Source organism: Patella vulgata, chromosome 4, assembly GCF_932274485.2.
Source record: "Patella vulgata chromosome 4, xgPatVulg1.2, whole genome shotgun sequence".
Taxonomy (NCBI): domain Eukaryota; kingdom Metazoa; phylum Mollusca; class Gastropoda; family Patellidae; genus Patella; species Patella vulgata.
Genome location: NC_065882.2, coordinates 52,220,590 through 52,364,768, shown reverse-complemented (window position 1 = coordinate 52,364,768; position 144,179 = coordinate 52,220,590). Strand labels below are relative to the sequence as shown.

At 36.2% G+C, this 144,179-nt stretch overlaps 3 protein-coding genes and 2 long non-coding RNA genes across 5 annotated transcripts in view; 2 read left to right on the top strand and 3 right to left on the bottom strand.

Moving 5' to 3' along the window:
* Positions 1-11,396: 11,396 nt before the first annotated feature.
* Positions 11,397-24,097, bottom strand: LOC126818774 (helicase with zinc finger domain 2). The gene is made up of 8 exons (XM_050546333.2): positions 22,225-24,097; positions 21,252-21,893; positions 19,464-19,552; positions 18,796-18,948; positions 16,079-16,255; positions 14,467-15,077; positions 13,791-14,009; positions 11,397-11,958 (listed from the first exon to the last, which is right to left on the bottom strand). Exons 1-8 carry the CDS (start codon positions 24,003-24,005, stop codon positions 11,797-11,799), a joined length of 3,834 nt encoding a protein of 1,277 aa, XP_050402290.1. The 5' UTR covers positions 24,006-24,097; the 3' UTR covers positions 11,397-11,796.
* A 7,177-nt stretch (positions 24,098-31,274) lies between these two features.
* LOC130012345 (uncharacterized) lies at positions 31,275-33,022 on the bottom strand. Its single transcript, XR_008787771.1, has 3 exons — positions 32,857-33,022; positions 32,600-32,651; positions 31,275-31,328 (listed from the first exon to the last, which is right to left on the bottom strand). It is a non-coding gene; the product is annotated as an uncharacterized LOC130012345 (long non-coding RNA).
* A 17,764-nt stretch (positions 33,023-50,786) lies between these two features.
* On the top strand, positions 50,787-119,346 carry LOC126818771 (uncharacterized). Its single transcript, XM_056100663.1, has 41 exons — positions 50,787-50,914; positions 58,256-58,555; positions 59,712-59,766; positions 60,231-60,376; positions 64,312-64,491; positions 64,765-64,801; positions 64,941-65,071; positions 69,230-69,733; positions 69,946-70,000; positions 70,581-70,723; positions 71,702-71,881; positions 72,122-72,158; positions 72,301-72,431; positions 73,913-74,179; positions 74,453-74,533; positions 75,909-76,118; positions 79,555-79,609; positions 81,220-81,356; positions 82,370-82,561; positions 83,942-83,978; positions 84,585-84,712; positions 88,670-88,798; positions 91,313-91,522; positions 92,931-92,982; positions 93,177-93,310; positions 94,440-94,637; positions 94,758-94,794; positions 95,434-95,585; positions 96,027-96,143; positions 96,608-96,668; positions 96,890-96,985; positions 98,185-100,924; positions 101,292-101,933; positions 103,274-103,362; positions 103,973-104,125; positions 105,987-106,163; positions 107,561-108,171; positions 108,681-108,899; positions 110,458-110,611; positions 111,377-111,544; positions 117,579-119,346. Exons 2-41 carry the CDS (start codon positions 58,313-58,315, stop codon positions 117,710-117,712), a joined length of 9,222 nt encoding a protein of 3,073 aa, XP_055956638.1. The 5' UTR covers positions 50,787-50,914; positions 58,256-58,312; the 3' UTR covers positions 117,713-119,346.
* A 3,209-nt stretch (positions 119,347-122,555) lies between these two features.
* Positions 122,556-129,113, bottom strand: LOC126818782 (uncharacterized). Its single transcript, XR_007679337.2, has 4 exons — positions 129,000-129,113; positions 126,781-126,978; positions 125,835-125,972; positions 122,556-124,515 (listed from the first exon to the last, which is right to left on the bottom strand). It is a non-coding gene; the product is annotated as an uncharacterized LOC126818782 (long non-coding RNA).
* A 392-nt stretch (positions 129,114-129,505) lies between these two features.
* The window catches only part of LOC126817935 (intraflagellar transport protein 172 homolog), a 15,878-nt gene continuing 1,204 nt past the window's right edge, over positions 129,506-144,179 (top strand). The window contains exons 1-22 of the mRNA XM_050545108.2: positions 129,506-129,745; positions 130,139-130,282; positions 131,011-131,123; positions 132,275-132,380; positions 133,196-133,275; positions 133,582-133,669; positions 134,101-134,315; positions 134,878-135,001; positions 135,149-135,244; positions 136,539-136,754; positions 137,231-137,334; positions 137,767-137,852; positions 138,093-138,157; positions 138,298-138,345; positions 138,804-138,869; positions 139,390-139,491; positions 141,486-141,622; positions 142,183-142,290; positions 142,431-142,515; positions 142,730-142,822; positions 143,251-143,328; positions 143,549-143,633. Of these exons, the coding sequence (XP_050401065.1) occupies positions 129,707-129,745; positions 130,139-130,282; positions 131,011-131,123; positions 132,275-132,380; positions 133,196-133,275; positions 133,582-133,669; positions 134,101-134,315; positions 134,878-135,001; positions 135,149-135,244; positions 136,539-136,754; positions 137,231-137,334; positions 137,767-137,852; positions 138,093-138,157; positions 138,298-138,345; positions 138,804-138,869; positions 139,390-139,491; positions 141,486-141,622; positions 142,183-142,290; positions 142,431-142,515; positions 142,730-142,822; positions 143,251-143,328; positions 143,549-143,633 (2,278 nt within the window). The 5' untranslated portion in view covers positions 129,506-129,706. The remainder of the gene's footprint in view (positions 129,746-130,138; positions 130,283-131,010; positions 131,124-132,274; positions 132,381-133,195; positions 133,276-133,581; positions 133,670-134,100; positions 134,316-134,877; positions 135,002-135,148; positions 135,245-136,538; positions 136,755-137,230; positions 137,335-137,766; positions 137,853-138,092; positions 138,158-138,297; positions 138,346-138,803; positions 138,870-139,389; positions 139,492-141,485; positions 141,623-142,182; positions 142,291-142,430; positions 142,516-142,729; positions 142,823-143,250; positions 143,329-143,548; positions 143,634-144,179) is intronic.

The window sequence follows — 144,179 nt, the reverse complement described above, 5'->3', positions numbered from 1 at the left end:
GTAACACTTAGTAGACCTATAATGCACTCGATCTTAAAGGTCAGTCATCTTCTACAGAGTTAAAAGAAATCTTTTGCATTACAGATGTGAAACAGATTGCTGAGTTCCACCTCATGACTTTTCATTGACTAACTTTGAGACTCAAACTCATTTAAGTTCATATAACGAATAATGAATTATATACCTATTATAAATAATCCTCTGGGGCGGAGGGGGGGGGGGGGGGCAAAGGCTTCTGGGGGCGCGGATGTACCTACACTTGCCTTGCACCTGAAAATGACGGTCAATTTCAATCTCACTCGGCATTATGGGCGCCCCGCCAATTATATTATGGGTGTGTTACGGTTCCTCGATTCCCTTAACAAAGAACGTAAATAAAATAGGGTTCGCTCCAGCCTAGCGCTAAACCAAAAGAATAAGACAAACAAAAGTTAAAAGTTAATAAATTTTATTACATATATAAAAACAATTAATTTATTATAGGCCTATAGACTATAGACTCTACTGTCTTCAGCAATGTATAATGAAGAAATTAGGCGACAAATTGCATAAATTATAATAAAATAGGCCTAATAGGCCAACAATATTAAGTTAATTTAATATAAGACACTAAATACTACTATAACTATATAGGTCTATTATATGTTAAATAAATGACCCTTTTTTTTTTTACCACCCTTCGCCCTTACACTTGCTGCAAGCAAGATTGTATTCCTATAGTTTTTCCCCAAAAGTGCTAAAAAGTAGGGATTATTTCCCCAAAAACGACCAAATTGGGATTTACCCAGTAATTCTAATTGATGAGAATGGGGATTTTTCCCCAAAAATGATAAAAGTGGGGATTTACCCACTAATTGGTGAGAATGGGGATTTTTCCCCAAAAATGATAAAAGCGGGGATTTACCCACTAATTGATGAGAATGGGGATTTTTCCCCAAAAATGATAAAAGTGGGGATTTACCCACTAATTGGTGAGAATGGGGATTTTTCCCCAAAAATGATAAAAGCGGGGATTTACCCACTAATTGATGAGAATGGGGATTTTTCCCCAAAAATGATAAAAGTGGGGATTTACCCACTAATTGATGAGAATGGGGATTTTTCCCCAAAAATGATAAAAGTGGGGATTTACCCACTAATTGGTGAGAATGGGGATTTTTCCCCAAAAATGATAAAAGCGGGGATTTACCCACTAATTGATGAGAATGGGGATTTTTCCCCAAAAATGATAAAAGTGGGGATTTACCCACTAATTGATGAGAATGGGGATTTTTCCCCAAAAATGATAAAAGTGGGGATTTACCCACTAATTGGTGAGAATGGGGATTTTTCCCCAAAGGTAGGTAGGGTGTGGGGTTTTCCCACGAATGATTACGCTGAAAATAACAACCTGTAGTAATAGGCCTATACAAAAAGGCCAGTTCTGGAGGTTAGGAAATCCGGACAAAATATTAAATATAGGACTAGTCTAAAAGAATGATGCTAATCTAATCACTCATAGTGATTGACGAGGGAAACTAGGCCTAAGGCCTAACTTAAAAAAAACACATTCTCCAGCCTACATAAAGGTCTAGAGTTTTCCATCGGCATAATTAGACTGCTATTAACCTACCATCAAAGAATCCATTAGTTTTTCCTAAGGCAAAATGGGCCTTAAAAGTAATAAAGACTTTTACACTAAACGAACTACACCCAGTGGCAGCCAAAGACCGAAGTGCCGAGCCTCAAGACTGTCGTCTGCTAAGATTTAAACGTTCCGCCAATCAGAGGGATTGGAACGCTAGCTCGCGTAAACTAACCAATCAGATTCATTAGAACGAAAGCGCGAGTAACTCGGCCAATGACAGCGTCTGGAACATAAGCGCGTGAAAAATGTCAAACGCAGGAGTTGATGAAAGAAGCTCTGAAGAAACAGCCGATGAATATTTGAAAAATACGAGTAAAATATTAATAGGCAAGCTATCCTGCTGATGTGTCCCCCTCGCCCATGAGGTGGGGCACAATAATACGCATTATTGAAAACTGACAAGCTGAATTAGGAACGGGGTAAAGTAGTTTTCACACGTTAATTTTATGACATTGAACGCACGCGGTTTGCCTCCATTTGACACTTCCGAAAGGCTGGCAATGAATGAACAGCCGATAAACTTTAAATAATTGAAGCTGGATACTGTCATCACTATGACTTTTTGGTAGCATTATATATATATATAATAATGATTTTAATAGTAAAATAATAATTATATATGCTCGTAAACTTATAACAGTGTTGATGCATCTATAACTGAATTGACTATATAGGCTAGGCCTATTTAAATATCTTACGTTACAAAGAAAACAATACTGATTATCCACCTGAGTGGCACATATTACAGGCGATTTAAGCATAATAAGTTAGTAATACTAACATAGACTGAATCAGCACTATGAGCTTTGCCTGCGCGTAACATTGCCCCCTCCCCTGAAAAACATTCGTCCCGAATGAGTAAATTAAACCAAGGCAAAGCTATAGTGTTGAGTACTGCATCGTTTTAACGCGAGTCTGGCAGAATAACCAAAAAAAATTTTGCAAGACTAACGCCTCTACTAGTTTTGCACTTAAAAGTGACATTTGTAACTTAAATATTAAAAAAATATATATGAATTCCATTTCAGATAAGCATGTGACGGCAAACACCGTAAAACCACCTTTAAAGGCGAACTCCTGCGAGCAGGCAAGATAATTAGTGAACAAGGAACAATAATGAATAATATAATAATAGCAGCACTAATTAACAAGAACATACAAGTCGACTTCATTGTACGATCACATTCACAGACAGGAAGCCTTAAATCTCCTGCAATCTTTGACTTATAAAAGACTGTAAGTCAGTAATTCCGTAAAATTGGGCCTCACTGAGCAATTCATAAAGGGATTGATAATTATATGGCAATGACATTTTAGAGGCAGGGGCTCCAACATCCCCTCTTAAAAAGGTGAGAATAAGATCGAAATGCTTTGGTGATCTGTCAATGAAATAATAAAAATGACCATCCTTCTTATCTGCCTTGATAGGGGCGTCCTCCTTTACCAAGTGATAGAAGAGAGTTTCCTGATGGGACTTCAACGTTGCCATAGAAGTTTTAAATACAGTCCCCCCCACGTCCAAAATAACAGTTTTGCCTTTATTAGCTGCCATCTTCTCTAGCTGATGATTAGCTTTTAACACACAACTGGATTCTGTCGAAGCATTATGATTAGATGATTTGGGTACCTCTTGTGGTGCCGAACTATCCCGCAGACTTGGAATGGATGCCGACGACACGTCAGACAGGGCCGACGACGAAGAAGATGAGGATGAAGAGGAAACAGTTCTCAACCGCTTACGGTTTATGCGGATAGGAGAAACAAAAAGTGGTTTGGGAACAATAGTACTGGGATTCTCAGAGGTTTTCGGAGGTACCACTTCAGGCACAGCCGCAGCTCTGGCCTCGCGTCTCTCTGACTCTGATCTGGCTTGACGCCTAATAGATTTAACATCACTCCTCATGTTCTTCACAAAATCTTGGTATTCTGCCTTTTCCTTAACACCGTACCGCATGTTGGCTCTTTTCACCCTCTCCATGGTGGCACGTGGGCATCCAGGGTGTTTTATATCAGGACGGTTGGTCACATTCTTGCATTGGCTACATTTGTACCCAAAGCCGGAATGGCTACTGATAATGTGTCTTTCGCAATGGCTGATCCGTAGATATTCTCGGTTATCATTGCAAATACCACAATTAAAACGTGTGATCTGAAATACATAATGAAGATGACCGTTATTCAAAAAGTGATTGTTACAAAGGTTTGTTTGTTTGCTTTTGTTTATTACTATTATTATTTAGTGTTTATATCCCAAATGATTAGAATTGCCCACATATGGTTTTAACAAATTGTGATGGATGACCTTAGGTACGGAAGTCACAGACTTTCGAATTTTATACAGTACGTCATTGATTGGTTTTAACACAACGCAAGGACCCTCCCATGCAGGGCTTAATTTATTGCCTGCATCTTTACATCGGGCATTATAAATCCACACACGGTCTCCCTCCTTATATTTATTAACCAGAATATTACGGTCATGGTTCCGTTTCATATTATCCGCTGATATCTTTAATCTTTTACGTGCGAATTCATGAATTGTTTTTAATCTTTCTGCCAACTGATATGCATATTCTGACTTGTTTTGATTTACTTCAGGTGGAACTCTACCAAGAACCAGATCGACAGGTAAGTTTATTTTACGTCCGAAGACCATATGATTTGGACTAATGCCAGTAGACTCGTGTTCCGCAGAACGATAGGCAGTTAATAACAAATTTAAGTGGCTATCCCAGTTTTTTTTGTTTTCTGCAATGAAACAAGATATCATGTTTTCAATCGTACGGTTTGCCCTCTCAATCATCCCATCTGATTGGGGTCTGTAGGCAGTAGTACGTGTTTTCGTAATACCTAATATGGTGCACATTTCCTTAAACACTTGTGACTCAAAATTTGACCCCTGATCGGAGTGGAGCTCCATAGGCACTCCGAAAATACTGACCACCCGATCTATAAATTTATTGGCTACAGTGTGCGCTTTTTGGTCCTTCATCGGTACTGCATCGACCCACTTAGTGAAATAGTCTGCCATTACTAAAATATACTTGTTTCCGTTTTCAGTCACCGGTAATGGTCCAATGACGTCTAGTGCCCAACGCTCCATTGGAATACCCACATTATATTTTTTTAATGGGGCCTTAGCAGTTTTAGCCTTGGATTTTCGAGCAGAACAATAATCACATGCTTTAATCCAATGCTTGATGTCAATTCCCATATTATTCCAAATAAATCTCTCTTTTATTTTTGATAGAGTTTTCTTTCTGCCTAAATGTGCTCCACAAACCCCATTGTGCAGGTTTTCAAGGACTAATTTCCTAAGACAATCTGGCAAAATTATCTGAAAATGGGGTTGTCTCCCTTTATCTGGTTCCCACTCATAACAAAGAATATTATCCTTGAATACCAAAGAATCAAAGCGCATCCAGTAATATTTCAAGCTCTCACTTTCTAGTGAAATATCAGCCCAAGGCGGTCTTTTATTTTGCTTAACCCACAAACTGACTATTTGAATAATTGGGTCTTTTTCTTGAAAATTGATAATATTTTGACCCGCTGGCTCTAGTAATTGCGACATATCTAATTGTACATCTTTACTTTCAGGGCGAACATTGAGAGGATTCTTATTTAAGGCACATTGGCTTTCCGCAGCATTAGACAGGGCATTAACAGACACATCACAGGGTGAAATTTGATTATCAGGGTTAGCATCATGGGTATAATTTTGCTCAGCTCGAGTACAGTGCCCACATTGTTTGATACATGGCCTCCTGGAAAGCGAATCTGCATTATTATGGACACGCCCTGCACGATACTCCGTTTTGAAATGATATGATGATAAAAACTCGAACCATCTAGCCAACTGACCCTCAGGATTTTTGAAATTTATTAGCCAGGTCAGAGCTCCGTGATCTGTGCGCACTCTGAAAAACTGCCCATACAAATAATGGTGAAATTGTTTTATTGATAGCACAATTGCCAATAGCTCTCTTCTAGTCACACAATATTTGCGTTCTGTTCTACTGAATGCCTTGCTATAATATGAAATAACTTTTTCAGTGCCACATTGAATCTGAGATAAAACAGCCCCAGCCCCAAAATTTGAAGCATCAGAATCGATAATGAACAAGCCCTCTGGCTGTGGAAATGACAGAATAGGTGGACTGGTAAGTGCATCTTTTAAATTATTAAATGCTTTCTGACTTTCATCCCCCCAAACAAATTTCTGGGTTTTCTCAGTGAGTTTATGCAATGGTTTTGCTATGTCTGCAAATTTTGATACAAATTTTCTATAATACGAACATAGCCCCAAAAATGATCTAACTTCTTTCACAGAAGTAGGAATGGGCCAGTTTTGAACTGCAAGAGTTTTCTCAGGATCAGTGGCTATGCCATGTTCACTGACCACATGACCCAGAAAAGACACCTCTTTCTTAAACATTGCACATTTATTGGGATTCATTTTTAAATTAGCTTCTTTTAACCTTTGAAACACTAGGTTTAAATTTTCCACATGTTCATCGAATGTTTTCGCAAAAACAATAATGTCATCGAGATAGACCATGCAAATTTTCCATGTTAATTTAGATAAAACTCTATCCATGAGACGAACAAAAGTGCTTGCTGCATTACACAATCCCATCGCCATGCGATTGAAATGATATAAACCACCGCCTTGAATTGCGAAGGCCGTTTTCGGTCGGTCTTTCTCCGCTATTTTTAACTGCCAATACCCTGAACGCAAATCAATGGTGGAAAATATAGAATTTCCAGATAGAGCGTCAAGTGTTGTATCTATTCTAGGTATTGGATGGCTACATTTCACAGTCACCTCATTCAAACGACGGAAATCCAAACAGAAACGCAGACTATTGTCTTTCTTTTTGACTAATACTACACAACTACTCCATGGACTACATGAGGGCTCAATTATTCCCTTACTAATCATATCCTCTAGTTCTTTTTCAACCTCCTCGACCTTAGCTATGGGGATCCTACGGGGATGCTGTTTAATTGGGGGATTAAGTCCTGTATCAATTTCATGTTCAACTAAATCAGTCAAGCCTAGATCACCTGACGACTTTGAGAACACATCTTTATATTTTATTAATAAATTTTTCAGGGCAAGCCTTTGGCTCTCCTCGAGATCAACGGAAGACTTATTGTACAATTCCAACAGGTGCTCAGGTATGTCATTATTTTCGGATAAACTCGATTTATCTGCTAATATTTCATTTACACTGCAATCAATCGGACAATCCATACATGTATCAATGACCTCCATGGTCGCCACAATTGAATTTTTATAAATCTTATGTTCAGCCTCATTTACATTAAGTAAACGGATTGGGACAGTCCCGCACTTTGGGTTTACTATGCTTTTAGCCATTAAAATATCATGTTTTTGCGTAAAATTCTCAGTAGGTTCAATGATTGTGGTCCTCTCATGAGGTATAGGATCTATCACCCTACCCATAATCATAATCTCACTATTGGGAGGAATCACTATATCTTCTGCCACAGAGACCCTGCAACAACATTGATTATCTCCCTTTTGATATCTATAACATGGCACTTCATCCCCCTTTATTGATAAACAATTTTTCATAATTAAAATATCTATGTTATGCTTTGTCAAGAAATCGATTCCGATAATACCAAAATTGGTAATTTTTGCGATAAGAAATTCATGTTTAAAACTATGTGCACCAATAATCACATTTGCAGTACATTTCCCTAAGAACGGTTCTCTTTCCCCCGTAGCAGTGATTAGGTTTAGTTGTACTGGTTCAATATGTACTTCACACATAGTTTTTAGCTTTTGTATGGATTTTTCACAAAGTATGCTAATGTTTGCCCCTGTATCCACTAACAATGGGGCATCTAGGTTTTCCACTTTGGCATGTACAAACAAGCCATTATGGTCATTTGAAATACTACTTATCACTATATCATTTGATTTATTATTAAGTGAGTCATCTATGTCACCCGTTGAACTTTGACTCGCAAGTCCAACGACATTTAGTTTCCCGACCTACTTGAATTATTGCGTTGGTCCTGGGACTTTTGAGGTGACTGAGGTCTTTCCCAGTTCCTCTTTTGATCTTGTGGGCGGTGGGGTTCACCGGAGTTACCTCCCCTTATTTCCCAATTATTTTCTCTCCTTTGATCCCGTGGCACATAACTATTGCCTCTGTTGTTATCAGTGCCTGTCTGGTATTGCTTATTATAATTGTTACTGCTACTACTGCCCCCATTCCAAACATTTCTTTGCCTAGGCGGCTGGTAATATGATTTATTATTACTTAAGGTTTGAACCAGCTGTCTGGTCGTATTATCTAGCGTATTGATTGATCTATTTAGTGTTCTGATATCTATCTCACTATATTTTTCAGGCACTGATTGGCTTTGAGAGTGACACACAGAAACGGGCTCCGGACTGATTTGATGCACAGAACGTCCTCGTTGCCTGTCAGCGAGTCTATGCGCTTCTAACCGAATGGCATGTGTTTCAGCCTCATTAATATCTTTTGGACGTAGTTCTCGTATTCTCAACCTCATGTCTGAGTCTTGGATGGAATCAACGAAATGATCGAGAGCCAAGACGTTAGTGAGCGAAGAATCAGCTGTAGGATAAGCCTGCCGTGTTAATTTACGAACGGCCTGGGCCAATTCAGGCAGAGTTTCAGACTTTCCTCTACAACGAGTTTGTAGTCTGGCTCGATACATTTCTGACCGTTCAAGTGAGCCGAATCTAATACTGAGAGTCCTAACAAGAGTATTGAAGTCTTTTCTTTCCAGAGGACCGAGTTCGGTCAAAATAGCTCTGGCATTACCAGTTAAGCTGCTGGCTAAATACAAGGATTTGTCATTATAACTCCACCTATTTATGCTTGAAACAATTTCAAACTGCGAAAGGTACTCCTCAAAATCTTCTAAGCCATCATATTGATGGGGCCTCATTTTAACAGAATGATTATTTTCATGAGTTCTACTATTAAAACGTGGATAACTCAAATGATTATCATTTTGGTTTGATTGCGTAATGGGAGAACTACTTTGAAAATCACCCTCAGGAAATACATCCCTAACTATGCCATTCGGTTCAAGTCTAGCACTTTTACGAAACCCATTTAGTTCACAAGACAAAGCATTGAAATCCTTCTTAATAACATTTATTTCTTGTTTCATTTCAACCAACCCTTTATGGTTCTCGCTTCTTAGATATTCCAATTGTTGGCTGATTTGATCTAAGATTGTGCTGTTATTTATCAAACTACTGGGACGGTCACTTTCGACAGACTGAAGTGATTCATTTAAATTTTGGGATAAATTCTCCCTTTGTACACTTTCATTCTGGCCCTCACTAGTTGGGTTTGCTACAGCACTATTTTTATTATTAATGATAACTTCTGTATCATCCAAAGTTGCCATTTTGAAGGATCCTGATTATTCAGGGATTTGTTTTTTTTTTTTTTTTTTCCTTGGTTTTTGTTTAACTATATCACAATAAACTGAAACGTTTTTCTTTATTTCAGGTGCGTTTGATTATATTTTTTAATTATGATTTAACTATTGACTTATTCTTTTGGCACACTAGTACTGGAGTTTGTAATAATATTAAGGGAATTTTGTGGTCTGATCCCACTTCTGACACCAATGTTACGGTTCCTCGATTCCCTTAACAAAGAACGTAAATAAAATAGGGTTCGCTCCAGCCTAGCGCTAAACCAAAAGAATAAGACAAACAAAAGTTAAAAGTTAATAAATTTTATTACATATATAAAAACAATTAATTTATTATAGGCCTATAGACTATAGACTCTACTGTCTTCAGCAATGTATAATGAAGAAATTAGGCGACAAATTGCATAAATTATAATAAAATAGGCCTAATAGGCCAACAATATTAAGTTAATTTAATATAAGACACTAAATACTACTATAACTATATAGGTCTATTATATGTTAAATAAATGACCCTTTTTTTTTTACCACCCTTCGCCCTTACACTTGCTGCAAGCAAGATTGTATTCCTATAGTTTTTCCCCAAAAGTGCTAAAAAGTAGGGATTATTTCCCCAAAAACGACCAAATTGGGATTTACCCAGTAATTCTAATTGATGAGAATGGGGATTTTTCCCCAAAAATGATAAAAGTGGGGATTTACCCACTAATTGGTGAGAATGGGGATTTTTCCCCAAAAATGATAAAAGCGGGGATTTACCCACTAATTGATGAGAATGGGGATTTTTCCCCAAAAATGATAAAAGTGGGGATTTACCCACTAATTGGTGAGAATGGGGATTTTTCCCCAAAAATGATAAAAGCGGGGATTTACCCACTAATTGATGAGAATGGGGATTTTTCCCCAAAAATGATAAAAGTGGGGATTTACCCACTAATTGATGAGAATGGGGATTTTTCCCCAAAAATGATAAAAGTGGGGATTTACCCACTAATTGGTGAGAATGGGGATTTTTCCCCAAAAATGATAAAAGCGGGGATTTACCCACTAATTGATGAGAATGGGGATTTTTCCCCAAAAATGATAAAAGTGGGGATTTACCCACTAATTGGTGAGAATGGGGATTTTTCCCCAAAGGTAGGTAGGGTGTGGGGTTTTCCCACGAATGATTACGCTGAAAATAACAACCTGTAGTAATAGGCCTATACAAAAAGGCCAGTTCTGGAGGTTAGGAAATCCGGACAAAATATTAAATATAGGACTAGTCTAAAAGAATGATGCTAATCTAATCACTCATAGTGATTGACGAGGGAAACTAGGCCTAAGGCCTAACTTAAAAAAAACACATTCTCCAGCCTACATAAAGGTCTAGAGTTTTCCATCGGCATAATTAGACTGCTATTAACCTACCATCAAAGAATCCATTAGTTTTTCCTAAGGCAAAATGGGCCTTAAAAGTAATAAAGACTTTTACACTAAACGAACTACACCCAGTGGCAGCCAAAGACCGAAGTGCCGAGCCTCAAGACTGTCGTCTGCTAAGATTTAAACGTTCCGCCAATCAGAGGGATTGGAACGCTAGCTCGCGTAAACTAACCAATCAGATTCATTAGAACGAAAGCGCGAGTAACTCGGCCAATGACAGCGTCTGGAACATAAGCGCGTGAAAAATGTCAAACGCAGGAGTTGATGAAAGAAGCTCTGAAGAAACAGCCGATGAATATTTGAAAAATACGAGTAAAATATTAATAGGCAAGCTATCCTGCTGATGTGTCCCCCTCGCCCATGAGGTGGGGCACAATAATACGCATTATTGAAAACTGACAAACTGAATTAGGAACGGGGTAAAGTAGTTTTCACACGTTAATTTTATGACATTGAACGCACGCGGTTTGCCTCCATTTGACACTTCCGAAAGGCTGGCAATGAATGAACAGCCGATAAACTTTAAATAATTGAAGCTGGATACTGTCATCACTATGACTTTTTGGTAGCATTATATATATATATAATAATGATTTTAATAGTAAAATAATAATTATATATGCTCGTAAACTTATAACAGTGTTGATGCATCTATAACTGAATTGACTATATAGGCTAGGCCTATTTAAATATCTTACGTTACAAAGAAAACAATACTGATTATCCACCTGAGTGGCACATATTACAGGCGATTTAAGCATAATAAGTTAGTAATACTAACATAGACTGAATCAGCACTATGAGCTTTGCCTGCGCGTAACAGGTGCCCATGATGTCATCGTGGGCGACCCACCAATCACGGCAATATGGGCGCCCCACCAGTCATGCCGTTTTGCGCGCCCATTGATCAAGTCGTGGGCGCCCAACCAATCTTAATCGGCATTAAGCATTATGTGCGGCCCGACAATCATATGGTCGTTATAAGGCGCCCCCCAATCATGTCATTATAGGCGCCCCTCCGGGATAACGCACCCCACAGATCAAGCCGTTTAGGGCGCCCCGTCAATCAAGTTGTGGTGTTAATCGTGTGAGTCATTATGAAAATTGTGACTCAAGGTTAGAGTTTGGTTGGTTATCATTAAAGTCCAGATGCGCCATTTACATCAGATTTTTCACGGCTTAATCCACGTAAATATGTACTGAAATGAATTATCCTTACACAAACAATGAACGGAAGGACGAACGAACAGGTTCGACGTGGATTATCCATTATCAATTATCTATTTACCTTGACTGGCCACAACTGTGTTCACCGTTACGTCAAAGTCTAGTTCTTTTAGACGTTTCTGAAGAAGTGACATTTGTGATTTGTATTGGGTCATAATGTTGATAGATTTAGGATGGCAACCTTCCTTTCTTACCATGTGTAAAAATAAATCAATCTGCAATAAATATACTACTTTAGCTCACAATATTCTAGTTTTGTCACCTTCTTTCGCTTAGTTTGTTTTTTGTTGGGTTTTTTTTTTGTTATTTTTCCTTTTTAAATAGTATTACTAGTGAGTGATATTTATCAGTAGTTGCAGTAATCATTTTATATTTTGAAACAACCTCATTAAATGATATTACATGAATTAAACAGAAAATCTGGGTTAAGTAGTAATTAGATTAGCTTCATCTGTATAATTTGAATTTGAGAGAAATTCTCTTTCCTAATGAAATAGAAATAATATTTTAGAAGCATAAATCCACATGAAGGTTTCGGAAAGGCATCTGGAAAGATATTTGAAATGTAAGTTTATAACCCAAACATCTTTGTTCCTTTCGATATTCGCGCATATCGGACGGTAACTTCCTGAATTATGCCCCCTGATTGTACGAAAAATCGCGTTTTTAGCTTGTGGACCCAATAGAGGTCATAATTTTTATCCGATTTTAAAAACCCTATTATTATATCACCGTTACACCCTAAGGAGGGCTGAGTTCGAATTTCGTGAAAATCGGCCCAAAATTGACAGACAAAATGGCCGCCGTTCGTTCTCAAATAGCGTAAAAATACGGTATATCAAGGTTGTGGACCCTATAGAGGTCACAATTTTTATCCGATTTTGTTAAAACTTGAATTTTTTTTATTTCATTTCAGTATAGGCCTACCGTATGTTTGAATGTTTTGACAAGATTTATTTAGCCTAAATTACAATGTTTTGAGAAGGATTTGAAGCAAAATTATGACAAATTAATTAGTTTGAATATGTGTTTAGTCCTATTATAATACCATAAATCACCCAGTTTGTACACAGGAATGTATCTTTAAATAGGCATAGGTACATGTACTATTGGATTGCTATGATAATATTAAACAAAGTCTCGGATACCGTACGTCCAATTAAATGGCATGGGTGCTAAATATTTAAGAAAAGATTTATATTGACTCATCTTAAACAGGTAAACACAATATCAATATGCATTGCACATCGTCATAACATCACAACAATATTCATAAAATTTAGGTTACCGGTACAATAATTTACATACCTGTAATTAATTAAGAAATAGATAGATATGGTATATCAAGGTTGTGGACCCTCTAGAGACCACAGTTTTTATCCAATTTGGATGAAACTTTAAATATATGTTTTTATCATTAAGATCTTGGTTCCTTTTGATAATTATTAACATTAGTGTTACTTTAAATAACACACTATTTATGGATAACAATTACTGTGGTTTATTTCACTGATTATGTTCCAATTACTAAATGCCATTTAAAGAATATATTAGTGTTACTTTGATCTTATTTTTTGAAAAAATTTTCACAAGTTGATTTCCTTTATTTTGTTAATGGTAACGAACTGCTCTTTTCATTTTCTTTGTTTTATTTGTTTCGTTTGAATTTGATTTATCTGTTTAGTTTTTGATTGTTTAATTTTTGTTATTGAAGTTGATTCTTTTAAACTTCGTTTTTATTTTTGAACTCTACTTGGTGTAGGTGTTCATCAGGTAATACCTTGACTGAGTTCAATATTGAGATTAGCCGGTTGATTTGTTGGATATAAACCTTTGAATAATAGCGCCTAACAGGCAGCTGTGTTTAATTATGTTCTCCTGATTTTGATTGTTTCTGTGTGTTTGAAGTATATGTTTGTGATGTGCGCTTAGAAACACTTCACGTGTAATGAAGCGCTATATAAATCGAACAATAATAATAATAATAATAGGTATAAGATTTAGAAGATTTATAAAGAATTATGGAAATATTTATTATGTTATTCACCACTTTATTAGCTTCTGCTGTATTCGACTTGGACTTTTCATGACCTTCGTCAGTATGAACAGTTAGAGATTCTTCAACACCTTCAACATGGTAAAACATCATAAAGGTATTTTCTGGCAAAAATCGCAATGGACGGTCAATTTTCCATGATAGTGAGTCGCCCGTCACCAGTTTGCCACCATAAAACTGTGTTGATGGAAATTTACATATACTTGGATGCTGTGAACCAAAAGACAAAAATACCAGTAACTACACTCATTCAGTCATATAAAATACAAAATACTGTGGGGACAGATAGAAGTTACCTTCCGCTTCTACCGAGGATAATATCTCGGACAAGGAGCCTTATTTTAGTATATATTCGGGCCATGCACATGGGTCTTTCCAGGTTGAGAAGGTGCCAATATATCTCTACACGCCACACCAGGGTCTGAAACGACGACTGAAAGCCACAGGTGAGCTACCAGCAGCTAGAGCTCGAAGCGCGACATTCTAGGCCATCTCACCTTCGGATCGTGTTCAGAAATTTGACTTGAGGTCTGGGGAATTACTCTAGAATTTTATAAAATCAAGCCCTGGTACAAGATTTCTGATCATTCAGCTAGGGCCGACAGGGCTGCCAACAATGCAAGAACAACAAAACTGGGCATATAAATAAATATATACTAATACATACCATTCGATACTGTCTGTTAAGAAAAACAGCCCTTTCCGCATACCTTTCAAACAGAGATGTCTCCAAACCCAGTTTAGCTGCTTCAGAACATAATACAATAGGACGAAGTTGTTTGTGATCTCCTATAAGAACAACTTGTTTGGCTTTTGTTTCTATAATAGGAAGCATACTCTCTGGTTCTGTACACATACCACACTCATCAATAATACACTGAAAGATATTTGTTGCCGAGGTATACTTTTGACTTCCGGCAATAGCAGCTGTGCACAGAATGACGTCATAATTTGGAAGTTCATGTCTCTCGGCTTCATTTACAAGTTTGTTGTAACTTCGGATAATTTTAGCAGAGATACCTTGAGAATCTGGCCTTTCTCTCTCCTTTCTAAATACCTCGTCGAATTTTCGGATTTCTTTTGCATATGGCTTACCAGATTGCCTTATGACATGGTGAAGTGAAATGTCGTACATATCTTTAGGACACCGACCCTCCCGATTTACTGCTGATTTGGATATGTATTGTCCCGGTATAGGGAAATCTTCATTCTTTATCACTGATCCATATATTCTAATTATTTTCGGGCAAATTTCACCAAGTTTATTCTTTAAATTTCCTTAAACGAGAAACGGCATACGGTTAGCTTTGCAACATAATTTGAGGGGAGAAGTTTTCACATATCAATGAGTCTTGCTGGGAGATGCACTCGATTAAAATCTGTTTTCCTTTCAAACGGATGCGCAATCGGTAGATATAGATATATTCTATAGAGTAAAATATGAATACTATTCCGATAAGAGGAACACGCAAAGAAGTCTGACAGTATCGCGGTAAGGGTATAACGAAAGTCTTACGAAAGTATTCTAATATCTCTGTAAAAGATGACTGTCTTCAACACACGACATCATATCACGCGCCATTAATGATTGGCTCAATGACGCGCGCATTGTTTACATAAGACATTACTGATTCGAGCAGAATGGCGCCTTTTACTCATTTTAATACCCATTTAAACTTAAACAGGAAATAATTTTTACCTACAAATACTTTAAACGTCTTTATTTATTTTTCTAATACATAAAAAAAAATGTTTTAGAATTTAATTTGTCGAAGGAAAAAAGTTAATATTTGTGACTCATAAAGTCGCATCATGTCATCCTTATTATTGATTGTCGCAACACAAAATCAGACGAGAGAAAGTTGTCTTGTGCAGTTCCACAGTAAGTCAAATCTTCACATACTTCTGATAAAGAAGAAACATAATATCCCATGTTAAGACCAGTGTTGTTACGTAATTAAGCACATCTGAGAATAAAAACACTTTCATGATGAATGGGCTAGATAGTACGAAAATTATGATTGTTTAATTTTCTATGAAAGCGCAAAATCAATAAAAACCAATGTAAATCTGAAACAGCCAAAATCTTTTTTTAATAAAAGTACTTGTGATTGTGTATGATCGTCAACTCTATATTTATTCTGGCCAACAATACAGTTTGATACATGTAATGATCTTTTTCCATTTCTCGATTTCCCTGATGCATATCGTGGATTGCAGGTTTGTATTATATTTTCTTACTAACTAAATTAAAAATAATGACCATTCAGTACACTTACTAGCAACCACATCAACTGCTTTATTTGATGGCCCACAATAAAGAACTTGATGTTTCTGGCTCTTTTTCTCATCTTCATCAGCCTTTGATTTTTCTCCAGTTTTTTCTATTTCTCTGATGTTATTTATTTTGGCAAACAGGTATGCCAGTTTAATTCCAGTGTAGGTTTTACCGGTTCCTAAGAGAACAAACCTTGGATTACAATAAACACACTGGGAATCTTGACTAGTACTATTTAACCTAACGGACGAAAGCATACAATAAACACACTGGGAATCCATTAACAATGTAGATCCGAGGACTAGTGCTATTTAACCTAACGGAATAAAGCATACAATAAACACACTGGGAATCCATTAACAATGTAGATCCGAGGACTTGTACTATTTAACCTAACAGAATAAAGCATACAATAAACACACTGGGAATCCATTAACAATGTAGATCCGAAGACTCGTGTACTTATATAACCTAACGGACGAAAGCATACAAATTTCAATAGATTTGTTGTGCATTATATATACCAGTAATTAAAACATATCGACTTTAAAACATCTCACGCCAGTCCAGATTCTGGTTCAGCGGACATTATTCTTTTGAGAAAGATGAAGTATGCTGCAGCTTCTGTCGTACATTATACATCACAAATGTGAATTGGTATCATAAACATCTCCGCTTATGGTGCCTGCGTCGCCTTTTTTTGGATAACCTGTTCACTGGGTATTGAAGCTTTGGTTTTGGAGATTAGGAAATATGACACGCCCTTGGAAGTCCTATATTTGTTCATAATATATCTCACGTGCATTAATGGGGTCATATTATATAATACCACGTGGTTGCCTGTTTAATGAAGGATGCTAATATACATGCATTATGCCTTGTAATTGATTGTTAAATACTTATAAGGTTGTTAATGAACATAGAAACAAGAAGGGGCTTGGGGCAATGGAGGCGTACGTGACTTTGGAAGCTGATGAATACAACCTGATAATATAATTATGTAGAATAATGTGATGTTCTTGTATGTCGTAGTCGAATAGTTATTATATTATAATAAACGAGATGAAACCACAACCAGCTTTATTATTATACCCCTTTATCTTATTGGCTAACACTTTATCTGTTTGACGTTAAAGGAGCTTAATCGCTAACATTTGGGACCTAGAAATTGACATATGAATGTATATAAACTGATTTACATTCAATCGTTTCCGTTTTTACTCTAATTTCAAATCAGTTATGTTCCGTGAAATAAGCCAGCAGTCTCAATCGAATGCAAATTCCTAGCGTCTGGTTATTCCAGTCTACATACGCCGTTTGGTTTGGTGCAATATGTCTAGCCTCGTTCCACGGGTCTCTTGCTAGAACGGGGGCCGAAACGCATTATGGTACACGATTCGTGTACCAATGGTAAAATATTTATTTTGTCTTAAATATTGGATATCAGAAGCCCATCTTTTTCCGGTAAGATCACAGCATCAATGTTGTTTTAAATTGACAAATAATTCGTGTTTTCAATGTTGAAGATTTTGGATGATATTGAGTTAGAGACTTAGCTACTTTAAACCCCATTTCATTTCATTACTTTATCTGTTAAGGGAGCCACGGTAGGACGCTGGCTCGCTAACAAGGAGTCCTGTGTTCGATCCGGCCGAGAAAGTTCATCAGGATTTCCGGTGTGGTTCCCTTTGTCAGCGGTGTAGGACGGGGGGTCTGGTAATGGACAACGTATAGTCGTTCGGATGGGACGAAAAAACCGAGATTCCGTGTACACATTGGCGTGCACACAAAAGAACCCTTGACAGTTGGAATTCGAAGTAAAGAGTAGGCCGTAGCGCAGCTGTCCGAGCGAAATTTCTCTCATAGCACACTGCATGGCGTATGCCCGTCTTCACTAGCCCAGTAGGAGCAGAACAGTAACGTGATAAACCTCTTTTCATTTTATTGCATTATCTGTTAAACCGTTGGGTATGATGTTCATCGGTCTAGCTAGTCTCTAGCATTTAGACAAATACGAATATTAGTCTGGATGGGTTGTCAACATTTGAGAATAATAGGTCATTGGCTCGATTATCCGGTCATTTACATGATCATATGAACAAATTCTAACGGAGGTAAAACAAGATGTCGACGCCCATGAAATTAATTTAAAATCATCCTCAGTCTTCGACATTGCAAACATGACTTATTGGTCAATTTAAATCCACATTGATTTTGATGCTGTTAAGTTACCATGAAAAGATGGGCTTCTGATATCCTAATTTAAGAAATTTAAGACATTGAATATTTTAAAATTGTAACGCGAATCGCGTGCCAGAATGCTTTTGAGCGCCATTTGTAATGATGCGACTCGATGAACGAGGCTAACCAAATAACAGGGGAGAATACTACCTATGTAGACTGGAATAACCAGACTCCAAAGAATGCTACTCAATGAAGCGACTCGATGAACGAGGCTAAACATAATTCGTGTAGGAGAATACTACCCGTGTAGACTGGAATTACCAGACACCAAAGACTGCGTATTTCCCCGAACATAACATATTAAAAATTAATGTAAAAACCGAAACGATTGAATGTAAATCAGTTTATGTACATTCATAATCCTAGACCCAGACCCTCAGTACTTTGATGACTAGGAGGTTTTCGGTGATCAAGACTACCATTGGTCAAGCGTAAAATATACCACCACTGCTAAATTGTTTCATAAATATTTACCTGGGGGACCTTGTATCAAAGTAAACGATGACGTCAAAGCTTTGTCAATGGCCTCGTGTTGACCTACATTATTTCCTGGTAAATTGTTTCTCTTTTGTAGATCTTTTGAAATATCACGCTCCGCCATAATGCCTAGGTGATAATGATCGCCATCTACAGCAATAAAATATAAAGATGAGAAACAATAAATGCTCGAGTCTAATAGTTAATGGCAAAATTATATGGCGATAATAACTATTTCAAATCCGCCTAAGAACCGAAATATAACCAGTGGAGTTTGGCAGGAGGTCATATTCCATGGCAGTATAATCGCCTGATTGAATCTCGGTTAGCGAAAAGGTAACAATAAACGTTGATCTATTTGATGATTGTGCACGAAATAATCCATAAAGCTTGTATTTCACTGTCAGCCTTATTACACTGGGATTGTGCTTTTATTTCTAATGATACAACTGGTATTTGATAGATTGTTTAAGGGTATTTTATACCTTTTACAGTTATGATATTGGCGGCGTGAAAAAGTATACATTTCCATACACTAACTGGATGATTTCGGGAATGACACATGGTTCATCGTTTCAATAATTTGCTTGCGTGAAAGAGTCTGGAGAAAACCGGGAACCCAAGGCTATAAGGTGAGGGGGGGGGGCTATTAAGATATAACAAACCTAATCTTGGTATAGGACGATTTAAAGCAATGGCTTTAGCTAAAGGCGCATCGTTCATCTTTTCAGGTTGCAGGGCATTCTTTAATCGCCTGTAAATATGATAAATTACAAAAAAGTATAAGCTAACAGTTGTTAACTAATTACATCAAATACAACATGAAAGGATGCTTTAGATATCGGTAAAAATTTGTCTCCACCATAAAAATAGTTGTTGACTAGCACCCCGAAACCTGAGGCGTGTTTCCGGTTTTTTTTTTCAATTTAAGAGATTACTTTAAACCCCGTTGATAAAACCCACCAAACCATGATATCACTTATGACGGTTTCTATGAATTCACTCTTAATTTGAAAGGAATTGTATTTATTGAACTAATAATGATAAATCAGTAGGCGTTAATAGCCCAACAGATAGGCACGAAAAGCGTTGACATACGCCCACAAAACCAGCTATGTCCCGGGAGCCGCTTATTCGAAAGACAAACAATATCTCAGTCGTGTTTCGAAGCTTGAATAAATCGGTTGCAATCTATTGCGTTCGCAAGGTTTTCGTCAAAGCGGGGTGTGTGGGTTGGGGCTGGGGTAATAAATCTAAAACGAATAGTTACAGCACACTACGCTGAAAATCGATAGGGTTCGTCCTCCCATGACAACAACTCTTCACGCCAGATTTAAGACACACGCATTTAAGACTGTAGCCTATATCATGTTTCTGAAAATCTGAACACAAACAATCGATAAGGTTCATCATTTCATGACTCCAATGCTTTACACCAAACTTGAACAATCCGTTCAAAAATAGCCTGCATGGCGTTTACACGGATGTCAGCAAAAGCGGAAGGCTGAATATCGATAGGGTTCTTCTCCTCATGATCCCATTACCTCATACCAAAAACTATTGACTGCGTCGCGTTTCACAAAGTGGGATAACTCCGGAACGGAACGTTGCAGAAACCTTAATAGTGTTAATCCTTTCACGACCTCAATGTTTCACACCAAATTTAAAAACTATAACCCTCTATCGCATTCACGGGCTTTTCGACAAAGGGGAAGGAGGTGGGGTTAAGCCCGGAACGGAAAGTCGCGGAACGCTAAATATCGATAGGGGTCATCCTCTCATGACAACATGAGACGTGTGGGCGTTTAGAAAGTCCCTTCTTTGATGATCCAAACCATAGCAATTTTATTTTTCAAATTGAACATGTTTTGCATGCCGAAGAACTCCTCCTGTTTCAATCTAAGATTCTAGTCCAAACTCTCGATCCCTATAGCTTTAGTTTGCGGAGGATATCACACATCAACCTACTGAAGGTGACAGAACGGAAGTTTACAAGGAGGTAAATCGCTATTCTTTGGTACCTAGCAATGGACACAAATGGGTCGCAACGCATATAATAATGTAATATGAATGTATATAAACTGATTTACATTCAATCGTTTTTTGTTTTTACTGTAATTTCTAAGCATGTATGTTCGGCGAAATACGCGAAGAGTCCAAAATGAATGGCAGTCTTTGGCGTCAGGTTATTCCAATCTACACGGGTAGTATCCTCCTACATGGAATATGTAGTGGCTTCATTACAAATGACCCTCGAAAGCATTCCGACACGTGATTCGTGTGCTCATCTTTTCACGGTATGATAACATCAATGTTGATTTAAATTGGCCAATAAGTCGTGTTTCCAATGTCGAAGACTGTGTATCCTTTATACACAGCTACACATATTTGTGTCTTTTAGCATTAAACACTAGTAAAGAATTTTAATGAAAATGGGAAAAATATATATTCACCTGTCAGTTTTAGATCTTGGTAAAAGTTCAATAGTAAAACTCCGTTTGGTATCTCCGTCCATCATACACCTTGGTATTAATGTGGATGCCTTTCTGTGTAAATTAAAATGCACACAAAGCATATCATCATCACGTGATATAGATTCCATTACCCCATGAGCAACCCATGTAAACCTTCTATCACCTTCTCTTTCAGGAGCAAAGCGAATGCACATAAAATCAGATATAGGCGTCATAGTACCTTTTCTTGGTACTGCAAAATCTAAACCAAATATATTCCTATCTATGCAAAATTGTAGCCCTAACATGAAACGTCCTTTTCGTAAACCTAAAAAGTCTATTGTGACATCTTCGAGAAATATCGTCTCGTCTCCACTACTTGCACTGGTCACAGCAGCTTCCATTTCTAAAACTGCATGCCAAGCTTCAATATAATCTTGCACGCTTTGCCATGTTGCTTCTGATGTTGACTGATGGGCAAATCTGGCTAAACATGCTACAGGATTTTCTTTATGTGTCAGACAGAAGCTCAAGTTCTTTGTTAAATGAAGTAGTGATAATTTTGGTGTTGGTATACCTTTCTCGATCACAGAAGACATCTCTGCTGAAATCAATCTTCCAGGTGCAAAATTGTAACTGAATCTGGAAGAACAAGTAACACGGTGAAGCTGATGTTACCAGGCTTAATTCCAAAATAAATAGATGACACACGTTAATTACTTGCACGTGTATATTTACACAGACATACAGATGGTCACATTTCAAAATAAAATAGCAACATCAGACAATAAAGCATACCTTATTAGTCTTATTAGTCGAAAATAAGATCTAAAAATAATATTTGATTATGTTTTCAAATGGTTGGGTAAGATTCTGGAAATTTATATTAATTTGATTTCATTTGTTTAAAATACATGTATTAACTGGTGGGGGGGGATTGCTGATTTTAATTTTTTTCACAAAACAAACTAACCTGCATAAATTAAGTAAGGTAGTGTTGTTTCCTCCTTCACAGCTCACAATATCGGCAGTTCCAAATCGAACTGGTGGTCTTTGTCCATCTAATCCCATTGAATCAACTATTTCCATGGCATCTTTTCGGTGCCTTTTACGATTCTGTTGCCCTATTTCGACATTCAACGACCCAACAACATCAGAGATGAGCTTTGCCCAGGTTGAAATCTTCAAATACACGCAATTCTGGTTGGGATCTAACTCTAGCTTTTCGTAAGGCTTCAGTTTAGGGCGAACACTGACTTGAGTTCCAAGTGTGTGGTAACTTCTCTTTTTCCATGTAGTTGTTGTAATGTCCCCATTTATATACTTATCTTGCTTAACTTCGGGCTTTTCACAAACATCTAATAAATGAAATGGGACTTCTTGATTTGATAAAAATTTCCATTTAGGTATCTGAAGTTGTAAACCATCGTCATCCGTATGGCTGATGTATCCATTAAAAGGAACAGGATGCCGTCCTAGATCCATTGCTAAATCTATCTTTGATGTTTCCTTTTGGTGCTGTTTTTGCATTTTTGTACGTTCATTCAGATGGATGCAAAGTTCTTGTATCTCTTGGTTTGTGTATGGCGCACTGGTTCCGTCAAGATAGGCATGAATAAATCTCTGGACAACTAAGTCCACATAACGGCGGATGGGAGAAGTAAAATGGGTATATGGCTTCTTCTGTAATAAGAAATGATTCAAGTTTATACCTTCTTCGGCACTACAAGTGTATTGTGCTGTTTCCATTATATTCTCCCACTTCTTCCGAGCAACGAAATGTCCTGGATGCAGTTCATCCATGCATAAAAACCTCCTTGCCTTCTCAAAGTCTTTGTTTTGAATAGCATCTATGATTTGTTTCCACACATTTTTTTGAATAGTAACGTAGTTCCCGTCGAGTCCTCGAGCTGTCCCCAGTGACAAAGTGTGCTGTCCAGCAACACTTTCACATGAATTGCCTTGGAGATTTAAAATCACATTTCCAATGGTTTGATACTGGTTGAACCATTCAATTAATGATACATTGTCGGGGTTTTCCTGATAACGCACTGGTATACCACTGGGGAATTTACTGTTTAACAGTTTAGCAACAAAGAAATTGGCCATGATCATGAATTCCTCTACTAAATAGTGAGCTTCAACACAGTCTTCACCTGGCACGTGTAGCATCTTATCACATAGTCGCACTTTTCTTACTGACTTTGATAATTTATACAAATTAATAACTTGATTTTTCACGAATTCTGTTTTCTCACCTTTTCCCTGCCACTTTCCTTCTATAATTTCTTGGGCTTCTTGATAAGTTAACTGTTTTACGGAATTAACAACAGATTTCTGAATCCTGGGATCATCAAGTTCTTCACCTTCAGCATTTAAGCGAAAATAAACTGATATGGCTTGTCTGTTCTCACCTTCAATGAGGCTACATTGATTTTGACTCAGTGGTTCGGGAATCATATGAATTGTCCTCCATTTCGTTGGATAGAAACTAACAGCTCGTCTTCTCGCTTCTAGATCGATATAATAACCCTTTTTTACCCAACTAGCAACGTCTGCGATATGAATGCCAACGACGAACTCATTATCAGAAATACATTCGATATTTAGGGCATCATCCAGGTCTTTGGAACCCTTGGGGTCTATCGTGATAACCTGCTCAATACCCATCCGAGAAGTGATGGTGCCTTTTGTTAGTTTTTTAGTTTCTTCTACAACATTCTGAGGATATACAGGATCGATATTATACTGCATGTCAAGAACCTTAAGGCATGTTTCATAACTTTGACTTGTTATAACATCTAATACTACACCTTTAGGGTAGACAAATTTTGAATCCCACGCAATATAAGCTACAACAAAGAGATATTCACTTCGTTTGTCTGGTGGAAGTCTAAAATATTTTTTGAATTTTACTTTGTGGTTATCAATCTGGTACATTTCTATTCGCCAGTTTTTCATCTTTGGGAAATTCTTTGCAATCTTATTGTGAAATGTGCTTATTTTTGGAATGGTTTTACAAATAGGTCGCATAAGATGAGCTTCATGGTCGTCAACGGTGCACACAAATACCGGATTCTTTACGTTCCTGTGTCGATTTCTATCAAATATACCCACGACTTTACCATAAACACGATTTCTATTGGGATCTGTTTGGGAATTATCGTCTATGATTTCAACACAAACAACATCCTCGTGAAAAGTTTGTCCTATTTTTGATCGTCCACGAATCTCTATTTCACTGCCTGTTGGTGAATCCACTGGACGAGCGACAGCTATTTGTGCTGATTCAATATGTATAATACACTTCTTGTATTTATTCGGTTGTGTTTTAATACATTCATCTATATCTCTTGGAGACTTCATATCTGGGTAAAAGGGTTCCCATGGTGGAAGATTACCTTTCATATCATCCTTAAGGTCAATATCATACTGAAGGCAAACCGACAATTTGTCTTTTTTACCACTGTAGACAGCTTCACTTTCTTCAAACCAAGTAGTTTCTGGTGGAATCTCCGAACCTTTAATTTCCGTCGCTTCATCTTCATGTTTATCTTGATAATATGCAAAGGTGTAAGTTCTGCTTCCCAACTCATGACAAGAGCTGGGCATTGATGTAGTTACAGACTCTGGAAAGCTACAACTTGAATCCGAATCCGAGCAATCAACCCATAATTCAGACGTATCTGAAAAGAAGATTGGTGTTCAACCGAAAGCCATTATTTATGTCGATTCGTATTTAAGGATAGCTAACATTTAATATCTAAAGTAATGAATTCTAGATTTAAAAGGTCTAGCAACTTAAAGTAATAAAACAAGGTAAAAGAATAAATTATTTAAAAATATATCACGTGACGTCAGAAAATGGAATGGAATAGGGTGTAATGTCTCCTCAACAGAATATTTTTTGAGACAAACATAATAATCGTGTGCAATGTGAGGTGGTGGTGGTGGTGGTGGAGGGTGTCCCGATAGCGGCGTTGCCGCCTAGTTTCCTTCAATTTACAAAGGGCCTTGTACGTGTACACGAGTGGGTACATTTTCCATGTTACGTCCGGTACAGATATAATATGTTACATACCCGAACTTGTTGTGTGTATAGATTTAAGAATAGGAGAACCATCTCTATGCTCCGAATTCGTTGTTCCATCAATGGGTTCTGGTTCTGGATATTTATCTGCCAAACATATCAATAAACAAAATACGGGTATATAATTAGTATTACTATTTCTAAAATATTGAAAACTGATTTCGTAATAGATTTTCCCTCTACAGTTGTTAAATTTGTAATCCTTCCTCTCGCAGTTTTTAACTTTTTAAAGTGGTTACAATAAATTTAAAATCAATTTTCAAATACAACTGATTAGAACATTATTATGTTTGATTGCAGTAAGTGTGTAAGTCTGATTATGGAACATTATTGAATGCATACATTAATCTGTCGTATATGCTGATCAATGAAACGATTTTAGTATAATTTATCTCCCCAACTAAATTATTATAGGATTATAAGTGCATTGTTTAAAATTAAAAATATATAATCAGTTTGATAATTGTCATATAAATCTTTACATAATAATGAAGAATGACTATGTTATCAAAGATCCGTATAGTGCGAGCTACTGTTTAATCGTTTGGTAGAGCCGTTTGGCAGCCAATCACTAGCACTCTCTGTGGTCACATTAGATGGATTTGCGGGGATTTGCAAGATTGGTATACATGTAGATTTGTATTTGGAAATCTATGGTTCGAGATTTGTTTTTCGTTGTGTAATTATGGTGAAATGTAAATGTAATGTTTTGATTTTCTAAAAGACATTTCATCATCATATTAAAATACAATTAAGTTAAACAAAGATACAACTTACAAATCTAATGTCTGATTTGTGAAACAAATGTTGATTTTGAGATACAAATGTTAATTTTAGTATACAAGTGTCGAAATACGATAACAAATGAAGAAATAAGAATTAAGGAATATGAACAAGCCAACAGTGAAGCTGATGTCCCCCGCCGAAATCCCCAAATAAATAGATGACACATATTAATTAATCGCACATCTATTTTTTTTAAAAGTATCGAAGAATCAAACTGATTATCAACTATACACTAAGTTCCGTCACTCTCTATCACATAGAATCAAAGTTATCTTGTCCCAAAGCATCGACCAAGGAAATTGCTTATCTCTGCTTATAGCTCGATATGTTAATCATTGAACTCAGTCAAGACGAACATCTACATTAAGTTTAAACATTCTACCTCTAAATGCCTATTGCTCCTTAGCCTAAGCAGACAATTCTCATCATCGAACTTAGTCAAGGTATTGATGTAATGAAACTATAAACCAAGTTTCATCACTCTCACTTAATTAGAACTAAAGTTATCGTGTCCAAAAGCATCAACCAATCAAATTTCTTATCTCTGCTTACCCTAAGCAGAAAATGCTCATCTTCGAACTCCATCAAGGCATTGACCTAATAAACACCTACACCAAGTTTGAACATTTTAGCTCAATTAGAAGGAGAGTTATTGTGTTCCAAAGTCTCGGGCAATCAAATTGCTTATCGCTCTGCTTACCCTGAGCAGAAAATGCTCATTATCGAACTTAGTCAAGGTATTGATGTAATGAAACTATACACCAAGTTTCATCACTCTGACTTAATTATAACTAAAGTTATCGTGTCCCAAAGCATCAACCAATCAAATTGCTTATCTCTGCTTACCCTAAGCAGAAAATGCTCATCTTCGAACTCCATCAAGGCATTGACCTAATAAACACCTACAAGTTTGAATATTCTAGGTCAATTAGGAGAGTTATTGTGTCCCAAAAAGTGTGACGGACAGACAGACGGACGGACGGACAGACAGACAGACGGACGAACCCATTTTAATAGTCCCCTGCTTTCTTTAAAAGGCGGGGGACAATTAAGAACTAAGAAGTAAGGATACTGAATAAAGAGCTGTTTGGTCTTCCAAAAATAAAATAGATACCAGCTAGTTTCTCTTTTGGTAATGCGCGGTACATTTTTGAAGCGACGTTTTTTACGCAAACAAGTGGCCATGACGTTACCAATGTAAAATCCCGAGTTTCCGTTTGATTTTTAAAAATCATAGAAACTATTATGTGGTAAGGCTTCACTTTTATTTCAATGTGAATTGGTAATTATATGTTAGGGCCAGATTAATAGGAAATTAAGAGATTTATAGGCCTGTGACCTCTTTGCAATTAAATGATTGCAAAACCTGCTCAAAGGAAGTCCCTAGAACCATTCACTACCATCACAGACGTACATTCAACTAATTACTGTTATAACACATTACAAAATGCATGAAGATTCATTACAATAAAATGTCATTGTGAAAAGAATGAAATTACATAAAACGAATCAACAACTAAAAAAATGAAAGATCGGGTGTAACATTGTCAGTGAAAATTTGGATCTTTATTTTGTTATTTAATAGATATCTTTTATATATAAAAATACGTACATCGTCTTCTTTTTCTTGGCGTCTTGCCACTTTTCTTAAGCATTCGTCTTGGTCCACTGGTCTAAAGAATAATTTTCAAAACGTCATGGAAACTAATAGGTTGTGCAATATTATGGCCTAATATTGGTTTTAAGCTCGTAAACAAGTTTTATTAGATAGACAACACGGGGAGGCTACGGAAATAGATAATGCATTCATTAATTAAAAATAATTTTTCTTTTGCTTTCGTCACTTCCGTTTCTTGAAATCTGCATTACTCACCTATCGTAGGAATGATCTCTGTTTTAAAATTTTATTTGGCACGTATTTAACCACTTTTATCACATATGTGATAATGACTGACACTAATAATAAAAAATATTGTCATTTAAAGATTACGTCTTTATCCAGTCCTGGCTTTTTATCCCAATCTTATTTTCTAGCTACAAAATGGCGATAGCGTCGACATTTTTGCTACTATTTAAGCATATATCTAAATCTGGAAACTTTTTTAAAATTAACCTCCTTCTTTTAGCAGAGTTTTGCTCGAAGTATCGACGGAATTGTTGGAATTGCCCATAGAGCGATAGAGAACAAAAGACAAATCGGTCTGGCAAAACGTTAAGATTAACAGTCCAGATCTTACTGATTCCACGTAGTCAATTTCTTGTCAACGACGTTATGTCGGCGATGGTATCTGTACATTCCACATCGCTTTTAAACATGGTTAAGTTTATTAAAGCTTTCTCCAATATATTTTTATTGGTCAATATCAAAAGCGTAGTCAGACATACACGAGTCAATCGGTCATGGTTTCCTAAAACGCTTAGACTGCTCTAAGGTACTGCATACACTTTAATTTTGTAATACCTGATTTGATTTCTGAAATTCTTCAATATCACGTTTATATGTTTCATTACTGTTCAATCTTTCTTTATCTTCCAGCTCTGACTCCACTTCTCTAATCCATTTTTGAAGTCTTTTCCTTATTTCTTCACTCTGTCAGAAAGAATTATCATCGTAAAATTTCTATCAATTTCCAGATCAGTTATATAAATTATACACAAGATTATTTTACCGACAACAAATCTTACTACATACACGAGCCGCTTCATTTTGGTTATATGAAAGAGAGAGAGAGAGAGAGAGAGAGAGAGAGAGGGGGGGGATAATACATAATGACCTTTACTCATACTTGATTATTGAAATTCATCGTTAAATAATCCCCAAACAAACTGACCTTTGTAAGATCTTTAGCTTCTGTGGCTTTTTTTATTGCTTGATCCAATATATTTTTCATCTTAAAGGCGTGAGCTTGTAATTCTAAAGCCTGTACTTTCATTTCAATATCAACATCTCTCAGTGTATCATCTACAGGTGTTAAATCAATCACTGTAATAAATATTTATTAAAGTTCTTAATTCTATAACGTACGTGATGGCCGTTTCGATTATATAACAAATGCTTCAACAAAAATAAATCCATCAAAAATTGTAGACTCCATCGTGTTAACAAGGTTTTCGGAAACGGAGAGGTAACCCCGGAACCCAATGTCGCGAAAAGCTGAATGTCGATAGGGTTCATCTTACCAGTATCTCAAATGCTTCATATCAAACGTGAAAGACATCCTTTAAAAACTGTAGCCCGAACGAGTGTTCGCATTCGTTAAAAATATTAGAAATATGAAAAAAAATAAAAATACTATTATTTACCTGCTTTGCAAAGTTCTATCACATAATATGCATTATTCTGAAAGAGGAATTAAATTTGAAATTATACTACATGTATTATACTAAGCTGTACGTATGTTAGAATGCTGTTTCTTTTATTTCTTATATTGTTAGCATTTATACTAATTACAGTCCAACGACGTCTTTAGGATTTTGTGTTTCAAATGACCTAATCTGCTGTAAGTTAACTAAACGCTTATCATTTCTTTATCTGATGGACATTTTTAACGTTAGTTACGAGGTTCAGGGATGGCTAGTACGAACAAAAAAATGATACGAGGAAGGCTCACCAAGGTTAAAAGAGGAAACACCCTACAATACGTACACTACAAAGACAGCAGCTACGTTTTAATAGATTAGTAAGATTTACATGAAGAGCAGCCTAACAAATGATTTAATTCAGAACGAAATAAGAATATTTCTGAAGAAATACCGGTAACATTTTTCATCAATCAGGTAGAGCTAAGGCTTTTTATGTTACAATCTGGTAATTTTAACAGTGATGAGGTATGTGATTGTAATAAAAACATTTGCTATTTACGCACACGGCAGCTGCGAGCAGAAACTAAACTAAGTCTTCTACATATCCTTGAATGGACAACACTATTGGTATTTGCAGCAAAGAATACCAGTAATTCATTCATAACACGAGTCATGAAGAACGATGCCTGGTTGGAGTCTTCTTCATCTTTAAGATTGGATTCAGCAAAATTGGCAATCTCTTTACATAAGGCTAATACAGTTGTACCCTAAAAACATCATAAACAATGAAATTCATTATCTTTATTAAAATATCTCAAATAATATGGGTATTGTACTTAAAGAAGCTAATTCTTTAATCTTTGGCACCTAGAAAAATGGACACAAATGGGTCGAAACACATTTAAAACTTTAATATGTGTAGTTTAATGGTCGCGTGCGAGACATTAATGCCAGGAAATTGACTAAAAGTTCCAGGCCCAGTCCCTGAAATTAACAGCTTAGTTACATATTATACATTGCGCTTGATTCAATCATCGCTTCATTCTTCCACTCCTCTGTTGTCTTATACTATCTCATCACTATCATATTCACGGTTATAGTGAACCTCCTAGTTAGTAGTACCACTAGTGCGTGGGGCGACAGACTTTACTAATGTTCTGTTAACTCTTACAAATCAGGCGTAATTGACAGGTAAATCTCGAGATTCGAGATTCTGCAGTCCCACTGATTATTCCATTTCTGATTCTTTCGTTCACAAGAATTTGCTCCCTAGATTGACCGATAAAAGCCAGGATATTGACTCAAATTTCACCCGATCCGCCTATTATTAGCCTGCTAGTAGTAGAAAGTTGTTAGTCATTTTTAGATGCTCGTAGCAGCGCTAAGTCTTCAGGAGAGACACACTTCCCCGCCCCTCTTCAAGTTGTTCAGTATTATCGCCACTGCCCCTAATGTTGACAAAAAAATTAATAACAAAATCAATAACAATCATAATATATCATGAACTTTATCTCAACAGGGTTAGTGTTATTGCCAGTATTTTGTTGCCTTCATTTTGCCTACGATTGGTGAACACATTTGTCAAGTTAATAAGCTACAAATCTTGAACTGTATTACTTTGACCCACGGGCCATGACAGTCGAGGAGGCAGGACATTGACCGAGAAGAGTCTTTGGGATTCTTCAATAATGGTAGAATTTCTCTCCATTCTTTTATAGTTTTCGTGAGCGTGCTCTAAGACGTTTCGACATGTTTGTTAAACGTCACAAAAAGATAAATTAATGTTATTACCTTATTATTAGCCTCTGGAGATTGATTGATCATGCCAGAGGCACGAAAAACTATGGTGATAAATTGTATGTTTTCGAAACAATTACATTTTTCCAGAGTAACTGTCACTGAAAGAAAATTGTAACTATTACGCAATATGCTTATTAGATTGATATTCTACATAACCAGACAACTGAAATAAAACTGCTTTGAAATTGTGAAGCTAAATGGCGACAAATGGGATTTAACGTTCACTCAACACTAACTAGGTTAGGCCCAGCATGGTGCATCTTAGTTCAATAATCCACTTGCGCTTATGGGTCTTCATCGGTGTGAGGAAACGGTAGGACCCGAAGAAATACCGCGACGTAGGCAGGCGTCCACACCACTTGTCATCATTGGCGAGACTATATACTATGTAACTAATGAAGCTTAAATGTTGTTTAAACAATATAGCTCTTCTGTAATATCGGGTTCTTATAACTACTAAAAATAGGAAGTTTGCGGTGAACCGATTGAACAAGCCAACAGTGAGACTGATGCTTCCCGCCTCATTCTCAAAATAAATAGATGACACATTAATATTTTTGTAAGGTATCCAGCAATCATGCTGCTTATATAATAGCAGAAAATGATTTTGATCAAACTTCGTCAAAGTTTTGAAACTATACACCAAGTTTCGTCACTGTCCATCAATTAGTATTAATTTTACTGTGTCCAATCAAATTGCTTATCTCTGCCTAGCCTTGTCGAAAAATGTTAATCATCAAACTTAGTCAAGATGTGGCCGCATTTGTTGACACTGATCGACAGTATTTCTTTGAAAAGTTATGGACCATGTTCTGCATCCAGCCCTGTTCTGTCTGACTGACATTCTGATCGTTAAAACAATAGACGATGTGTCAAAGAAAACGGGATTTTCTACGATGTTTTTGTGGGAATTCGAGAAAGATTCAGAGACGGATGAGCACGACCAGAGACGCTACCTACCACCCCCCCCCCCCCCCCCGATCCCCCTACAATTGAGTTTATGCTAAAAGGTCCCAAAAATATTTGTCCGCCACTGCTTGTCTCGTACAAGCCTGGGATTGAAAAGATTACACTTAACCCAATGACAGATCTTATGATCTTAAGCACACAGTCTGTCGCCCAACTGTGTGGTCAGTTAGTATTGTATATTCCCAATCTCAACACTACTCGTGGTTAATTTCGTGAAATAACCTACATATCACCCCGAAGTTTTACTATTTCACAAAATCATTAAAGCAGGGAAATCACGTTTCTTCGGTACCAAAAGGTGGGCCATTAATTGGCACGCACATGTGATTTTACTGAGTTTTATAATAAACATAGTAGTCATTGGATCAACTTTTCATAAACATATTATAAACATACATACTATGAAAGAGACTTCGTAAACAGCATACAGCAGTTTCCAAACTTATAGGACTCTGAAATGTTATATAGTGATTAATAAAAAAACAGAAACAGTTGTTATATTCTGCAAAATAAAAGACAAACATTTACGTGTATCGTGGAGGACTCTACACATCGCAAAAAATAATTACATAAAATAATTTGAATCGAACTAATTTTGTTAATCTTCTAAAATGTGCGCACACTGGCTCATAAGGCATGTAAATTAATATAGCCTACCTGCAATATATCTTCAAAACTATTTATTAACCGCTGGCTAATAACCACTGGTTGATCGTCGCTCACTTCTAAATGTCGCATTAACTTCTCATCAAATTCTTTAGCTCCTTCCTCATCATATTGCTCATCAATAATTTGTTGTTCTGCTTTTTTAATAATTTGTTCAATTTCCTCGCCAAGGCATGGATACCAGTCTTCAAGCTCCATCTGTTAAATGATAAGAAGGAACATGTAACATTATAGTACAGATCGAGCTCTGTTGGTGTACCTGGTCCTAGTGGCGGCGCCATCCGTCGGTGATTGGAGGGGCAAAGCTGGGGCAAAGTCCAAGGTTAAGGGGGCAAAGGCACGAGCTTCAACTAGGGGTAGGGGGCCTCCCCCAGAAAATTTTGAAAAACAGGTTGCCGGAAATGCAGCCTGGCAGTATTTCAGGCACTGCTCAATGAGGTAAAGTGTCAAACGACGAAGCCCACTCACGAGCGTCAAAGTAGGGAGTCCTCCCCCAGAAAATTTTGAAAAATAGACTGCCGGAAATGCTGTCTTACAGTATTCTGTCAGGCACCGATCGTCCAGATAAATAGATCTGTCCAGATACCGTTCGTCGCCTGATCACTAGTTTATCTGATTAGAGAACAAAATGTCAAACGAACGGACTTGCGAACCTCAACGAATTCCCCTTGTGAGCGCCAAAGTAGCGAGTCCAAGAAAATTTTGAAAAATAAAATAGACTGTCGGAAATGCTCTACAACATGCAAGTTTATGACTGAGTGGGAATGTGGGATTTATTCACCGTAGAAGGTATTGATTACCGAAACGTATCACAAATACTTTTTTTTATTTTCTAAAATTATTGGGGGGGGGGGGCAAACAGAGGGCAGACCAGATTAATATCATCATCAACTCAATATCATCAAAAATCTTCGACATTGAAAACCCGAATTATTTGTCAATTCAAATCAACATTGGTCTTGTGATCTTTTCAAGACAAAACAAACATTTTACCATTGGTACACGAATCGTGTACCATAATGCGTTTCAGTACCATTTGGAAGACAGGGGTCTCAAAGAACAGGGCTAGACATAATCCACAAGTCATGTCAAATGGTGACGCTATATTCTTATCTGGAGAGCATGCGCAATAAATACCATCGGTGTAGACTGGAAAAAACAGACGCTAAAGATTGCCATTCACATCACACTTCTGGCGTATTTCGCCGAACATAACTGATTAGAAATTACAGTAAAAACAGAAACGATTGAATGTAAATCAGTTTATATACATTCATATTACATTATTATATTCGTTGCGATCCATTTTTGTCAATTATTAGCGATTTAGCTCCTTTAATGTACCGCACTTCACTGACGGGGCATTGAGTTGTTTTTTTTTACATGTATACAAGTAGTGCATGTACACATGTATTATTAAAAGCAGTAAAACCTAACCCCGATGTGTTTTGATTTCCACTCAGAAAGCAACCTGAGAAGTAAAGTAGAAAGAAAAGCTCCTCGCCTTAATCATCGTTCGTTGAATGCGAGTGGAAATTGGGTAGTGGTAGGCCTACGATGTTTGACGTCAGAAAAAAAAGTAGACAGAAAGAAAAACTGTGGATGATGGTGATAGCTTGAGAGAAAGTATGAAAAACAGATAAAAACGTACATAATAAAAAAAAATAGTTCATGTTTGCGTTGATAATAATGACGAAGAAAGAATTCCTACTGAGAAAATGACAGTAGCCTAATTAATAAACAAAAAGCTGATAGAGACTATCATGTGTGTGTTTGAATAGGTTGATTTCAGAAACTAACGTTGAGAAATATATTGACGTGAAAGAACTGAGAAAGGAAAGAGACAGACTTGAAGTGTGTTATAAAGAATTGGTTACCGGTCCTACTGCAAAAACTAGGCTACAGTACATTAGAAGACTTCACAGAGGCCGAAGAAAAACTAGAAGCTTACAACGCGAACTTTTCGGAATACAAAAAGATTCACGATTTTGTTTCTGGGGATTCTGATAAGTTAGACAGCCCTCCAGTTGAGACTCAAACATTTACTAATAATGGCAAAGCTAAGAATAAAACAGTAAATCCACATAAAGTTCAGAATCTTGAATCTAATACAAACGTTGAAAATAATGAAAGTTTTTATTCTTATAGTTCTAGTTCTGTTAGTCAGACATCAAAAATAAAACCAAGTACGAACAATCCAAACCATTAAACAAAATTCGAAGTCCTAAAAAAATGTGTACAAAATACACGACAAACAATGGTAACAGGTGTCCGGAAGAGTAAGCTTACCCTAGCTCAAATTCAGGTGCGTGTTCCAAATAAATTAGACTGTCTAATTAATAATTGATATAAAATTTAAGGCATAAAGAAAGGCCTGCAATAGGCAGATTTGGCTCTTGCATAATGCCTGTTCATTTGATGCAAAAGTGAAGTGGTACATAATATGTGGTGATATTTGAATTATTGTAATTTATTATATATAGCAGCATAAATACTACTCTCTGATTAGTCAGTGTACAAAATACACCTAAGATATCTATAATCTGAACACCTCTTTTCTCTAGACATAAATATTTTTAACCTGTAAAACCACTACAAATCAGGGCCCTGTTTCACGAAATTTTAACTAAAGATAAAATCCAAATTTTAGTAGAAACTTCAATTTTGATTGGCTAAGCACTAAAATCAATGTAATATTATCCAATCAAATTACTAAAATTTGGATTTTATCTTAGTTAAAACTTCGTGAAACAGGCCCCAGTTTATTTTAAAGAGGTCGGTCAATATGTATCACCATCTTCAGGGAGCAGAATAATCCTACAAAGAATTAAAAGGTAGACCAAACTCTAGGTTCTCGATGTGGGAGCCGTAGCATCACTTATAACTGTAAAAGGTTTCATGGAAAAAACGTATTTTGATGGATGGGACAGGAAGAACATAAACCATCTATTGAACCAGGACCACCTTTAACAGTTGGAGCTTGGAATGTGAGAGTGCTATATGAAAGACATGGATTGACACACAGGCCCCTGTTTATCTAAATCTTAACTAAAGATAAAATCCAATTTTAGTAGATACATGTACTTCAATTTTGATTGGCTAAGCACTAAAATCAATCTAATATTATCCAATCAAATTACTAAAATTTGGATTTTATCGTAGTTAAAATTTCGTGAAACAGGCCCCGGTTTAGCGAAGTGGTGAAATAAGATGCACAGCTTTTACATTTCAAATCGTAAGCGTGTCGAGATAATGATATAGATATATGTATGTGATATCATAGTTATTGCTTTGCATTAAAGATACATTATGGGAGATTTTAATAGAGAGTTGGTCATTCTTGCTATAACAGTTCAAAAATAGATGATGAAAGAAGAATATATTGAAAATTTCAGTCTAATTACTTTATTCTGAACAAAATTATCACTATTGTAATTTTTGACTAGAAATAGGAGTCAACACTTTCTTCACCGTCTCCGAGACTGGCCGATCGTTTGATTGACAGGCGTTAACTCCACCTACATAATCTCGATTATCAAGTAACGTTTTCAATGGCTGTGGTACTTTTAGTCATTCAGTTTGAGACGGGGTTGCAATTCAATTCGTATCACATTTATTTTTACTACAAATTAAAAATAAGACTTTTAATATATAGATAAGAAGCGAAAGTTTGAAATGAATGGCCAAATCAATGAGGCATAATTATAGCCGACTTCTTGTTAGCCTGCGTGTACTCTTGTACTGTAACTGTAGGCCTACGTAACTTCCGAAGCAGATTAATAGGAAATAGTGATCCAATGGGGCTGCAATTCAACTGGGGTGATGCGATGTTTATCAATTTCCATAATTTTTCTGTAAACGCAAGTGACAAAAGAGCGTATAATAGCGACATCCAAACTCTCATTTTAACCACAAACAAACATAATATCAAGGCCGTATATATCGAACTTTCAATCAAATTGACTGACATGGGTCCTCGCTAAAAAGCGGCCTCGCTTTGTACACTCTATCATTTAGCCTCGATCTAAAATTTCCGGGAGTATGACGTCAACGTAACGGTTAATCTCCGCTTACGACGCCATTTAAAAATGTAATCAGTCAATGAAACCCTGTTTAAATCCAAGCCAAATCCAAGCCATCCGTGGGTCTACAGAGTTGATTTTGTGCTTGTTGTGTAAATAAAGATCTAATTTATAATTTCTATGACATCTGAAGCTTAAATAAAGACTTGCAATAATCAGATTTAGCTCTAGCATAATGTATGTTTAAGTGAAATTGATCGTATTAATTCATAATAAAAATTGACGTCAAACGGGGTGTTAGATTTCTCTCTTTAAAAAGCACAGTGTGTATGTTTGCCTACATAATTTAGAGACGTTGATGGCAATATCATCACTATAATTATAAACTTTACAAATATCATTCTCATATCAAACTGTACTGACGTATGTACGTAAAACATATGACTTGTGTTGTGTTCTGTACTCAACTAAACTAAATTTCATATGATATACCGATAAGAAATAAATTTGGGTCATATCTATTATGCATTTACAAACAAAATATACATACAATTAAAACAGGTCATCCATACGGCTTCTTGTAATATTATTTTTAAATTAATCACCGATCATATTTGCTAACATGCTAGGTCATTCCAGGTATTATATATTAGGTCATTTAGTTGTTTCTATTTATTCCCGTACTTTCTGCTTTCCTTTTCTTTTTATATTATTGCCACAGGTTTTCGTGTGTAACATTACATTACAATAGGGATTGCAATAACATTACATACTATCGTGGCATTTATGACGACCTATACCTCACTTGTTCCAGGGGCTAACTGAGAGGGACGCAATGACGAGTTTTGCGTCATGGTTTTGAGTTTTTGAGCCCCCTCGCAAATGGCAAAAAATCACGCGGTTTCCAACATTATAATCATAATCATTGTGCTTAACCAGTGTCAGACATGCACCGTGGGTCAGATATGCAACAAATCGACTCTAGAATGCGCCACAAGAATATTAATCGGCTGCACGGGGAGGGACCCCCTCCCCAGAACCCTGCCTCGCACACACACATAAATATTGTTTTTTGGGGGTCCGGAATGGGATCTTTTTCCTCGTGCAAAATCATGGGTCACCATGCCACTGACCTGTTCACTTAAAACAACAATTGCTGTTCCCTAAAAGGGTTGGGGGGGGGGGGGGTAGGTGGTCGTGTCGTCAAACCCCAAATATCACTATTAAATGTACATGAAATGTACAAATCCTACTCATTAAAATTCCTGACAGTATGTACAAATTATTGATAACGGTCTGTTTTTCTTTCCTTTAAAGAAATTTTACGTAATCAAATTGATATTTTACATATACTGAGAATTCACCTTACCTATATATACTTGTGTTAATATGCTTACTTTGATGATTGTAAGGTATATAGAATGTATATTATAAAATACTTAGAACAGGGGTTATTCCGAGAAAAAATAGTAAATACTTCCTGGTATTTCTTGTCAACAGTCCAATTTATGTCATTAAATGATTTTATTTCAGTTCTACCTATAGGCATATAGACAAGTTGAAAATAACATTTTTGTCTACAATGAAGACATGAAATTTGAATTCAACCTTCATTATTGTGGAATGGTGATATATCTAAACGGTTTTTAAAATCGGGAAAAAAATTGTGACCTCTAGAGAACCCACAAGCTAAAATGCGATTTTTCGACCAATCAGGGGCCGTAATTGCATATGTATGATTATCAAAAGGAACCAAGTTCTTTATGATAGAAAAATATATTTAAAGTTTCATCCAAATCAGATAAAAACTGTGGCCTCTAGAGGGTTCCACAACCTTGATATACCATATTTTTTACACCAAAAAATGTCCGTCAGTTTTTGTCCGATTTTCATGAAATTCGAACTCAACCATAATTAGTGTATAACTATGATATATTCACACGTTTTTTTTTTAAATTGGATAAAATGTGTGACCTCTAAAGAGACAACAATCTCAAAACGCACAATCAAGGGCCATAATTTACGATCCGATATGCGCGAATGTCAAAAGGAACCAAGATCTTTGGGTTATAAACATGCATTACAAGTTTCATCAAAATTATGACCTCTAGCAGGTCCACAACCTTGATATACCAGATGTTTACACTATTTCCGTACAAGGGGCGTACATTATGTCCGTCAGATTTTGTCCGATTTTCATGAAATTCGAATTCAACTGTGATATATTCACACGCTTTTTTTTTTAAATCGGATAGAAATTGTGACCACTATAGAGACCACAAGCTCAAATCGCGATTTTTCGTACATTCAAGGGCCGTAATTCAGGAAGTCACTATCCGATATGCGTGAATATCGTAAGGTACCAAGATCTTTGGGTTATAAACATGCATTCCAAGTTTCATCAAAATCGGATGACAATTGTGACCTCTAGAGGGCCCACAACCTTCATATACCATATTTACACTATTTGCGCACAAGGGCGGCTATTTGGTCCAGCAGTTTTGGTCCGATTTTCACGAAATTCGAACTCAATCATCATTAGGGTGTAACGGTAATATACTAAAACGTTTTTTTTTTTAAATCAGATAAGAATTGTGACCTCTAGAGGGACCACAAGCTAAAAACGCGATTTATCGTACAATCAGGGGCTATAATTCAGGAAGTTACGATCCGACATTCGCGAATATCGACAGGAAAGAAGATATTTGCGTTATAAACATGCATGTCAAGTTTCATCCAAATCAGATCAAAATTGTGGCCTCTAGAGGTCCACAACTTTGATATACCAGATGTTTACACTATTTGCGTACGAAGGGCGGCCATTTTGTCCGGCAGTTTTGGTCCGATTTTCATGAAACAAAATTATGGTGTAACGGTGATAAATCGGATAAAAATTGTGACCTCGTAGAGTGTCCACAAGCTAAAAACATGATATTTCGTACAATCAGGGGACATAATCCATGAAGTTACGGTCCGATACATGCCAATATCGAAAGGAACTGAGATCTTTGGGAGATAAACCTATATTTCAAGTTTCGTCGAAATTAGATAAAAATTGTGACCTGTAGAGTGTCCACAAACAAATTGTCCGGCAGTTTTGGTCCACAACCTTCATATACCATATTTACACTATTTGCGCACAAGGGCGGCTATTTGGTCCAGCAGTTTTGGTCCGATTTTCACGAAATTCGAACTCAATCATCATTAGGGTGTAACGGTAATATACTAAAACGTTTTTTTTTTTAAATCGGATAAGAATTGTGACCTCTAGAGGGACCACAAGCTAAAAACGCGATTTATCGTACAATCAGGGGCTATAATTCAGGAAGTTACGATCCGATATTCGCGAATATCGACAGGAAAGAAGATATTTGCGTTATAAACATGCATTTCAAGTTTCATCCAAATCAGATCAAAATTGTGGCCTCTAGAGGTCCACAACTTTGATATACCAGATGTTTACACTATTTGCGTACGAAGGGCGGCCATTTTGTCCGGCAGTTTTGGTCCGATTTTCATGAAATTTAAACTCAGACAAAATTATGGTGTAACGGTGATAAATCGGATAAAAATTGTGACCTCGTAGAGTGTCCCCGCCCTAAACGTGATTTTTCGTACAATCAGGGGACATAATCCATGAAGTTACGGTCCGATACATGCCAATATCAAAAGGAACTGAGATCTTTGGGAGATAGACCTATATTTCAAGTTTCGTCGAAATTAGATAACAATTGTGACCTGTAGAGTGTCCACAAACAAATTGTGAACGGACGGACGTCCGAGCGGACAGGGGCAACAACAATATACGTCCACATGAAAATGTGGGCGTATAAAAACTGTAAATAAGCTGCCAGCGCATTATTATAATGATCATTTAGCTCCCCACTTACATATTGGTTAATACGAATTACGAATTTTGATTTCGGTAAATAAAATGTTTGAATTATTTTAAACTGTTTTTTTTTTATTGTATTGTTTAATTATCTTTCTTCGTTAAAAACTGTATTGACGTTCGTAAAACACATGATTTGTGTGATGTACTCGACTAACTTTAATTCGAATTAACTATGTACGTGTTGGCATTGAATTAATTTTAAATTTCATATTATATACCGATAAGAAATTATTTTGGTCATATCTAATATGTATTTACAAACAAAATATACATACAATTAAAACAGATCCACCATACACGACGTATTCCTTCTTGTAAAAAAAACTTTAAATTTAATCGCCTTTTATATTTGCTTACGTGTCATTTAATTCCAGGTATTATGTCATTTAGTTGTTTCTATTTACAACAATAAACAGCCCGTACTTTCTACTTTCGTTTTCTGTTTATTTTATTGCCATTCTTTCTTGTATACCATTACATTACAATCCCTGTATTATGTCATTTAGTTGTTTCTATTTATAACAATAAACAGCTCGTACTTTCTACTTTCGTTTTCTGTTTATTTTATTGCCACACTTTCTTGTATACCATTACATGACAATAGGGATTGCATTAATGTTACATACTATCGTTGAATAAATGACGGTCGATACCTCACTTGTTCGTTTAACAAAACAATGACTGTTTCCTGAAAGGGTGGGGGTCGAGTCGTCCAACGCTTACGGTTTAGATCATAATGTTTGTCTTTGAGCCAAGTGGCGAGGTTTCGATACCAAGCTTGGGTACGTAACGTAGGGGCCTAACAATTCGGAGTAGGGTCGCCTGCCCAACATCGTGGGTTTTCTCCAGCCCCCCTGCTAGAGACCCACTAGCACAATTAAAAAATATTTTACTAAATAAAATTGTACAATTTTATGTTAGGCCCGATATGACCCAGTATGTGTAGTGTGGACGTTACACCCCATTTCTCTCTCTTTAGGTTTCCTACAAAAACAATGACGAAAAAAACCCCAGTGAGCTGAGATATCTCAAACATATATCAATTTGTTGGATGTTTTTATCAACTGTCCAGCAAACACCCTATTCCAGTGTAGGGAAAGTTTTTGATTTATGTCATCATGCATCCTCTCGAATAATGCCGTCTAATATAATGGGTGAAGGATAACCAAGATAAGCCTTCGGGGACCAAGTCCTTATTTAAAATTCCAGTTGCCTGTTGCGCGTGCTCAAGGTAAACCATGCAATATAATAAAACATTATGCTACCCCTGTAGTATATAGCATGGATTACAGATTTGAGTAATTTTTAAATTGAGCAGGGAAAACAGTTTTACGGCCCTATGCCGAAAGCTTATGATTTGGGTTTATTTTTCTCTTTCGTGATCTTAAATGGAATGCAGGTGTCAACAACAAGCCAGTAATCACAACCAAAAACAAAGAAATCGCGAAACAAGAAATCAGAAACCACAGATAATAATCTCGCTATCGATTTATGCAAAAATATTTCTAAGCTAAAAATTAATTTTCTGGAATTTAAAGGAAATAATTGCTGGCTGTGTTATGTGTTTACAAATGAATGCAATGGAATTATGCTGAATGAGAACAGAAAATTATAACTGTTGTTAAAAATATATACGATAAAAACTTTGTTGTGCAGCTAAACAGTAAAGCATATCGGACCAAAGTAAAAAGCAATGACGTAATGAAATGAAATGGGGTTTACATTCATGCTCCGACTGAGCTAATGAAAAGGGGTATATGACATGCAGTGTGCTAGGGACATTTTGCCCGGACAGCGGCGCTACGGCCTACTCTCAAATCGAATTGCAACTGTCAATGGTTCTTTTACGTGCACTGAGGTATAAAATCAACCCTTTCCCCCGATTCTTGAAAAGGGCACAATAGTTTGGATTTTCTTTTTTAAATATTTATTTTGTATATAACAGTATCAATAAAAAGGATAACCTCCTCATAAAAACAGTTTGACATTATGTCCCGTTACGAAACTTTAGATCCCTCCGCAAGAAAACTAACCCTGACAAGAGATTTGTGGGACATAATACAAATAGTTATATTGTATTTTACATACTCACCTTGTTGTTATTATATGTTCATTGTTGTGTGTAAATACTTAGAATTTACGCTTTTCTCCGAAAGAAATTTAATTACGTTCTATTCTACGCTGTTCACAATCCAATCAATATACAAGTTCACTAACAAATTATTAACTTTGAAAGGTTTATTTACAGAATGTGGTAAACAGTACTGAGGAGGGGGGTCCGTAAATTTGTAAGTACGAACAATTCTATATATACTATTCAAAAAAAGTAGGGAATATTTGATTTTTAAGTGTTATTAAAGTCACCTAATGAAACTGACGAAGAAACAAATGACAAAATGAAATGAAGTTCACATTCATCGATTTATTCCAAATGATCGTTAGACTAAGAAAGGCACAGACTGACCATTATAAGGGTAAAATGATACCCGGGGTCAAACAGCAAAGTTACCACAGCATCACAACCAAGTCAGTAACGGGTAAATCCTCCTCTGTTTGCCAAACAAGCATTGATCCGACGTGGCATACTCCTAATGAGACGTCTAAGGTCATTTTGCTCCAGATTGTCCCATTCCTGTTGCAACGCAGCAGCAAGTTCTTGGACATTGGCAGGACGTTGTTGACGTTGACGTAACCTCTGTCCAAGCATGTCCCAGATATGCTCGATGGGGGAGAGGTCGGGACTCAGTGCTGGCCAAGGTAATGTGGTGATGTTCTGTTGTTGGAGGTAACCTGTAACGATCCTGGCCCTGTGACATCTTGCGTTGTCATCCTGGAAGATGAAACGGCGGCCATGACGTCGTGCGAACGGCACAGCATGGACTGCCAAGATGTTGTCCTGGTAGTACTGGCCTGTAACACGCCCTGCAACAACATGTAAAGCCGTTCTTCCAGCAACAGTGATGCCTCCCCACACCATAACAGAACCACCCCCAAATCGATCATGTCTGATGACGTTAACGTCTTGGAAGCGCTCGTTTCGACGACGCCACACCCTCCTACGTCTGTCCAAAAAATCAACAGTGAACCTTGACTCATCTGAAAACATCACATTGCTCCATCGTCGATTATCCCAGTGTTGACGATCCCTACACCAACGACGTCTTGCCTGAATGTGATGATCTCTCAAACAAGGGATCACGCGAGGACGTCGGGCGCGAAGGTGACCCCTATGCAGTCGATTCCTAATCGTCTGGCCACTCACTCTCACACCAGTGTCTGTTTGAAGACGAGCGCTGATCTGATTTGCTGTGATGACACGATTTATCAAGGCCAAGGTACGGATAAATCGATCCTGGGCTTGAGTTGTCCCCCTTGGTCGACCTGAGCGTGGTCTGTCCTGTACAGATTGTGTATCACGGTATCTGGACCATAGCCTGCTTATGACAGACTGAGAAACATTCATCGTCCGCGCCACAACCGCCTGTGTTGTGCCGATCTGTAGCATACCAAGGGCACGTAACCTTTCATTTTGGGTAAGCCGACGCATATCAAAATTTGTTTTCTGGTCACTAAAACAATTAAACTGATGTTTCCACCCTGGAATTCAATGCCACAATGACTGTAACATTCAAAGTCAGAGTCGTGCAAATCTTGGGTTGGACCCCCATGATGATCCCAAGCATCACCTGCATTCCATGCGGTAGCTATTGGTGCGTTTGGGCGTCACATGTAACTGGAAATGTTTCTTCTGTTAGGTTCTATAGTGACTTTTTTCGTAGTCATTTGCATATTTTAGTATTATGCCCCCAAAATCAAATATCCCCTACTTTTTTTGAATAGTATAATATAGAATTCAACTATTTGTAATACTGACTCCTTCCAATGTGTGAAAATAACTTTCTGGACACTTCAAATGTTTGAAATAATATAGATCATACCATAAGGTAAATACCATATTACAGCCTAGAAGGGGATACTAATAACGACATAAGGAGGTAAACGGCAACCCGTTTTTACCGTTCGGTAAATTCATGACCTCCATCATGCGAACATAAAGGCCAACACTAGGGACTAGAGCCCTAGTCCTAACGAAATGAAATGAAATGAAATGGGCTTTACTGTTCTGCTCCCTCTGGGCAAATGAAGGCGGGCATACGCCATACAGTGTGCTATGAGGGAAATTTCGCCCGGGTAGCGGCACTATTGCCTACTCTTATATCGAATTTCAACTGCCAAGGGATCTTTTACGTACACGCCAATGTGTACACGGGACCTCGGTTTTTCGTCCCATCCGAACGACTAGACAGCTGTCCTTGTCAGGCCCTCCGTCCTAACGAAACATATGTCCACCACGCACACGCTAATAATATTGGAACGGTAATAACAAAAGTGCTGAAAAACATAAAAATGTGTTATTTTATTCAATGCCGTTTGGACGGAAGTGTTGAAATGTCGCATTTTTACACCATTGATCGTTAATGATGTAGGATAAGTTTAGCATGTATTTTTGTAAACAAAATATGAATCACCCCTGTATTCACTCATGTAAATTCAGCCAAAACTGTAATTTGTTTAGAAAAATATCTTGTATCATTTTTCATTTTTTGTCCGTTCTGCTATTAATCGGTCATATTTTCTACTTTCGCTTTCCTGGAGTTTTGTTTACTTGTATCTATATTTAGATATTGGTAATATTTATTTAAAACTTTTTTTCTAAAACGGTGAGGAAACATAGTATCAGTACTTGTAGGTAAATCTTTAATCCCTTCTACTATCAATTATATTGTAAACAAATGATTAAATTGATAACTGATATTTATTTACATGGTGATATAAATTCGTCGATAACGTAATCACTATATTCGTGGGTCACGCAATTAACAGTTATATACACTGTAAAAAATATCCATTTTTTATGTGGCCGAATTCCGTAATTTAACACCTTTTTTCTGTTAATCGATGGATTTTTTGGAGAAATTGTGTTAATTGTCTGAATTATTTCTTCAAATTACGTGTTTTATGTATTTCTGTGGAATATTCAGTATTAAACAGGAAATTTCCGTGAAATTTAGGGATAAAATGTTTTATTCCCTTCTATAACGGACTTAATTCTGTTATTTTACGGAATAAACGGTGGAATGACAAGGAAGTTCCGTGAAATTTAGGGATAAAATGTTTTATTCCGTTCTGTAATGGACTTAATTCTGTTGTTTTACGGGATAAACGGTGCAACGATAAGTAATCGTATACATATATAATCATTCCTAATAATCATCATGTTATAGTATTCATTTCAATTTATTAACCATAATATGAAGAATCATATTTTGTAACGTTTGGTATGTTTTAATGCTGCGGGTGTTAAGGATGTAATATCTGGTAATCAAGCACGCCAAAGTCCGGATAGTACAACCGGTTGGCCAGTGTAAGTCGGTCTGTCTCTATGGCAGAGTCTGCATACCTGCGAATTGATAATACCGCAAACTTACATCTGAAAACCTCCAACCACTGACGAGTAGCGGTTTGTGATACCTTGCTCTCGATTCTTATAATAGCGAAAAGAGGTTACGTTTAAAAATTATTTGCGATATCACTTCGGTGGAAGCGGACGTTAAATAAAGCTATTTCACGCACGCGTATAAAGTCAATGGTTAATTCAATGAAATTTTTATCACCTTCATGGTCAGGAAACAAAATTTACCATAGAGACAAACCGACTTACACTGGCCAACCGGTTGTACTATCCGGACTTTAGCGTGCTTGATTACCAGATATTACAACCTTAACACCCGCAGCATTAAAACATACTTTTACATATTTATGAAAATACTTACAATCTGATTACCGTATGATGAATAACAATACACTTTATAGATCTTATAAATAATGGAAATTAGATATACATGTCAATTAATATACCAAACGTTACAAAATATGATTCTTCATATTATGGTTAATAAATTGAAATGAATACTATAACATGATGATTATTAGGAATGATTATATATGTATACGATTACTTATCGTTGCACCGTTTATCCCGTAAAACAACAGAATTAAGTCCATTACAGAACGGAATAAAACATTTTATCCCTAAATTTCACGGAACTTCCTTGTCATTCCACCGTTTATTCCGTAAAATAACAGAATTAAGTAAGTTATAGAAGGGAATAAAACATTTTATCCCTAAATTTCACGGAAATTCCCTGTTTAATACTGAATATTCCACAGAAATACATAAAACACGTAATTTGAAGAAATAATTCAGATAATTAACACAATTTCTCCAAAAAATCCATCGATTAACAGAAAAAAGATGTTAAATTACGGAATTCGGCCACATAAAAAATGGATATTTTTTACAGTGTAGTTTGTTTTTTTCCAATCCGCGTTTTAAATATTGATTACTGATATTTAAATATAAATATGTAATCATCAATAACATAATCGGTAATTGTATTTTTGGGTTTGAATACCATTAGTCATACATTGTGCAATGATCCGTAGACACGTTCTTTGTAAGTCACACACAAAGGCTTGTGTTACATAAAAAGTACAGTATTTATATTCATGTTCACACCAAAGACTACAGTAATTCAGGTGGTAAACATCTAGTGATGGTATGTACTATATCAAATATTTAATTATACAGTAGACTCCGCATATAACGGACGCGCATACAACGGACAATCGCTTATAACGGACACAACAGTTTGGTCCCGATTTTTAGAAATTTCTTATTTTCAAAGTCGTTTATAGCGGACACTGTATAACGGACAATCGTTTATAACGGACAATTTTCATCGGTGCCCAATCGACAAATCAATGTAAAAGTCCATTTTTATAACGGACTCTCGAATAAGCAGAACAAAATGATGATATTACTGATTTTATTATCGGTGACCGGAAAACTTTTCCCAGAAAATATTCCTAGTGATTTTATGGGAAACATGTGAATACATACACGACTTTTATGTAAATACATGTATGTTCTGTAGATTTTGCATATGATAAATGTTGTTATTTCATGGGATGGTGTTACCTTCTGGTCGCTAATTCAGGGTCGATAGCAGCTTTTTTGTACAACGGATACCGTTTATAACGGGCGATTTCTTCCGGTCCAGAGGTGTCCGTTATATGCGAAGGCTACTGTAGATAGCATTTTCGAAAAGTATTGGAGTAAGCACCATGTATTTTGCCATGGCACCCTATCCCGCACCCTCTAAACAAAAAAGTTAAATAGTAAATACATGATGACATTGACTATAGCTAGCTGCTTCAGGCCATGAATGATATGTCACGGATTAAGGTTTTGCCAAGACGGTCAGATTGTATTCCAAATCTTTCTGTCTTACCACCCACTAAAAAAATCCCAGACCCGTTTGATTTTAAATTTAGGGTGCCAAAAGACAATGTAGCAATGTAGCGGATGTAAGGAGTTGCATCCCCCGTGCTTATAATCTGCATACATTAGCTACTTCCAATCTGTTGTCTCTGCAAAATTTTACAAGGAATTTACAAATACCACTATAACAGTATAACTAATTGAACTGATATTTAGCTCACCCAGTTGCTCATACTAATTACCTTATGGATCACGTACATAATGTAGATATCTGCAGCAATTATGAAAATAACAGATCCGGAACTCTACCATGTAGTGCGTTAATAATATGAATATATCAGATGATCACAATCAAGAATCCAATCGAACTTCACATTCACTCATCTTGTATTTGCCACATAAACCCGGTAACTCTAGATTTGTATACGCCCATTTTTGATACTTCCCAGAGTGTGGTAATCCATTACTTATTTTGGTTACCCTTAACGAAGTTGTCATTTCTGGCTCCATACAGGTAGTCGATAGAGTAAAATACGTTATGGAGAAAAACTATAAATGTAATCAGGACATTAGATTGGTAGATGATATCTGTACCAATAATAAGACTGCTAATCTTTGCATATTAGTTTGGAATATTGTGCTTTTAAGTAATAATAACCGTGACGGAATACTCCATTTTTCTAGCTATATGGTTATAAATATCTACCCTTAAAAAGATAATTCATTTACTTTTGTGGTTTCTGTTGTTTTTAATTTCTGTTGATTTTTGCTTGACTTGTTGATTTCATAATGCAATTATCCTATATATCAACAGATACATAGGAAACACTTCATATAATCTGAAAATAACATTGACACATTCTCCACAACATTCAATCGGTGGTGCCGGTCATCTGCCAGGGGTCAAGGAGCGGAGGTTACCGAGTAGGACCCCCCCACCCCTCACTCAACAAAAAAAGAAAAAAAATTCACGGCTGCAAATGCGTTTTCCTGGCGCGAATCGTGATAGTGGGAACCTAGCATTAAGGCCATTTTATTAACATCTTCTATTTCTATCGTAACACCTCACTGGTTTGCACGAATAAAATGAATAGTCAGACCCTTTATGTGTAAAAATAAAATACGAGTAACTTCCTTGTTTAATAAGTAGCAAATGCCAATAACAATGCATAGTATAAAGAAGGTGTGTGAAATTGTATATGTATGTATATATAACATCAACGATAAATATATGGTTGGTGTAATTCATTATTAACATTTGGATCATGACGTGACATTTGAATTTATTAATAACCAGAAGCCTTTTATGAAGGGTGTTACGCCGGTATCCTCTTACCAGGATAAATGTAGGAAGATCAGATAAATTTATACATAAATTGGTCTCGTGATGCTTGGGCGTACGGGCTCGATGAATGTTAGGGAGACGGGCAGAACCTGAAATGCCCGAAAATATTTCGGGCTATAGAAAGCGGTGTCGGTCGTCTGCCCCCCCCCCCCAAAAAAAAAAGAGTTTGGAAAAGTTTTCCTGGTATTCCAGCCCGTGAATACAACAACTTCAAAGCGGTCAAATATATAACCTAACTTAGGTGGCTGACTCGAATTCCAATCAACAAACCAATGTTCACAGTCCACGGAGATAGGACCGTCGGAAGACAATTTTCAAAATTTGACTGCCGTAAACTGCGTGTTCCTGCTATTTCAGCCCGTGAATACATCAACTTCAACGTGGTCCAATATAGTCCACCTTAGGTGACTTATCTGAATCCCAAATCCCAAACAACTGAGCAATTGTCGCGGGATATGGGGGCCTCGCGCTCCCCGAGAAAATGGTGAAAAATTTAACCACCGCAAATGCGTTTTTCTGCTATTCTAGTCCGTGAATTAAGAAACTTCAAAGTTTCCAGTCGGGTTGAAACCGCGAAGTCCCACTCTATGCCGACCTGAATTCGAATCATCCAATGAGACTGTTGCAGCTGCATTCAGAAATAATAATCGATGTCCGAAAAATGTCGCACAAAAGTAGAGTGGCTCCAGAAGTAAACAAGTGTATGTATTGTTGGATGACGGCATGATAACTCCTCCGCCCCCAGCTTAACGTGTTCGCGAATCTAATTGGTGGGTCTGTACTTAATCCGAGAGATTATCTAGCTTTGATATTTTGATTTTGTTTTGTTAATTAGATATTAATCAATTATTAGAGCGGATTAAGCCGTAAGAAATTTGATATTTTCCGATAAATTACAAATAACGTACCGTTACTTTAATGGACTGACACAACCATGTCATAAAACAGTCATGGGTTTACTACGCATGTAATAAAGATAGGTGTTCATTCACAGCAATTGCGTTTGTGTACTAAATAAACCTTCGTTGTTTGTAAACAAAGCTTAAAATACGGATTACGGTTATCTAAAGATAGATATCTATAGATAACGATAACGTTACCATTACTTGTGTAGACTGAACCCAATTTGAAACTCAACATACCGATTATTGCTTATAGTTGTTTAACACTTTAAATGCCCTGAGTGTATTGCTTTTATGAAGTAATGCGAGGCGTGGTCTTTGTTAATCGCAATCGATTTGGTCAGATCGAGGCTATGCGTAATATAAACAGAAAGCGAAAGTAGAACTGTTCGTATCGCTAAGAATTTCTAACCAAATGAACCAATTCCTGGTATTAAGAACAGTTCAGCGTAAACGGATTGCCATTGGCTTATTTCCGTTTAACTGAATTTAAAGTCATTTCATAGAAAAGGCTACAGCTGTGATGACAGTTTTCTAATGGTACGTAAACTGTGTTATATTTCCTTATTACGGCGTAGTGCATATTGGTTGTAACTTAATGTAGGTCATATTCTGCCTTATCAGTGGAAAACCTGACGAATAAAACCAACACACAGTGTTTACCGTTTAGTTGTATTATCGACGTGTGTTTGATACACCGCACTCAGTAATACTCACATTTCATTGGGACTCTACATGTTATATACTACAGTTATTATGGCCGCCGCATATCGAATAAATAAGTTAATCATTTTAAGTCTATAAATAGTCGACGTTAACCAATTTAACATTATTATAAAATAACAAACAAAGTGTTATTGTATTTTAACCGATACGCTAATATATAATACAATACAAAATTGGTAAATGGTGACATAAGATAATCGATGTATGTCTATACATCGATTTTAAAGGTTGTGAGCTAAAGGAAAGTGGCAGATCAATTTTCTTTTTGCATTCTGCCCACTTAGAACTATCTATTTTGCGAATAGATCTATGCCATGAATGTCTACCATATTCCAAAATTGTACTATTTGTTAATGCGTTTATTATGGTTATAATCCGGTTTACATCTTTCATATAAACACCTTTCATAAAAACCAAATAAACATTTTCATTTTCAATTAAATACTCCTAAAAATTTAAAAACTCTCCAAGCATAGTTAATATTTGCGACTAAAATCGTCGATTTAGGAATTAAAATGTCGGTCAGCTAGCTTCGTGTATGTGCTCGAGCGGAACCTATTTAAATAGACAACGTAAATCGTTAGTTTCTTGACAGAATAGATACGGAAGTAATATACATCATTTGATATACAATATGAAATAAATATAAAGAACTGGAATTTTAATGGCCTAAGATAATATACTATGCAGCAAAAGAAACGTCAGGTTGGTATGTTACTCTGAATAGACGCATTGCATAAAACTTGCCAAATGTTTTTATTGTATATTTGTGGCCACATCTCCAACTTTACCTGAGCAATAAGGCACCTTCCAAAACACAGAATTGAAATCAGGAAATGTTCTCAAAAACGCAACCTGACTTCTGAGATGGTAAAGTGTCCTCCATGATTTTCATGTAATTCATGCCGCACGTGCTTTTCACAGGGACCAGCCATATAAAATGCACCCCATACCTGGTTGAATCAGTCACAATACAACGTCAGCAGCATGCCACGCATCGCGACAGCTCAGAGAAACCAGGCGCTTGGAAGACTCGACGCTGGCCACATTGCCCAAGCTTTCGCCAATCCCATCCAGGTCAATGTTCGGACCATCTTCAGCTTCAACAACTCGTTCGGGCCACCAACACCATGGATGATCGCCCCCGAACTGGTAGACAAAGGGTTACCACAAGGCGAGAAGACCGCCATGTGCGACAGCACGTCCAGAATCCTTTAACACAGGCATCTGAGACAGCACGTCTCACAGGCAATGGAGAACTGTTCTGTCCAAAGATAAGAGTCGGTATTGCGTATCAACTGCAGATGACAGGAGCCGAATATGTGTAGCACCATGAGTCTTTCTGTCTGACGTGGAGAGCGTCTATGGGGAAACCGGTCGCCACATCCTACGTACGACCCATGCATCTTTTCTTACTACATATTTCTGTAGCCTTGTGATCGTCTAGAATTTGTCTCTAGCTGTCTTTACTTCTGCTTCACGTTGTGTATTTACTTCTTTCAGTTTCTTAAGACGTTTGTCTTACCAGGAATAACAATGCGACAGTTTGCTTCTACATTTTATATATATATAGCTGAATACAGGTATACAAGCATAATAGATAACAATACTAGTTAAAACCATTTCTCTACCCTATCCAGCCTCTCGGCTGTCTAGGAACTCAGATGTACCCTCGATCTCTGGAATCTAATGCAAGTCTGACTTACAGGGTTCCCCGGTTTCTTTTAAAGGTAAATGAATATCATGCACTATAAAGCGTGATCATGGCCCTGAACTTGTGTAATTAACAAAATGATTGGTTACTTTAAATCAAATGATGCTTTTAGAATATTCCACTCACGTGTAATTCTGGTGGTAAATGAGTGACATATGTTTTCGATAAATAACTCTTTTTTATGTGTCAACTGTCAATTACAGACTAAGTTGATTTAGTGCACACTATATATGTGAATATGTTTGAAATTACTAACTTGTTAAAGATATTAATTAATGAAATATAAAGGCATCTTATTTCAAGAGCAAATATTCTAGCAATATTATTACACTCGTCCCTTCCTTTAAGACTTTTTGCTCGGTATTGGGTAAAGGATCCCTTGAATCCTTTACAATAACCATACCAACATCTGTAGAATTATATAACTATTCATAAATGTAGCAGAAATCTAGAAAATCAACATATATCACCTCCCCCACTTGCAAAATTTATGCTAAATGAACAGATAGGAGACTCTTAAAAAACTTCTATGTGCTAAACCCTATAATTATTCAGGCAACAGGCAAATATCAATGATACTATACTATATAACAAAACTGTGAAAACACAGACACACATAATCAAAAATCAAAAGTTGCATGCAAAAGTTCTCCAAAAAGTTCATCACTGTAAAATCCTATGAAAATTCACTAAGCCTAAACACAGAAAACACAAATTGTCTTTTTTAAATCTTCAAGTGTCCTAATTTCAAAACACTATAACACATCACGTAATATTTATAAAGTTCAGGTTTCACTTTAAATTCTGTCTCAGGAAATGTCAATTTGGTAAACTGGTAAACCATTTCTTCTTCTTGGATGTGTATTGGTCTGTTTCAGCTACCATAGTATCAAGTTGAAACTTTCTTTTTTTCTTCTAAGTATGATTGGTTTGTACAATTTTATCCGTCAATCAAACATGTCATTGCCATCAGACCAAGAACTAACTATTACTATTTTATTAAAACTTTATGTTGCTATTAGTCTAACATTATTATTAATATATTATTTCGAAAACGTATTAGCAAATCTTACTGTAATTAAAATTAAACTTTATTTAAGTATTAATAAACTTTGAGGTGTCCCTTTAATTAGAAATTTTCAAACTAAGTTTGACCTCTTGACCTGAACTGAGTAATGGACAATTTTAGAATTACGTTTATGTTTTATAATTTCCGTTTCTGTTTTAGAATTCCTACACTGTTATTTTATATTTCACCGTCAGTAATGTGACCTTTTTGACCTAATCATTTACAATTTTGTATTTCGTTTTTTATAAACACTAACCACTATTACATAAACATTCCCTCTATTATTACATTAGCCAGGATGACACACAGATATGGCCACTATCTGAATGACATCCCATTTTATCCTACAGTAGGACGTTAAAGCCCATTTTATTTAATTTATCCACGACTATGTTAAGAGAAAATGGCCGTACGCTCCATTCAATCAGAACACAGTCCATATTTATATAATCATGACCATCAGAATATACACCTAGCTTTTAATTACACGTAATTTACTATATCCCACATAGTGTGACTTACACACACATCAAAAATTAACACAGTATGAATACTATTGTTTATAATAATCTGACCTAATGTCAAATTACACATTCCTGTTCAGTGCGTACATGTCGACAGCTTAAAGCAATTAGCAGTATATATTAAACGTTAATATTACGTTTCTAAAGCAAAAATTTAATTACATAAAATTATATACTGACAAAATTTACCGTATACCTACACTTTTCTAAAAAGTGTCGTATTCTTAACTTTAAACTCCTATAAAACTCGTATTAATGACTTTGTGACAATCTCACAATTTAACGAGCCAATAATTTTAGTTTTTTGTTCCAGGAAAACTATAACCAACATCCCTTGATGAACCATATGGGATTTTCAACATAACCTAACTTTTTAATCAAAAGTCAAATTACAACAACTCTAAGGCCTGGACTAAGGGCCTTAAAATTATATAGTATACGAAACAACAAAAAACACAAATTAACGAATCACAGTAAAAACCACGGCCAACTAGCTCTGCCGTCGTTCTCACTGCGATCCGGAGACAACATTAGTTCCTTATTTTATTCCCTATTCCGTTTCCTTATTATTCCTTAGTTATATCAAAACATTTTTTTTTAAAACCTACTCCCTAAACTTTCTCTTTAACTTTAATTTTACTCAAATTTACTACAGGTCATGTTAACCTGATAATATACACACCTAACCAGTGATATTATATTGTTCAATATACCTATCAATCTAAACTTATGAATGACTGTAATTTATTCTCTATACAGTTAAATTTTAAATATTTAGTTTTTTTTATCAGATTTTAACTTTAAATTAATATTATTTGGTCTTTAAACAAATTTAACACATTTAATTTTCCAAACAAAATGTATTTACCCAATTTTTCGAATATCTCCACAAGATTTCTTTTTTTCCACCAGATTTTTTCCTCTGTTGATGGATTGTACAGATCTTTTTTTCTTCTTAACGTCTTCAAACATGTATTCTTCTTCTAAAGTGACTTCTTACCCCAAAGGTCGAAACTGCGTTACGGCATCAAATCGAATATGTAAGACTATGCAGTGCTATGCAGTCACTGGTTAGATGTGGAAAATATTACGGGAGAACTCCCCACATCCAACGTGTGATGCATACTCTCTTTTCTTCTAATCTTCTTCCAAATTTTCTGCTTACCCTAAAGGTCGAAATTGTCACGGCAACCAAATAGAATATGTAGCACCATGAGTCTTTCTGTCTGACGTGGAGAGCGTCTATGGGAAACCGGTCGCCACATCCTACGTACGACCCATGCATCTTTTCTTACTACATATTTCTGTAGCCTTGTGATCGTCTAGAATTTGTCTCTAGCTGTCTTTACTTCTGCTTCGCGTTGTGTATTTACTTCTTTCAGTTTCTTAAGACGTTTGTCTTACCAGGAATAACAATGCGACAGTTTGCTTCTACATTTTATATATATATAGCTGAATACAGGTATACAAGCATAATAGATAACAATACTAGTTAAAACCATTTCTCTACCCTATCCAGCCTCTCGGCTGTCTAGGAACTCAGATGTACCCTCGATCTCTGGAATCTAATGCAAGTCTGACTTACAGGGTTCCCCGGTTTCTTTTAAAGGTAAATGAATATCATGCACTATAAAGCGTGATCATGGCCCTGAACTTGTGTAATTAACAAAATGATTGGTTACTTTAAATCAAATGATGCAATTAGAATATTCCACTCACGTGTAATTCTGGTGGTAAATGAGTGACATATGTTTTCGATAAATAACTCTTTTTTATGTGTCAACTGTCAATTACAGACTAAGTTGATTTAGTGCACACTATATATGTGAATATGTTTGAAATTACTAACTTGCCAAAGATATTAATTAATGAAATATAAAGGCATCTTATTTCAAGAGCAAAAATTCTAGCAATATTATTACATATGGCGCCGACGTGACCAGCGTTATTCTGACCAATGTGTCACGGAACGAGACTCATGGGGAGGTCCGAGCATAATGGTTTGGGGTGGAATCAGACTGAACCAGAGAGTGGGTCCTGTGGTGTTCCAAAATCTTGGACCAGGGAGAGGAGGCGGCATCATAGCAGTGCGCTACATCGACCAAGCTTTCACACTCCATGTCATACCACATTTCGGACGTCATCGAAACAACGTTTTCCAGCATAACAACGCCCGTGTCCACACCGCCAGAGTTACTCGGGACTTTCTACAGCAGAACGGTGTCAACGTTATGCACTGGACAGCCCTTAGTCCGGACTTAAACCCGATTAAACATCTTTGGGATGAAATTCAGAGGAGACTTCATAACGTTGTACCGAGACCAAACAAAGCCGATGGATTATGCCAGGCTTTTCTGAGAGTGTGGTTCCGGGTGCCAATGGCGTTCATCAATCATCTGGTCCACACCAGATACTGATGTAGACTGTGTACAAACTCTAAACTGTCTCGTAATATCTTGGAATTGTGATGAATTAATCACTATGTGTCAACATACTGTTCACAAAATATTGCTTTGATCCATTTAGTAAGTCGTTTTCTAGAATGATTTGATTAAAGTGCCTCCCTGACGGGTTGGTTTTGCTGTTTAGTATATTGTTATGTATCATATCGATGGTTTGACCTACTTATGTGCTATTTTCAATATTTTATTAAATAATATTATTAAAAGGTATTATTTTATTATACACTTTACTATTCCATTTTTTATAGGATTTATTTTTAAGTATTTTGTGAGTTTAGACGTAAATTGTTGTTTTGACCTATATAATTACCCCCCTTTCTTTTGCCATACTTTTCCTGGAATTGATACGGAATGTATCAACTTCGCGGCAGTAGAGATAATTCCTTTGTTCTGTAAAGACGTGTTTCATGTCGTTTTCATTATACCCATTATTTTAGGGTTTATACATATTATGTTATTATTACTCTTATTTTGTATATATTAGAAGAGTTTGTATATATTTGGAACCTTGTTGTGTAATATTTTGAGACCGATACATCGATTATCCTGTTCTTGTCTGTTCGTTTAACTTACCACACGTTGATACGTAACAATATATACATAATTATTGTCTAGCAGTGCTAATTTGGAGAATAGTTAGTTTAGACTTGACTTTTCTTTTAGCCTATATGACCATCGATACGGAGGGGTTACCTTCGTGTGTCGGTTGTTTCTTTTTTACATTATCGACTTCCATTGAATCGGTGTGTGGTTCGGGGCTATTTTTATGTCGAAACTTTAATCATATTCATAACTTCTGTCAGAAATAAGTTATAAATTTCCATTATTATATTAATTTTGCATGTCGTCGGCCCCTTTCTTGCGTGAAGCTCTAGGTCAATTTTACAAAAATTTAAAAAAAAAAACGATTTCTTGGTCCATTCCATTCAATAGTGATGTAATCTTACCTGGAAAATAAGATGTTGATATCAAATATTAAAGACACATGCGCTCGAGTCTCATTTGTTATGGCGAATGAGGCTAAATGGCAGTCCGTAAGTAAACTGTCAAACATTTCTTCCGATGAACAAAATTGATTATAAATTACAAACCGAATGTAAATCAGTTTACATACACTTATATTACATTAATATGTTCTCTTTGACCCATTTTCGTCCATTTTAGATTCCAAAGAAATAAAAATTTAGCTTCTTTAAATTAGTGAAATGAAGAATACGATTGAATTTCGGCAACGCTATTATAAGATTTGTCTGGTAGGCAAGCTATCTTTTGAAATATTATAGCATTATACAATCTAACATAATGACTCTTTAATGACTCAAACAATAAGATTATGCGACAAAACTGCAATGGAAGTATGTTTCATTTCATGTATATATATTTCAGAATGAATTTCGTCAAAACTTAAAAGTCAATTAAAAAAAGAGTATTACAAACGTTGTCATGGAGTATATTATGGAGCAGTATCTTCGACATACATCGCACAGTTCAGTAGGACGCGGCCTAATGGACAATATCGAACATGTTCTCCTACAGGCTGAAGATCAACTTAGAGCCGGAACATTTAACTCAGAGAACGGTCGTCTGTTTAATAGCAAATTACATGAGTTTTTGCTCAACTCTATTGTGTTAGATGGCGATATAGTATATCTGTTAAGAGACAGGCTGTGTAATTTCCATATAGAGGTAAATTATTAATTAATGAATTGATTTTTTTTCTTCTGAAATTTGTAATACTATAGGGTCTATATACTGTAGAGGTCACCTAAGTTCTGTAAAATATGCTCTGGTTAATACATTGAAGTCGTTAGCTAGTACCAATGACAACGAGAACTAGGTTAACAAGGATATGACTGGTAGATTAAAATCGGGCAATGACATCATAGTCTGCTAATCCAAATATGGCAATCTCATGCGTTAGAAACGTGGTTAGCCACCCTCCTGGGTGCCCATATAAGTATACTGTGTTGAAATCCAGGGTAGCGTCTGTGCAGCTGACCAATCCGATAAAGGAAGTACCTAGTCAATTTCCCGGGGCTCAATACATGACTCGTGCACGTATCCTCTTTATATAAGAAGAGCGGGGTTCACTTTCCCTTCAGACATCATTGAGAGATCCTAGAGAAGATATCATTCGGAGTTCCCAGGGGAACATCATACCCACAGCCTCCTCGGTTGAGAGGCTGGGAAATATACACCATTCAGACATCATTTAGAAAACACTCGGATTAGAACGACCCTTAAAGTCGTAGGAAAGCCATACGATGTTGTGGGGTTCCGTTAGTGGTAGTAATCTATGCTTGTAAACACAAGTTGGGGATAGAGAACTTAAACTTAGCTTATATTTAATGTCATAGCTGTGTGTGTAGTTTCCTGTATATACCCGTTGTATTATGGATATTATAAAGATATAAAAACATAGTTAACGTAAAAAGTGTTCCAGAGTTAATTGATCATATGCACAACGTGAACGTCCTGACTAGATAAGTGTCACCCTAGTGTCACGGGCCGTATACACAACGTGGAAGTAATTCATAATTGATCTATTTAATGTAACACCCTAATATGTCACAAATTGACAAGATACTAAATTATCTATGCTGCTTAATTTCATTTCCTATATACACTCCTCCTCCCTTTATGTATAATTATACATGATGTAACTCAAGACAACATTAAGTAACATGTTAAAGATAAAAGGTGTTCATGTGTAATTTGCAAATATTAATCTTTGTCGTAGTAGTACACTGATTTATAGTGAATAATGATTGTAGTTAAAAAAAAAACCTATTGTTGTATCATGTTAAAAAATAATTGGTTTAATGTTATAAAATGTTTTCAGACGATTCCACAAACTGCTCAGTGTATGCTGGGTGTCATTCGTTACATTTTTCATGGTAAGATATGTAGATTAACTTTCTAATACGAATGGACATGTTGCAATTGGTTCATTTCATTTTGCAACAGTGCATGGCCCACGTTACAACCGTTAATTAATGCTCGGTCTACAAATACGATTTTCTAACTTAAAAGTTCAATTCTGATCAATATTGAAAGCGCCCCACACCTCAACATGCCCGTATATGGCATCGTCGAGTTTCTGCTGCTAACTTTCTAGGAATATTTGATAATTAGTAGATATAATTAACGAAAAATCTAATCAAGCCAGATCAGTTGTCTACAGAGGTATTGGCCATGCCGAAATCTTGTAAACACTGTAAAATCCCAACTGTTCTAATATTTCTTTGAGTTTCATCCGTTCCACTTTCGTGTATAAACAAAAATCTGCCGCTGGTTGCATTTTTGTCATGTTTATATTGTGTTTGTTATTTTATAAATATTATAATTGTAATTATTTCAGTTGTTTCAGTTGTTGATATCATTTGCCAGTTCAGTGATGATGAGGGGGTTCCTTCCGTAAATGTATTTAAAAGATATCTGGAAGTTTATGATGTATCACTGAATACCCTGCTTTCAAAACTGAAGCCTACAGATTTAGACGATACGGTAAATTAATGTATTAACGGATTAAAAATAATTCACATTCTTAACTCGTTACTTCATCTGAAGCCTTTTTACTTGCAAGATCTCCTTGACGTGCAATAAATATAACAAAATATAAACATGTTAGTAGAACTGTGTTTAAATCTATTTTGGATTAAAGTAGTGTACGACACTCAGTTTAAAGTTTAATGTTGACGCCAAAGAGGGAGAGAGGGGGGGGGGTCTGTTAACGTCCACTCGACAAAAACTAGGTCATTTCGAGACTAACATATGGTTCAATTTTATTTCTATAATTCGCTTGCTGTGAGAGGAACCAGATGACGCGGAGAAAACCCACGAGTGTGGACAGGAAGCCCCACTCCTTGCCGCGTACTGTCAACCGGGGAATCGAAAACACGGCACTTGCATGGATCAGTGACAGATCTTATGATCTAGAACGCACGCGTTAGCCGACCCCCCATCCCGTCCGCATTAGACACCCCCCACCCGTTTTAGGAAACAGCAATTGTGAGTTGCAGATCGTCATATATGTAATATTATTGCAATCACTATTGTAATGTAATGTTATAAAAGAAAATGTGTGGCAATAATATAACCAGAAAACGAAAGCTGAAAGTACGGGCTGTTTATTGTTATACCATTCGGTCCCCCAAGCCCCCTTGACGCCAGATGACACGAACATACTGTGCGCTCCGTTAGTCCATGCACACGATCTCTTGCAGGTGGAATTCGACATAGTACATTTAACGATAAAAAGAAGATATATAGGTCTCATTACACTCTGACAGACAGTTTCATTAGTATTTGATCATAATCATGCCTATCGGGGATGATGTAATTTTCAATATCTGTCCCAGATTCGAAATCGGGCGTGATACCTGCAAGGTGTAGCGCCTTCGGTGAAGACAAGTAAACGGCAAGCTCGTCGTCCATAGGGAAGAAATCACGTTGGCCTTCACATAAAGGAACCATTAGCATTTGAAACTTCCTGATATTGTACAATGTGTGTATCAACATGACAGAAATGTTGTGTTGGCGAGACGTTACAACCCAATCGTCACTTTCAGGACAGTCTGCTTTTATTTTCAAACTTATGAAATCTTGTGAATACAGAGTATCCAATGAAAATTTAAAAAAACAATGCAATCGCAGTTATTTTTATACGTCCACATTCATAATGTGAACGTATTATGCCGTCGCCCCTGTCTGTGTGTGTGTGTGTGTGTATGTATGTATGTGTGTGTGTGTGTGTGTGTGTGTGTGTGTCTGTGGTTCGCCTACAGGGCGCAATTCTTCATGGATTTTCTTCAAACTTGGTATACTTATTCCTTATACCCCAAGGAAGATCCCTATTGTTTTTGGTGCATGCCCGACCCCCCGGGGCAGAGCCACGCCCATTTCTAGTATTTGTTTGTTTGTCGTCTACAGGCCACATTTCTTAACTAATAATCTCGAAACTTTGCATACACATTCTTTGTACCCTAAGGAACATCCCTATCGTTTGGGGTGCATGCCCAAGCCCCAGGGGCAGAGCCACGCCCATTTTCTTTGTGTGTCTGTGTGTCGCCTACAGGCCACAATTCTTAATCGATTGTCTTGAAAAAATTTCATATGAATTTCTTATACCCTAACGATGATCCCTATTGTTTTTGGTGCATGCCCTACCCCCAGTGGCAGTGCCACCCCCATTTTTTGTATTCATTGTTTGTCATCTACAGACCACATTTCTTAATGTATCACCTTGAAACTTTGCATACTTACTCCTTTTATCCTAAGGAACATCCCTATTGTTTGTGGTGAATGCCCAGCCCCCAGCGACAGAGCCACGCCCATTTTGTTTTTGTGTGTCTGTATGTCACTTACAGCCTGCAATGCTTAATCGATCATCTTGAAAACTTTCTTATACTTATTCCTTATACCGTAAGGCTGACCTCTATTATTTTTGGTGCATGCCAGACCCCCTGGGACAGAGCCACGCCCAGAATTTGTGTGCCTTTTGTATCGCCTACAGGTCACGATTCTTAATATTTCCTTTTGAAACTTTGCATACCTATTCCTTTTCCCTTTTCCCAGGGGCAGAGCCACACCCATTTTTTCTTTGTGTCTCTGTGAGTTGCCTACAGGCCACGATTCTTAATGGATTGTCTTTGAACTTGGGATATGTATTCCTTATAGCCTAAGGACGACAACTGCATGTCACGACCCCCAGGCGCAGAGCCACGCCCAATTTTTATGTTTATCGTTTACAGGCCGGAATTCTGAATGGATCAACTTGGTACTTGGCATATGTATTCCTTATAGCCTAAGGGCATCAACTATAGATTTTGCCTTTAACGCTCAAAGGCCACAGTTCTGAATGGATTATCTTGGAACTTGGTATATTTTATTCCTTATACCCTAAGGACGGCAACTATTGATGTTGTCATTTCAATAACAGGATGGTACCTATATATATTGTTTCCATATCCAACCCCCATGGGCAGAGCCACGCCCAGTTTTTGTATTTATCGTCTACAGGCTGCAATTCTGGGAACTTTGCATATTTATTCCTTATACCATAAAGACAGCAACTATTTATTTTGATGCTTGCCCCGACCTCCTGGGGCAGTGTCACACCCACTTTATTGTTAGTATTTTGTCTGTAAATTTGGCAAAACAAACTTGATGCCTAGTCTTCTTTGCCTCTGAACATAATACAGCCATTTCATATTTCATTCTCTTCATTTTAAAAAGTACCATATCAATCAAAGGTGGAATGTGGACGTATATTGCAGCATTAGCGATGCTCTTGTTTTCTATTTAAATTTCAACTGTTCAGTTGGACACTCTTCCTATGGAAATTTGTCGGGGGTTGTTTATTGGGGAGTAATATAAAATCTGATATTTTTAAATTGAAATTTTAAATATATTGTTTGCATTTGACTGTTTACAAGCCCACATTTCAATGTTGTAGCATACTGCACTCACCCCTATCTATCTGCCCATTGTCGAAATGTCTTTCCCATTCTTTTGCCCGCACAATAACGACCGAAAGAATTCAAATGAGGATACTTATTGATTTTCACATTTATTGATAATCACCTACGTAGGTCATTATGAAATCTTTGTGGCGCTTTATAGGTTGCAATTTATTAGGCTACACAAAAAAAAATATTTTGGTTCTCAATATTCTGCTTTTATTTTGTCAAAATTTAGCTCGTTTTTCATTTTTAAAAAACACACAAAATTATTATAAATTTAATATTTATTCAGACAATCCTTTTGTTTGTTTGGGTTTTTTGGGGTTTTTTTTTTGGGGGGGGGGGTATTTTGTCAAAATTTAGCTCGTTTTTTTTTTCATTACTAAGAAACACACAAAATTATTATAAATTTAATATTTATTCAGGGATTTTGATCGTAAAAGATGACAGATTGACAGTTCGCCATCTCTACATTCGATTATCCAGTGCTGTTGATGATTGTCAATAGTGTTTCCCATGGTTATGTACTTGATAGCCGAGTCTAGTCTCCATTTCCAGCTATCAAGAAACGTTCAATAGAGTTGAACGAGCGGAAATTATTGATTTTGTTTTTATTTATTTTTTTTTTAAATATAAAGACGTGACGCGGTGGTATCTGAGACCCAGAATATTTTTTTGTGGCCTTAATCTTTCATTTTGTGGTTTATGTTGCTTTTGTATGTTATTTAAATGAATGACTATTCATTTTCAACGATATTCGATACTGACATACCGAGTTAATCGAGGGTAGATTTTCAGTGATTGTTGATGATAACATCCATAATCACCCCACCCACCCCCAATGCGGGCGACTTAGCTGCTGCTGAGTGAGTATAAATGAAATAAGGGGGTGAACATTGATTGTATTATATTGATTTACTAAGTCAACTTGCATTTCCTTAGAAAGTCCTGTTATATAAATCTTGTATTTTATTGTAGATAATAAATGAATTTGTGGAGCTCGCAAAGGAGGATTTTGAAAATGGGTATAATGCTGCCAGCTTTTTCATTACATCCGAGGTGTTGAAGTTGGGACAACTTGTTTTTGGGCAGATGATAAATCATCGGACTACATTTTTAAATCTGATTGTTTTACAAAGTAAATCAATAGATATTAAGGTATGGGTGTCAACATTTAGATTTTTTAAACTTTATATAAACTTTATAGTTGATTACCTTGATAAGCTCTCAATAATTTACATATAGATGTTTCTAAATATGTATACAAGAAAGTCTTGACAAGATGCCAAAAATTTCAAATTCAAGTTAATGTAAATTTTCAATATTCTTTAAAATCAAACATGATTCATTGGATTTTGTCACAATACTTTCGAGTGAATAATAAATTTTTTTCGACACGCTTTCTTTTAAGTCTTAATACCTCTTTTTCAGAAAAACCCTGAATTTGTTTTATCTCAATTAAAACCACGTAAGTGAGCACTTTATTAGATTTGGGTAAGTTATTTATATAACGAATGTTTACAATGGTAAGGTTTTTAATTTTAAATCAACAAATAATTGACGTGTACATAACCCTCTTAATAATTTTTTGGGGTTGTATTTTTAAGTTATGCCTTTACTGGATAAAAATAGACCAATATGTGCTCAGGCATTCCAACTACAATCAGAAGCGTACGAAGAAAAACAAATTTACAGTCTGGCTATTGAACGAGCGAAGTCTGCAAGAGAAAAATTTGACGTAAGTTTTAAACGAAACACACCATTATACGGGTATAACTAAATCTATTTTAAAGGGACAATATCACTCTTGCTGGCTTGAAAGCTCCAGAAAATAAAAAAACAGCCTTATTCTACATGTAAGTACTAGATGGGTTAGTGTCCTACCTGTTGTGTAAATTATCCATTAAATCCTATTTTACTTGTCCAAAGGGTTCAAAAATATTTTTAAATCCAAGTCGCATTTGAAAAGCTTTACCTCAGGCTTTTCAAATCATTTAGTTTAATTTTTCCAATTTTTTAAATTAGGTGTGTTAAAATGAAATTTGGATTGTCAATTAATTAGAATATTGTAAAATATACTATTCAAAAAAAGTAGGGGATATTTGATTTTTAAGTGTTATTAAAGTCACCTAATGAAACTGACGAAGAAACAAATGACAAAATGAAATGAAGTTCACATTCATCGATTTATTCCAAATGATCGTTAGACTAAGTAAGGCACAGACTGACCATTATAAGGGTAAAATGATACCCGGGGTCAAACAGCAAAGTTACCACAGCATCACAACCAAGTCAGTAACGGGTAAATCCTCCTCTGTTTGCCAAACAAGCATTGATCCGACGTGGCATACTCCTAATGAGACGTCTAAGGTCATTTTGCTCCAGATTGTCCCATTCCTGTTGCAACGCAGCAGCAAGTTCTTGGACATTGGCAGGACGTTGTTGACGTTGACGTAACCTCTGTCCAAGCATGTCCCAGACATGCTCGATGGGGGAGAGGTCGGGACTCAGTGCTGGCCAAGGTAATGTGGTGATGTTCTGTTGTTGGAGGTAACCTGTAACGATCCTGGCCCTGTGACATCTTGCGTTGTCATCCTGGAAGATGAAACGGCGGCCATGACGTCGTGCGAACGGCACAACATGGACTGCCAAGATGTTGTCCCGGTAGTACTGGCCTGTAACACGCCCTGCAACAACATGTAAAGCCGTTCTTCCAGCAACAGTGATGCCTCCCCACACCATAACAGAACCACCCCCAAATCGATCATGTCTGATGACGTTAACGTCTTGGAAGCGCTCGTTTCGACGACGCCACACCCTCCTACGTCTGTCCAAAAAATCAACAGTGAACCTTGACTCATCTGAAAACATCACATTGCTCCAGCGTCGATTATCCCAGTGTTGACGATCCCTACACCAACGACGTCTTGCCTGAATGTGATGATCTCTCAAACAAGGGATCGTCTGGCCACTCACTCTCACACCAGTGTCTGAAGACGAGCGCTGATCTGATTTGCTGTGATGACACGATTTCTCAAGGCCAAGGTACGGATAAATCGATCCTGGGCTTGAGTTGTCGCCCTTGGTCGACCTGAGCGTGGTCTGTCCTGTACAGATTGTGTATCACGGTATCTGGACCATAGCCTGCTTATGACAGACTGAGAAACATTCATCGTCCGCGCCACAACCGCCTGTGTTGTGCCGATCTGTAGCATGCCAAGGGCACGTAACCTTTCATTTTGGGTAAGCCGACGCATATCAAAATTTGTTTTCTGGTCACTAAAACAATTAAACTGATGTTTCCACCCTGGAATTCAATGCCACAATGACTGTAACATTCAAAGTCAGAGTCGTGCAAATCTTGGGTTGGACCCCCATGATGATCCCAAGCATCACCTGCATTCCATGCGGTAGCTATTGGTGCGTTTGGGCGTCACATGTAACTGGAAATGTTTCTTCTGTTAGGTTCTATAGTGACTTTTTTCGTAGTCATTTGCATATTTTAGTATTATGCCCCCAAAATCAAATATCCCCTACTTTTTTTGAATAGTATAGTACAATTTGTTGACCAGAATAAAGATTGGGACATATTATTCAGTTACAACAAGAGTGGTATTGAGCTTTTAAGAACATTGTATTGAAAGCGTCAAATTCCAATTCATAATTAGACATTTAATGGACTCTCTCTCTCTCTCTCTCTCTCTCTCTCTCTCTCTCTCTGTGTGCGTCTCTCTCTGTCTCTCTCTCTCTCTCTCGGCCGAATGGTTAGCAGTATCATAAGGCCTGTCATTGAGTCAACAGGCGTGGGACATATTATTCAGTTACAACAAGAGTGGTATTGAGCTTTTAAGAACATTGTATTGAAAGCGTCAAATTCCAATTCATAATTAGACATTTAATGGACTCTCTCTCTCTCTCTCTCTCTCTCTCTCTCTCTCTCTCTCTCTCTGTGTGCGTCTCTCTCTGTCTCTCTCTCTCTCTCTCGGCCGAATGGTTAGCAGTATCATAAGGCCTGTCATTGAGTCAACAGGCGTGGTTTCGAATCCCCGGATGACGTGACAAGGAGAAGGGTCGCCTTTCCAACCTCGTGGGTTTTCTCCGAGTCCTCCGGTTTCCCCCCACTGCTAAAGACCCCTACGCGCAAGCGAATTATTGAAATAAAATTAAACCATATGATAGTCCAGAAATGACCTAGTTTGTGTCGAGTGGACGTTAAACCTCTCTCTCTCTCTCTCTCTCTCTCTCTCTCTCTCTTTCTCTCTTTGAAACCTATATTTTAGGCTCAAAGGTACCTTTTATCAAATAAACACCACCTTCAGTATCCATATGCAGCTGGCGATAAGTCCCCCAAACCCACACGATTCTGGAGATAGCCAAATGTTCAAACATGTCTATTAGAGTTGTAAGTGATTGTCGCAATTGTGGGGCAACACAGAAAATTGAACAATAAATTACCTGGCTAGTAGTTAGACATACCCTACTTTCCCCTGACATACAAACACGCACGCTTAAACAAATTTTCAGACAGTGCATTTGGGTCATTTCGTCACATTTTTGCATTTAAGTCGTATTTTTAAATCCTGTGAATTCTATGATTTAGCATGGTCGATACGAGATGAGATGGCTGTTGTAACTTAGATAATTATAATATAATTTGTTTCTTCAAATTTGTTCTCCGAGATATCTTTGCTCTCATATTGTTTCGTAATTTTTAAAGATGACGTTATATTTTTATACCCTTACATTGTCGTGTTAACATATTGTGCCGTCCAATCTGATTAAAACACATATCCTATTTCGTTTCGTTTTTTATAGTTCAAAATTTCGTTTTACTTGACTTCACAACACTAGGATCTGGAGTTGTTATATAAGCCGCGTTCTGGTTAATGTGAGGGATAAGCCAATGAAACGGTCTGTTACGAGTTCTTGGTGTGCGATGCACGGAACTGTGGGTAAACCACTAGAAACGTCAACACTGGTTGATTAATCAATGTTTGACGTCATAGGGTCAAAAGCCCGCTCGTATGACCTCTGACGTTCCAGAGTTATACCCAATATAGGCCACAGTAATTGCTAAGCAATCTTTTTTCAGATTTTGTGTGAAGCATTGGTTTCGATATCCAGCATTCCACAATATTCGGTTCTGTAGTTACCTGGACGCGATAGAGGCAACGGGTTTTAACGTATTTATTTCAAATTTGGTGTGTAGCATTAGAGGACGAACCCTGTCGACAGTCAGTCATCCGTGACATTCCGAAGTTATCCTCTTTCCGAAAACCTTGTTAACGCGATAGAGGCTACAGATTTCAACAGATTTATTTCTAATATGATGTGATTGAAGCAACCAGAGAATGACCCCTATTCTCTGTCCATCTATTGCAAAATATGGACGTATCTTGAATGGCAACCGCTTGTTTCTTGTCCAAATCAACTCCTGGCGAATTAGGGGTTGACCATATGATAGAACGTTGGTCTTGTTTCTTGGCGTTCGTGTGTTGGTGTAGATAATCATTAGGCGAATATCTTTGCTGTCTTCGACCATGTACATTTTACGATTAGAGTACGCATGGGGTAAATAGCTTGCTTAATTTATGTGTTTAGCGAGAGTTATGAATCTTGTCTTTGAATTTCATTTCACACATACAATGATTTAGGTTAAGCAGGGTCGTTATCAGTTTTATTGCTCAGGTGATTCTACTCACACATGAACCCTCCACAAGAACCGAGGGTAAGCAATGTCAGCTTTTGGTCCGTCCATGTTTGGAGGACAATAATTCTGATACTGATTGGGTGATAGTTATGAATATGGAAGACAGTATCACTGTACATTCATTTCAGTATGGTATGTAGGTAGTGGGCAGGGTTATCAATTTTATAATGTTGATATATGTTTCAGGGTGCTAGGGACAAGCAAAAAATGACAGACATAATAAAACGACTGGAAGAAAAGCAGAAACATAAAGAGACATCTGCCCTTGAAAATAAAGTGAAATCTGTCAATAAAGCCGAAACATCTAAAACTAAAATGGAACATGTGAAGTCCATCCAAGCGAACGATACCAAAGAAGCCACCCCAGTGAAAGATAAAGTGATATCTATTCCAGTGAAAGATGAAGAGAAAACTGCCCGAAACCAATATAGTACGAATATAGTTCAAGGGAACGAGAACGCAGTTCAAATTAATCCAAAAGCACCCCGAAGTTCCGTAGGACTCGGTCTAATGGACAATATCGAACATGTTCTCCTACAGGCTGAAGATCAACTTAGAGCCGGAACATTTAACTCAGAGAACGGTCGTCTGTTTAATAGCAAATTACATGAGTTTTTGCTCAACTCTATTGTGTTAGATGGCGATATAGTATATCTGTTAAGAGACAGGCTGTGTAATTTCCATATAGAGGTAAATTATTAATTACTGAATTGATTTAAAGTGAAAAGTCGTTTGTTTTTTTCTTCTGAAATTGACAAGATACTAAATTGTCTATGCTGCTTAATTTCATTTCTTATTTACACTCTTCTTCCCTTTATGTATAATTATGCATGATGCAACTCAAGACAACATTAAGTGAAATGTTAAAAATAAAAGGTGTTTATATAATAAATTATTTTCAGACGATTCCAGAAAATGTCCAGTTCATGTTGGGTATCCTTCGTTACATTTTCCATGGTAAGACATATGAATTAGCTTTCTAATAGTAATATTTACGGCAAATGAACTGATAGATAAAATTCGAACAAAATGTGCTTTCAATAAGATCAGACGAAATAAGGAATTTGATTGGGTGGTAAAGGCCTGCACGTGTCGCCTACGAACCCAACGGGGGACATTTTACCATTTGCTTATGTAAACTGCGGTGATGTGAATGACTTCAGACCGGCAAAACAAGATTTGACTTGCTTTTTTAAAACTCGATTGACCTGCAATTTGGAGTGAAGTTGCCAAACGTCCATATTGTAATATAAATACAATACTTTTTGAATTATTCCACTTTTAACAGCAGTGAACTGTTTTTCTCGGATATAAGAAAGAGCCCTAAATCCAAAGTCAGTGTTAAAGATTTGTTGAAAGGGTTATTGTCCATGTCAAATCCTTGTAAACACTGTAAAGACCTAGACCTTCTGCTATTTCTTTTGACACTTACACTCATTGACCTACTTGACGTATTTGAACATTTTCGTTATACTGTATTTAAATTGTGTTTTTTTTATTAAATAGATATTATTTCAGCTAATTGTAATTATTTCAGCTATTTCAGTTGTTGATATCACTTGTCGGTTCAATGATAATTGGTATCCTTCATTTAACGTACCAGCAAGATATGCTCAAGTTCGTGATGTATCACTAAAAACCCTGATTTCAAAACTGAAACCAACAGATTTAGACGATACGGTAAATATAAACGGATTTAGATCTTATTGACGTGCAACAGTAGATGATGATATTATAACAAAATAAACCCGTTTTGGTAGAGCTGTTAAAGTCTTCCTGGATCAAATGAACAAATGTGGTGTTCGTTGAACTAACAAAGATAGTTTTTTCTATCCGTTCTGTTCATACCAAAATTTGCCGAAGTAATTTGACATTGAGCACGTGAAGATAAAAATGAATATTATGGCAAGCCGGTCCCAAATTGACCTAAATAAAGTTTTGAAGCTCAGTTCTTTTCAAATCGACCATTGGGTTCCAATTCCGGCAATTAAAGCCTGGTTCCCAAGCGGGACTAACAAGTAAAGTGTTGCCATGTCGTTCCTTAGGGACTAAAAAAAACGAGGTGCTGTCGGACGATACGAACTATCCATGTACACTTCACCTTGAATGCATTTGGAATTCGACGAAGGGTACGTGGAAATGCCGCTGCCCGAGCAAAATGTTCGTCTTTATTATAAACAATTCCCGTCTTCATTAGCTCGCAAGTAAAGACAATTATGGCATTATACCCCATTTGATTTCATTTCGCTCTCTTGAATGATAGCTAGGAATGGAATTGTAAACAATTTCAAATTGAAAGAAATGTCGAGGGGTTGCGTTCCTGGGACAGTTTGGTTGTCACAACGATTTCCATGGCCCCATGACCCGTTTTACTTGCGGCCTTTTGTTTGAAGGTTCTACAAAATCTTGCCCCCATCTCCATTTACTTCCGTGGCAACCTATAAAGACTGTGAGCAACGCCCAGAAAGTGTTACCGATTTTATATATGATAAAGTATTTAAACAGCACGGACGACTTTGAAGCGGTTAACATATTAGTTGTCTGACGTGTTCTTCGGTGGTGTCTGAAATAAAAGACATACCATTGCTGACATTTATATAGATAATGTTTAGAACATCATGTCATATCGTCTTCGGTAAATTTATTATTTTATTTTAGATATTAAATGAATTTTTGGAACTAGTTAAAGAGGATCTACGCAATAGGTATAATGCTGCCAGCTTTTTTATTGCGACCGAAGTTTTGAAGTTGGGACATCTTGTCTTTGGAGATATGTTATATCATCGGACTCAATTTGTAAACCTAGTTATTTTACGATTAAAAGCAGTAGAGATTAAGGTAACAACAAGTACATTTTCCTGTTGATAGGTTCTTAAGAATCTTGTCGTCCCTTCATCTTCTAGGATTGGCACACCATTTTTTTTAAATTCCCGAAGGGATGCCAATTAATTCAAATTCATGTTAATGTGAAATCTCAATATTCTATAAAATCAAATATGGGTTTCGTCACATGTTCAAAGGGGTACAATACATGATTTTTGTATTCAAAATCTTGATAAATTTAATCCTCTTTTTCAGAAAAATCCTGAATTTGTTTTATCTCAGTTAAAACCACGTAAGTGAGCACTTTATTAGAACTGGGTAAGTTATTTATATAACGAATGTTTACAATGGTAAAGTTTTTAAATCAGCAAATAACCAATAATTGACGCGTACATGACCCGCTTAATGATAATATTAATGTCTGTATATTTAAGTTCTGCCTTTACTGGATAAAAATAGACCAATATGTGCTCAGGCATTCCAACTACAATCAGAAGCGTACGAAGAAAAACAAATTTACAGTCTGGCCATTGAAAGAGCAAAGTCTGCAAGGGAAACATTTGACGTAAGTTTTAAACGAAACACGGAACGGATACGTGAACGGATAAGTCCCCAATGGACGCAGAAGGCGCCCTTTCCGTTGGACGCATTACGAAGTCAACGACCAACGTGCCCACACTGGTTGGGTGCCCATAAAGCCGAGTGACATTGGCTGGGCGCCTTCGACGAGATTGACGGGACATCCAATCAATGTCACTTGGTTTTATGGGCGCCTCGCCAATCATGTCGTTATATATATATGCGGTGTCCCCTCACCCCCATATGGCGAGGCGTCTCATAATGAATCACCTGATTAACACGACAACTTGATTGATAGGGTGTGATCTGTGGGGTACCTTATCCCGGAGAGTAACCCATAATGACATGGTTGGTGAGCGCCTAAAAATGACAATATATGATTGTCGGACAGCACATAATGCAGAATACCGGGTGAGATTGGTTGGGCGCCCTTCCTTTCTTCAAATCTTTATAATGTTCATATCATAATATCATAATACGCAAATTTCGCAAATTCAGCTTCAAAAATTTCTGTGGGGAGAGCACGCTAGACACTTCTCTGAAACGAGTCCACGGTGCCGTTCGCCGTTGACCGTCAAGTGTAGGTACATCGGCGCCCCAAGAAGCCCTATCGGGCAGGGGGGTGGGGGGAATTTAAAGTTATAATAAAATGTCAGCTCACTTTGGTAACCACGTGTTGATGCATTTCGGCATAATTTAATACGTTATACCCAAGTAACTGAAAAACCATGTCATGTTACGAGGGCTGGCTGAAAAGTTCTAAGTTTGAAAAGGATAGATCAGTAAAAAGTTGGGTTGAAATAAACCTTTGCCACCAGCAAGTGCAATCATTGAATGACTCATGGATATAAGAACTGCAACTGTAGTGTTATTATTGTTTACATACCAGACCATCTTGTGAACCTACCCATTGAAATCACCAGAAATGGACAAAACTGACTATAGTACCTGCAACTGAAAGAGTTAACCCCAACACCTATTGGTCTCCACTTTAGGGGATGATGCCTCGTCCTTTTCCACAGTAAAGAAGTAAGCTGCGGAATTTAAGCATGGCAGAGAGAGCCTTGACGATGACCCGTACGTCTTGTAAGGCCATCAAAAGCAACCATTCAAAAATACATTACACGCGTGCATCACATGGTGATGTCAATTAATTAAGAAAAATTAACGATCACATTGGAATAACTAACCGATACTGTCACGCATGCTATGTTTGTCACGTGCATGTTCTTGGTGTTCGCACCTCCGAACTGGCGTTCGCCTTGATATCGAATAAAATCCATTGATCTGTCTTTGGTGCACAGATTGAAACTTCTTTTTTAAAATAAAGTTATGATCTAGAACATTTTGTGATCTAATTTGAAATTATCAAACTGTATTATAATTGATAGGAAAAAAACATGCCTATATATTTGTATTCCAATCATGGTTGAGTATATGTAGTTTATATGTACCGATTTCTTTCAGGAAACTGCCGACAAACAAACCATGACTAATATAATAAAACGACTGGAAGAGAAGCAGAAAATTAAAGAGAAATATGTCCGTAAGGATAAAGTGGAAACAACTCAAAATAAAGATAAAGAAAAATCCATTCCAGTGACAGATAAAAGGAAAGAAGCTCCAAACCAATATAGTACGACAATAGTCGATAGTAAAGAAAAATCTGTTAAAATTCAAGAAACCAAAATTATAACTGATCATGGCGAAATTGGTACCACTCACACTAAATTGGTAATTATTCAAGTAAAATCTACCATGATTATATCTTGATTTAAAGTTAGCATTTTGAATTGCAAAAAAGACAGAATCTGCCATGCCACGCGTAACTTCCGGTTGATCGACAATTATCTACTTGAAGCACTAGTTTTCTTTTCCAGTTCTGTTCAAAATGTCCTATATATAATGTAAACCTTTTTTTTAATTAGTGTATAGTTTAAATGCCCATTTTTCAGTCTACATGAATGACAAATTTTAAGTCAAACGAACCCATTTTCAATATTTCAGTCTCACGATGAGTTCAACCATCTCGTAGAAAAATGGGCTGAAGAATGTTTTGGGGGTGATATTGACTTTGAAGATACGGTGGTTTGTATATTTCATTGAATTAGCCTGGAAGTTGGATATAAATGTCACACCTTGTTCATAATAATAAGTCGTGTTTGACTGATAATTGTGACAATACCTTCTGCAGAGAGAGAGTTCGAAAATATCAGATTGACTGGTACCTTTTTAAAATCCCATTTTCTACGCGAAAAATGGAAATAAACCTGCAACAGGGAATCGGAAAGATGTCATGAAACGTCCGCATTGCTTATATTCAGATATCAAGAAAATGTCCCAGAATTTCAAATACCTCCATGGCATCGGGATAGAGGTTTCTAAGAGAAAATTCACACAAACCTTTCTAGATTTTATTCACTGAGTAATATTCTGACATTGTGCACAAAAGTAAATCATCGGTTTGAATTTATCTGACATTATAATGCAAAATGACTTGGTTAAAGAGAAAGCAATTTTGCAAAGGTGGCACAGTTGTTTTCACGAGAGTTTAAACCCATCCTAAACGTCCATATTTATGTTGTCACCCTGTCCGTCCTACAACAATTAGCTTGTGAACGCGATAGAGGCCACAATTTGTGGCGGATTCTTTTCAAATTTGGTGTGAAGCATTGTGGTTATGCGAGTACGACGTATTTCGATATTCAACGTTCTGCGACAAGTCGTGCCATAGATAAGCCTCCTTTTCCGGAAACCTTGTGAACGCAATAGATGCCATAGTTTTAACGCATTTATTTCAGATTTTATGTATGGTATGTTGTCAGGCGAGTAGGACCCATAGGAATTATAATATTCAGCGTTCCGCGACATTCCGTAGCAGAGTTTCTGCTCTTTTGTCTAAAACATTGTGAAGCATTTGGGGTTGTAAGAGGATTCCGTTACACCGCCCTTTGCAATAAAGGCTATAAAGTCTTTTCAATATTCCAAAATCGGTGTGAAGCAATGTGGTCATTAGGGGACGAACCCTGTTGATATTCAAATTTCTACGTTTTTCCTTTCAAGAATTATCCCCCCCCATTTCTGAAAACCTTGTTAACGGATTCTTTTCAATTTTGAATACAAACAGTGAGATTATGAACCATATTGATATTCAGAATTCTGCCACTTTTAGTTTTGGAGTTATCCTCCATTGGTCAATATCCAAGGGGATGTTCGATTAAACGTTCCGGAATTAAATTCTGTCAAACCCAAAAATAGTGACAATCGAGTGAAAATAGGATTGGAGACTAGAACGCATGCGCCGACTGCACGAGGAAATATCTCAACCAACCAACTTTCCGGTCTGACAATCGAGCATCCCCTGAGTTTCTATTTCGGATAAGCTACTGACGAGACATTGTTGCTGTCTGTGTGTATATCATCACTTTGTGTGGCTATCTCTTGTTATTTATAATTTATAAAGTTCGATCCTCATTTGGAACCTTTTATACGAGATGCGGAGGCAAGCCTTGTTCAAGAAATGTTCAACGAATCGACAGGGAACAATTTCCATGTGGATCTTAGAAGATTTATATCATCAAAAAGGGCCACCGAAGCTAATCCACATTTAATGACTTTTTGGACCATGGTCGTTACAAGCACTTTGATTGAGCGTCTCGGGGGGGTGTTTAAGGTAAGAAACCTATTGCTTGTTTTCCATGTGCTTTAGGCTACTTATAAGGTGCCAATCTAAATTCAGGAGTACTAGCGAGGTTAGAATTTGTTGTAACCTAAAGTGAATACCACGAGGTTATCGGAATTGACCTTTGACACTTACTGCTGCCAGATTGGCTAATCTGCAGATTGACTGTACTTCATATTGACTGTACTTCATATTGTGTCGATAAACTCACCAGAACTCTTTCTAAATAAATGTAAAACATGGGCTTCTTCTTGTCAGTGGTCAGAGGGCTTGGGGAGGAACATTATTTAGTCGTTCAGGTGTACGAAAATACGGAGACCCCGTGTACACCTTGACAGTAGGGGTGGGGGGTGATAATCACAATTTTGAGTAAACCCCTGCTCAAAAAAAAAATTGAAATTTTGTTCCACTAGCTAATTACCCCCCGTACATGCCCTCTGAAAATTTACCCCCCAAATTAAACCCTATTTGCAGGGTTATTTTTAATTTTGAGCTTGAATAACATAAAATAGTGGCTTATGCAACATTAGTTTAGGTTTTCCATGGCCTCGGAAATAATCTACGAAAATCCAATATGGCGGAAATCCAGTATGGCGGCCAAAATCGATCGATTTTTTATATAGAGGACAATAGTAACACAATAATATGGTTGTAATTATCGTTTTAAATGTTTCCAAGGGTGCTGAGTAAGAATATATAGTCAGAAATGCGTTAGATCCATTCATTATGCGGACCTCAAATATAACGATACACTTCAGATGGATTCAATGACTGACTATAAGCAACGAAATGAACGCTAACTCTTAAATTATTGTATCATCCTACAATACTTTCATCTGTATAACTCATATAACATCATAAACGACAGGACCTATTAAATAGATTTAAGTGTCCATTGAGATCAGTGCTTGGTTAAAATCTTTGAGTGTTACCGTAGTTTTTGCAGTTACATTACAATGTACCCAGGTATATTTTCAGATTCGTTGCATAGATGTTCGTAGGTAAGTTTTTATAGTCTTTTTTCAAACTGAAGATCACTGATTTTTGGGACAGATAGCGCTGTATCCCTTGCATAGCGTACTTCTAGAAAAAGGCGATTATTTTTTACAGTTTCATTGATGGTCATATTCACTTGTACACATGAAGTGAATGGTCCCCCATGGCTTTCAATGCATCCAGATCTCTATTACGTCTCTTATCTACAGCCACATTCGCGATCTTTTTGTTTTTTAATCCCTGCTTCATTTATGCTTCCTGTTTTTTTACTCCAAGCTTCTATAATTTCTGGGATTTTGCCTCTACGTTGTACCATTTTAGTGTATTTACTTTATGAACCTGACGGCTGGGTATCTATCAAAACAACAGACATAGATTTTACTTGGGTTGAAGCTGTGCATGCTAGTTATTTGGCACCTCTTCTCTGCAGTTCATAGTTGATAAAACCTACATTGCACTCTGCTGTCAGATTGTGAATAGAGGCCTTCTCTAGCTTTTCGGTGTCCATATTTTCAAGTGCATATTCAGATTCCTCATTTTGATAGTCGCCAAATCCGAAAAGTTCCCCTTACTGATGTTTTAATCCTTGTGCCAGCTTCGGTAATATCATGGATAGTACTTTCAGCACTTTGTCGCTCATGTCATTCATCGTTGCTTGCAAAGCTTCGCGTACATGGTTTCATTGAACCTTTCTTGCGATCTAAAGTTAAATGCTGGTGAGTTCATGTTCATGAGTTCAGAAGGATCTGTACTTATCAAATCATCATAAATATAGTTGTTTAAAGGCAGGTGTCAGCTTTGTGTATGTCGTTTTACTGGATGTCGTTAGCGAGAGAAACAGTTCTACAAGATGTAGTCCCACTAGGGCTCCTACACAGTATAAAACTTTCAAAAAGTCGAGATCTATGAAGCATCTGACCGAACATCTTATTACCAACAGTCACCACTGCTCCTTCAGCCTGATTTTGACTCATAAAAACAACTTTTCAATTTATCAATGGTTTCATAAACGTCTGGGCGAACTTTCCGAATGCTGTCGCGTATATGCCGATATGGTTGTGGTAAATCGTCACGTTTTGGAATAAGTTCATATAACTTTTTTCTTAGTTTAGGCTTTTTCATATGCAAAGTTGATTGTTGGTCTTAAGAAGATTCGCTTGGCTGAAACTCATCTCCTATTTCAGTTTGATTATCCTCATAATCAGAAAGGTCACTGAAACCAACTGTTTGCTCAGATCTCGCTTTATCTTGTTCTGCTCTCTCACTCATTCTTTCTATTGCTGCCAGATCCATTCTTCTCCGCTGCATAGTTTTATTCAACTTTCTGTCATCAAAATGTTCACAATACATCAATCGTTCAGTTCGCTGATCATTCAAAAAGTCCCATTCCTCTCCTGTCATTTTTACTTGATAAGCATTTTCTTATCGTTTCATCGTAGCTTGATCCTCACAGAAAATATCGAAGATATTGTTTGCTGCTTGGTTGAATTCTTCAACTCTTTCATTGTATTTCTCGTTTCGACGTTCTTTTCTAGTTTGTATCAAATTTGTGAAATCTGAATAGAGTTTTAGTATTTTATTCTTGATGTGGTTAGTTCTTATTGTATATACATTACAAAAGATCCAGTGTTCCTGAAGCAATTCTGCTAGAATTAATGCAAATTATTTTGTTATTTTTGGTCATCTATATCAGATATCAATCTATTTTGGCCCCATATTGGATTTCCACCATATTGAAATTTCGTAGATTATTTTTGAGGCCGTATTTGGACTCAGCACCTTCGAAAACCTATAGCAAGTCGTAGGATAAGCCACTATTTGATGTTATTCAAGCTCAAAATTGAAATAAATCTGAAAATAGGTGTAAATTAGGGGGTGGGGAAGAGGTAAATTTTTTTCAGAGGGCATGTACAGGGGGTTAATAGGGTCGGAACAACATTTCATTTATTTAAAATTCTTCTGTACTACATTCTCCATATTTTAAACAGGGGTTAAGCAAAGAAATTGAAAATCCCCCCCCTCCCCGAATGACAGATGGAATTCAATTGCTGTCCGGGCACAATTTTCCTCTTGGAGTAGGTCATCGTCATTAGCCCTATTATACCCTATTTCCCTCATTCATTGCTGTTTACTGATTTTAAGGTCTGTTACGGCTTTAACCCATTAAACTTAATAATCACAGACCACCGGTCATACGGTGATAAATTATAACGACAGACATATACTAAATAGTAGACAGTACAGGAGTAATTTATGATATTACAGAAACCATGAAGCATGAATTAATGGCAGGCCCTATAGTCCAATCGGTAGTACGAGGATGAAATTCGTTTGATTTTCAATACTCATTTCTATGTCCATAGTCCTTGTGATTTTCAACGATATCCGAAAATTACATGCAGAATTAGTGTCTATAATCGTTTGATTACAGAGAGTGCCAGAAACTTTAGTAGGTTACCTTGGAATTTTGCGGTATATATTTCACGGTAAGTTATTACTATTTCATACATTTTTTGATGAGGATAAAATGTGTCCACCAAGGATAACGTATTTAAGTTCGTTTTATACACCCTTATTGAAATCTGGTCGTTGTTTTGTAGTTACTTCTGTCCGTCCATCGGACGCTCTAAACTTATCAGTCGACATATATATACACAGTATTTTATTTGTAATTTGAAGAATGCCACTGATTTTAAACGATTTTCAATAGTTTCACAGTTATTTTCTTTGATCATCCTGAAAATTCTCGTTTGATAAAATTTATAATAAACATTTGCTTTTTTGGTAATCATCATTTAAAGTATATTTGGCATTTACAAAAAAACGTCAAAATGCAATAAAGAAATAATTGTGAAAAAATATTGCTTCAAATTCTCCATTTTCTTCTGGGACTAATATGGTCTGTTTCTCGGAGGAAATGGAGTCTTGCATTGTAGTGTTAGTAAAGCTTCAATGTAACAGCAGTGATGGTGACAGTCGTTTACTTTCCACTATAACATGACTGGTATAAAATCAACCATATCAGATACTATTTCAAATTGTGTTTTTATACGCCCACATTGAAATGTGGTCGTATATTGTTGTCGCCCCGGTCCGTCCGTCCGTCAGGCGTCCACAATTGCCTGTGGACGCTCTAGAGGCTAAAGTTAATATCCGATTGACTTTAAATTTATACACAGTGTTTAAGGTCATGAGACGAAGAAGCCTATTGATTTTCAGCGATTTTCGATAATTACTGCCGGAGTTATGGCCCTTGATCACTTCAAAAAATCTTGTGGACGCTCTAAAGGTCAAAATTAATATCCGATTGACTTTAAATTTATACACAGTGTTTAAGGTCATGAGACAAAAAAGCCTAATGATTTTCAAAGGTTTTCGATAATTACTGCCAGAGTTATGGCCCTTGATCACTTCAAAAAATATTGTGGACGCTCTAGAGGTCAAAGTTAATATCCGATTGACTTTAAATTTATACACAGTGCTTAAGGTCATGAGACAAAGAAGCCTGTTGATTTTCAGCAATTTCCGATAATTACAGCTAGAGTTATGGTCATTGATCACTTTGAAAAATCTTGTGGACGCTCTAGAGGTTAAAGTTAATATCCGATTGACTTTAAATTTATACACAGTGTTTACGGTCATGAGACGAAGAAGTCTATTCATTTACAGCGATTTTTGATAATTACTGCCAGAGTTATGGCCCTTGATCACTTCAAAAAATCTTGTAAAGGCTAAAGTTATCATCCGATTGACTTCAGATTGATACACAGAGTTTAAGGTCTTGAGATTTTCAATGATTTTTTATAACTTGAACAGCTAAATCCAAGATGTTAAAAGTTTCGTATACTAAACTTTAGCATGGAGCAGAACTTTATAAAAACCAAACAAGTTCTAATGGTTTTCTGATAATTACTTAATGATTTGTTACTCTTAATCAGATTTTAATGTATTATAAATGTTTCATTACCGAAAAAAAGTAAAAATATGCGACAACTCTTGTTGACTGCCCGGACGATATAGCTGCTGTGGGCGTATGTTTCGTTGCATGGCAACCTATCTTTTACATATTTTTAATGGATTAATTTTCGGTTTCTAGTTATTGCAGCGATTGAGAATGTGGGAAGATTGATGGCATCTGATGTTTTATCACCAGTTATTGGGATACCGGCTGATTTAAACAGTCTTTTTGATACGTGCTGGAAAAAAATGCCCCTGTTTTTTAAAAAATTGAAGGTAGGTCATACACTTCAGTGTATGAGTATAATGTCGTAACCCTGTTCGCCGGTCCACCCGTCAACAATTATCTTGTGAAAGGATAGAGGCTACAATTGTTAGCATATACAATATGTATTTTGGTATGGAGCTCTGTGATCATGAGTGGACAACCCCTATTTGGTTTTAGCTTTCCGCGACCTGCCGTTCCATAGTTACACACCCCTGTCGAAAACTTTTTTAACGGGATATAGGATATAATTTTTAACGGCTTTTTTGCAAATGTGGTGCGAGGCATTGGAGTCCTGAGAGGATGTACATATCAATCAACCTTCTTTTCCGGAGTTAACCTTGTGAACATTGTGAACGTGGTCTGGTTTTTCGTGACCCCCTTGCCAGAGTTAAACCCCCTTTTCTGAAAGAGGACGATTCCTATCGATATTTAGCGTTCTTAACATAACGTGTCGGTCGAGTTACCCCCGCCCCCTTTCCCCGAAATCTTATTAACATGATACTATCAACAGCTTTAAACGGGTGCTGTTTCAAACTTTGCCTTCATAAGAGGACGAACCCTGTCGATATTTAGCTCATTAAAATCTGCCGTGACAGATTAAATGGTTGGTAAAAGGGCAAAAGGATTCATTTCGATTTTGAGAGGTTTTGAAAAATGTATCTGTTGATAAATGTGTGTACATTCAATAAAATGGAGTAGCAGTAGCTTGTATTACCTTATGACTATGATTATGAATAACCATCGGACGTGACATTAACTGCACATTTATCAAATACTAAAGCCCCAAATATCTATTATTAACGAGCCTGGATATTATTCAGATTGTTGGTTGTTAGAACAATTTAAGAAGATTGTTTTTTTTTTCTTCTAATTTTTCTATACAATTTTTGTAAGTAGATGGCTGAACGTAGATCTCGTGGTAGTATGTATACGTTTTGTGGAAAGATGGACAGTTAATTAGGCGATAAAACTTTCATTAAAAAATTGTTACCTACAATTTGGGTGTTCAAATTAATTACAGGAAAATCCAAAGTATATAAAGGAATTGACAGGAATAGCAGAACTAGCTTTCCAGAATGGTAATAATAATGGATGTTTTTTTATTACCGAAAGACTTTACGAATTGATTCTTGAAATGAACCATGGTATGCCAACAAAAAGTCGACTATTGTCAGATCTTCTTATACTGCAATATAAAGCTGTAGATAGCAAGGTAAATATTAAAAATAATTCTGACGACGTAATTCATCGTAAGATAAAATGGAATTAGGTTTGATTTATTATTGAAAATGGAAGGGTGTGAAATTTACATTCTAAAAATGGAAAATGAGTTAAACTTCTTTCAGAAACGCTTACTAAGCAATCGGTATTCCTCGACAAATTTTGGTGATTTCCGTTGTGTGTGTATGTTTGTCCGACTATTGTATAAATTGAACCGACTACAAAATTATGGCCGTCTTCATTAGCCCAGGTTAGGAGCAGAACAGTAGGACGTTAAACCCCATTTAATTTAGGAGCAGAACAGTAGGACGTTAAACCCCATTTCATTTCATTTCATTTCACAAAATTGTGGAAGAAAAACGTTCCCAATATCATTTCAATGTTCACGGTGCAATCTGCATATGTCAGCAGTTCAAAATACCTATATTAATTTTACTATTGTATAAATTGGACTACAAAATAGCAGCACTGGAATTGTAGTCAGTCTCCACTACATTCTACATATTTCAAATTCTATACGTGAAGGCCATTTCGAAATTGATCCGCAGTACATATTCCCATTGTCCACTGTATAACAGTTTGGATAATTTTATCGAAAAACATACGCGAATCTCCGTATTACAATTGTTTTTTTTTTGTCCAGACATTCTTGTGCAGGAATGATCGAACATGAATACATTCCTATTCCTCGGGTGGATTCGGGAACAGGTACCCGGGGAAGCATCAACAGCATTGCAAAACATGTGGAACCATCGGGAGGCCTCGGGAGAACTGTGAAAAGTTTCAGTGTTTGCGTTGAAATTTTTCATTATGTGTTCCCGACGTTTTGTCAGGGAAACAGACTGGGAGGCATCCCAGAGCTTTCCAAATAAACGGAGAAGTTCCGTGGATGCTTCTCCGGTTTTTCCGCGAAATATTTTTCCCCAAGGCATCCCCGAAGCATCGACGATGTCTCGCTGAATTATCAGGAGACCTTCCAGGATATTTGAATCATCGGTGAATGTTCGGTGACCATTCGATGATCTTTCATCGACACATTCCCGATCTCGGGTTTGCACCCCCGAAAATTCGCCCATATTTTGGCGACGGTTGAAAAGTGCATTCTTCCTAGGGCACGGATTGGTTGGATTTAGCATAAAGTACATCTCTTTTTGAATCGGCGATCATCTATGTCCCACTGCATGTACTAAACGGAAATCGCTTAGCCTCGGGAGGCGTCGCAAGCCATATGGAACCATCTTGAAGCCTCGGGAAACGATTGGTTATTTTCATATCCCCAGTGGAACCTACGCATTACGCTCCATGTAATCATGAGTTTAATCTTAAAATGATTTTGCCATTTATTTGTGTTTGCAATTTGATATCTTTTCAGGCATTTCCTACACACGTTATGAATATCGCCGGAATAAGTAAGTTTCCAACGCAAATCTTGATAATTTGCTCATTCAATATTTCTGGTTAGGCTGTTGGAGATACTATAGGAAAATGGATCAATGATTGGTTATCTATTTCAATGTGTTAACCTATATCCAACCTCTAAATAAATATTCTAAAGTATCATTGTTTCCAAAAATATTTCAAACTTTTCGCTCAAAATTAGGCAATGTTATTTCGAAAAAGTCATTCTCCATTCTAAAGTAGCATTAACTTAATATGTTATTCTGAAATATTTCCTTCCGTAACTGATTAGAAATTACAGTAAAAACAGAAACGATCGAATGTAAATCAGTTTATATACATTCATATTACATTACTATATGCGTTGCGTACCATTTGTGTCCATTTCTAGTTGCCAAAGAATAGAGATTTAGCTCCTTTAAGGTCACAACTACTTGAACGATTGGTGGAGTATGTTTCGCTGTCCGGTTACCTATGCTTTATTCAGTCTTCCTAATTACAATATGAAACTTACTTATTACATGTACTTGTTATTTGAACAAGAAAGCCTTGTATCATTGATGTTTTGCCATATCGTCCGTTTCAGTTGTGTACCATTTTTACTTTTTATGTTTTAGTCCAAAGAGTTGCCACTACAAAAGACCACACAGGACACGCTTTGAGTTTTCAAGCAGAATTTTTTAAAGTAAAAAAGATTTACGACCTTGCTATACAAATAGCAAAGCAAGCCAAAGAAACTTTTCAGGTAATACATAGTATACTATTCAAAAAAAGTAGGGGATATTTGATTTTTAAGTGTTATTAAAGTCACCTAATGAAACTGACGAAGAAACAAATGACAAAATGAAATGAAGTTCACATTCATCGATTTATTCCAAATGATCGTTAGACTAAGTAAGGCACAGACTGACCATTATAAGGGTAAAATGATACCCGGGGTCAAACAGCAAAGTTACCACAGCATCACAACCAAGTCAGTAACGGGTAAATCCTCCTCTGTTTGCCAAACAAGCATTGATCCGACGTGGCATACTCCTAATGAGACGTCTAAGGTCATTTTGGTCCAGATTGTCCCATTCCTGTTGCAACGCAGCAGCAAGTTTTTGGACATTGGCAGGACGTTGTTGACGTTGACGTAACCTCTGTCCAAGCATGTCCCAGACATGCTCGATGGGGGAGAGGTCGGGACTCAGTGCTGGCCAAGGTAATGTGGTGATGTTCTGTTGTTGGAGGTAACCTGTAACGATCCTGGCCCTGTGACATCTTGCGTTGTCATCCTGGAAGATGAAACGGCGGCCATGACGTCGTGCGAACGGCACAACATGGACTGCCAAGATGTTGTCCCGGTAGTACTGGCCTGTAACACGCCCTGCAACAACATGTAAAGCCGTTCTCCCAGCAACAGTGATGCCTCCCCACACCATAACAGAACCACCCCCAAATCGATCATGTCTGATGACGTTAACGTCTTGGAAGCGCTCGTTTCGACGACGCCACACCCTCCTACGTCTGTCCAAAAAATCAACAGTGAACCTTGACTCATCTGAAAACATCACATTGCTCCAGCGTCGATTATCCCAGTGTTGACGATCCCTACACCAACGACGTCTTGCCTGAATGTGATGATCTCTCAAACAAGGGATCACGCGAGGACGTCGGGCGCGAAGGTGACCCCTATGCAGTCGATTCCGAATCGTCTGGCCACTCACTCTCACACCAGTGTCTGTTTGAAGACGAGCGCTGATCTGATTTGTTGTGATGACACGATTTCTCAAGGCCAAGGTACGGATAAATCGATCCTGGGCTTGAGTTGTCGCCCTTGGTCGACCTGAGCGTGGTCTGTCCTGTACAGATTGTGTATCACGGTATCTGGACCATAGCCTGCTTATGACAGACTGAGAAACATTCATCGTCCGCGCCACAACCGCCTGTGTTGTGCCGATCTGTAGCATGCCAAGGGCACGTAACCTTTCATTTTGGGTAAGCCGACGCATATCAAAATTTGTTTTCTGGTCACTAAAACAATTAAACTGATGTTTCCACCCTGGAATTCAATGCCACAATGACTGTAACATTCAAAGTCAGAGTCGTGCAAATCTTGGGTTTGACCCACATGATGATCCCAAGCATCACCTGCATTCCATGCGGTAGCTATTGGTGCGTTTTGGGCGTCACATGTAACTGGAAATGTTTCTTCTGTTAGGTTCTATAGTGACTTTTTTCGTAGTCATTTGCATATTTTAGTATTATGCCCCCAAAATCAAATATCCCCTACTTTTTTTGAATAGTATATAATAGGTCTTCCTTTGTATCTTCGATTTAGTTCATAAATCATTTTAATGTTTATTTTGTTTGGGTTTTTTTATGGGAGGGTGGGAGGCACCCGTGGCATCATGCTGACGATTAAGCAATTATGCAGGGGGAAGTACGTCATAATGTGGACGTATATTGCCGTCTCCCCTCTGTGTGTGTGTGTGTGTGCGCGTGTGTGTGGGTGTGTTGGGTTGGTGTGTGTGTTGTGTGTGCGTGTGAGTATGGGTGTGTGTGTGTATGTGTGTCGCCTACAGGCCACAATTCTTAAGTGATCATAATTATTCCTTATACCCTAAGGATGATCCCTATTGTTTTTGGTGCATGCCCGACTCCCAGGGGCAGAGCTACGCCCATTTGTTTGTTTGTCGTTTACAGGTCGCATTTCTTAACGTATAATCTTGAAACTTTACATACTTATTCTTTGTACCATAAGGAACACCTCTATTGTTTGGGGTGCATGCCCAACCCCCATGGGCAGAGCCACGCCTATTTTCTTTTTGTGTGTTTGCGTGTCGCCTACAGGCCACAATTCTTAATCGATCGTCTTGAAAAAATTTCATTTGAATTCCTTATACCCTAAGGATGATCCGTATTGTTTTTGGTGCATGTCCGACCCCCAGTGACATAGCCGAGCCCATTTTTTGTATTTATTTGTTTGTCATCTACAGACCGCATCACCTTGAAACTTTGCATACGTATTCCTTCTATCCTAAGGAACACCCCTTTTGTTTGTGGTGAATGCCTAACTCCCAGGGGCAGAGCCACGTCCATGTTCTTTTTGTATGTCAGTATGTCACTTAGAGAGCGCAATTCTTAATCGATCCTCTTGAAAACTTTTTTTTATACTTACTCCTTATGCCCTAAGGCTGACCTCTATTAATTTTGGTGCATGCCCGACCCCCTGGGACAGAGCCACGCCCAATGTTTGTATGTCTTGTCTTTCACCTACAGGCCGCAATTCTTAACAGATCCTTTTGAAACTTTGCATACCTATTCCTTATACCCTAAGGATGACCCCTATTGTTGGTGATTGCCCACCCCCCAGGGGCAGAGCCGTACCCATTTTCTCTTTGTGTCTCTGCAATTCTGAACGTATCATCTTGGAACTTTGCATATTTATTGCGTATACCGTAAAGACAGCAATTATTTATTTTGGTGCAAGCCCCGACCCCCTGGGGCAGTGTCACATCCACTTTTTATACGCCCACATTGAAATGTGGTCGTATATTGTCGTCGCCCCCGTTCGTCCGTCCGTCCGTCCGTCGGTCCGGCGTCCACAATTGCTTGTGGACGCTCTAGAGGCTAAAGTTAATATCCGATTGACTTTAAATTTATATACAGTGTTTAAGGCCATGAGACGAAGAAGCCTATTGATTTTCAGCGATTTCCGATAAGTACAGCTAGAGTTATGGCCCTTGATCACTTCAAAAAATCTTGTGGACGCTCTAGAGGCTAAAGTTAATATCCGATTGACTTTAAATTTATACACAGTGTTTAAGGTCATAAGGCGAAGAAGCCTATTGATTTTCAGCGATTTCCGATAATAACTGCCAGAGTTATGGCCCTTGATCACTTCGAAAAATCTTGTGGACGCTCTAGAGGTTAAAGTTAATATCCGATTGACTTTAAATTTATACACAGCGTTTAAGGTCATGAGACGAAGAATCCTATTGATTTTCAGCGAATTCCGATAATTTTTGCAAAAAATCTTGAGGACGCTCTAGAGGCTAAAGTTAATATCCGATTGATTTTAAATTTATACACAGTGTTTAAGGTCTTGAGACGAACAAGTATATTGATTTTCAATGAATCTTTATGACTTGAACAGCTAAATCCACGATGTTAAAAGTTTCGTATACTAAACGTTAGCATGGGGCAGAACTTTATAAAAACCGAACAAATTCTAATGGTTTTCTGATAATTACTTAATGAGTTGTTACTCTTAATCAGATTTTAATGTATTATAAATGTTTCATTACAGAAAGAGTAAAAATATGCGACAACTCTTGTTGCCTGCCCGGACGATATAGCTGCTGTGGGCGTATGTTTCGTTGCCTGGCAACCTATCTTTTGTTAATATTTTGTCTGTAAATTTGGCAAATCCAACCCAACGCCTAGCCTTCTTTGCCTCTTGTCATATTACAGCCATTTCATTCTCTTCATTTTAAAAGTTTCTTCATTTTAAAAAGTACCATATCAATCAAAGCACGATGCACTCGTTTATGTTTCCCACCAAGATTACTTTGGCTTTGTAATAATCAGGCTGTGTGCTATTGTATTACTATATCATCGAGATGGACGAATCCGTATTAATCACCTGTAAGTAGTTCTACCTGCCTGAAGCCAATCAAATATTTAGTTTGGTCACAATCATTTGTTTGATATTCAGTGTGATGAGGAAAAGGAGAGAATGGTAAAATATATAAAAGAATTACAGGAGCTAGAACAAAACAAAAGCGATGTTCCAGAATCAAGCGTTCCTTATGTAGACGGGGCAGATGAAGAATATGATGACTGGGTAAAAGTATATCCTTTTATATAATACATGATAAATATACTTATATTTCGACATCATGGAACATATTCAATAGTCATTAAACATAATATCGCAACTCTATACCATAGTTATTCACATTAATTTTGTCTTAGCAATAATTTCTCATTCATGGACTGTATCCCATATTCGATATCAATAATACGACCTTCATTTTGGAGAAATGTTTTGCAAGACTTGTATTTGGAAATTTGTTGTTCTAGATTTGTTTTTCGTGGTATGTCTCTGATGAAATGTAAATGTAGGCTATTTTTTGATTTTCGAAATTAAATTTTATCTTTATATTAAACTAGAATTAAACATACATTATGCAAGAGCTAAATCTGCCTTTCTTTCTTTAGGCCTAAAATGGTATCTAAATTATTAATTAGACATTAATTAACTTATCCAGTCCATAATCAACTCTCGATGTCATCGCTAGTGTGTGATGTTTATTGGATTATGTTCTGATTTGTTGTCGACTTCAAATCATGTTTTTAATAATGAAATGGATAATCGAGACTATGTTTTTTATCGCACCGACTTTAGTAATCATGATCGAGGCTAGGCCGAAAATTCAATCGCTAAATTCTCGGTTCAGACTGAATCAATTTGACTGAAATTTTTAGCAGATTTCCTTTATATTCTCTAGTCCTTAACTATTATAGTGAGAACTGTCAGCTTCTTATCTAATCTCCCATAATGTATCTTTAAATTAAACAAAAATACCATTTACAAATCCGATATGACAAATATTGATTTTAAGATACAAATATTAATTTTAGTGTACAAATGTGACAACAAATAAAGATATAAGAATAAAGAACTATGAATTAAGAACTAAGAATAAAGAACATTGAATAAAGAGCTGTTTGGTGCTCCATACATATTAATGTAATATGAGTGTACATAAACTGATGTGGGTTCATTTTTTAAAAGTTTTATCATAATTTATTGTAAGTTGTGTTCGTCGAAATACTTGAGCAGTCCACGTTGAATGACGGTCGCTCGAGACTGGTTAGTTCATTTCACGTCATCGGAAACACGGTTTTACATTTCACTTCGACACTGACATTTAAAGGAGCTAAGTCGCTAATATTTGGCAACTAGAAATTGACACAAATGGGTTGCAACGCATACAATAATGTAATATGAATGTATATATATATTGATTTACATTTAATCGCTTCTGTTTTTACTGTAATTTCTAATCAGTTGGGTTCGAAGAAATACGCCAGTATTCTCAATCGAATTTCAATCTCTAGCGTCTGGTTATTCCAGTCTACGCCGTTAGTATTTATTGGGCATGCTCTCAAGATAAGAATATAACGTCACCGTTTGGCATGACTTGTGGAATATGCCTAGCCCCCTTTTTTAAGTCCCTTATTACAAATAGGGCTGAAACGCATTATGGTACACGATTCGTGTACCAATTGTAAAATGTTTATTTTGTCTTAAATATTGGATATCAGAAGGCCATCTTTTCCCGATAAGATCACAACATCAATGTTGATTTAAACCGACAAAGAAATCGTGTTTTCAATGTCGAAGATTTTGAATGATATTGAGTTAGAGACTTAGCTACTTTAAATTTGGATATAACAATTTCTCGTAAGATTTAACAACATCACTATTGATTGAAATGGGCCAATAATTCGTGTTTGGGATGTCCAAGAATAATATTTAATTAAAGCTTGACGCCTTTTAAATATCACGTTCATGAAGCGTATTTTATATAAATATCGTATCCATTAAGCAGACTGCCACTACCTATCTGAATCAAAAATATGTCCAAAATGCAATTCTTCGGATGATGATAACTACCACTTTTTCTTCTCTTGTCCACTTATTCATCTATCAGAATCGAAATATTAAATTCATTAAAGATATTCACAGAAACTATTTATCTAGATCTAATTTTGAATGACTCCACAGGCCTTCGAACACCTCTAATATTTTGATTTTTGAAGCAGTCCATAATTTTATAAAAAGTAGCAAAAGATTTTGATTCGCTTTTACATATTGTTGTATAATATCAAATAATTGCATCAACTATATTTCGCATATATCATTTCCACATGAAACTGTATATGTTCGGTTTTACAATTTATTATATTTAATCTTATTTTTATGTATATGTTTATAATAAAATTTATCGTTTATTATTTTCTTTATCCCTGGGAAAGAACTTATATAGGCTTTGTCTGTTGTTCAATCCTTTTCAAATGAATAAAATATTGTTTAAACTAAGCAGACCATTTTCGGGCAGTGCGCCTTATTCATTAAAGGATACATCTCATATAAATTGCAGTAAATAAAATTTGTCTGCGAAATACTCTTAAATCCCATTTTTCTAGCCCCAAAAAGTTATAGCTCTGTGATGCATTTTTATAAAACTACAAACGTCGAGGAGAGGGGTGATACGGGCCATGCATGTTCATCGATTCTTTTTCACCTGAATACATTTATGAAAAGTATCATGCTATTTTTGTCCAATAGTTTGATGCTAAAGATTTAGTTCCACGGTTAAATGGAGAAATAGAACAACTTATTGACCAGACAGAACAAATTATTATACATGGTAAATTTGATAAGAAAGCAGCTGAAGAATTTGATAACATGCTAATGAATCATTTGGGAGGAAAACATGACCATGAAATAGAAAAGATTTTGAACCGAATACTACAAGGATTTGGCATGATACTTCAGGTACGCTTATACAAAGTAATTATATTCTCCAGATCAATGGGGTATGGGCCACGCTGGCTAAGTGAGTAAGACGCTGGTTCTCTAGTCTGGTTGTCGCGGGTTCGCTCCCGGTGTTGGCTGAGAAAGTTCATCGTGATTGTCCTGCGTGGTTTCCCCTTGTCAGTGGAGCAGGACGAAGGGCCTGACAAGGACAGGTGTGTAGTCGTCCCATGTACACATTGTCGTGCACATAAAAGACCCTTGGCAGTTGGAATTTGATATTAGAGTTGGTCGTAGCGCCGCTGTCCGTCGGTCCGTTAATCTGTTATTGTTTTCATGGTAGGAGCAGTCAAGCTCGGGTATTATCGAATCAATTCAAAAGGATTAAAATTATAGCCCGCTTTACAGAAATATGCCCTCTTCATTATCCCAGTCGTAGCAGAACAGTAGGGCGTTGAACCCCATTTCATTTTATTTCACAGACATGTGGTTTACAACTTAAAGTGAAACTTGACAAAAAGCAACTTTATATATAATTTACTACATTTACCATAATCTACATGAAATAGACAAAAAATATTAAAAACAAATCTTAAACCCACAAAATGTGAAATATCGTAGGCGTATTCAATTGCACTTTTTAATGCAAGATAAGTGAATAATATTTAAGACTCACAAACTTATCTCATATAGTTTGATCATTAACATAGTTAACAGTTAACTAGATGAAGAATAATAATAATGCTACATTCTTTAACACCATAACACTGATTGATTGGGTGCGGGATTAAATCGGTGTGAAGCATTGTGGTCATTGGAGATCGGATCCTATCGATATTCCGTTCGAGAGTTATACACCTTTTCCGAAAACCTTGTGAACGCGATAGAGGCTATAATTTTTAACGAATCTTTTTCAAATGTTGGGTAGTGACGGGTCATGGCGAGGGCAACAGAGGCAATTGCCTAGGCGATATTTTGTGAAAGAAATAAAGAAGATCCATTTCCCAAAAATTGCGAAACAAAGTAGCCCATTTTCGGTAAGTTTTGAAAATATTTGGTAGGGAGACACAAGGGGCATCGGATGTACTCCACAAACCACCATATCAGGTCAAAATTTCAAACGTTTTCTCGGGTTTCCCCCCCCCCCCCCCCGTGTCCTCTTGTCACCAGGGCCCGGTGACCTCATGATCCGTCACTGATAAAAAGTAAAGCAGTGGACGAACCATATCATAATTGAGCGTTCCGCAAGCTACCGTTCTACAGTTACCCATGTATGCTTTAACGAGACACATTTGATCTAGCAAATCTAGGAGCCCTAATAATAAGCTGTTACTTGGTTAGCTCATACCTAAATCGGCACTGGCAGCTATAATTGATATATAGGAAATATCTGCGCTATCAATGTATATTTGTTTGTTTTCTTTTACAGAGTTCTCAAAGTTTGGCTACAATTATTGGCTGCTTACGAAATCTGTTTCATAGTATGTTTCCAGTGCTTGATAATATCAAGGTTTATTTTACATGCAAACATTTAAATGAAATCGTCTACATTCAAAATAAAAAAATAGTCTGTCATATTTTATTGCTATATTGTAATTGAATGTACATTTTAAATTTGGTCAAAACTCGAAATTTGTTAATATATTATTTCCAAAAAGATATAATTTTTCTTCAGTGGCGATTACCCTAAAGGCTTGTTATTGTATTTACTCGGAAGATAATGAATTGAAAGTGAACACATCTTTTCTGTGCATGTTCTATGTTGTGGCCAATGCATTATTCAGCGCCCAAAAAGGCATAGAAAAGAATGTAAGTAAAATGCAAAACAACAAAACAATTTTTAATTCAGGGGCTTAGTTATCTTTAAAATAAGGTCTAACGGGTGACTTCTAAGCCTATCAGTAATAACTATCTATACAGACAAGAGATAAGGTTTTTTTTATGGATGAATCGAATTAAAATATCTTATCTTATAATGTTTCTTTATACCAACATAGCTGTGAACAACAAATCTGGAACCGATCAAAGAAAACGTTCCAAATTACACCCCATATAATCGTTTAACTGAGGACATGGGGGGTTGGATGGCCGAATGGTTAGCGTGTGCGCGTTATATCATAAGGTCTGCCATTGAGTCAACTGGCGTTGTTTCGATTCCCCGGTTGTACGTGACAGGAAGTAGGGTCGTCTGTCCAACCTCGTAGGTTTTCTCCGGGTTCTCTGGTTTTCTCCCACTATTGAAATAAATTGAACCATATGTTAGTCCCAAAATGACCTAGTTTGTGTCGAGTGTACTTTAAACCCCATTGCTCTCCCTCTCTCAACTGAGGACACCCTATAAATCCATTCAGTCATGGGCAGATCAATCATGCTGATAAACCATGATCTTAAGTAAACTCTACTGAGGTACTGTCTTGTAGGCGGATTGTATCGGATTGTCAACTTAAGTAGAATACACACCTCTCTAGTAGTTTTAACATGTAAGTGAAACTACTGACCAGGCGTTAATTCAACAAGTTACATGGATCGAGATTTTTAGTACGGAAGTGCCCGTACTGACAAGGAAGCGTCTTGGTACTGATAATACCAGGATCGACCGGATCAACCTGATTATTGATCCAATATGTCACTTCATAAAATGATTCAACCACAGGTAGTTTAGCCCTAGCTTGAGCATGGAGATGTCCAATATAAAATAATACTATATTACTACCGTGTATCGCGCTTTAGATTAACAAAAAAAGATGTTATTCTAGGCCTGCGTTTATCATTTTAAAAGAATAAAATTTATATATCAAATGGTATTTTTCAGTATAAATATCATGCTTATCACAATGCAACAAATGACACATTCGGGCGACGTATTAGCAGTGGGCTTATGTTTCGTTGTCTGGCAACCAATGTTTATATATAAGTATTTAGCTATCTATACTTTCAGGTTTTTATAAAGTTTTGTAGAGAGGTAACAGATCTGGCTAAATCGAATCTCAAAGGGGATGAAGATTTCAATCCAGCATCGTTCTTTATATGTAACGAAATCAGAAATTTCCTAACAATTCTTCCTCCAGATACTAATGAGCTGATCCGTTCGAGGGTAGTTCGTGAGCTTAGTCTCGTTCTTGCTCACAGTTGCCGTGTAAGTAAAGGTTTTAAATCGTTTCCTTGATGAAATTAATACTGAAGGATATTTTGCAATACAACAAGTCATTCATGGTATAAATGGGAGTTCAACACCTACGTGTTATTTATCTTTCAGGATCGCCCAAACAATGTTATAGTACTATGCAGAGACGGTAAGTGGTACATTTTGAATAGTAAACATTTTCATCAAAAAATATTTCGCGGTTATTTGTATGGCGATTTGAGAAAGGTCCCATTGGCTAGGGTTTTTAATAGCAACACAGCAACTTCAACACAAGATTTACAAAATTATAAAGTTAATTATCAGATTGACTTAAAATTTATACACAGTGTTTAAGATTATGAGACAACGCGGCCGACTCTTGTTACATTGAAAAATCTTGTGGACGCGCTAAAGGCCAATATGTTAGCATGGGACAGAACTAGAAGCCAAACAAATCCTACTGATAATTAATTAATGGGTTGTTACGTACCAAAGAAATAACTCTTGTGGACTGATCGAAAGTCTTCCCTACTGTGGGCGTATGTTTCCTTGCCTGGCAACCTATAACTTGTGAGCACAATAGTGGCTATATTCATTAATGTGTTCTTTTTAAATTTGGTGCGAAGGATTGTGGACATTTGAGGATGAACTCGACGGATATTCAGCATTCTACGACTTTCCATTCCAGAGTAATTATAGTACTTTTATACCTTTGCGATCAGAGACTAGAATGTTCTGTAGTCACAGATATAGGGGGGTTCTCCAAACTTGTATATTTAAACAATATCAAAACCAATATTTATTACAGTGATTGGTTTAACACCTGTAGATGATACACTGAGAGATGTTGATATTGAAATGAAAGTACAGGCTTTAGAATTACAAGCTAACGCATTTAAGATAAAAAATAAATTGGATCAAGCGATAAAAAAAGCTACAGAAGCTAAAGATCTTACCAAGGTAAACATACAGTTTAACATATCTAATTACTCGTTCTGAAGACTGTTGACATTATTTGTTTTTGTTTACGAACATTTTGTCTGTAATGTTTACGAACATTCCCACGTCAGTTGCGATCCTAAATGCAGAACCATTGATTGGAAGACATATCCAAACTACACGGGAAATATATTTGTTGGGCATGACATAATATCTAACTAGCAAACAAAACAGTACCCAAAACTATGATTTGTTAATTTACCATTAGGCGTCCCACGTGCGTGTGAGATTACATGCCGTTTTACCCGGTGGTAGTTTATATCTATAACGCTTGGCAGTTATTTTACCCCCAAGTTACAATCAGTATAATGTAAAGTGTTTACAGCGACACTGGCTTCAAGGTCATACTGCTTATACGGGATCGTTTTATGCTTACTTCAAGAATAATAATAATATTTACAGGATCTGGAAGCCAGGGAAAGACTTAAAAATTTAATCGCGGAAATTAAGTCAGAGTTGGCAAAAGAACAAGATCTAAGAAATAAACATAATACTGAAGAATTACAGAAGTTACAACAGGTACAGAAATATCAAACAACACCTTTGTTGATCTCAGATACAAAAATATAGTGTATATTATATAGGTTTTAATATACCAGTATATAATGATAGGATTTATCCATTATACGATTTCTGGTGATTATCAGATTCGCGATAGATTTGCTTTAACACGTTACTGAATTACAAACCTTGTCTCCACCGGCAGGTTTACAACACCGTAGATTTTACACAGGCTCTTATCCTGTAGCTTAATATCCCACACAGGTCTCATTAAAGTTCTCTCAAATACTATATCCATAGAAAACGACAGGTTACTACAAAAACATGTAAATCGTTGATTGTGGTATATGCTATTGGAAAAGCAATTTATGATCAATATCGATGTTTCATAGACGGTTTAATCACAGCAAAACTATTGTGAATTGCAAACATTGTTTCTCATACCTTAGTGTTTTAGACAGTTTCTTCTTATATTAATATAGGAAAGTGGAGCTACAAGATTGACAAAGAAGACTGATACCAGGAAAAGAAAACGGAGAAGATGTATTATTATTTTCGTCTTTTTCTTATAACATTAAAAATCGGACACATTTATGCCTTCCTTGTATAATCAGTTAATTGGTAATCACAATATTTTGAACATTTGTGTTTTACGCCAACCTTCATTATATCTTGGAAGATAATTCTGACAAAAAAGTCAACATTCCCAAGAAATACCTGTGTGTTGGACTTATCGCATAATTGTTTTTTGATATATTTGTCAGATAAAAAACCAGAACCAAAACCCATTGATGAAATAAAGAAATCCAAACATAGAGATGTTTCACCTATTCCTAAATATTTACGTACAACAATCTCAGGTATGTATAAAATTCTTTATCTAGCAATTAACTTATGACAAGGTGGGTTAGAGTATTAAACATTATTCTTTCACGGGTTTTTGAATTCTGGTATCAATTTAATCAAAGGCAGATAACGCCCTAGCTATTACGTATGACCCATGCATCTTTTCTTACTACATAGTTTAGTAGCCCTGTGATCGTCTAGTATTTTCATTTGTCGTATTTGCTTCTCCTTCACGTTGTGTATTCTCTACTTCTTATCTATCTCAGGTTGTTAAGACGTTTGTCTTCTCAGGTTGTTAAGACGTTTGTCTTCTCAGATTGTTAAGACGTTTGTCTTACCAGGAATAACAATACAACAGTTCGTTTTTACATTTTATATATCAAAGCTGGATACATAGATACAAGCGTAGTAAATTACAGTAAAGTCATTCTTTCAAACCCCATCCAGCCAGACTCGCTGGGGCGAGTCTGCTGATAGAAATTGCTACATCTTTTCCCTTCTGGAATCAAGTTGCTGTCTGACAATTGCTCAAAGATATGATAGTCTTGTAGCTTTGGGTTTTGACGTTCAATTATCTAATTGGTCAACTATGACGTAAATAATTATAGAGATTGGTTAATTTTCCTAATGACGCCGAAACCTACCCTTAGAATTCAATGTTTACCACATTATGACTCTTTTTTTAATATAACAATCGGTCACTCATTCGCTCATTTTGATTTAAGTGCATATTAGACAATATGACTTCTATACAATGTGTAAATCTAATAATTAGCCAAAGATAAATAATATAATACTGCTAACTAAAAGAGCAAAAATTCTAGCAATATTGCTACATGTATACGTATATTGTCGTCGCCCCTGTCCATCGGCCCACAATTTGTTTGTGGACACTATACAGGTCACAATTTTTATCCAATTTTGACGAAACTTGAAATATAGGTTTACCTCCAAACGATCTCGATTGCTGTTGATATTGGCATGTATCGAACCGTAATTTCCTTAACTTGTGGTTCCTCTAGAAGTCAACATTTGTAACCGATTGTACGATAAATCGCGTTTTTTTAGCTTGTTCTCTATCCATCTCTTGAAATGGCCAAGTGACATAAGCTATAGGTTAACGATCACCAGCACTGCATCACAGTTCCGATAGTTTTGTATTGTAATTTGCTTTCTATTGATGGTAAGTAATAGGTTGTTTTGTCTTTTTTAGATATTCGTGGATCGTCCGATGATGATTCCGACGTGGATTCGTGTGATAGCTTTCCTCTGTCGGTATCTACAACAACTTCCAGCATTGATCATGAATCTGACGATAGTGCTTACACCTTTTTGTATAGTCAAGATAAACACGAAGATGAAGCGACGGAAATTAAAGGTTCGGAGATTCCACCGGAAACAACTTGGTTTGAAGAAAGTGAAGCTGTCTACAGTGGTAAAAAAGATAAATTGTCGGTTTGCCTTCAGTATGATATTGACGTTAAAGATGACATGAAAGGTAATCTTCCATCATGGGAACCCTTTTACCCAGAATTGAAGTCTTTAAGAGATATAGATGAATGTATTAAAACACAACCGAATAAATACAAGAAGTGTATTATACATATTGAATCAGCACAAATAGCTGTCGCTCGCCCAGTGGGTTCACCAACAAGCAGTGAAATAGATATTCGTGGACGATCGAAAATAGGACAAACTTTTCACGAGGATGTTGTTTGTGTTGAAATCATAGACGACAATTCCCAAACAGATCCCAATAGAAATCGTGTTTATGGTAAAGTTGTGGGTATATTTGATAGAAATCGACACAGGAACGTAAAGAATCCGGTATTTGTGTGCACCGTTGACGACCATGAAGCTCATCTTATGCGACCTATCTGCAAAACCATTCCAAAAATAAGTACTTTTCACAATATGGTTGCAAAGAATTCCCCAAAGATGAAAAACTGGCGTATAGAAATGTATCAAATTGATAATCACAAAGTAAAATTCAAAAAGTATTTTAGACTTTCGCCAGACAAACGAAGTGAATATCTCTTTGTTGTAGCTTATATTACCTGGGATTCAAAATTTGCCTACCCTAAAGGTGTAGTATTAGATGTTATAACAAGTAGTCAAAGTTATGAAACATGCCTTAAGGTTCTTGACATGCAGTATAATATCGATCCTGTATATCCTCAGAATGTTGTAGAAGAAACTAAAAAACTAACAAAAGGCACCATCACTTCTCGGAAGGGTATTGAGCAGGTTATCACGATAGACCCCAAGGGTTCCAAAGACCTGGATGATGCTCTAAATATCGAATGTATTTCTAATAATGAGTTCGTCGTTGGCATTCATATCGCAGACGTTGCTAGTTGGGTTAAAAAGGGTTATTATATCGACCTAGAAGCGAGAAGGCGAGCTGTTAGTTTCTATCCAACGAAATGGAGGACAATTCATATGATTCCTGAACCACTGAGTCAAAATCAATGTAGCCTCATTGAAGGTGAGAACAGACAAGCCATATCAGTTTATTTTCGATTAAATGCTGAAGGCGAAGAACTTGATGACCCCTGGATTCAGAAATCGGTCGTTAATTCCGTAAAACAGTTATCCTATCAAGAAGCCCAAGAAATTATAGAAGGAAAGTGGCAGGGAGATGGTGAGAAAACAGAATTCGTGAAAAATCAAGTTATTAATTTGTATAAATTATCAAAGTCACTAAGAAAAGTGCGACTATGTGATAAGATGCTACACGTGCCGTACAGTGACGGAGATACAGGTGAAGACTGTGTTGAAGCTCACTATTTAGTAGAGGAATTAATGATCATGGCCAATTTCTTTGTTGCTAAACTGTTAATCAGTAAATTCCCCAGTGGTATACCAGTGCGTTATCAGGAAAACCCCGACAATGTATCATTAATTGAATGGTTCAACCAGTATCAAACCATTGGAAATGTGATTTTGAATCTCCAAGGCAATTCATGTGAAAGTGTTGCTGGACAGCACACTTTGTCACTGGGGACAGCTCGAGGACTCGACGGTAACTACGTTACTATTCAAAAAAATGTGTGGAAACAAATCATAAATGCTATTCAAAACAAAGACTTTGAGAAGGCAAGGAGGTTTTTATGCATGGATGAACTGCATCCAGGACATTTCGTTGCTCGGAAGAAGTGGGAGAATATAATGGAAACAGCACAATACACTTGTAGTGCCGAAGAAGGTATAAACTTGAATCATTTCTCACTGCAGAAGAAGCCATATACCCATTTTACTTCTCCCATCCGCCGTTATGTGGATTTAGTTGTCCATAGATTTATTCATGCCTATCTTGATGGAACCAGTGCGCCATACACAAACGGTGAGATACAAGAACTTTGCATCCATCTGAATGAACGGACAAAAATGCAAAAACGGCACCAAAAAGAAACATTAAAGATGGATTTAGCAATGGATCTAGGACGGCACCCTGTTCCCTTTAATGGTTACATCAGCCATACCGATGACGATGGTTTACAACTTCAGATACCTAAATGGAAATTCTTACCGTTATCAAATCAAGAAGTCCCATTTCATTTATTAGATGTTTGTGAAAAGCCCGAAGTTAAGCAAGCTCAGTATATAAATGGGGACATTACAACAACTACATGGAAAAAGAGAAGTTACCACACTCTTGGAACTCAAGTCAGTGTTCGCCCTAAACTGAAGCCTTACGAAAAGCTAGAGTTAGATCCCAACCAGAATTGTGTGTATCTGAAGATTTCAACCTGGGCAAAGCTCATTTCTGATGTTGTTGGTTCGTTGAATGTCGAAATAGGGCAACAGAATCGTAAAAGGCACCGAAAAGATGCCATGGGAATAGTTGATTCAATGGGATTAGATGGACAAAGACCACCAGTTCGATTTGGAACTGCCGATAAGGTGAGCTGTGAAGGAGGAAACAACACTACATTACTTAATTTATGCAGGTTAGTTTGTTTTGTGGTAGTTTTTTTTTACCTAGGTGAACAATTCAAATTAGCAATTCCCTCCCAGTTAATACATGCATTTTAAACAATTGAAATCAAATTTTAATTTGATTAAAATATATATTTCCAAAATGTTACCCGACCATTTGCAAACATAATCAGATATTAATTTTAGATCTTATTTTCGATTAATAAGACTATTAAGGGTAGGCTTTATTGACTGATGTTGCTATTTTATTTTGAAATGTGACCATATGTATGTCCGTATAAAGATACGTGTGCAACTAATTAACGTGCGTCATCTATTCTATTTATTTTGGAATTAAGCCTGGTAACATCAGCTTCACCATGTTGCTTGTTCTTCCAGATTCAGTTACACTTTTGCACCTGGAAGATTGATTTCAGCAGAGATGTCTTCTGTGATCGAGAAAGGTATACCAACACCAAAAATATCACTACTTCATTTAACAAAGAACTTGAGCTTCTGTCTGACACATAAAGAAAATCCTGTAGCATGTTTAGCCAGATTTGCCCATCAGTCAACATCAGAAGCAGCATGGCAAAGCGTGCAAGATTATATTGAAGCTTGGCATGCAGTTTTAGAAATGGAAGCTGCTGTGACCAGTGCAAACAGTGGAGACGAGACGATATTTCTCGAAGATGTCACAATAGACTTTTTAGGGTTACGAAAGGGATGTTTCATGTTAGGATTAAAATTTTGTTTAGATAGGAATATATTTGGTTTAGATTTTGCAGCACCAAGAAAAGATACTGTGACGCCTATATCTGATTTTATGTGCATTCGCTATGCTCCTGAAAGAGAAGGTGATAGAAGGTTTACATGGGTTGCTCACGGGGTAATGGAATCTATAGCACGTGATGATGATATGCTTTGTATGCAGTTTAGTTTACACGAAAAGGCATCCACATTAATACCAAGAAATATGATGGATGGAGCTGCCAAACAGGGTTTTACTATTGAAATTTTACCAAGATCTAAAACTGACAGGTGAATCAATATTTTTCGCATTAATGTCCTTTACTGGTGTTTAATGCTAATTGGCACAAATACACGTAGCTGTGTTAAAACTTCCTTGAATATTAGAAGTTGTGTCACCTTCATGTGTGATATCCTCCGCAAACTAAAGCAATAATTTGGACTAGAAATTTTAGATTGAAACATTCTCAGTCGAGGATGAGTTCTTCGGCATACACATTTGAACCTGTAAAGGTCTGTTGATATATTTGTACCCCCACCCCCACCTCAGCACCATTCTATTTAAAAAATGGAATTGCTATGGTTGAATCAGAGAAGGGGCATTCTATAGTCCCACAAGTAGTTTGGGCGTGTATAATCGGTGGACATGATAAACGGTACAGTGTTTGACGGAATTTGTTTCAAATTTGGCGTGAATGATTGTGGTGAACCCTATGGGTATTTAGCACTCCGCGACTTGCCGTTCCGGGGTTAATCCCCACTTCCCCTTTGCTGAAAACCTTGTGAACGCGATAGAGGCTGCAGATTTTAGCGGCTTCATTGCAAATCCGGTGTGAAGCATTGGGGACATGATAGGATTAACACTGTCAATATTAAGCTTTCTGAAACTTTTCATTCCGGAGTTACTCCCCCGAAAGCCTTGGGAACGCGATGGAGGCTGCAGTTTTGAACGCATTGTTTTTTTTTAAAATTTGGTGTGAAGCATTTGGGTCAGGAGAGGATTAACTCTATCAATATTAAGCTTTATGCCACTTTTCATTCCGGAGTTATCCCCCTTTGTCGAAAACCTTGTGACCGCGATGAAAGCTACCGTTTTTAGCGAATTTTTTTATCAAATTTAGTGTGAGCTAGTGGGGTCATGAGGATATTTAGCATCCCGCGACATTCCGTTCCGGGGTTACCTCCCTTCTGTTGGCAACCTTGTAAACACCATGTAGGCTAGTTTTGAACGGAGTTTTCAAGTTATGTGTGAAGCATTGGGGTCCTTGTATTGGATTTGTTTTAAATCTGGCACTGGGCGTTGTGGAGAGGACGAACCCTATCGACATTCAGCGTTGTGTGCTGTGACTATTTGTTTCAGAGTTACCCCCACCCAGCCCCGCCCCACCCCACCCCACCCCTACCTTTGCCGAAAACCTTGCAACCGCAATAGTTGCAACCGATTTTTTTCAAGCGTCGAAACACGAGAGAGATCAGATGTTCCTTTCGAATAAGCGGCTCCCGACACATAGCTGCTTTGTGGGCATGTTTCAACTCTTTGCCAATATCTAAAAACATCCTTTAATGTTGTATGTAATATAACAGTTAACAACTGTTAGCTTATATTGTTTTGTAATTTATCATATTTACAGGCGATTAAAGAATGCCCTGCAACTTAAAAAGTTAAACGATGCGCCTTTGGCTAAAGCTATTGCTTTAAATCGTCCTATACCAAAACTAGGTTTGTTATATCTTATTAGCACCCCCTCCCTTAACCCCTTGGATTCCGGGTTTTCTCCAGGCACCCCGGTTTCTCCGAATTTTATAGACCCTTTCACGCAAGCAAATTATTGAAATGATGAACCATATGTTAGTCCCGAAATCATCTAGCTAGTGTATGGAAACACCTACTTTTTCACACCGCCAATATGCATTACGAAATTATTGAATGAAAAATCTATACAATAGCTTTAAACAATCTACGATACATTTGCAAGGGTCAGTTAAATCATTAGACTTAAAAACCCAATCCTACGTTAGCCTAATAAGGCTGATGATGAAATACAAGATTTATGGATTATTTCGTATTTGAAAGTGGTTGTGGACCAACCCTCAGCCGAACACCGTGCTGAATCATCAAATAGATTAACGTTTATTTTTACCTTTTCGCTAACAACCGATATTCAATGAAGCGATCATAGTGCCATGGAATAGGTGCGCATGTCAAACTCCATTGGTTATATTTCGGTTCTTAGGAGGAGTTAAAATAGTTATTATCGCCATATAATTATGCCATTAGCTATTAGACTCGATCATGTATTGTTTCTTCTCTTCATATTTTATTGCTGTAGATGGCGATCATTATCACCTAGGCATTATGGCGGAGCGTGATATTTCAGAAGATCTACTAAAGAGAAACAAATTACCAGGAAATAATTTAGGTCAGCTCGAGGCCATTGACAAAGCTTTGACGTCATCGTTTACTTTGATACAAGGTCCCCCAGGTAAATATTTATGAAACAATTTTACAGTGGTGGTATACTTTACACTTGACCGATGAACAGCATGCCCAACGAAATGAAAAGGGGTTTATCCAGGGGCGGATCCAGGAATATTTGCAGGGGGGGGGGGGGGGCATGTTCCTAAGACAATGTATCTCCCCCCCCCCCCCCGCATAGTCTCTATCGTCATAGTCTCTACATACACATTGAGCTTTTTAAACAGAGAAATTCAACACCTCGTTTGACGTCAATTTTTATTATGAATTAATACAATGACATTGTGATTCAATTTCATGTATGCAAAGCATTAATTGTTATATCACATAATGTCTATATCATTATCTCGTGCTTTGAGTGCCCATGCTGTCCCTCCTGTCCCAAATCTTACGATAAAGGATAAAGCACACGGCCGAGAAACCTTTCTCATAAAAAGTGTTGATTTACCCCCCCCCCCCCCTCTGGATCCGCTCCTGTTTATCGTGCTACTATTCTGCTCCGACTGGGTTAATGAAGACGGGCATACGCCATGCAGTGTGCTATGAGGGTAATGGACAGCGGCGCTACGGCCTATTCTTATTTCAATGTTTCTTTTACGTGCACGCCACTGTCCCATCCGAACGACTATACATTGCTCCTTGTCAGGCCCTTCGTCCGTAACCTTCATTAAACGGGCAATCACACAATATTATTTAATAATATGATGAAATATTGATATCTCACCGACCCAATTAATGCACGTGGGATATTATGAACAATTACAGGACTTACAAGAGTGTCGTATATTTCCTATTCTCCAAAATAAAAGCTTCAATGCCCAATTGACTGGTGAACAGCTTATCAAAACAAAAGCTACACAGACACCTTAAGCGAATGTGTTTATGATACCAATTCACATTCGTGGTGTACAATGTTACCATTATATACTAGTATGCTCCCTGCATTCGGGTGTCCGAGAACAAGCTATTGATTTACTCAAGCAGCAATTTCAAGATATTGGTATTTTATTAAATGGTCAGATTGTCCTCTCAATTGATTAAAATCAGTTGATCTTTAACAATGTTCATAACTTTTTAAATTGTCAAAACGTTTCTAACATCAAAATCGTCAGGTTTAGGTAGGTCTTATATGGATGGTCGGGGGTGTGCGTATAAAAAAAAACAAATATAAAGTAACGGAACGGACAACTGTATATATGTATAAATGTTTAGTTTATATTTAAATCTCAAATAATTTTATATTTTGCATTTTTCTATGTCCTTGCTGTATATATGTTCTGTATCTACATAAATTAAACTTATTTTTGTAAATTCTGGAGAGGAGTCAGCATAGGCCCAGCCTGTTCTCCAATCCATTTTCAAATGAAATAAAATATTGTTTACAAAAAAAAAAATTAAAAAAAATGTTGAACCTGCATACTTCATCATTCTGAAAAGAACAATGTCCGCCGAACCAGAATCTGGAAAGGCGTGAGATGTTTTAAAGTCGATATGTTTTAATTACTGGTATATATAATGCACAATAAATCTATTGAAATTTGTATGCTCTCGCCCGTTAAGTTATATAGTACTAGTCCTCGGATCTACATTGTTAATGGATTCCCAGTGTGTTTATTGTATGCTTTCGTCCGTTAGGTTAAATAGTACTAGTCCTCGGATGTACGTTGTTAATGGATTCCCAGTGTGTTTATTGTATGCTTTCGTCCGTTAGGTTAAATAGTACTAGTCCTCGGATGTACGTTGTTAATGGATTCCCAGTGTGTTTATTGTATGCTTTCGTCCGTTAGGTTAAATAGTACAAGTCCTCGGATGTACATTGTTTATGGATTCCCAGTGTGTTTATTGTAATCCAAGGTTTGTTCTTTTAGGAACCGGTAAAACCTATACTGGAATTAAATTGGCATACCTGTTTGCCAAAATAAATAACATCAGGGAAATAGAAAAAACTGGAGAAAAATCAAAGGCTGATGAAGATGAAAAAAAGAGCCAGAAACATCAAGTTCTTTATTGTGGTCCATCAAATAAAGCAGTTGATGTAGTTGCTAGTAAGTGTACTGAGTGGTCATTATTTTTATTTTAGTTAGTTAGAAAATATAATACATTCGTGCAATCCATGATATGCATTAGGGAGTTCCGGAAATGAAAAAGATATTACAAACTGTATTGTTGGTCAGAATAAATATATAGAGCTGACCATCATACACAATCACTTTTATTAAAAACGATTTTTGCCATTTTAAATTTATATTGGTTTCCACTGATTTCGCGCCGCCATCTTTAGCTTTCCTAGACAATTAAACAATCATACTTTTCGTACAAGCTACGAAAAATCGTGGGTTTTTTTTAGCTTGGAATATATCACCGTGACACCATAATGACGGTCGAGGTCGAATTTCGTGCAAATCGGACCGAAACTGTCCGACAAAATGGCCGCTCCATGTACGCAAATAGTGTAAAAGTATGTAATACCAAGGTTGTAGACACCCAAGAGGTCATAATTTTTATCCGATTTTGACGAAACTTGAAATATAGGTTTATATCCTAAACATCGCGGTCCCTTTCGATATTGGCATGTATCGGAACATAACTTCATGGATTATGACCCCTTATTGTACGAAAACTCATGTTTGCAGCTTGTGGACACTAAAGGTCACAATTTTTATTCGATTTTGATAAAACTTGAAATGCATGTTTAGAACCCGAAGATCCCAGTTCCTTTCGATATTCAAGCATATCATACCGTAACTTCCTGAATTATTGTCCCTGATTTACGAAAAATCGCGTTTTTTGCCTAAGGTCCCTCTAGAGGTAATACCAGGTTGTGGGCCTCCTTGAGGTCACAATTTTTATCCGATTTAGATAAAACGTAAAATATTGTTATATCCCAACGATCTCGGACTGTAACTTCCTGCATTATGGCCCCTGACAGTACGGATTAGTGCCCCTGATTGTACGAAAAGTCGCCCCTTTTTCTAGCTTGTTCTCTATCCATGTCTTGCAATATGTGGGTGCATCTTGCATGACCAACCGCTTGTTATTCTCAGATGTGCTTAATTGCATAAGAACACATAACAATTACATAACATGGAATAGCATGTATGTTTCTTCTTTATAAAATAAATGTAAAGTATGATTTATTGTGGAACATCAGAATACAAATGTCTTTCTTATAATTGTTTGTGTTACAGTCATCAGGCTATGGTTATACCCTTACCGCGAGACCGCCAGACCTCTTTGCGTGTTCCTCTTATCAGAATAGTATTCATATTTTACTCTATAGAATATATCTAGATCTACCGATTGCGCGTCTGTTTGAAAGGAAAACAGATTTTAAACGAGTGAATCTCCTAGCAAGACTCATTGATATATAAAAGTTACTTGAGTAATACTTCTCCCTTCAAATTATATTGCAATGCTAATCGTTTGTCGTTTCTCATTTAAGGAAATTTAAAGAATAAACTTGGTGAAATTTGCCCGAAAATAATTAGAATATATGGATCAGTGATAAAGAATGAAGATTTCCCTATTCCGGGGCAATACATATCCAAATCAGCAGTAAATCGGGAGGGTCGGTGTCCTAAAGATATGTACGACATTTCACTTCACCATGTCATAAGGCAATCTGGTAAGCCATATGCAAAAAAAATCCGAAATTTCGACGAGGTATTTAGAGAAGAGAGACAAAGGCCAGATTCTCAAGTTATCTCTGCTAAAATTATCCGAAGTTACAACAAACTTGTAAGTGAAGCCGAGAGACATGAACTTCCAAATTATGACGTCATTCTGTGCACAGCTGCTATTGCCGGAAGTCAAAAGTATACCTCGGCAACAAATATCTTTCAGTGTATTATTGATGAGTGTGGTATGTGTACAGAACCAGAGAGTATGCTTCCTATTATAGAAACAAAAGCCAAACAAGTTGTTCTTATAGGAGATCACAAACAACTCCGTCCTATTGTATTATGTTCTGAAGCAGCTAAGTTGGGTTTGGAGAGATCTCTGTTTGAGAGGTATGCGGAAAGGGCTGTTTTTCTTAACAGACAGTATCGAATGGTATGTACTAGTATATATATTTATATGCCCCGTTTTGTTGTGGTTGTATTGTATAGAGGCGAATTTGCAGAGGAGAACAAACAAACATGTGAAGCATTGGCGCCGTGTTTACCTCACTCAAGTCTAACCTTATACATGCATATAGCTAATGAGAAGAAATCTTGTCCCGGAGCTTCTCTTATTATAAAGTTCTAATTTTGATTCCTCAGACCTCAAACCAAACGTGACGTAGTCTCCATTCCCGACCCCCACCCCCTTCGCCTCCCAAATTTCTGATCGCTGGTGCGGGGTATGGGACTTGGATATCTATTTGCACCTTCTCAACCTGGTGGGTTTACTCCGGTTTCCTCCCACAGTAAAGACCCATGTGCATGCCCTATATATACTAAAATTATCCTCGGTAGAAGCGGGCGTTAAACCGTATGATCGTCCATCTGTCCCCACATTATTTTGTATTTTATATGACTGTATGGATGCAGTTACTGGTATTTCTGTCTTTTGGTTCACAGCATCCAAGTATATGTAAATTTCCATCAACACAGTTTTATGGTGGCAAATTAGAGACGGCCGCCTCACTATCATGGAAAATTGACCGTCCATTGCGATTTTTGCCAGCAAATACGGTTATGATGTTTTACCATGTTGAAGGAGCTGAGGAATCTTTAACTGTTCATACTGATGAAGGTCATGAAAAGTCCAAGTCGAATACAGCAGAAGCTAATAAAGTGGTAAATAACTTAATAAATATTTTCATAATCTTTATAAATCTGCCAAATTTTTTACCTATATCTTTTCAATTGCCCTTTCCGAAACCTTCATGTGGATTTATGCTTTCAAAACATCATTTCTATTTCATTAGGAAAGAGAATTTCTCTCAAATTCAAATTATACAGAACAAACTAATCTAATTACTACTGAATCCAGATTTTCTGTTTAATTCATGTAATATCATTTAATGGGGTTGTTTCAAATTTAAAATGATAACTGCAGATACTGGTAAATATCACTCACTGGTCAATACTATACTAAACAGCAAAGACAAACGTCAGTACGATTTCAAAATCAGAGAGGCACTTTAATCAAATCATTCTAGAAAACGACTTACTAAATGGATCAAAGCAATTTTTTGTGAACAGTATATTGACACATTAGTGATTAATTCATCACAATTCCAAGACATTGCGAGAAGGTTTAGAGTCTGTACACAGTCTATACACCAATATCTGGTGTGTCCACCGCGAGTGTCAATAACAGCAGCACAGTGTCTGTACATGGAGTGGACCAGATGATTGATGAACGCCATTGGCACCTGGAAACACCCCCCAGAAAAGCCTGGCGCAATCCATCGGCTGTGTTTGGTTTCGGTGCCACGTTATTAAGTCTCCTCTGAATTGCATCCCAAAGATGTTCAATCGGGTTTAAGTCCGGACTAAGGGCTGGCCAGTGCATAACGTTGACACCGTTCTGCTGTAGAAAGTCCCGAGTAACTCTGGCGGTGTGGACACGGGCGTTGTCATGCTGGAAAACGTTGTTTCGATGACGTGCGAAATATGGTATGACGTGGGGTCTGAGAGCTGGATCGATGTAACGCACTGCTGTGATGCCGCCTCCTCTCCCTGAATCAAGATTTTGGAACACCACAGGCCCCACTCTCTGGCTCAGGCCGATTCCACCCCAAACCATTATGCTTGGAGTCTCGTTCCATGACACATTGGTCAGAATAACGCTGGCCACGTCCTTGTGGTAACCGTTGGTCTACCAGTTCAGGGGCGATCATCCATTGTGTTGGTGACCCGATAGCGTTGCTGAAGCCTGTAGATGGTCCGAACATTGACCTGGAAGTGATTGATTGGCAACGGCTTTGGCAGTGTGGCCTGATTCCTCTGAGCTGTCGTGAGTCGTGGCATGCTGTTGACGTTGTAGTTTAGATGATTCAACCGGGTATGGGGTGCATTTTATAGGGCTGGTCCCAGTGAACAGCACGTGCAGCATGAGTTACATGAAAATCATGGAGAACACATTACCATCTCAGAAGTCAGGTTGCGTTTTTGAGAACATTTCCTGGGTTCAATTCTGTATTTGGGAAGGAGGCTTATTGCTCACGTAAAGTTGGAGATGTGGTCACAAATACATGTATACAGTAAAACATTTGGCAAGTTTTATGGAATGCGTCTATTCAGAGTAACATACCAACCGGACGTTTCTTTTGCTGTTTAGTATATTTGAATGAGAGAAGAAAATCAGCCAGGGAAGGTGACAAACTAGAATAAACTATATTTATTGCAGATTGATTTATTTTTGCACATGGTAAGAAAGGAAGGTTGCCATCCTAAATCTATCAACATTATGACCCAATACAAATCACAAATGTCACTTCTTCAAAAACGTCTAAAAGAACTAAATTTTGACGTCACGGTAAACACAGTTGTGGCCAGTCAAGGTAAAGTTTTACGCTAAAATAAAATAAAAACAACAGTTTTTACATTCCCCCACATTTAGAGATACACAAGTGAAAAGTTTAATCCTTACAAGTAAAGGCCCCTACGCGCAAGCGAATTGAAATACAAATTGTATCATATGTTTGTCCCGGAATGATCGAGTCAGTGTTAAGTGGAGTTAAACCCCCTGGAAGGCTAAACAGTATGTATACTACTTGTAGCTATGGGCCTAAAGTGGCCAGATTTTATGGAATAAACGAAATAGTGTAATTAAGATAAAACACATATCCGTCACAGTGTTTCGTCTAACCCCTCCCATCATCTTCTCCACTTACCTGTAAACTATGGATAGCCAAATAGCTCGCTTCCGATGGATTTTCCTACTTTCTATTTACAGACACGCGTTAAGACCGGTTTTATTACCTGCGAAGCTAGGCCTGACAGACTAAGCGAAATAAATTCAAAAGCTGGCGATTGTAGTGAGCAAAGCTAAGCGAAGCTGGTCTTGTCGTGGGCGGCCATGTTGTTAGATGAATCACTTGATCGCCACAGCAGACGTCTCTTGTTGCCGAATATCTGATTGGCTGCGATGTTTTGAGCTAAGGGCAAGTTAAACCAATTCAACTCCTGGTCACCTTCGCTTTGCTCGAAAAGACGTTGTGATGCTAAAACTTTGTCGCCGAACTAGGCTTTGAAGCACGTGTATTTTATTAAATGGGTGTAATTACTTCAGTTTGTTTCATACGAGTTACTGTGATTATTTGCAGGTGGTGAATGGGATTACGTCATTCTGAGCACGGTTAGATCCCAGCCAACTTTTAACATTGAACCATGTCCAACATTAGGATGGAAAATACAAAACCTAGGTTTTGTTGCTGATCAAAATCAAACTAATGTAGCTTTGACCAGAGCAAGAAAAGGTTTATTTATAATTGGTATGTAATTAAAACAGATTTTCTATTGAAAACGAAACGTAATTGACGCTTGATATTAATAGCTGATACATTTAGTCCTTTTTATACGCCCATACGTCCGTCCACAATTTGTCTGTGGACACTCTACATGTCACAATCTTTATCCGATTTTGACGAAACTTTCGATATTGGCATGTATCGGATCGAAACTTCATGGATTATCGCCCCGGATTTACGAAAAATCACGTTGTTAGCTTGTGGACACTGTAGAGGCCACAATTTTCATCTGATTTGGATGAAACTTGGGAACAAATTTGACTTAGTTTTTGGTGTACAATTTTGTTTCCGGAGCATATCTCATAAACCGTTCAAGATATCTTTCTGAAACTTTGTACACACATCAACCTATTGCAGTAGTTGTGCCTTTCGCTATTTAGGAATTTCTGGGATTTATATTTGTTGTGTTTCCATGGAAACAAATTTGACTTAGTTTTTGGTGTATAATTTTGTTTCCGGAGCATATCTCATAAATCGTTCAAGATATCTTATTGGCACTTGTACAAACATCAGTCTGTGATAGTTGTGCGTTTTGCTATTGAGGATTTTCTGGGATTTATATTTTTCGTGTTTCCATGCAAACAAATTTGACTTAGTTTTTGGTGTTCAATTTTGTTTACAGAGCATATCTCATAAACCTTCCAAGACATCTTCATGAAACATTCTACAAAAATTAACCTGTTATATTAGTTGTGCCTTTATCTAATTTGGAATTTCTGGGATTTAATCATTTTTGTGTTTCCATGGAAACAAATTTGACTTAGTTTTTATGCACAATTTTGTTTCCGGAGCATTTCTCATAAATGGTTCAAAAAATATTTTTGAAACTTTGAACACATTACAGTAGTTACAGTAGTTGTGCCTTTTGCTAATTAGAAATTTGTCGGATTTAATAATTTTTGCGTTGCCATGGAAACAAAATTCTCTGTTGAATGATTTTTACTACACATTTGAATTATTTTTTGGTATATAATTAGTATTCTAGAGCATATCTCAGAAACTGATCAAGATACCTTTATAACACTTTTACATTCATCAACCTATTATTTTATTTTTTGATGACCTTCCTTCTGTCCCGATTTCATTTCTAGAGCATATTTCATTATCTGTTCAGAGAAATTTTTTTAAAACTTTATACAAACATCAAACTATTAAAGTATTTTATTTTCTGATGTATAACTTAATGTTTGACATACAGCAGCTGATTGAGATAGGCAAAGGTTGTTGTGCAAACCTTACAAGGACTGTGCCTTGCCGAGCTACTAGATCAGAGTATGAATCTTCTGACTAGTCCCATTGATATTCCAAGGGCGCGGGATGGTCATGACTTATCATCTTGTTTAGCGTGTTCTCTATCCATGTCCAGTGCCGGACTAGGCCCACCTGTCCACCTGTCCGTGGGCCTAAGCTCATTAAAAAAAGTGGGCCTAAGCCTATAAAGAAAAAAGAGAAAGAAAAAAGAAAAAAAGAAAAAAGAAAGACAGGAGAGGGGGAGGAAAGAAAAGAAAGAAGGACGGACAGCCTGTGTCCTGTCCTCTCCTTCCTAATGATAGTGCAATTAGATCATTCTGTTATCTAATTGTATCAGGAAATCAAAAATTTGCCTTCTTCTGCTTTGGTCTGAAATGCTTGGAAGATGGGTTTGCCGTTGTCAATTTTCAAAATTTTCCTGGGGGAGAACCCCCCCCCCCCCCGGAGAAACCCTCGGACGATGTAGCGCTTCCTCACGCTCGTGGCGCGCATTTGGCGCGTACTTGTGTGGGCACTGTCCATGTCTTGTATTTTGTGGGCGTATCTTGCCTGGTTACCGCTGGTAAAATAATATAGAACAATCCTAAACATCCGAATGAAAAAAGAAATTGCGATATATAAATCTTAACTATGGAAGACCATAGGGTCAGTCATATGACAAAAATATCTTTGTCTTAATAAAAACAAGTTAAAACAGGTGGTGCAGCTGGAAGATGTTTGGCGTCATCAGTGCGGTTAGAAAGAAAAAACTCGTGGACAAAAAGAATTCGCTTGCTTTATATGGAAAAGCGAAGTGCTCGCGGTAAAAACCACATAGCTGGACCAGGGGATTATTTACATATTAAACACAGGTTCCATGGTTAAAAAATTATGTTAAAAGTTCTTTAATGCGGTTCATAACTTCAGCCTTTAAAAGTTAAAGGCATTCCATTAGGGTTTTTCATGCATTTGCCTCTTCCCAGATAAAAGTTAGCTGAAAAGAAAAAGAAGAGCCATAAATTAAATTAAATTGATTAATATGCATTGTCATTGTTAATGATGGTTGTGTAGGTCTCTGTTCTTTTTGTCATTATTTTTCTCTAATATAGTATTATATTAAATCATACAGTAGACTGAACCGCCATACTGTCCTACAACAATACTTCCTTCCGTTGTAACTAGATATGCAGTTCCCTATCTTAATGTCAATTTATTCTGATATCCTGCGAGTTTAGCCACCAACCTAGTCTACGCAACCAGTTATCTTTCCATGACTAGTGCTCTTTTCGCAACTAACTTAACAGTTAATTCCCAATTCTGCTATGAATTTTGATGTCGCTTCATAAATTTTATATGACATATTCCGAGAGTGGAAGAGCACATTCTGGAGGGTATATTGAAGTTTGGCATCTTCCATTAACTTCTTACAAGGAGTCTTTTCTCTTCCAATTGATTGCACGCAATGACGAAATGATCGCACTTCACTGGTTTATATTTATGGTCGGTAATTAAATCTACAGTTCTCGGTCTTGTGATTAACCCACAAATTTTACGCGATTGGTGATTGACCTCCGTCTTTACACCCAGATCGCTATTTAATTTGAATCCCAGATAGCTATTTAATTTGAATCTAAAAGTATTTGCCCTGGCCAACTCAGTTTTCCACTAATTTTAGTTTCAACAAAGCTATTAAATTCATGAACGCTATATTTTAGGTCTTCGGTCTCGCAGAGGCTGAAATCATTGCGAGCCAGATTGTCTGCAGATTCATTGCCCTCTACGGTTTATTTTTGTTTCGGAGGGAACAAACACTTGCTCGAATTTTCTGAACAATTTCTGGTCTAGATGTTGTTTTATCATGTGTTATTGACTTTATGCTGCTGAGGGAGTCTGATACTTTGAACGGTGGATGACACAAGCCACTCAAGAGAGTCAAGAGCTGTAGATATTGCCATTAATTCTGCACTATAGATGGAACATCAATCTTGTAGCCGTTTTGATATTAACATCAAATTCAGGAATGACTACACCGAATGCAGTTTTGGTGGTGTTTGGATTTTGAGATTCGTCCGTGTATATTTTCACATGAGATGACCATTTTTCGTTCAAGAATCCCCTCGATAGCATCTGAGCGTGTTGTGGATTTTCTTTCTTAACAACATTGCTTAGACTTATGTCCATGGGGCTTGATACGAAAATACCTTGTCAGTAATCTGATAGTGATCTAATCTTAGGTCTTTTAATAGATCATTTGCGCTGTGGCCGAACGGTTGAGTCTCTGATTTAACATTTCTTTTGGATTTTTTCCTTGATGTTTTTGTACACTTAAATGTTGGACTACTGTCCCCTAGATATTGTATTTTATCCCGGTAGTCCAATGTTAGCTCGTTGCGCCTCAATTCAAAAGACATTTCATCTACTTCTTGCAATAGACTTTCCCTTTTTGTGCCAAATGAAGCTGTCGTTGCTATCTTTATTGCCTGATATTGTAAACTGTCTAGTTTAGCAAGGGCTGTTTTATTTGCACTCGCAAAAGCAACACAGCCGTAGTCATATATTGATCTTATCAATGGACCTATAGGGTGGTTTTATTTGCTCCCCAGGGTATGCCGGTCATGCATCTCATTACATTATGTCCTTTTTTAACAATATTTTTAACTATGGTATAAAAGCCATTTTGCGATCAAAGGTCACCTCTAGAAGCTTTGCCTGATCTTTGAATTCGATTCGGATATTGTTCAATTCCAATTCCCTATGATCCCTACAGAAGAGCATTATACCTACTGTTTTACTTTTAGAAAATCGAAATTCCCATATATCAGTGTATGGCGAATTTGTAATAAACAAGATAGTTATCTTATAATAACGAGATAGCTATTTTGTAATAACGTGATAGTTATCTTGTAATAACGAGATAACTATCGTCTAATAACAAGATAAGTAGAATATTTATTTTTCATTTGATTGACCCTAATGGTCTTCCGTAATTAACCGTGATGCGGTGTCAGTTTAGAATTTGTTCCAGTGAACTGTTATTCTCTACTGGTTAGTGTTACTTCCATCTTTGACTACAGCCACATCAGTGGAGTTTTGTCTTTTTAATCATTCGATAGCAAGAAAGTGACAGGGCTGTAACTACCTTAACATTCAATTTATCCAGCCACAAAAATCACTACACATAGCCTAACATATAATTAACTACTCCACATTGAAATAAAAGTGAAATCTTACCACATAATTCTATGAAAAAATTCAACGGCTACCCGTGATTCTAATTCTATGTGCATAGGTAACGTCATGACCACTTGTGTATATACAAAAATGTAAAACGCTAATATTGCCACAAAAAAAGATCATTCTATCCGGTGACTATTTTAATACTTAATACATCATTGTTTGTGATAAAAGCGTTTATTTCGATACAAATTAGGATGATATATGTTTAAAATTGTTCATTTGGAGCTATTAATTAAAAAATCCATAATATGCTCTTGCAGTTTTGAATCTTTTTACAAATTTATATATGTTACAGTCAATGTCTACAATCGGGCAATGTGTACAATGCCTGAAATAACCAGTCAATGTGTACATTGCCTAATGAGGCCAGTCATTGTGTACATTGCCTAAAATTTCCAGGCATTGTGTACATTGCCTGATTAATTAGCCCAATTATTGTACACATTGACTGATTGTTGAAGAGCGATTATTGAGAAGACTAGATTACCACAGGTTTCGTTCTGTGATCACATAGGCTTCATTTCATCTAAAAGATACTTTAATAGGTTTGTCACTAGAGTTGTTGTTTTTAACTAAATAAATGACAAATATCATACACACTTTGAAGGATGAATTGACTTTATTTCACACAGTATGAAAATACATGAATTTCTGATTTCCCGATAGAATACATGTGAAATACTCAAATACTCAGACAAATGGTAACATGTACATGTCAACTTGATTACAACCATGATATAAGTGGCCATGAAATATGTCAACAATTTTTGTTTTGACAATTGATGCTGTTGTGGCATCTGCTGTTACATAACAAACCCAACTTGTAACATTTACACTTATTTGTGGCACACTGTTTCCCACTTTTAGAACAGTTACACCTCGTATAACCTTGGCCTCCACATTTCGATTCTGTTTGAACTGCTTGTCTAAGTCCAATTTCTTTCTCTGTGGTAATGTCTTTGGGAGTGTAAAGCCTCTGGGGGGCAAAGGTCAAATTGATTTCTTGAATATCGCCCTTTCAGGACACCTGCCTGTACACCAATCTTGTACATGTCATTTTCATTTCTGTCCAGAACCACACCCATAATGTTGCGTGGGTCACCCTTTCCACGATCAACCATGGGGATAGGGACGGTCACGTTGTCCCCAGGGTTAGCAGCAACATTGATTACCCGACTGCGGTTTATCATTCTCTCTGCTTGCGTCAGGATACCATCAGCAGCTCTCTTCCCACATGACATGATATTGGCATGTTGTACATCAAGTTGTACATTGTTTATATAAATACCACGATGACGCTTAATTTCACGATTTACGATAATTACTTTCAGCGCAAGTTTATCGATTGAGTTTATCGATTTTCAATATTTTTAGATAATTGCTTTCAGTGTTATTGTCCTTGATATCTTTGAAAAATATAATCTGATGACTCAAATTACACACACAGTATTTATGTTATGAAATTAAGAAGCATTGATTTTCAACGATTCCCAAAATAATGTTACTTTCGGGGTTATTTGTCTACTTGTAGGTAATGAAAATCTTCTCCGTTGTGATAAAGTGTGGAAAAATCTGTTAGATGATTATAAAGACCGTGGCTGTATAAGTAATGCTGGAGATATTCCACGACCTACAATTAACAGACCGCCATTACCATATTGTTAGATTAAACAATATTGAAGGAATTGTTTTTTGTTTTATTTGTAGTCTATATCATTGTTTTATACTGTGTTTATTAATGTTATTCTTTTTTGTTTTTGTTTTTTAATACTGTTGTTGATTTTGATCCATGGAAATACGTAACACATGTGTATATTCAAAACATGTTTCGCCGTCTTAATTAGCTCAGCTCGCAGATGGAGCCGAAAACTAGGACTTTCAACACCATTTCATTTCATTTCAAAACACAAATCTGTACAAAATATATTTACAACATTTCTATACGCCTACATTGATATGTGGTCGTATATTGTCATCGCCCCCGTATGTTCGCCGGTCCGGCGTCCAGAAGACTTGTGGCTAAAATTAATATCCGATTGGCTTTAGTTTTATACACAGTGTTTAAGGTCATGAGACGAAAAATCCTATTGATTTCCGATAACTACTGTCAGAGTTATGACCCTTGGTCACTTTTTTAAGGTCATGAGACGAAGAATCCCATTGATTTTAAATGATTCCAATAATTACTGCCAGAGTTATAGCCCTTAATATTAAATGATTTGTGTTCTAAAGGTTAGTATAGGACTACTTAGCTGCTGTGGTTGCATGACAGCCTATCGTAATTTTGGAATTCAAAATTAAATTAAAATATAATATTAATTTAGTTAATAGGTAGTATTATTTTCATGATACTTAGTTTCTAAAACTTTTTGTGCTTTGCTCCCCTTATGTAATTTGTTCTCGTTTACAGCGTTGAACATAAACGTCATATCAGTGTAAATATAAATAATGTTCTTTTAACATTGTCTATTTTATTGCTTTAAAATTATATTGCTTTTCGTCTTGTTGATTTTTTCTGTTTTTTTACGCTACATTGTGATCTAACCCGCTTTATATGAAAGCCGTATTCTGTCATTGACAATCACATAAGAGAGAGAGAGAGAGAGAGAGAGAGAGAGAGAGAGATTTGTCACGTACAACAGTTTACTTAACCACACAAAAAAAACAAGCCTTGTATACAAATACCGAACATTTGGTCAAACGATCTGAACGCCGAATTAAAATTAAAACAAATGCCAGACGTTATAATGATGTTGTCGTGTCGTCTACATAGCAGGGGTGTGTCCAGAGTTACTCCCCTATAACCCCCCGCCCCCGACACGCCCTTAACAGACTCCATACTATGATTTTAAGGTGAACGGTAACGTCTACACCGAAGTGTGACGCAAATAATTCATGAGGTACAAAGCATTTTTTTATTCTTATTCAGTTTGCACATAAAACTCAGCAAGGTGTGATAGATTATTATATAGTTCATTTAATCATTGACAATGTTTTAATTATCTAATTCCATTAAATGTGTTGGTTTTTTTTTTAATACCATAAGTCTAATTAGGCCATATTTTTTGCAGTTACCAGTATATGTGCGTTTTGTTTGTTTAGTTGTTGGTGGTTTTGGTGGATGCATCACTATTGTTTATAGACTGATCCGAAGAATATATTCTTGGTTTTGTGTTTGATTTTCTGTTAGTCTTACGAATGAATATATGGAATTTGTTTTGATATTTTCCTCCTATCTTAATAAGAGAATGAAAAGTCATTAATCATATATTTTCTAATAAAATCTGGCACATCTTTTTCTTTATTTTAAATAAGTTATTCGATCATCTCAATGTCAGTTAAGTCTGGGTGTTAAAATGGTGTCCCGGATCGACTGTTGAAGAATTTCGTCGCCTCCGTTTAAAAGGTCTGTGGACCATTATTTGTCATACTGTCATAAGGGTTAGTGACATAGTATTTGAAAGTAGTCGTATCATTTACAGCCTTACAGGCCTATAAAACTTTAATCAAGTGCAGTTTTTAGTTTAATACAATGTAAATTTTCACCCGCTTCAGTATTACCCTTGCAGATGACATTCCAAAGATCTGCCAAATGGGAAAAGTACACCAACTGAAGCTTAATATGGATGAGAAAGGAACAATAAAAATATCATGCATTATTGCCCATTCCAATTTTGAACTTTGATATTCATGGGTCCCATAGACTCTTATGGGCCCTGGGGCGGCCCACCGACTGCACCCCCTCTCGTGGGGCCTGGGTGTGAAGAAGTGCATGTATTGCCATTTGAAAACCCGCGCTCTCTTGAACTTGGTCAGGTATTGCCTTTATTTCCTTGTTTCTTTGGGCGGCGCATGTATTATTTTCCTTTTTCAGAGAATCTGGTTTCCAGAATTTACAATCTGGATATTCATCCATGAATGTTATATACATACTAAATCTTGAATAAGTGGTGTCAATGCATTTTCCTGAGGCAACGACTGCGAGTTTTACAACATCTGGCCAGGGCGGGTTTGCACGCGCAACTGGGTCCACCTGTCCGTGACAGGTGGGCCTAAGCTCATTAAAAAAAAGTGGGCCTAAGCCTATAAAGAAAAAAGAAAAAAAGAGAAAGAAAAAAGAAAAAGAGAAAGAAAGGAGAGGGGAGGAGAGGACATGAGAAAGAAAAGATAGGAAAAAATGACTGACAAACATCACAAAAAAAGAAGTGTACTACAAGGAAAGAACTTTATGAGTTTGACCTCATTATACCGAGAACCGTGTAATTCATCTTTTAACCTTTACTTAGTTCTTCATAAGTCATTATCGCCGAAATAATCGCCAAAAACTTGCCAGTTTTGAGTTTTTCGCGAAAAATTATATTCTGTGATGTGCGTCAACAGAACTGTCAAATACGTGTACTGTATGTATACTAATTTGCATTATTTTCATCACGTAGAATAAAAGGTTTTTGTTTTTGACACTGAAGAGAATTCTCAGATTCATCTAATGATAGTGCTCTTGGGTCATTCTGTTATCTAATTGTATCATGAAATCAAAAATTTGCCTTCTGCTTTGGTCTGAAATGCTTGGAAAATGGGTTTGCGCTTGTCAATTTTCAAAATTTTCCGGGGGGGGGGGGGAGAATCCCCCTCGGACGCGCCTTCGGCGCGTACTTGTGTGGGCCTTGGTCAATGACCTGACAGGTGGGCCTTAGGCACACCAGTCCAGCACTGAATAGGGACTCATTCGAACGCACTAAGAACGAGACGAGGACGTGTTGAACTGTCTCTGTATCTAGTTCGAAAAAATTGCGGACGTTTTGGGAACAGTGTAGAACTTGTTTGGTGTGATGTGGGCTTAACGCGTGGACTTCTAAATTTCCCTTTAATATTATAAGAGCAAATCATAATATTGTTTTGTTTTGAAAGAATCCTTACAATGGTTTAATACTTGTTTAGTTTACAAGATGTCGGACAAGTAAGAATTTCTTTTTCTCACTTACCTTGAATCCGTAGTTGTGGCAAAAGTCGTTCAGAGCTGACATGATGTCATTATTACTAGGAAAATGACAACCGGCTAGGTTTTTTTTTCATTTTGGGAAACTGGTCTCATCCATGGTTACAAATCTGGGCAAAACATTATCAGGATCTGCTTCAAAATGAAACTCTGTAACAAAGTACTCTATAACTTTCATCAAATTTAACGACCATTTAGGTGCATAGAACTTATTGACCTAAGCTGCTGTTGATAATACATGTATATTATATTGACTTTTCAACTCTGTATATACTTCTGTTTAGTCACGTTCTAATTAAAGATGTAATTAATCCCATATGCCATTTACAAACTACATATGATCAGTGCACACGTTCCGCATTACTTCAAAGGAATACGCACTGGTCAGTAAGCATACCATGACGGGATAAAAGAGACAATTGCATGTATGATCATGAGTCTTATCTATTGTCCGGGGGTATGTAACGAGGAGTTTGCTGGCAGTTAGGGAGACGAGCCGAGAGAAGGAGAGACGCAGACGAGAGAAAAGCAGAGTCGTAGTCTAGTTCCCGATGTAGTCTAGTTCCTGTATATTAGTTTAAGTTCCTATATTGTTTTGTGTGTAGATGTGTTATATTCTGTTCCGATGTAAATAAACCATATATTTACGAAACTGATCTCTGTTATCACTAAAATAGTGTCACAACTTTTCTCATAACTCGTTGGCGATAATGTGCTCAACCCTCTCATGAGAGACAATACTGACAATATGTCGAGTGGTCAGTCGTCGATCAGGCATCACTGTGTCATGCACCCAGGTAATGTTTTCTTGAAAGGTTGCGGTTGATGGCTTACCAGGACGTGGGTCATCCCACTTCTTTACTGTGGAACAGGAAGGGACATCATCCCATAAAATGGAGGCCATGTCGGCATGTATCTGTGTAAGGTATAGTCCTTTCAGTTGCAGGTACTTGATGACTGCCCTATAGTCAGTTTTGTGCAAATTTGGAGATTTCAGTGGGTAGGTTCACAAGATGGTCTGGTACAAGACAATAATAACACTACAATTGCAGATCTTATGTCTATGATTCATTCAATGATTGTCCTTGGTGGTGGCAAAAGTTTATTACACCCCAATATATCTATCCTTTTTGGGGTTAGGACTTTTCAGCCAGCCCTCGTATTTTCATTAGGGTCGAGCACAGCATGTGGTAAGAATAAGCCTTTTATGGTCGAGCGGGTAATAATTGCATGTTTGAATCATGTATTCACAGTAATTACGAATGTCGGTCTTTGGAATCATATTACAGGCCATGCTTTCTACTAGCCAAAGTTGGTATGAAAATAGATTTCAGTAGCTGTTTTCAAGAAGGAAACTCAGCATCACAATGCAACATTAGAGTAATATATTGGAACAATATTCAGGTATGAAGGGAGGGTGAGACCGATTCTTGCACATGGTTTCTCTTGTCAATAATTAAACGTCCAGTATTTGAGGTTTTTGCCATAATAAATTGAACAAATCTTTTAAAATAAAATAAAAAATATATTTAATATCTTGAATATATTAAAGCAAATGTGCAGATCACACTATGCTATGCAAAATGTGTGGTCCATGTTCTCTAAAACAAACCCAAATAAACATATTAATAACAACAATTTCTTGTTAGTAAAAACAAAGATGAATGAAAGCTTACGTATGGGCATGGACCGTATGGGCATGGACCTGGACCGTATATGGTATGGGATAGAATTAGGCATAATAAATACAATATTTTCAGTTTCAACAATTTCAAATGCAGCTCAAATTTTTTTGTGCATAAAAATATCACAAATGTAAAAATGTTCTGTATTTTCATCAATGTCATATCTAATGTGTAATGTGTTGCCCTTCAATTTTAATATAAATATTCATAAACCTATTTTTCATCATGTATTATAAAGTAGCAGCTCTATTTCAATCATAAATTCTTGAATATAAGTTAGTTCATAGAATGCCTTTAAAGTCAAATAAAACAGGGTTCTATCCAAATCACAATTTGTTTGAAGCATTTCATAAGTACCATGTTAGTTGGATTTTGATGGAAAAAACCTTATTCAAAAGCCATACATTGTAAATAACTTGTAACAGATTATTAAACATACATTATGCAAATCTGCCTATTGCAGGTCTTTCTTTAAGCCTGAAATGTTTTCTAAATGATTAATTAGACATTAATTAACTGATCCAGGCATAATCAACTCTTGATGGCATGGGATTTCTCCGATATTAAATAGATTAGAACGGTTCAGCCATATTTTAATTTAATTTAAAAATGGAGGAGCGAGACTTAGCCTCGCACAACCAGTACAGTGCAATTTTTGCACACGTCTTGTCAAACCTTTTAAAGGCTAATATCTTCGCTCGCAATAGAGTAATTGGAATGAAATTTTCAAATTATTCATTTTACATATCTATTTTCGAATTATTATAGCAAGAATTATCTAAATCTTACATAATGTATCTTTAAACAGTTTCAACATGAAAACTGTAAAAAACAAAATGGTATATAAAAAATGTTCAGGATATTAAACTATATTGTATAGAAAAAGTGAAAATTTTAAATCTCCTACACTTATGTACATTGAAAATAGTGATACAAAAACTGTCAATTCCTAATATATTAATGCAACAATATAATATGATTTATGATGTATTATTAATCTACATATGTATACTCTTTAATAATACCTGAAGTCAGGATGATACATAGTTAATCCCCCATTCCTTATTTAATTTCAAATACCAAAAGGTTTGCATGAATAAACTTTCATATCTGATGATAGAAACTAATTTGATATTCTATACCTCTAAGTATTTCAACGAATCATCAATTCATCTATTATCACAATCTAATTACAACTGTGTATACATTATTAAAATGGGATAACGGTCATATATAATTCCACGAACTACTTGAGAGGGGTATAAAGATAAAGTTTCTATCCTACTTTGCCATTACCCTCCCTAACTTCGGAGACCAATTAAGATTTTTGATAACATTTCAAATATTTTTAATTGATCAACTTTGAAGTGGACTTTAATTAACAACAGTTGTCAAATAAATAACAATTTGAGACCTAAATATTAGCATAAAAAGATATATAGGTGACTAGAATGTATGATTTAGTACAACTACTATAATAAATATTAAAATGAGATTCATAATTATGTTATAATGATTTGATATGATATTTATAAGGAATGTATATTTTCCTGACTAGGATAACACAACACAATAAAAAACCAAAACGTTTCATTGGTCACATCACAACTAATTTAGATTAAATAATGGGTGCAATATTAGGGTATCACAGACTACGTGGGGATATCTTCTGGTAGATCAGCATTAGACCGGGACATATTCAATGGTAATTCACTCCTCTTTATGTGAATTCTAAAGGCATACCAAGTACTACCCAGTAAAGATACTGCACACATAAACCCAACAGCCTGAAATACAACAAAATATGTCATCAATCAAATGTATGTATCACCCACCTATCACTGTAACCAGGGTATCATTTATTCTTGTGTATTTTAATTTAGCATTAATTTCTTTCACAATTTTTTAATATCAAATCTTTGTTTAAAAATTTGTAAAAATCATTTAAAATCACCCAAAATCATCTGATTTGTACTTGTGTCTAGTTTAAAGGCTCAATACCACTCTTGTTGTAACTGAATAATATGTCCCAATCTTTATTCTGGTCAACAAATTGTACTATTTTAGAATATTTCAATTAATTGATGATACAAATTTCATCTTAACACACCTTATTTAAAAATTTTGAAAAATTCAACATAATGGTTTGAAACGTCTAACGTAAACCTTTTCAAATGAAACTTCTATTTAAAAATATTTTCGAACCCTCTGGACAAGTAAAATAGGATGTAATGGATAATTTACACAACAGGTAGGACACTTAAACATCTAGTACATAGATAGAGATATTATTTATTTTCTGGAGCTTTCAAGCCAGCAAGAGTGTTATTGTCCCTTTAAAGCTGACCATTCAATTTTGACAATGAGTGTCTAATTTACAAGCATTAATTTCTCGATCACTGTTAAAAATTAATCATTATACCAAATAATCAGTTGGGTTGTTTATTTTTTAACAGAGATCGAGAGCGTTTGTAAATTGGACACTCATTATCAAAATTGAATGGTCAACTTTAATCTGGACACAAGTACAAATTGAATGATTTTGGGTGATTTTAAACGATTTTTACAAATTATTAAACAAAGATTTGATATTAAATAAATGGGGAAAGTATCCTAGTAGAATCAGCATTAAGATACTTCCTGATGCACCCAATGTTCCATAGAATGAAATAGCACACATCTGATATACTGTATGGTTGATGTGGGTTTCCATATTCAGATTGTTATAGAACATCACTCCATGATTTCTTATGCTATTTGCAATTGGAATAAAGAGGTTGCCAACATTCACGTCTGGATTCAGGACCAAGAAGTAAAGCTTCAGTTTTCTCATCATTAAGTTTTAGTTTATTTGCTGTCATCCTCAATTTAATTTGTTCATAACACCATGAAAGTTGGGATTTGGTTGACACTGGTGTAGGGAATGGCCTTGGTACTTGTATGTGACTGAACAATTCAGAGCTAAGGTATTAATAAAATTAGATCTACATGTACAGTAGTCCTATTCATTACTACGCTCATGCTTCATGACCACAGAACCACCGCTGTATTTTCAAATTACATGTACAATAATCTATGATTTTAAATAATTATTAATAATACCTACCACAGCAATTTCGAAATGTGAAAACGATAAATTGGCTTCCTGAACTGGAACAGATTTTGAAACCTCTGTCATTGCTACACATAAAATAATAGTAGCCAAAGACAACAATACACCTAGAATACCATTAATCAACAAATCCTGGAATAGTCAAAATCAACAATATACAACTAAGTGGATGTAAACAACTAATGTTTAATATCATCAGTCCTGTTAGTGGACAAAACCCTGACCTGATTGTGTATTGTTTGTGACACCATTCTCTTGTACATGTAGTTGCAATTTTCAATAGCATACTTTTGTAATTAATAAGGGGGTGGGGGGGTGATTAGCAAATTCAGTGTAAAATAGAGGTGAGAGAGAGAAATGGGGTTTAACATCCACTCAACACAAACTAGGTAATTTCAGGACTAACAATTCCCTTGCGTGTTGGGGTCTTGAGCAGTGTGAGGAAACCGGAGGACCCAGAAAAAACCCACAAGGTTGGACAGGCAACCCTATTCCTTTTCAGGTACAACCAGGGATTCAAAACCATGCCTGTTGAAGATTAAATCCATTTCCATAACCTCATGATAACTATATGCCTATAGCAATCTGTTAGATGTGCGTAGGCCTACATTATATAATGATATTTACTTTGAAATATAGCACAATTTGTATTTAATAAAATAATACTATTTTAATTCTTAGCTGCTATTTCTAAGTAATCATATATCAAAAAATGTACATCAATTGTCCTATGGGTCAGGGCCAAGGGGCTTAACCACACATGTATTAAATTAAAACTCAAAAACCTGAATTGAACTGATTACATGAAATCTTTAAGAGGCATTTAGTAACTGGATAGAGCAATAAACTATAACACATACTTATTCATTTTGGGCAAGTTTTGAAGAGAATTCTCTCAACGCTATCAATGTACAATATGTAGTTGAATTAAGAAACTTACCATCAATGGAGATATGAATGAAGAATTGAAGAGGATTAATGTACACATAGCAATGGCAGCCATAAATGTCAGGACAGACACACCCAGAAAAAAATTGACATTGTTGATTATATTGTAATCATCCTTATTTAAGCTAAGATATCCCAATCCATGATTTTTCCAGCTAGCAATCAGAGAAAATGCCAAAATACTTAACAACTGAAATAAAAATCATTGAAGAAAACGGATTTATAAGTACATATATTCTGTACAGGCGGAAAAACACATAATAATTAAAATAAAACCAGATTTATGTTTGCTTTAACATTACACATAGATTGTAAATCATCGGTTTCATACCTACCGGTATTTAATACATTGAATTTTTTGGCATTTATAAACTCCCAAGTCAAATCATGAAGATGGTTGGCGATTTTGCTCAGCTATGCGCCATTGCTGAGTTACACATCTGATAGTCTGTTCAGATGCTTTTATATTTAAAATCGTCGTGGGTTTTCAGACGGGATAATTTAACATTCATATCTAATGACCTCGTTGGTTAAAGGTTAGAGTTAATTAAGCATGGACACATGTTGTCATTTTGCCTAAATTTCGTTTTGTCATATATGGTCGAGTTACGTATATTTGTGCGTTACCCTATATTTAGATTTCAATGGCTTCTGCCAAGCTGTTTAACAGACAGGGACGTATTTTTAACAGCATGTTGTGTCACACATACTGACTCTAGCGAGGTAAGCATGGTCTTATTTCTGACTAAAATGTTTCTTTCTTTTGTACAGGCATTCAAGTGACTGTTTACCAGTAAAATGTTGCCCAGTAAAATTGACTGGGGGCTGAAACTTTTTCAACAAGGATTCAATAGTGTGGTTCATGAACCTACAGGGCGAGCAGTAATCATGTAATGAGACCTACATGTACAATTAGAGCTGAAGTACATTCAGTATTGATAACAAACCTCATCTCTCAACCCTCCGTGTTTCGAGATTAGAGATGGTGCTATACTATATAGTTGCACGTAGCAAAGCCCAACGCAAATCACATCGGGCCTCAGTAAGCAAAATTGACAATATTTTTCATCACAACAACGATTGATTATTGTTATTTATAATATTTCTGCCACATCCAACTATAATTAAGCATACAATCCTACCAGAAACGGGTATAAATAATCGTATTTACTAGGAACGCCATTTTTAAACGGGAGATTATGACGGTGTATGTCTGATTAAAAACAACGCTTCATTAATTTAAACGCGAATATTGGAATTGTTAGGCGATAGTTGTGCCACTACATTGGCCTCTGTAAGTTTAAATAGTCATAATAATATCAAACTATCTTACTTTTAAAATGTTACATGCATTAAAGTAGCTAAGTCTCTAACTCAATATCATCCAAAGTCTTACACGTTGAAAACACAAATTATTTGTCAATTCAAATCAACTTTGATGTTGTGATCTTACCGGGAAAAGGTAGGCTTCTGATATCCAATATTCAAGACAAAATAAACATTTTACCCAATCGTGTACCGTGCGTTTCAGAGTCATTTGTAACAAGTGACCAGAAAGAATGAGGCTAGACATAGTCCACAACTCATGTCAAATGGTGACGCCATGAGAGCATCCGCAATAGGCTGGAATAACCAGACACTAGAAACTGACATTCGGTTGAGACTCATGCCGTATTTCACTGGACATAACATAACTGAGTTGAAGTTGGAGTCAAAACGGAAACAATTGAATGTAAATCAGTTTATATACAATTAGATTACATTATTATTTGCGTTACGACCCATTTGTGTCAATTTCTAGGTCCCAAATATTAGCGATTTAGCTCCTTTAATAAAGAAATTGAGTTTGTCACTTGGAACTAATAAAGGCACCCAATCCTAGCTAAAAACAATTTGTGGGATTTCAATCTTTCAAGAGAGCACTTTTTTATTCGTTGGAATATTTAGTTGTGCAATGGATTTTATTTAACGGGAGTTGATTTCAAACACACGGGTAAGTTTATAATAGCCAAAGTTAAGTAGTTTGTTCATAATCGAAGAAATCCGATTAAAATTTACGATGGTTCAAACACTGAACAGTAGGTACTACTACGCTTACACAGATTATCCAGTGCCACTCTATCAAACAATATTGTTTACATACAAATTACTCAGCTATATAAAAACAAAATAAATAGAACAGCAAAAAGGGATGATCCCTGCCTTCCTTACAATTTCAATAATACGCAAGACATTTCGCGGATACAAAAAATTTTTGGTTCTGAAGGCAGCCATCTTGAAACATCGATATGAAATTTAGTTTCGAATATTTCTATTTTACACAGCTTTCTTCTTTTGAATGTATACCTATCTTTAAAACAATTAAAATTGGCCTTTAATAATTTGAATACATAGATCTAATAATTGCCCCAATTTGAATACTAAAATAACAAAATAACCATGGTCCATTTGTGATTCATGCGAAACTAATCAAGCTCCACGCAAGGTGCCCAGATGAATTTTGTGTTTTATATCGGTTTTTTTTTTAGGGAGGAGGGGGGGGGGGCTGTTTTTCTCCATGCATTCATTGTTTAAATAAAAAGGAGTTATTAAGAAATATCCCAAAATTCAGTGTGCAAATTCTAGTAACAAGCAATCTCCCAAACAGAGTTGCTTTCCCTTGCAGTCGAGGACTTTGTGGAGAGCACTGATCTATATATCAGTGGTGGAGAGTGGCAAACAAGTTCAAGAAACCTTAGATTGGGCGGAAACGGAAAAAGATACATACGTAGCGCCACCTATCGGTTCTCTGTTGCTAACATTCCTGTAAACATTGATAATCTGAAATGATAGGTGTTGAGGATAATATTAATAATATTGATTAATATTTCAGAGACACAAGTTTTTATTTACAACAGTTCTGAAAATACACCATAATTATGAGATTAAAACATTTTAAGAATCTAATGGCACCTCAGGTAAATTTGTGGAATGTTTCTGTCAATAAATAATGAATATGATATTATAATTATGATGATATTGATATAAATGTCATTTACTTTACCATAATATAAGGTCGATGCTTTAACTTACCGGTAGATCTAGATCTACTAATTTATTTGTGTCAGTGAATTTATTTATAGATGAATGAATTTTATCAAATTAATTTTAATGACTCTAGATCTACATATCATATACATATTACATGTAAGTATAGAATGAATATCCAGACACCAAATTCAGCGAATTAAATTTACCACTAGACACAGGGGCCATCGCCCTGAAGTCAAAGAGCACCCTTTTCTCTGATTCCGGCCCCTTTTCTTGGACATGTTGAGTAAATGTATTACAGTTCTGTTTTTCTGTTGTAGGATGGGGCTGCAAAAATATGTGCTTTAGCGTGGTCACCGAATAATCATAAGTTTGCAGTTTGTACATCAGACAGAGTTATAGTCCTTTATGATGAGCATGGAGAAAAAAGAGATAAATTTTCTCTAAAACCAGCAGATAATAAGGTAACTATGAACTATTACAAACTTATATGAACTTTTTCAAGAGAAGCCATATTTTGTTTTCACAGTCCCAGTTGTACATTTAAGTTCATAACCAAATTTGATGCAACTTCCGGGAATGTAAAAATGCTATATGATCATGAAATTTTTAAGACTTTTATTTATTATACCTCTGTGAACAAGGCTTGTGATGTAAGAAACACACTATCTGTTTGTTCAAATTTTTGTTGGGGTAAGTGCAGTTCCTGAATACATTCAAAGGATTTCATTCAAAATGGATGCATAAAATGAAGGAAGATAATTCTAATCTTCAACTCGTTTGCTTTGCAACTCCTCTAAAACCCTTCAATTAGGGATTTCATTCAGACTCAACAGACAAGATAATTCCAGTCCTTTCATGTTTATGAGATTTCCTTTTACCACAATACTTACACTTGTCTGTACAAATTTTTATTTGTTGTGCGTCAGAGAATTATATCTTGATGTGCATGAAGGGAGATAATTGAGTTTTCAGAGACTGATTCTTCTTCCCTTCCATATAGTAGTATTACAATTTTAATTGCGCTTTATCACATGTCAGTGACCCAGACTAGCATAAGATGAGGAATTTAAATTCTGAATGCATGATTTTATAAACATTTTGTATCGTAAAAATTTTGTATCGTAAAATTTCTTTTTAGATCCACTCACCCCTGAAAAAGGAAACTATCAATTTCATATTTTTATTTCAGTATGGTAAAAAGAGTTATACTGTTAAAGGTATAGCATTTTCACCTGATTCAACTAAAATAGCTATAGGACAAACTGATAATATTATCTTTGTTTATAAGATTGGTGAAGAATGGTAAGTTGCTTACATGTTCTTGTCATCAGTCTACAAGAAATAGAAATCAACAAAGTCACTTTGGGCATCAATGATGCTGCTCATCTATTTTGAAGGAGTATTCTGTAGGAATGCATTGTTAAGAGTCTAGGGTTCAAATTCATCGACCAATAACAAAGAACTAAATTGACAATGACGTTTTGCTTTAAAGGCTCAATACCACTCTTGTTGTAACTGAATAATATGTCCCAATCTTTATTCTGGTCAACAAATTGTACTATTTTAGAATATTTCAATTAATTGATGATACATATTTCATCTTAACACACCTTATTTAAAATTTTTGAAAAATTCAACATAATGGTTTGAAACGTCTAACGTAAACCTTTTCAAATGAAACTTCGATTTAAAAATAGGCTGTAATGGATAATTTACACAACAGGTAGGACACTTAAACATCTAGTACTTAGATAGAGATATTATTTATTTTCTGGAGCTTTCAAGCCAGCAAGAGTGTTATTGTCCCTTTAAGATTGGGGGGGGGGGGTGGCTGAATGGTCGAATGGTTAGCACGTGCGCGCTGTACCATAAAGTCTGTCATTGAGTCAACTGGCGTGGTTATGAATCCCCGGTTGTACGTGGCAAGGAGTAGGGTCGCCTATCCAACCTCGTGGGTTTTCTCTGGGTCCTCCGGTTTCCTCCCACTGCTAAAGACCCCTACGCGCAAGCGAATTATTGAAATAAAATTAAACCATATGTTAGTCCCAAAATGACCTAGTTTGTGTTGAGTGGATGTTAAACCCCATTTCTCTCTCTATCTCTCGCTTTAAGATTTTAAAAAGTGTTGAATTAGTCTGATATTATATGTGTTATTTCCGGTAATTAGTTTTGTTTTGTCATTTGCTTTAAAAAAAATAAAGACATCGGTTATAAATATCTAAACATAATTCATGTACACATTTTTTTTACTACACTTAAATAGATTTCTAACTCTCAGAAAAAAAATGAACCTGTCAATTTAATCAAAAGGCCACCTTAATTTTTCACCCTATTCATATAGGGGCCATATCCTTTCAAAAGATTTTATCCCATACACATGTCAGTGTATAAACTACAATCCTACCTCTGGTGGTTAAAATTAAAACATTTAATGGCTTAATAATCTGTTTCAGGTCAGATAAAAAAGTTATCTGTAACAAGTTTGTTCAACAAAGTGCTGTGACATGTTTAATATGGCCACCAGATCAACCTATTATTTATGGTTTAGCAGACGGAAAGGTTAGTTTATATTTAATGGCACTGTTGACTGTACAGCACCATGGACACTAAGGGCTAGCCACCGGATCCATTCACTTTATCTGATATATACGTTTGTTGTTGTGATGTCTGTATATAGTGTCTTGTCCGTAGATTTGTGGGGGGGGGGGGTGGCCAGAAGGTCCGTCATTGAGTCAACTGGTGTGGTTTCGATTCCACGCCGCTTCTACGTGACAAGGAGTAGGGTCATTGTCCAAGCTTGTGGGTTTTCTCCAGGTCCTCCGCTTTCCTCCCACTGCTAAGGACCCCTGTGTGCAAGCAAATTATTGAAATAAATAGTTTGTGTCGAGTGGACGTTATACCCCATTTCTCTCTCTCCGTAGATTTGTCTTGTGTAATTGTTTGTATGTGGTGCAGTCCCCCTTCACTTACTATTAATAAAGATACTTTCTCACAAAAGTATTTATTGGGTGGTTATTTCCAATAAAGATATGGCTATTTTGGTATATGTGGGAAGTGGAGACACCCAATCTTTGTAGAAGAATACTGGATTCCTTGAAAAACATCCATGGAGCACGACAGGACAAGAATGAAAGGGTGTCACTAATTAGAAGCCTGACAGTTAAGGGCTGTCTGCTCAAGTGACCTCTAAGATTGCACGCAAAGATTGTCTGATCTCTCAGTATATGTTGATAAACTTGATGGTGAGCGGACTAGGTTTTACTGACTAAACCCATCGTAAAATCGAAATTCATTACAGGTGCCTTGATATAGTTGATATCATTGAATATATTTTAAAATTTTTTACTCTTTACCTTACTTTCTCTATATTTCAGGTACGTGCTGCCAACACAAGAACAAACAAATCATCCACTATTTATGGTACTGAATCTTATGTTGTTTCTCTAGCTGCTAAGTAAGTCCTTCAATTCAATTTTTTAGTAATATTTCAACTGTATAACTCATGGTATATACCTTAGAGCCAGTGTCCCCATTTCCCAACCTTTTTAACTAAAATCACTTGTAATTTAATTATCATAATCTATCTATAAATGTATATCAGGCGACACAGATCCATGGAACTTGACGGCCGCATGTGGTGATCCCTGGCTTAGACAGATCCTACTGCAGAACATTTTTTGTGATTTGAAGAAAATTTTAGAATTAAGTTTCTAAAATATAATGTCAACAGTAAAGATTGATTGTTTTTAATTATTTTCAGTCCATCAGGAAAAGGTTTCCTATCTGGACATGCTGATGGTTCTATTATTAGATTTTTCTTTGATGATGAAGGTACAGGTGATAGTCAGGTAAGTGTTGATTTGTCGATGTTAACACACAAGTAACTTATGTATGTTATGTTATGAGCTCACTGTCTTACATCTTGAATTAAAGATATGTATTACATTTATCAGGTGGGCCACGAAAAAGTTGGATCTCCCTGGACTATATCCATAATGCTACTCTCACATTCGCCACATAGTGTCGAATATGGTGCCGAATGGGCTTTCAACCAGTTCGCAATGATCACAGGATGATCACCAGACATTCGTAGGTGTTCATGAGCATTCGAGTTTATGAATGGGTTGTTGTGAATATTAGGATCATTGCTTACACAACACTTTCATAAGCAATCTCAAGCCATTCTTATTGATCATTAGACGTGTTAGAGTAGCATTACAATTTTTATGCTACAGTAATATTTTCCTCATAATTTAATATTATGATCTCTATGTTTCAGGGTAAGCTGTGTACCCACCCCTGTCCACCATACGCCCTGGTTTTCTCACAGAACTCAGTAGTTGCTGCTGGTTGCGACAAAAGAATTATTGCTTATGGACGAGATGGAAGAAGTTTTCAACATTTTGATTATAGTCGTGATGATGATGAGCATGAATTTACAGTAGCTGTTTGTAGCCCCAGTGGTCAATCAGTTGTCTTTGGTAGCTATGATAGGTAGGCAAATTATGGGTTTTCGGTGTTACTGCAACAGTGAATTGCTTATCACGCAGTTGATAAAAAACAAAAGTGGCCTATTTATAGTTATTACTTTAAAAGTATTGTATAATTAAATCTAATCGAGATCATTTGGTATGGCCTGTATTTCTTTACTCTATTTCTCACATATAACGTAACAATTTTAGAAGTTAATTTTTGGATGATTCCTAAGAAGCAAAGATATTCTTTATTGCATCAAATGCTCATTGTATTAATGCTCAAAATTTGAAAATGCTATCAAATCTTAAACGTGTCTTTGCTATATCATATTCATGATATAGTTTTAAGGGGTGTATAACTTCTACTATTATAATGGAATGTATGTATATGCATTCCGACACTCACTATTTACTATTATAATCGGCTTATTGTCGTCAGTTGGCGATTCAGTTATTTTTAATTCAAGTATCAGGCAATGCAGGTGCAATGAGTTAAAGGAAATAAATATGAGTCAACTCAATACAAGCCAATACCACTTTTTTTGCACCGACATGTTGAATAATTATTTATATATCCTTAGAATTCAAGCTTTAAATTGGAGTCCAAGGAGACAGATGTGGGATGAACCACAGATTAAAGAAATTAGTAATATGTATACCATATCCGCTTTATCATGGAAGAAAGATGGTTCCAGAATAGCTGCTGTAAGTTGAACAGCATACTATTTTATTAGTCTTAAAAAAGGCATATATATTGAATATAAAAAAGAACAGAATACTGACTTGCTTTAATACTTGCTCTGTTATATTATTGATATTATTATACATGTAATTTTATTTTTATGTCTTTAGGGAACTCTATGTGGAGGTGTTGAGTTATTTGATTGTTGTCTCAAGAAAACTATCTATAAAAATAAATTTGAAATTACACATGTTGGGCTGAGTCAGGTAGAGTTTTATTTTAGATATCACAATTTTTATGTTCAATAGAGAACAATAATGTTTAACATTGGCTTGTGTCAATGACCCTTTATTTAGTGATAAAGTAGGGTTGGTAGGTAATTATATATGGTTTAACACTTGAGAATGAAACATTAAGTAATCTATTGATGCTGGATGAGGGCATTAGTAACAGTGTTGTTACACAGGGCTGGGGCCATTACATTGCCAATGTAATTAATTACATTACCATTACCATTACTTTTTAAAATGTAATCATTACAATTACTTTCTCATTTTTAGCAATGTAATTAATTACCATTACCCATTACATTGAAAGTAATTTTATTACCCATTACTTTATGACTTTATTAATAAAAATAAAAACATTTTTCATAGAAATTGTAAAGATAACCTTATTTTTCTGCTATGAAGCGTCTACAAAATCAAAGTCAAAATAATCGTTGTCTCACTTTAATAGATATTTGTTTATGAATTGTTATTTCTATAAATTATAACATAAAGACAAATTTTCAAGTGACAGGCAATGGTGACAAAAACTGATGTTTTCACTGTATGAGTTTGGTTATAATTAAAAGTGAGAGCTATGAAACTCTTGAGTATAGATTCATTATATCATTACCTTGACTAGGTTTGAGAATTTTCTCCTTAGGCTAAGGAGCGATAAACAATTTGATTGGTCAAGATTTTGGAACATAACAACTCTGCTTTTAATTGAGGTAGAATGTTTAAACTTGATGTAGATGTTCATTAGGTGAATATCTTGACCAAGTTCAATGGTTAACATTTCCCACTAAAACTAAGCAGAGCTAAGCAATTTCTTTGATTTCGATTCTATCTGATAGAGAGTGATGAAACTTAGTGTATGGTTAATAATCAGTTTTTTTGCTTGATACTTTTGAAACAGATAAACGTGCAATTAATTAATATGTGTAATCTATTTATTTCGGGATTTCGGCGGGGGACATCAGCCTCACTGTTGGCTTGTTTCTTACACTTCTGGGATGTAAAGTTTGTTTGATTTACATCAAGATATATATAGGCTTTACACATATATAGGCGTGTAAAACAATGTTCTTGTTACAATTTCGAGGTTTGCAAGTCGATCAATCATGAAGAGTATCACAAAAAGGACGTATACTACCCTTTAAAATCATGATGGTAAAATGTATGATATATATTGTGCCAGTGCTTGACATTTTGAAATATTTAATTCATGAGAATTATGAGTTGTGAATAAATACTTAATGTTTTTAAGCATATTTCATTTATCTTTCTCTAGGTTATAGTAAAGAACCTGGGTAACAATTCTAAAGTTGTTTTAAAATCTCACTATGGTTACGAAATCGATGATGTAAGAATATTAGGAAAAGATCGCTATCTTGTTGGTCATACATCAGATACATTATTACTGGGAGATCAAACCACTGGAAAACTCAGTGAGATCCAGTGGCAGTCTGCTGGAGGCAATGAAAAGTTTTATTTTGATAATGAAAATGTAAGTTGTTGTTTTACAAGAAATATAAGACAATATATGATACAAGATGTGAACAACTGTTAGTTTCTAATAGGCAGTGGATCCTAACTCCTCAAACATGTAACAAATAACATGAATATGATTACAGACAATTAAAAATCTGTAAAAATATGTAACAAATAGGACATGAATATTTCACAGACAAATGTCAAAAATGAATAAAATAGAACATGAAAATGTCACAGACAATTCAAAATTTGCCAAACAGGACATGGATAATGTAAAATGAATACATGGAACTTGTATTAAGAATAGTTTAATTGAAATGATGAAATATTACTCTTTTTATTATTTAAAGCCAGATCAGTGCCATATTGTGTGACTTAGATTATTATTAAAATCAAAGTAGATAAATCACTATCTAAACAAAACTATTTTTTGTCTATGTTATGTAAAGACAGGTCTTTAATTGGTAATGACAATTTTTCAATCTGTAGGTTTGTATGATTTTTAATGCTGGAGAATTAGCTTTAGTTCAGTATGGTGAAAATGAAATCTTGGGATGTGTTAGAACAGAATTTATGAACCCACACCTGATAAGGTATTAATCTATATATTATGAGTTATATTATTCAGTATATTTAATATCAAGAAAAAACAAGGTATATATTGATTATATTACTTCATACTACATATATAGTTATTGAAAATATATACACAATAATATGGATTATATTACTTCATACTACGTGTAAAGGCAATTATATAATCCTTATATACCATAAGTTTTGTGTTATTATGTTAATTATTTTTGAAACTTCTAAAATATTGGACTCTGTTTTTCTCCACTATTATGTATATATCCTTGGAAGTCATCTTCCCCATGACATATCAGTGTTCTTTGAAAAAAACAATACCAGGTCAGTTTCAGAATGTTCATCATCTAAATGACTAACTATTAAATGTGCTGACATGACAAGTCACTTTCGTTTCATCTATGTACATTTTAACAGCATTGATATATATTTTTCAGTGTAAGACTAAATGAAAGAAAACAAAGAAGTGGTGGAGAAAATAAAAAGATGGCTTATCTTGTTGATTTAAAAACAATAGCTATAAGTAAGTTAGAATACCAAAAAGTAAGCGCCTGATAAATAAGAAGTGGTATCTGGTGTTCTAGAAAGAGGAAGCATACCCTACTACCCTTCAGTTCCCTGTATTATGTGTAATTTATTTCTACCTAAACTGTCTGACTATTCCTTACTGAATATATTTGTTAGTAAATTGCGTCAATCTGTGATTTTAATCATTTTAAATCAAGATCTAGATCTCTATCATTATATGTGGTTTATTTTACAGTGGATCTGTCGAGTGGATTAGGTATTGGTCAGATAAATCATGATTCAAAAATTGACTGGCTTGAGGTGAGTCTGTTGTTTAATGGGATTTTGTTTTTGTCCGTAAATGAATGAATCATTATTTAATGTCTAAGGAAATATTCTTTCTAGTCTGTAACACATGATATTGATATAATATAACTACATGTTTCTCCGTTTTTTTCTAGCTCAATGAAACCTGTAAAACGTTGCTGTTTAGAGACAAGAAATTGAAGGTGGGTAATAAGTTATCAACATTGTCTGTTGAGTTTCAATATGTATATAATTCAATAGATCTATTTCCTGATATATTCTCCTTAATGTATATCAATATAAATGTGGATTGGGTGTACACTGTGTGTTTTATAAACTTCTGTGTCTATAATACCTATTTTACATAGGTGTACAAGGCTATATATGATTATGAGGATTGTAAAATTTTATCCCAAATTTATTGAAGAAAAGTTACAGTGTGCCCTTACTTAGCAGAATGTCCCCCTTTTAAGTTAAAAAAAATAACATCACATTCAGGGTGGGAAGGGGTGTGGGGGATGTGCCATAGTCTTTCGCAAGGCCCGTCTAATATGCCTATATGCCTATATCCTATGCATCATATAGTTAACCTTATGCGTGTTGATCTTATACATAGGTAATTAATATATTGATTGGAATCTGTTGTGGGTTTTTTTTTCAGTTACACCTGTATGACATAGAGACACAACAGAAGTCAAGTATCCTCAATTATTGTTCTTATGTCCAAGTAAGTATATAAATAATCAAAACATTTATATTTTCAATTTTCAGAATAAATAGTGTTTCAGTTTACTCATATCATCTCCAATTTCACATCTTTGTAACTAAAAGGGCACATGACACTGCAAATAAAAGAATTTTAATGTTTATGTATGTAAATAAAATGCCACAATGTGAGGAAATGATCTGAAAATTTCAATTCAAAATATTCAACAATTCTTCAGTTTTTTGAGTGACATGATAAACAAGATAACTATGACATTGACAAGTATATAGAAATGTTTATCCAGACACCTACACAGCATCGATTTTTAGGACTGATTATCAGTCTCACAGGGAAACTGAAACAATTTTTTTCTTTGTAAAACGTACCACAGAGCTTTAGATATTTAAACAGGACTAGGTTATAGTTTGCTAAGAGTCTTTCACCTTGAATTAACCAGTTTTATTCACTGATATATATTTTAGATTTTAACTTTTTCTACACTTTTTTTGTGAATGTTGTTTCATATTATTAAATATTTCAGTGGGTTCCAGGAAGTGATGTTGTTGTAGCACAGAATAGAGGTAATTTATGTGTTTGGTATAATATTGATGCTCCTGAAAGAGTAACCATGTTCCCACTCAAGGTTAGTTCAGTTTTCTTTATTAAATTATTTGGGTCATTTTTGTCTATCTTGCATTAATGGAATAGATCTGAATCATTTTCTTTCAATCTACTTATACTTAAGAACACAGCCAATCGTGACATACACTAGAACATTTCTCATCTGCCGGTTACATGGAGATCCAATAAAAAAGCATGGATGACAGGATTTTTGTTCAAAGAATGGTAGCAGGATTTTAATCGATAAATGAAGATAAATAAAAGAAACGTTTTGCTATTCATGCACAATGCCCCGGGCCACCCGGATATGAAACTATCAAATGTCAAGATCGTGTTCCTGCCTGCCAACACAACATCAAAACTCCAACCACTTGACCAGGGAATTATTAAAAGCTTCAAGTCCTATTACACTAAGAGGTTGATGAGATATGTACTAGCCAAAATTGATAATGACGACACGATTGATGCTGCACAAGTGTGTAAAAACGTTAATGTTTTAGATGCCGTCAGATATGTGGCAGAGTCCGTTAAAGACGTTAGTCCGTTATGTGTACAAAAGTGTTTTAAAAAATGTGGAATTTTGACAGACGTTGACAACATGGACATTGAAGATGAAGATGACAGACCCCTAAGTGAACTTAGAGACCTAATGTTAATGACACAAGATCGACTGGGGTTGAAAGACCTCATGACAGTGGACGAGTATCTTGAAATGGACAGCGGCTTACCAGTTTGTGAAGAATTTGACGATGACTGGGAAAGACAGTTCATAAAAGAGGTAAAGAAATCAAAAGATGGTGAAATTAGTGTAATAGGGAGTGATAGCAAAGATGATATCGAGGACAATGAAAAGCAAATTTCACAAAAAGAAGCATTCAAGTATGTTGATAAACTGAAAAACTTTTGGAACAGATGCAAACATTTGAAGCAGATTTAGAGGCTGAATCAGTAAAGATTAAGTGTAGCAATACCCAGGCAACTCTTCTAAAATATTTTAAGTAAATCTACTGCTGTACATGTATAATTATTATTTATGTATATAATTATAATTATGTTTTCATGATGTGTTTTAACATTATTATTTATGTATATAATTTATGTTTTCATGATGTGTTTTAACATTACATCTGTTATTAGTAATAAAGTACACGTACATGTCTATATAATTTACCTAACACTGTCTGTTTTTCTTTGAAATTGCCTCAAGCATGCTCACTCAGTAATGAGACCAACTCACTATTAAGACAACATCTAGACAGTCCCACAGGTGGTCTTAATAGAGGGATTTCACTGTATGTTTAGAAATGTTTATTTTTTTGAAATTGATTTTTTGTGTTGCCTCTCTTTTTATGAGTTTAGTTTCATTTAACTTTTAAGTGAAGTCTGTATCACTACAGACCGGAGACCTTACAGTGTAGTTGACAATTACAGCTGGCTCCCGGATCCATTCCTTTGAATTGATAGTTTCTTTTAATATTTATTACATACTATGTCCGTGTGTTATGTGTGTGATATGTCTTGTCTGTGAGATCGTCTTCTGGGTTTTTATTTTTTAGTATGTGGTGCATTTCTCCTGCACTTACTATTGAAGTCTTCTTCTTCTATTAGTGTTTAACGTTCGCTTCCACCTTGGGTGATATCACAAACAAGTTGTCTTATTTTGTTATGCTTAGCATATGTGCAGGGCTCTCTTGTGAGAGGAAACCGGAGTACCCGAAGTGAACTCACGAGGTTGAAAAGTGAAAAGGTGCCCCTATCTCCAACCACATACGCTCACACCAGGGATCGAAACCACAACAGCAAACCAAAGGTGACCAGCCAGTTAGAGCTCGAAGCGCGACACTCTAGACCACTAGGCCATCTCCCCTTCTCCACCCCTCGCTATTGAAGTCTGATAAATTGATTTATTAATAGGTCATTACTGAAGCATGCAAATGAATGAATCCTGAATTATTTATTAACTCAGTGCTTGTGTTATTGGTATAAAGTGTAAAGATATGTTTGAATTATCTACAGGGAGATATTGTTGATTTAGAAAGAAATGAAGGAAAGACAGAAGTGATAGTAAAAGAGGGTGTACAGACTATAACTTATACATTAGATGAAGGACTTATAGAATTTGGTACAGCTATTGATGATGGTGATTACTCAAGGTAAAGAAGATTAAATAAAGCATTTATTTCTTATAATAGTATTTGTATATGTAGGAAATATGTTTTTGCTACAGTTAAAACCTAAGACATTTTTCTTAATCAAATTTGACAAAAATCTAGGTTGATTTAAGACAGAAAACAACTAAGTCATGAAATCAGTAGAAAGTGATGTAAACTTTAGATGACCATAACTTATGTTAGGATTGGTCAGTTTTTTTCATTTTTGGACCAGTCTGTCTTTTGATAAGACTATTTTTTTAATGTGTATGGACTGGAAGTCTTTGACTTGTAGTGTAGACTATTTTAGCAAATAATGTCCTAAAAGTAACAAGTTTATAGAACCATATGTTCTGTAAACTCCCTATAATGATATTTTGACAATAATATTAATAATATTATGTAATTAGTTTTTCTGTATCTCACATTTTTACTATCGATTCATTCCATGATCCGTCAAATGGGTTTAGTTTTAGTTAGACTACAGTATATCAAAATCTGCATGTTTAATAATCTGCAGGATTAACTGAATGATGTTAATTAATGGTTTAATATGCTTTTAGAGCTGTAGCTTTCCTTGAATCATTAGAATTGTCATCTGAAACAGAAGCAATGTGGAAAACATTAAGTAAATTAGCTTTAGAAGAAAGACAACTTCATATTGCAGAGAGGTAATTATGTCTTTTTATATCAATAATAAAATTTCATTTAAAGTTTATTATGTCAAATTATTAAGTTATGTACTTACTAATGGTATACATATATATATATCCATTGTGCAGTTTTGAAATATATTGAATTTTGCTTCTAGATGTTATTCAGCACTAGGAGATATTGCTAAAGCCAGATTTTTAAAAGATACCTTGACAATAGCTGAAGAAGCTGCCAAACATACGGTAAGAATCTTAATATAGATAAATATATATTATACTGTTATGATTGTAATGTTTAATATACATACTTTTCAAACAGCTATGAACCTTTTAAAACTTGTCTGGAGTTACAATTCTATCTAGATAAACTGTTGGGTTGCTAGTGAGAAAGCATGATACAAAAGCCGTTTTTGCAAATGTCAGGATTTTATAAAAGCGCAAGCACTTATATTTACAGGGAGGTAATGGATATAATCATTATAAAGTACGTGCTAGATTAGCCATCATGGAAAAACGTTTTAAAGAGGCAGAAGGCATATATCTAGAGCAGGTAAGTCTACTACAATTGATTGTATTTTAATTTATCAACAATAGTTAAAATGAAATTAATTTGATAGTCTTTAATAGTAAGTGCAGAGGCACCGCACTACCCACAAACAATTCTGGTACACAAGACAAACCTACGGACAGGACACAATATACACACACCACAAACAACAAACGCACATATCAGACAGGTGAATGTATCCGTGCTATAGACTTCACTTTAAATAACCAGTTTATTTTTCAAAGATGAACATTTTTTTTTTGTTATATGGTTTAAACAGTATTTATACTGAAGGTATTGTACAATTTAAAGGCATAAGAATTAGTTAATAGCAGGAAGATGATTGGTTTAGATGTTTAGTTTAAGTGTGTTTAATGACTTAGCTTGATTTAACCTGTATGTTGTATAATTGATTTTACCTATGTTTATAGAATCATGTTGATGAAGCTATGGAAATGTATCAAGAATTACACATGTGGGATGAAGCCATTCAAGTAGCTGAAGCTAAGGTAATACCAATGTTTTAATATATCCAGATACCTGCTTCAATGTATTTTTCTGCTGTGTTCCCTTTAATCACATTGGCTCCAAAATGACTGGAGTAACATTTCTTTAAAAGAAGAAAATAAAGTTCAAATCATCTATATGAATATCCTGATCTTTCATGAAAATCTAGATTTTACTTGAATTTGCAATTGGAAATAGCTTAAAACGTTTCTTTTATTGTAGAGTCATCCTGAACTTGAAACGTTAAAACGTAATTATAATCAATGGTTGATGGAAACTGGACAAGAAGAAGCGGCTGGTGATGTAAGTATATTCACTATTAATATGTCTTTGAAAGTGGAAGGACAGTTGTTTACCTATAAAAGTTTTGTTATTTTTATGGAAATTATAGCTCCAGGTTATGATTAATGAAATGTTGTTCTGTTGTCTTCCTTTACGCCTTGTTGATAAAAATCAAATATCTACCAGATAGATAGATTTGTAATAAGTTAAGTACAGTGATTGGTGTTAAAAGTTTGCTTATTGTTTATAGTTAACAAAATTCAAATTATTAAATGTATGTTACAATTCCTCAACTTTGTAAAGATCCCACTGTAACATGTCAATGATAGTTTGACATTGTATATAATGTTAGATTTAAAGGATGTTAGTTAAATGCTTTATAAAATCCTATTTTTAGTTAAAAGAAAGAGAAGGAGATTATATGTCTGCTATAAATCTTTATATGAAGTCTGGTTTACCTGCTAGAGCTGCTAGACTAGCATCAACTAGAGAAGAACTTATGTCTAACTCTGAGCTCATCAGTCGAATAGCTGGTGCTCTAATTAAAGCAGATTTATATGAACGAGTTAGT

Excerpts from the sequence above, each read along its gene's own strand:
- LOC126818774 (XM_050546333.2), bottom strand. The coding sequence starts at position 24,005 with ATGCAGTATAATATCGATCCTGTATATCCTCAGAATGTTGTAGAAGAA. Across the intron at positions 19,553-21,251 it reads CCAAGATCTAAAACTGACAG|GCGATTAAAGAATGCCCTGC; the intron begins GTGAATATATAT and ends TCATATTTACAG. Across the intron at positions 15,078-16,078 it reads AGCAGTTGATGTGGTTGCTA|GAAATTTAAAGAATAAACTT; the intron begins GTAAGTGTACTG and ends TTCTCGTTTAAG.
- LOC126818771 (XM_056100663.1), top strand. The coding sequence starts at position 58,313 with ATGGAGTATATTATGGAGCAGTATCTTCGACATACATCGCACAGTTCA. Across the intron at positions 93,311-94,439 it reads AAAAAGGCATAGAAAAGAAT|GTTTTTATAAAGTTTTGTAG; the intron begins GTAAGTAAAATG and ends CTATACTTTCAG. Across the intron at positions 96,669-96,889 it reads GAAAAGAAAACGGAGAAGAT|ATAAAAAACCAGAACCAAAA; the intron begins GTATTATTATTT and ends TATATTTGTCAG.